The sequence below is a fragment of the Carcharodon carcharias genome, chromosome 20, assembly GCF_017639515.1.
Source record: "Carcharodon carcharias isolate sCarCar2 chromosome 20, sCarCar2.pri, whole genome shotgun sequence".
In the NCBI taxonomy this organism is placed as follows: domain Eukaryota; kingdom Metazoa; phylum Chordata; class Chondrichthyes; order Lamniformes; family Lamnidae; genus Carcharodon; species Carcharodon carcharias.
In genome coordinates this window covers 20,637,524-20,781,702 of record NC_054486.1, presented here as the reverse complement: position 1 = coordinate 20,781,702, position 144,179 = coordinate 20,637,524, and positions in this window count along the sequence as shown.

Genomic DNA, 144,179 nt, shown 5'->3' with positions numbered 1-144,179 from the left:
GAAACGAGCCTATGACATTCAATCCTTATAAAGTCACACACAGCTGATTCCTGAAGGAAGTTGAGGTATTCAGCAGCCTGTGTTTGATGGCACTCTACAGACATAGAATAGGATCATACAATGGTTACAGCAGTGAAAGAGGCCATTCAGTCCTTCATATCAGTACTGGCTTTCTGCAAGAGTAATCCACCTAGCACTACTCCTCTGCCAATTCCCCATAGTCCTGCAAATTTTTCCTCTTCAGACAATGATCCAATTCCCTTTTGAAAGCTACAATTGACCCAGCCTTCACCACAGTCTCAGGCAGATCCTAACCACTCACCGCATAAAAAAAGTTTTTCCTCATGTGGCCATTGCTTCTTTTGCCAATCACCTTAAATTAGTGTCCTCTGTTTCTCGATCCTTTAATGGGAACAGTTTCTCCTTTTCTAATCTGTCCAGGCCCTTCATGATTTTGAACACCTCCATCAAATCTCTGCTCAACCTTCCCATCTCCAGGAGATCAGCCCCAGCTTCTCCAATCTATGTAACTGAAGTTACTCATCCCTGGAACCGTTCTCATGAATCTTTTCTGCACCCTCTCTAATGCCTCCTGACTAAATTTTTGTACAACGGTTTCCGCTAATCTTGCCTTGTAATGGCGTACCTAGGGTCTTTAAAATATAATTTTTTATTTTCATTCTGTTTCCTGAAAACAGCAAGATAGGTAAAATAATTATTAAGGTGAGAATAAGGTGGAACTAAAGTATAGCTTCAATTAATCAGTTTGTCAGTCAGTAGCACTCTTGCCTTGGAGTCAGGGAGTTGAGGGTTCAAGTCACACTCCAGAAACTTGAGCAGAAAAAAAGTCCTATTATATAATTTGAAGAAGGGGAGTTATCCTCAAAGTCATGGCCAATATTTTTCCTTCAATCAACATCACGAAAATAGATTATCTGGTCATCATCGCATTGCTGTTTCTCGGAGTTTACTGTGCAGAAATTGTCTCCCTTGTTTCCTACTTTACAACAGTGACTACATTTCAAATGCACGTTATCAACTGTAAAGTATTTCGGGACATCTTGAGGTTGTGAAAGACTCAATATAAACGCAAGTCTTTCTCTTTTCTCTTTCATTTACCAGTGTACTACTCGTTCTCTACATTACAACACTGATTAGCAAGCAGTAAGGTGAACAAGGAGGTCAAATAGAGTTGTAAAATATGAAAGGTGAGTTTATTCCCCTCATCAAGTTTATTTACTGAGTCACTCAAACAGAAAGTCCCACATTAGGAGTTGGGTCTGTGCTGAGATGTCTGACCTCAGTAGGGTTGGCAGTGAGAGGCATAAAACGCAGCCCCAAAATTATGAAAGAAGCCAAGGTTCTCATTTCTGATCACTATCCTGAACTCCAACTGCAAGTGGGAAGGTGTGGTCGAGATAGCTTGGCTGTGATGTCATCTCCAGTTGATTAGCCTATGAACACTCAGCAAGGGGCGGGAGGTTCATTTTGATCTCGTGCATTGGTATAAGATTTCAATGGAGATCAAAAAAAATGGGGAGAGATGCTTATTCGCCATTGTACCGGATCGCAAAGAGTCAAAGTAATGTATTTTCTGACACTTGTCATTTGGGCAAGTTTCTGGTCAGAGCCAGCGAAATATACTTAACATAGAGTCAGTGCCTCCAGGGGAAGAGGAAAAGAGAAAATGGATAATTAGAAATGCTCGAGTGAAATCCATCTTTATCCTAACATAAAATTAACATATTGGAAAAACAATTTCACGTTGGTCATTTTAATATACCGCATCAGTGCCAATATTACACGTGCCCATTTCATCGCATCATCCAGCTATGTTCAGCTTCGTTTACCTCTCAATCAATTATCTACTTTCCAGTAATAGCTCTAACAACCTTTCCTCTGAATCCTGAGAAATGTGCACATATCAAAGTCATTTTTCTCATTGTGATAAGCCTCATCACTTCTCCCTTGTACGAGCTCAAGGACCTGCTTATTGGTCCCTCTTCTTGTCCGACTCATTTTTGACAGGCATCTATATCAGGTTCCTCCTTCATTAATCTTCAAAGCCAATTTTTTACATTTGTATAATGCTGTTACTCAGATGGAGTACCGAGACATTCTACTTCTCATCATCAGCTTGAGTTCATGGGAACACAGGAATGCCTTCCTGTTGATATCGCTCTCGCAATTGCTATCCTAAATTTAACTTACTTTTCCCTGCAGCATCTTATCTTATCATAGTACATAAGTAAATAATCTTATCTTGCTTGCTGTCTTGCCGCACTGCTCCAAGGCATGAGACAGCTGTGAGCACCTGAGGACAGAACTTGGCACTGGCATTTGGTTGCATCATCACAATATAGTCAAGATGTTAGAAGTGTAAGGAATGCTGGTACATGACGGACACAAACACAGCCCATATGGTAGTTCTTGGCCAGGATGCTGTTGGTGTATTGGTGGCCCTGGCAATGGGCAGGAAAGTAGGGGCAACCCTGCCTTGACCGTTTTGGGGAACTCCAGATGGATTTTCTGCCAATCTTGCAGCTAATGAACTGCTGTTGGGGCTTCCTTCCCTTTAAGAAATGAGAACCCTCCTCCAAGAACTGCTGGCCAATCAGAAAGTCGGCAGCAGCTCTTCAGTCCCAGCAATGCCACCGGGAGCGGTGGCTACTGTTGGAACTGCATCCCGCCAAGAGGACGCAGCAATGGATACTGTCCTTGCAACAAGATAAGAGCGATCTGGGCTCACTGAGGCCAATCCCTCAGGCCCCAGCGAGTGGGGTTGGGAGGCTTGAGGACAAGGTGGAGGTTGTTGCCACAGTGGTGGCCTTTGCTGTTGGGGTATCCTTCCACAGGCCAAAGGGTCTCTGCTTCGGAGGGCCATGCTGAACCTGCAAGGAGGCCACCAAGGTTCACTAGGCAGTCTCCCCACATGGTGGAGGGCCTCACTGTTAAAATGCCAGCAGTAGTGGGCCTCTTAATTGTCCACTTGAGTGGCTCAGTTGGCCTCTAGATGGGGCCTTCCCTACTAATGACAAAATGCCATGCCGGTGGGAAGGTGACAAGCACATCAATCCCCGCCCTCTCTCCCGATTCTTCAGCCCCACATGCACCACATCCAACCCGCCTCCTCGCCTGCTCCTGCAGGCCCCATAAAATCCTGGCCTCTATGTTAAATATAAGCATATAAGCACTGCCTATATGGCAGTGTGTGCATCAGACACATGTACAGCCTGTGTGGTAAGCCATGTGTTAATAAATAACTACTACGCAGCTTGGTAATTCTAAATTGGCATAAAGCCATGAAAGGTGTGGCAAAGTTTTAAATTCTGCATTACACCGTGAAAGTTTGTTCTCCTGGGGCAGGAATATGTATAAAATACAGATACTGAGCTACAGGTTTGTGTGAAACTTTGGCATTGGTAAGGAATGCATAATAAACAGGCAGCACCTTGGGCTGTCCAACAAGAAACACGCTACAGCTAAGTACAATTTCATTGCCAGATTGCTTTTAGCCATGTTGTCTTTTATTCCATCTGTTAGGAGCCCTGCAGGTACTATGACTGCATTGAGCTCCTGCCATACATGCTGCACCAGCACTCTTGGGGAGGGTACCCTGAAGTGTCAGATTGGGAAATCTCAGTTTATGAAGGGAGGCAGGCGACTGTGCCTTTTACTGAAGTGACCACTGACATAGTCATCATCTGTTGGTTGGGAGAATATCTTCCTCAGGTCACTCTGTGAGAAAAGAGGTGAGAGAATAGATGAAAGAAGCTTTAACTCTCAGAGTATCATTAGCTTATAGCCACAGACGTTTAACACAATTGAGAAGCTTGTCAAAGTTAGTGTACACTGAATGCGCACTTTTACCTCAGCCAGATACATCTTCACTTTCAGCACTATTGCCATCTCCGAACCTGTTAGCCTTTCTCACCTTAGTTACAGGGCAGCTCATACTCATGCATGGCAAATCTTGCAACTCACAAGCAAACCTTGCAATTATGGGACTTTTTAAAAATTAAATCAGAAATTATAGATCTGAAAGGATATGAGGGTTCTTGAGAGTGTGCAAGGGAGATTTACGACTAGGCAAAAAAAACACTCAAAGAACACCAAGCATTATTTGAGAAATAAATAACTGGAACTAGGTTTCAATTTGTCCTGGGACACATTATTGGCGCAAATGATGATTAAGTAGGCATGCATGGCAGCTCAAAGCTGGGATCACAGTGTATTAGCAACAAATATTCAGCAATGACTGTGCTGGGTTGAGTTTTCATGTTGATTAAACTATTTATCCATCATATTCTGTTGGAATTGCAAATGCTAATTCATCAGCCTCAGAAGCCTCTTCTACATTCCACACAACCCAACCAATCTAGGTTCCTTTTTGAAGGTGTACCATATCATTCCAACAGACTTATCCAAGCAGCAGAATCTTGTTTCAGCATGGTTGCAATATGCCCAGTTCATACTCTTGTGAATGTCTGATCGTTAAATTTTCTTTCAGACACAGTTTGCGGTTTTGAAATGGTGCCATGAGTGACTGCCCGAAAAGCTATCCCTGGTCTTCCAGGATCCAACCATGTAGTCTGAAAATCCATTAAATAAAAGAGGCACCACTGATTGCCATAGGATAAATGCATCTTGACAACTTTCAGGGTATCCTGTATATGATCGACTATGTCATGCAACTTCTACATTAATTGAATAAAAACCCTTCCTATTCATAAATGTATTCTGAAAAATAAATAGCATGGCCAACTGAGAATACGGCCCTGACTTTGAAGTTCCAGAATCATGAAAACATGAAGTGCCCTCTCCTTTATTAGTTAGCTTCCTTTTCCAGTGATTAATTGATTCACCTTGGTGATTTTGTCCTGTCCCTAAGACACGAAAGATATCATAATCTGTTTAATTCAACCCTTCCCTTTTTGCTTATTTAAAAAATGGACTTTGGTGAACCAAAAAAGATGACTGCTACAGGTCACATGATTCACAGAATGGTTACCATTCCTGGACATTTCCACCAGCAGTTACAGGACAAAAGCTCAATCCTCTTTCTTGTGGAATCTGATATCTCTCATTGCGAGGACACATTACAATCAACAAAACCAGGGGCCAGCAGACAATCCATTTCTCCAGCCTGGTCCTATAACAAAGGGGAAGTCATCAAAACTCATTATAGCTGCAGAGGCACAAAAAGACACCACTTATCTCCTAAGGTGAACAATGGATTTTGACCAGAGGCATAGAAACTGTTTGTTAACCTGCAACTGACTCATTAATTGGCAAGATCACATGACCTAGGCTTCTGACCTTTGGAAATTTTAATATTATGTTTTGAAACTCACAAATCAGTCTGCTGTTTAAACTCCAGCCTGCAAACATCAAAGCAGAACTCCAGGCTGACCACCAGACTACATCAAGTCTAAGCCTCCTCAAACCCTGTTTCTCTGGAAGATTTCGGCCATCACCTGCCAAGCAGACCAAGTCTCTGTAAACAAACCTCATCTCACTACATCACCATCAACTTTAAAGGAATTCTGCAAAATCCTACTTCAGCTGGCTGAATTATAGCTCCTCTGTGAAGAAACCCTCACTGGACTCAGACTTTCTGGACTCTGACAATCACGTAAACTGATATCCACATCTTTGGTACTTTTTTCTTTGTTATTCATAATTGTAAAAACTCCTCTTTCCTGTCTTCTCATTGTATGCGTGTGTGTGTGTATGTGTGTGTGTGTGTGTGTGTGTGTGTGCGTGTCTGTACTTGTGTGTGCGCGCGCTTGCGTATGTGCAAATGTGTGTGTGCGTGCTTGTGTGTGTGTGCGTTTGTGTGCGTTTGTGCGTGCTTGCGTGTATATGAAATTACGACCGTTCCCTTGGTTTGAATTTGTGAATAAACTTAACTTGTGATTTAATCCTAAAGAGAGTTTGCTGTGAGTCACTTTAAAAATTGACCTCACTAAGAGAGAGTTTGGAGAAATATGCCACAGCCTAGTTCAAAAATTAAAACACCTCTGCTTAGGGACAGATGGTAAAAAAATAAAGGAGTTCAGTGTTGCCTCCCTCCCCTATCCATAACACTTTTGAAATAGTATTATTGAATGATGGAGCAGACTCAAGGGGCCTAGTCCTATTCCTATGTTCCTCACATTCTTAACTGATGGAAAAGTGATAGATTAAATCGGTAAAAATGTACTGAAATGATGAGCAGGAATAGACCAGCCTGTATCATATAGTCATGGTGCAATGGGGTATTATGATCCCTAATGACTCCCAGCCACCAACAGCCATATAGGATGCACCTTCAGAGTAGACGGTGAGCGGGGAAGTTATGGATGGGATACCTCAACACTGCAGGGCATCTTCTAAATCTCTCTTCTAGGCTTCCTATCCTGGGTCAGCCTGATTGACGGAGGCTGACTGCCTCTTGTGTGGGAAGCCTACAGCAGAAGGGTGCAGGAGAAGTGCAGCTAGGGAGCGATAGCTGCCGGGGAGCTGGGGGTCAGAGAGATTAGCCCCATAATCTCTTGGAAGAAGCGGACAAAGATTTTTTAAAAAATTACAGGCCCAGTTCAAGGGAGACTGGGGATTTTTTTTCTCAAACCCCAAAGGCGATTAACACAAATTTCAGGAGACCAAGGTGACCATGCCCAATACCCATCGATCTTTTTTAAACTTGGATATTCGTCACAGCCAGGAACTCAGCCAGCTCCTTGTGAATGTTTGTAGCAAAACAACACCCATTGCACAAGCCAACAACTTTAACCAAAGGCTCTCCACAGAAAGTAAGCCTGACATCCAACCTAGTTGTATGCTCACGTAACTTATATACATATTCCCTGGCTCTCCCTCATCTAACTCATTCAAATAGTCTATCCACCTGTAAATCTAGTCCCTTCGATATTTTAAAGGCCTCCAAGATAGGTTTACTTTGTTGATGACACTACTGTTCTGGAGTTCACTGATGACTTTACTTGGCCGATTGCACACCTGGTTAACAGCTCAATTTTAACATGTTCACTCTTGTTTTAAAATTTCTCCCTTCCCTCACCTCTCCCTACCTTCCTCGTCTCCTCTAGCACCACAGTGCTTCGAGACACCTGCACTCCTCCAGTTGTTGTTGAATTGTGAGCAAATCTGTGTTTTGCTTCAGATTAATTCCTACCATAGGCAACACTAAAGCTGGCCAAACATTTCACTGAAAAGCTTTACCATGTCTTGAAGCAAGTTTCAACACAATAGGGTGCGGGCAATTTAAGCGTAGCGCCCACTGATGGAAGGATACTAAACCCGACAGGACTCTCAATTATGAATGCAACTTTCCACCCTTGCACCTCAGTACTGGACTTACATGATTTTCTGCCGTCACTTTTTCCAGATTTGTTAGCTTTTACTGATTTTCAGGGTTGGCTGAAAAGGCTTCAAGCTCTGCAACTCTAACAATGATACGAGAAATATAACCAATGATGAAGCAGCATCAATAACAGTTTAGTTGTTTAATCTGTTTAATTTTTTAAAAAATTCATTTATGGGATTTGCTAGGCCAGCAATTATTGCCCATCCCTACTTGCCCTTGAGAAGGTGGTGGTGAGCTGCCTTCTTGAACCGCCACAGTCCATGTGGTCTAGGTACACCCACAGTGATGTCAGAGAGAGAGTTCCAGGATTTTGACCCAGCGACAGTGAAGGAGCGGCGATATATTTTCAAGTCAGGATGGTGAGGGACTTGGAGAGGAACTTCCAAGTGGTGGGGTTCCCATGTATCGGCTGCCCTTGTCCTTTAAGATGGTAGTGGTCGTGGGTTTGGAAGGTGCTGCCTAAGGAGCCTTGGTGAGTTTTTGCAGTGCATGTTGTAGATGGTACACACTGCTGCCACTGTGCGTCAATGGTGGAGGGAGTGAATGTTTGTGGAAAAAAAAATGCCAATCAAGCATTTGTCCTGGATATTGTCAAGATTCTTGAGTGTTGTTGGAGCAGCACTCATTCATGCAAGCAGACAGCATTCCATCACACTCCTGACTTGTACCTTGTAGATGGCGGACAGGCTTTGGGAAGTCAGGAGGTAATTTACACATCACAGGATTCCTAGCCTCTGACCTGCCCTTTATACAACATTTATATGGCTAGTCCAGTTCACTTTCTGGTTGATGGTAACCCCAAGGATGTTGATAGCGGGGGATTCAGTGATGGTAATGCCATTGAATGTCAAGGGTGATGATTAGATTCTCTCTTGTTGGAGACAGTCATTGCCTGGCACTTGTGTTATTTGCCACTTGTCAGCCCAAGCCCGAATATTGTCCAGGTCTTGCTGCATTTGGACATGGACTGCTTCAGTATCTGAGTCATCATAATGGTGCTGAACATTGTACAATCATCAGTGGACATCCCCACTTCTGACCTTATAATGGAAGGAATGTAATTGATGAAGCAGCTAAAGATGGTTGGACCCGTACCTTAACTGAAGGACATAGTTTGCCTTTTTCCACCAGTTTTTTATTTTTGGTACAAGGCCTGGTTTATGTCTGACAGTCTTGTACATGCCATTTCCCACAGCTGTTTAAAAACCCAACCTCCCCATCAAACACGTTAACTATACACAGCAGCATTTAGATCATTTATGTTAAAAGCAACAAGGATTACTAGAGAGAGTGCTCCCAAATACAGTATTCAGGCAACATCAGTTTCATTTAATAAACATTCTAGTGTTGGGCACAATTCTTACTGAGAAACTAAAGATGTATTTTATTCTGGCTGGCTAGAAACATTGGCCGGAATTTTACCATCCATCCCGCTGTGGGTTTTGTGGTGGGCGGGAGGGGAGAATCCAGCGGCGGTCAAAAAGTCGGAAACCCACTGGTGTAAAAGTAGTTTGTGATTTTGCCGATGGTGGGTTAATGCCAGGTCGGTTATACTGCTGTCTAGCAGTGAGAACGCAATTTACATTCATTACGATCTCATTAAAGCTCGTTAAAACAGCTGCTTGCCGGAATCTCGTAATGCCTTCCAATCTTGCATCACGCCAGTGGGAAATTATGTCAGTCTGAGACCTGTTTGAAAAGGAGTGGCGTTCACACACCGGGCCTCAGTTTGCTCGTGACTTTGAGATGAGTGCAACATACGTAGCCTACCTGCGAAAGTGCTACACCGGTCTTGTTTTGGTGAACTCCACACTGCTGGGGTTGTAAGGTTGGTCTGCTGCTGCTTTTTGCCTGTGTTGCCCAGAAGGACACCACTGTGCTGTGGTACTCATACAGGCCTCCAATTTCAGACTCTGACTAGTACTGCAGCCAGGGCTGGGGAGTGCAGGGGTCTTCTGCTCCCGGTGGCTGACACCGTTATCCACAAGGACAGTTGTGCAGTGCTACTTAGGCAGAACTCCACTCTCAGAAACAAGCTTTTCGACCGTGGGTGGGGTGTGAGGGGAGGACGGGGATGACAAACGCAAGGCGCAGCAAGTGGGGAAGGAAGGCTGTGTAAGGGCTCGGAGAGGGGAAGGGGGACACAATGGAAGGCAGAGGGGCAAGGAGGTGGAGGAAGATGGGGAGAAATTGAAGGCAGGGGGTCGACTGAGGGGTAGGAAGCTGGACCCAACAAGGGTACGTGAAACACTGACATTCAAGGAGGTCAAAGGGATAACGCATTTGACAGGAAGGGGATGCACGTAGGCTCTGGAAAAGGAAGGTGGGGGGGCATTGTTAGAGTGACACGAAGAATGGGTTGCATGGAGGCTCACAAGGTGGGGAGTGGTTTGGGAAAGGACACTGAAGTCCTCAGTCAACAGGGCATCGGGTAGCTGTGAAAATCCAAATCCTTGGTCAGGGGCTTGCAGTCAGGAATCACACGGTACAGACACTCCTGTAGTGACATGGAAAGGAATCACAGGGTACAGACACTCTTGTAGTGATGTGGAAAGGAATCACAGGGTACAGACACTCCTGTAGTAATGTGGAAAGGAATCACACGGTACAGACACTCCTGTAGTAATGTGGAAAGGAATCACACGGTACAGACACTCCTGTAGTCATACGGAAAGGAGTCACAGGGTACAGACACTCCTGTAGTCATACGGAAAGGAATCACAGGGTACAGACACTCCTGTAGTAATGTGGAAAGGAGTCACAGGGGACAGACACTCCTGTGGCGATGTGGAAAGGAGTCACACGGTACAGACACTCTTGTAGTGATGTGGAAAGGAGTCACACGGTACAGACACTCTTGTAGTGACATGGAAAGGAATCACAGGGTACAGACACTCCTGTAGTCATACGGAAAGGAATCACAGGGTACAGACACTCTTGTAGTAATGTGGAAAGGAGTCACAGGGGACAGACACTCCTGTGGCGATGTGGAAAGGAGTCACAGGGTACAGACACTCTTGTAGTGATGTGGAAAGGAGTCACACGGTACAGACACTCTTGTAGTGATGTGGAAAGGAGTCACATGGTACAGACACTCTTGTAGTGATACGGAAAGGAGTCACACGGTACAGACACTCTTGTAGTGATGTGGAAAGGAGTCACACGGTACAGACACTCTTGTAGTGATGTGGAAAGGAGTCACAGGGTACAGACACTCCTGTAGTCATACGGAAAGGAGTCACACGGTACAGACACTCTTGTAGTGACATGGAAAGGAATCACAGGGTACAGACACTCCTGTAGTCATACGGAAAGGAGTCACAGGCTACAGACACTCTTGTAGTGATGTGGAAAGGACTCACAGGGTACAGACACTCCTGTGGCGATGTGGAAAGGAGTCACAGGGTACAGGCACTCGTGTAGTGATACGGAAAGGAGTCAAACGGTACAGACACTCTTGTAGTGATGTGGAAAGGAGTCACACGGTACAGACACTCTTGTAGTGATGTGGAAAGGAGTCACAGGGTACAGACACTCCTGTAGTGATACGGAAAGGAGTCACATGGTACAGACACTCTTGTAGTGATGTGGAAAGGAGTCACAGGGTACAGACACTCCTGTAGTCATACAGAAAGGAGTCACACGGTACAGACACTCTTGTAGTGACATGGAAAGGAATCACAGGGTACAGACACTCCTGTAGTCATACCGAAAGGAGTCACAGGGTACAGACACTCTTGTAGTGATGTGGAAAGGATTCACAGGGTACAGACACTCCTGTGGCGATGTGGAAAGGAGTCACAGGGTACAGGCACTCTTGTAGTGATACGGAAAGGAGTCACACGGTACAGACACTCTTGTAGTGATGTGGAAAGGAGTCACACGGTACAGACACTCTTGTAGTGATGTGGAAAGGAGTCACAGGGTACAGACACTCTTGTAGTGATACGGAAAGGAGTCACACGGTACAGACACTCTTGTAGTGATGTGGAAAGGAGTCACACGGTACAGACACTCTTGTAGTGATGTGGAAAGGAGTCACAGGGTACAGACACTCTTGTAGTAATGTGGAAAGGAGTCACACGGTACAGACACTCCTGTGGCGATGTGGAAAGGAGTCACACGGTACAGACACTCTTGTAGTGATACGGAAAGGAGTCACACGGTACAGGCACTCTTGTAGTGATGTGGAAAGGAGTCACATGGTACAGACACTCTTGTAGTGATACGGAAAGGAGTCACACGGTACAGACACTCTTGTAGTGATGTGGAAAGGAGTCACACGGTACAGACACTCATGTAGTGATACGGAAAGGAGTCACACGGTACAGACACCCTTGTAGTGATGTGGAAAGGAGTCACACGGTACAGACACCCTTGTAGTGACGTGGAAAGGAGTCACAGGGTACTGACACTCTTGTAGTGATACGGAAAGGAGTCACACGGTACAGACACTCCTGTGGCCATGTGGAAAGGAGTCACATGGTACAGACACTCTTGTAGTGATGTGGAAAGGAGTCTCAGGGGACAGACACTCCTGTAGTGATGTGGAAAGCAGTCACAGGGTACAGACACTCTTGTAGTGATGTGGAAAGGAGTCACACGGTACAGACACTCCTGTGGCGATGTGGAAAGGAGTCACAGGGTACAGACACTCTTGTAGTGATATGGAAAGGAGTCACACGGTACAGACACTCCTGTCGCGATGTGGAAAGGAATCACACGGTACAGACACTCTTGTAGTGATGTGGAAAGGAGTCACGGGTACAGACACTCTTATAGTGATGTGGAAAGGAGTCACACGGTACAGACACTCTTGTAGTGATGTGGAAAGGAATCACAGGGTACAGACACTCCTGTAGTCATACGGAAAGGAGTCACAGGGGATAGACACTCTTGTAGTGATGTGGAAAGGAGTCACACGGTACAGACACTCTTGTAGTGATGTGGAAAGGAGTCACACGGTACAGACACTCTTGTAGTGATTTGGAAAGGAGTCACACGGTACAGACACTCTTGTAGTGATGTGGAAAGGAGTCACATGGTACAGACACTCTTGTATTGATGTGGAAAGGAGTCACACGGTACAGACACTCTTGTATTGATGTGGAAAGGAGTCACACGGTACAGACTACTCTTGTGGTGATGTGGAAAGGAGTCACACGGTACAGACACTCTTGTATTGATGTGGAAACGAGTCACACGGTACAGACACTCTTGTATTGATGTGGAAAGGAGTCACACGGTACAGACACTCCTGTGGCGATGTGGAAAAGAGTCACACGGTACAGACACTCTTGTATTGATGTGGAAAGGAGTCACACGGTACAGACACTCTTGTATTGATGTGGAAAGGAGTCACACGGTACAGACACTCTTGTAGTGATGTGGAAAGGAGTCACACGGTACAGACACTCTTGTAGTGATATGGAAAGGAGTCACATGGTACAGACACTCTTGTAGGGATATGGAAAGGAGTCACACGGTACAGACACTCTTGTAGTGATATGGAAAGGAGTCACACGGTACAGACACTCCTGTCGCGATGTGGAAAGGAATCACACGGTACAGACACTCTTGTAGTGATGTGGAAAGGAGTCACGGGTACAGACACTCTTATAGTGATGTGGAAAGGAGTCACACGGTACAGACACTCTTGTAGTGATGTGGAAAGGAATCACAGGGTACAGACACTCCTGTAGTCATACGGAAAGGAGTCACAGGGGATAGACACTCTTGTAGTGATGTGGAAAGGAGTCACACGGTACAGACACTCTTGTAGTGACATGGAAAGGAATCACAGGGTACAGACACTCCTGTAGTCATACGGAAAGGAGTCACAGGGTACAGACACTCTTGTAGTGATGTGGAAAGGATTCACAGGGTACAGACACTCCTGTGGTGATGTGGAAAGGAGTCACAGGGTACAGGCACTCTTGTAGTGATGTGGAAAGGAGTCACAGGGTACAGACACTCCTGTGGCGATGTGGAAAGGAGTCACATGGTACAGACACTCTTGTAGTGATGTGGAAAGGAGTCACAGGGTACAGACACTCTTGTAGTGATGTGGAAAGGAGTCACACGGTACAGACACTCTTGTAGTGACATGGAAAGGAATCACAGGGTACAGACACTCCTGTGGCGATGTGGAAAGGAGTCACAGGGTACAGACACTCTTGTAGTGATGTGGAAAGGAGTCACAGGGTACAGACACTCTTGTAGTGATGTGGAAAGGAGTCACAGGGTACAGGCACTCTTGTAGTGATGTGGAAAGGAGTCACACGGTACAGACACTCTTGTAGTGATACGGAAAGGAGTCACACGGTACAGACACTCTTGTAGTGATATGGAAAGGAGTCACACGGTACAGACACTCCTGTGGCGATGTGGAAAGGAGTCACACGGTACAGACACTCCTGTAGTCATATGGAAAGGAGTCCCACGGTACAGACACTCCTGTGGCGATGTGGAAAGGAGTCACAGGGGACAGACACTCTTGTAGTGATGTGGAAAGGAGTCACACGGTACAGACACTCCTGTGGCGATGTGGAAAGGAGTCACAGGGGACAGACACTCTTGTAGTAATGTGGAAAGGAGTCACACGGTACAGACACTCTTGTAGTGATGTGGAAAGGAGTCACACGGTACAGACACTCTTGTAGTGATTTGGAAAGGAGTCACACGGTACAGACACTCTTGTAGTGATGTGGAAAGGAGTCACATGGTACAGACACTCTTGTATTGATGTGGAAAGGAGTCACACGGTACAGACACTCTTGTATTGATGTGGAAAGGAGTCACACGGTACAGACTACTCTTGTAGTGATGTGGAAAGGAGTCACACGGTACAGACACTCTTGTATTGATGTGGAAACGAGTCACACGGTACAGACACTCTTGTATTGATGTGGAAAGGAGTCACACGGTACAGACACTCCTGTGGCGATGTGGAAAAGAGTCACACGGTACAGACACTCTTGTATTGATGTGGAAAGGAGTCACACGGTACAGACACTCTTGTATTGATGTGGAAAGGAGTCACACGGTACAGAAACTCTTGTAGTGATGTGGAAAGGAGTCACACGGTACAGACACTCTTGTAGTGATATGGAAAGGAGTCACATGGTACAGACACTCTTGTAGGGATATGGAAAGGAGTCACACGGTACAGACACTCTTGTAGTGATATGGAAAGGAGTCACACGGTACAGACACTCCTGTCGCGATGTGGAAAGGAATCACACGGTACAGACACTCTTGTAGTGATGTGGAAAGGAGTCACGGGTACAGACACTCTTATAGTGATGTGGAAAGGAGTCACACGGTACAGACACTCTTGTAGTGATGTGGAAAGGTATCACAGGGTACAGACACTCCTGTAGTCATACGGAAAGGAGTCACAGGGGATAGACACTCTTGTAGTGATGTGGAAAGGAGTCACACGGTACAGACACTCTTGTAGTGATGTGGAAAGGAGTCACACGGTACAGACACTCTTGTAGTGACATGGAAAGGAATCACAGGGTACAGACACTCCTGTAGTCATACGGAAAGGAGTCACAGGGTACAGACACTCTTGTAGTGATGTGGAAAGGATTCACAGGGTACAGACACTCCTGTGGTGATGTGGAAAGGAGTCACAGGGTACAGGCACTCTTGTAGTGATGTGGAAAGGAGTCACAGGGTACAGACACTCCTGTGGCGATGTGGAAAGGAGTCACATGGTACAGACACTCTTGTAGTGATGTGGAAAGGAGTCACAGGGTACAGACACTCTTGTAGTGATGTGGAAAGGAGTCACACGGTACAGACACTCTTGTAGTGACATGGAAAGGAATCACAGGGTACAGACACTCCTGTGGCGATGTGGAAAGGAGTCACAGGGTACAGACACTCTTGTAGTGATGTGGAAAGGAGTCACAGGGTACAGACACTCTTGTAGTGATGTGGAAAGGAGTCACAGGGTACAGGCACTCTTGTAGTGATGTGGAAAGGAGTCACACGGTACAGACACTCTTGTAGTGATACGGAAAGGAGTCACACGGTACAGACACTCTTGTAGTGATATGGAAAGGAGTCACACGGTACAGACACTCCTGTCGCGATGTGGAAAGGAGTCACACGGTACAGACACTCCTGTAGTCATACGGAAAGGAGTCCCACGGTACAGACACTCCTGTGGCGATGTGGAAAGGAGTCACAGGGGACAGACACTCTTGTAGTGATGTGGAAAGGAGTCACACGGTACAGACACTCCTGTGGCGATGTGGAAAGGAGTCACAGGGGACAGACACTCTTGTAGTAATGTGGAAAGGAGTCACACGGTACAGACACTCTTGTAGTGATGTGGAAAGGAGTCACACGGTACAGACACTCTTGTAGTGATTTGGAAAGGAGTCACACGGTACAGACACTCTTGTAGTGATGTGGAAAGGAGTCACATGGTACAGACACTCTTGTATTGATGTGGAAAGGAGTCACACGGTACAGACACTCTTGTATTGATGTGGAAAGGAGTCACACGGTACAGACTACTCTTGTAGTGATGTGGAAAGGAGTCACACGGTACAGACACTCTTGTATTGATGTGGAAACGAGTCACACGGTACAGACACTCTTGTATTGATGTGGAAAGGAGTCACACGGTACAGACACTCCTGTGGCGATGTGGAAAAGAGTCACACGGTACAGACACTCTTGTATTGATGTGGAAAGGAGTCACACGGTACAGACACTCTTGTATTGATGTGGAAAGGAGTCACACGGTACAGACACTCTTGTAGTGATGTGGAAAGGAGTCACACGGTACAGACACTCTTGTAGTGATATGGAAAGGAGTCACATGGTACAGACACTCTTGTAGGGATATGGAAAGGAGTCACACGGTACAGACACTCTTGTAGTGATATGGAAAGGAGTCACACGGTACAGACACTCTTGTAGTGATGTGGAAAGGAGTCACACGGTACAGACACTCCTGTGGCGATGTGGAAAGGGGTCACACGGTACAGACACTCTTGTAGTGATGTGGAAAGGAGTCACAGGGTACAGACACTCTTGTAGTTATATGGAAAGGAGTCACAGGGTACAGACACTCCTGTGGCGATGTGGAAAGGAGTCACACGGTACAGACACTCTTGTAGTGATGTGGAAAGGAGTCACAGGGTACAGACACTCTTGTAGTGCTGTGGAAAGGAATCACAGGGTACAGACACTCCTGTAGTCATACGGAAAGGAGTCACACAGTACAGACACTCTTGTAGTGATGTGGAAAGGAGTCACATTGTACAGACACTCTTATAGTGATGTGGAAAGGAGTCACATGGTACAGACACTCTTGTAGTGATGTGGAAAGGAGTCACACGGTACAGACACTCCTGTAGTGATGTGGAAAAGAGTCACACGGTACAGACACTCTTGTAGTGATTTGGAAAGGAGTCACACGGTACAGACACTCCTGTGGCGATGTGGAAAAGAGTCACACGGTACAGACACTCCTGTAGTGATGTGGAAAGGAGTCACACGGTACAGACACTCTTGTAGTGATGTGGAAAGGAGTCACACGGTACAGACACTCTTGTAGTGATGTGGAAAGGAGTCACACGGTACAGACACTCTTGTAGTGATGTGGAAAGGAGTCACAGGGTACAGACACTCTTGTAGTGATTTGGAAAGGAGTCACACGGTACAGACACTCCTGTGGCGATGTGGAAAGGAGTCACACGGTACAGACACTCTTGTAGTGATGTGGAAAGGAGTCACAGGGTACAGACACTCCTGTGGCGATGTGGAAAGGAGTCACAGCGTACAGGCAGTGCAGGGGTTATGTGGACATCACAATCAGAAGTCAGAGATAGGAGACAGTCCAGAGATGCGGCGGGCATCAGCATGAGGAATCATTGGGAGCACAATGTACTCCAGCTGCAGGGAGGGGTAAGGGCTGTGTGCTCCAGAGGGACAATGCACAGCTTGGTATGGGGGCGCTGTCTCACAGTCACGGTCCTTGGGCTTGGCTCTGCCTGTACTGGGCTGCAGATGGATAGGTGTTGGTAACTGGAGGCATCTGCAATCTATAGATTGGAAATCCATAATAATGGTGGGGGTGGCGTGTAGGTCTCCTGAGCAGGGAGGTTCACCTCGATAGGTGACTGTGCACACATGGTAGAGGTCCACATGGGACATGGGCACATCACATGTGATGGGCTCGGAGGGGAGGGAGGGAATGGTGATCACGGCAACTATGGGATCCAGTATTACTGGGGAAGACTGGAGAATTACAGGAGGGAGCTCTACCTTCACATCATAAGATTTCAGGCATATATCAGGCACACAAACAGTGAGAGATCGAGTGTCGAATTGCATTTCAAAGTAATAGTGGAGAACCAGCATCTTGCTGTACCACAGTAATGGTGCTATCTCAAAGGAAAGTAGCAGTGAATTTGATCAGGAGGGGTCTGAGGCAGTATGGGAGGAGCCCACCAAGAGCTGGGCTAAGCAGCCCCTTCTTGGGGCGCTCTCTAATTTGCTGGTGCCACATGAGTGAGCATGAGTCAGCTTAGTGAGAAAGGAGGAAGATCTCCTTGGGAGGAAAGCCACTGAAAGTCAATGCCTTCATTATCGCTGTTAAAGGGGCACTCAGAACTCAGTGGCTTCACATCACAGTCACTGCATTTAAAGGTTAACACGTAGGAATTTAGAATTTGGGAACGCAGGCAATAGTGAAGGAGGCACAGCTGCATCATATATGGCATTCCATCAATGAAGGCCAGAATTGGCATTCATAACGGGCCAAAGGGCACCCACTCATTGACCAGGACAACTGATTGGTCATTAGTTGCTACATCAGAGACTGGAGCACAGAGCTAGATAGTGTTATTTATCTCATTTACACTTCATCATCCCACGCAGGGCTCAAGATGTTACATATCTGTGATGCCATCTTGGTCACCTTGATGTGTGTGCTAGCATCTCAGTGACAAGGCGGCATCAGCCACCATACAAGTAGGGCAGGAAAAACTATAGACCCTTACAGTTGTCATACTTTTCATATTCTGAACTTCACTTTAATCATTAATGGCTTCAACGTTTCATTTCAGGGAGAAGGCAAAAGCGCAAATGCTTTTTCCAAACAGCGGGGTGGGTGCCACTGAAAATGCCTCCCACTGCATTAAGTCTCATAAATGGAAAATTCCACCCATTAAGTTTAATGCAACTATTTTTTTCCTAGAGCACCATATAAAGGATAGGGGAATGGCACAGTGCAGGGAGACTGGAGACTTTTCTACAAGAGAGTCAGGAATTGGTACAGGTCACAAGATAGTTGCAGATGAGGAAGGCTAATTAGCTCATCTTATTTCCTGGATCCAGGAAGATTGTCGAGTTCTCCCCATTCCAGCATCCAAATTTTCTTGAAAGATTCCGGGCTCTTAATCTTTACGAGCCCACCAGGAAATCTGTTCTATGTGTCCATCATTCTTTTTGACAAGACTTCTCTGAGATCAGTTTTAAATTTATTCTTGCTAACTTGACTCCATTTCCCCTCACAATTTAACAATGTTAGTATTCTGGATTTAGCTTTCATCTTCTCATTTACTTCTGCAAAAATCATCTCTTCACAGCAAGGCCAGCGGACCCATAAGGTGTAACGTCACATCTCACTATAATTGCTGATTGTCATATGATTCCAAACCCCAAAGAGCCACAGATACATGTTTTGAAAAATGCCAGGTATGGGATACCAAGGCTTTTCAGAGTGATTGTCAGTTATTGTATTTTCCATGAAGTCTGAGAGATAACAAACCAGGTTTCCAGCTGAATTCTTCAACTAGCTGTCTGCGTCAGTTATCATGAAATATTGCAAGGAGCCAGCATAATGTTTTGCTTCTGCATGGAACTCATCCTTCTGTCTTTATGAACCATGATAGAAGTTAATGGCACAAGAATCAGACAAACTGGGAGAATGGGGGAAGGTACGTATGTTGGTCTAGTGCAGCCAAAGACTTCGGCCTGTACTCATTGGAATTTAAAAGAAAGAGAGGCGACCTTATTGAAACATATAGGGCTGAATTTTCCCATCGGTGAGTGGGGGTGGGGCCAGCTCGCCAAAGCGTAAAATGACACGTGGTGACGTCGGGCATGCGTTCCATCACTGGGCACCATTTAGATTGTCAGTTTGGTGGGCGCGCGGGTGAGGAGCCCAGGCGGCCTCCGCATTTTTCCTGAAATCTCATCCATGGGCGGGATGAGATTTCATGAAGGGTTTGTTAACTAAATAAACATTTTTGAAAAAATTAATGGAAATGTCCCAGCTCACGTGACAGTTTCACGAGGGGACATGTCCTTAAAATTTTTTCCAACTTTATTAAACTTTCCACAACTCAAACTAATCACTTTTTGTCTCAGGGAGATTTCTGTGATCTTTCGCACACGTGCGCAAAAGAGCGCAGGCCCCGACTCAGGGAACCGCACCCCCCCCGCCCCCCCCACCCCCCCCACCACCCGCCCTCACAGGGAGCGCACAGCACTTTCGGGTGTGCGTCATGTTGGATGGGCCTTAATTGGCCCGCCCACGTAAAATGGCAGCGCTTGCCCAATCGGGGGCACTGATCAGGTTCGCGCTCACTCCCGCTCACATAACCCCACCCCCGACGGGGGGAATATTCTTCCCATAAGATTCTTCGGGGGCTTGACAGGGTAGATGCTGAGAGGTTGTTTCCTCTTGTGGGATGGTCTAGGACAGGGGGCATAATCTCAGAGTAAGGGGGCATCCATTTAAGACAGAGATGAGGAAGAATTTCTTCTCTCAGAGGGTAGTGAATCTGTGGAATTCTTTACCACAGAGGGCTGTAGTGGCTGGGTCATTAAATACATTCAAAGCTGAGATAGACAGATTTTTAATCAGTAAGCGAAGCAAGGGTTATGGGGAAAAGGCAGGAAAGTGGAGTTGAGGATTATCAGAGCAGCCATGGTCTCATTGAGTGGTGGAGCAGACTAGATGGGCCAAATGGCCCACTTCTGCTCCTACATCCTATGGTCTTATGGACTCAAGCAATGTTAGAATATTTCACATCAAAAGCAAGCAAAAGGGCCTTAAATTGAGGTTGCTAAATAGTGATGCTGAAGTGTGACAACTATTAGACCATGGATTGAATTTAGATAGAAAAAGGAATTTGTGATTTGTAAGATGAATGGGTTTTATTGAGGAACTACAGTTTAGGTCAATTGATGAAATCATACAGCGTAGAAGGCAATCATTTGACATGTCATGTCTTTGCCTGCTCTGCCTACATAATTCTACTCTCTGGTTCTATCCCCATAGCTCTGCACTTTCTTTTCTTTTTCAAGTATATAAAACAATAACATTTTAAAAGGCCATTGAATCTGCATCCACCAAGCAGTGATTTCCATAACTGCTCAGGGCATAAAAACATAACTCTTTCTCAATGGATTTCTTGCCAGCTGTCTTAAATCTGTGCCCTTTGGCTACTGGCTCTCCTGCCAGTGAAAACAATTATCTACTTTATCAAACTCCTTCATAAATTTGAATACTTCTGTTAAGCAACCACCCACCCCACCCCATTGAGAAGGGAATCAAGGGTTATGGGGCTGAATGGCTTATGCCTGTTCCTATTTCATATGTCCTTACCTTCTCTGCTCTAAGAACAGCATTCTCAGCTTCTCTAGTCTCTCTTCATACCTTAAGGTACATCCCCTGGTACCATTCTAGTAAATCTCCTCAGAACACTCTGTAAGGGTTTGACATCCTTTCTGAAGTGTGGTGTTCAGAATTGGACAAAACACTCCATGAATACATCAGAAGCTCAATACCATCCAGGATAAAGCAGCCCACTTGACTGGCACCCCATCCACCACCTTCAACATCCACTCCCTCCACCACTAACGCACAGTGACAGCAGTGTATACCATCTACAAGATGAACTTCAGAAACTCACCAAGGCTCCTTCGACAGGACCTTCCAAACCGGCGACCTCTACCACCTATTAGGACAAGGGCAGCAGCTGCATGAAAACACCACCACCTGGAAATTCCCCTCCAAGCCACACACCTTCCTGACTTGGAACGATACCGCTGTTCCTACACTGTCGCTGGACCCTAATACTGGAACTCCCTCCCTAACAGCACTATGGGCATATCTACACCACAGGAACTGCAGCAGTTCAAGAAAGCAGCTCACAACTATCTTCTCAAGGGCAATTAGCGATGGGCAATAAATGTTCTAGCTGAGGCATAACGAATGATTTATGATGGTCTTAACATTTCAAATCCAGCTCTGAAGAAGTCATAAGGACTCGAAACATTAACTCTTTTTTCCTCCACAGATGCTGTTAGACCTGCTGAGTTTTTCCAACATTTTCTGTTTTTGTTTCAGATTTCCAGCATCTGCAGTATTTTGCTTTTATTTATTTATAATAGATTGCCTTGCTTTTGTACTCTATAGACTGGTATAGTAATTATAGGTTTATTTAGTGTAATGTACCTTTAAGGATAATACTTGTTAGGCAAGATCACATGATCTGTAGTAACCAATAATGAGCTACCTCAGCAGCCAGTGTAGAGTTAGAGTTAGAGTTGAAAGAACATGTGTGGTTGCTACTGAGTATATTGTAAATAAACTTAATGTTTCCACCCAAGAAGTGTCAGCAGATCAACTCTATCACTAATCGTACAACTCGGCCAGCCTACAGCAAGCTGGCGATGAGGATAAAACAGGATTGAACAGAAGAAATCAAGTTAGAAAGAAATCGGCACTGTACCCTGCCCAGTGATTGTAAGTGGGGAGCTCCGTTAGAATTGAAGAGGTTATCCCCTCTCAAAATGCCACAGTTTTGAAGAATTGATCTGTTTGAACCAGCCACAGATATAAGTCTCAATACATAGAATGCCTCAAGTTCTTTTTCAAGCAAATGAGATTACGGGGGAAGAGAAGAGGCAAGTGATCCTCTTGAGTACTTGCGGGAGCAAAACCTACAGTCGGTTTCAAAGTTTGATGGCACCCAGTGCCCCTGATTCGAAACATTTTAATGAATTGGTGTACCTTGTGAATGGTTATTTCCAACCCAAGCCCTCAGTCATGATGCAGATGTTTAGGTTTAATTCATGAAATAGAGCCTAGGGTGAGACAATTGCACGCTACATGGCAAATCTGAAGCAGTTACTGGGACCTTGTGAGTTCGGTACGACTCTCATCGTTTAGTGTGTGGTGTGAATGAGGACTCTCTTCAGAAGAGATTATTGTTCGAAGTGAATCTAGATTTCAAGAAGGTGCTAGAGATAGTGTTGGCCATGGAAAGCACAGTAAGAGATTCAAAAGCAACACAGGGTGTGCAAAATGGCACCATCCTCCACATCAGGCGGGAAACCTCAGCTAAAAGTGACATGAAAAAGCGAGACTCTACTGAGAAGCAGGAAACAGCCCCCGCTAGCCAAAGAATAAAGAAAAATAACTTAGCAGCGAAATCAAAGAATATTTTTAATAGAGGTGGAAACAAACAGTCTTTAACGATTGGCAGTTTAAAAAAATCGAATGCTACTATTGTCATAGAAATGGACACTTAATGAGACAGTGCAAGGAAAGATTCAAGCAGGCTTGTAAACAAAAGGAGAAGCCCAATGAAATCTACAATGTAGACGAGCCTGAAACAACAAATTCAGACATTTACTCATTGTTTAATCTGAAAGTTTGAAAGACAGAATCAATATTTGTCACAGCGAAAGTAAATGGCAAACCTGTTAGAATGGAAGTAGACATGGGAACTTCCACTATAATAATTGCAGAACATACTTTCGGATATTTGAATAGTGGTGAACATCATTTAAGTTTGGAAGAAACAGCTGCCAAGCTAAAACCATATGGGTGAAAACATTCAAGTAAAAGGCATAAGCAGAATAACTGTTCATTATGGAAGCCAATCAGCAAAGCTAACCTTGATAGTGGTACAGGTGAAAAGCCAAGCCTCCTGGGGTGAAATTGGTTAAAGGAGATTAAGTTAGAATGGTCTGAAATTTTCCAGCTGAAAGCAAGTGGGCTACCAGAGCTACTTAGAAAGTACACCACCATCTTTAAGGACAAACTGGGGAAAATCCAGGGCCTGCAGGCTAAGGTTCATGTGGATCCAGAAGCAACCCCTTGTTTTATGAAGGTGAGACCGGTGCCATATGCCCTGTGAGAAAAAGTCAACATTGAATTGAACAGACTAGAGAAACTGGGCATTATACAACCAGTTCAGTTCTCAGAATGTGCAGCACCCATAGTCCCCGTACTTAAATCTGACCAAAGCATCTGAATTTGTGGAGACTACAAATTGACAGTTAATAAAGTAGCTAAGCTAAACAGGCACCACATTCCAAAAATTGAAGACCTGTATGCCAAGCTGGCAGGAGGGACAACGTACACAAAGCTTGACATGAGACATGATAATCAACAACTAGCGTTGGATAATGCCTCCTGAGAATTTGTCACAATTAATATCCACAAAGGGTTCTACCAATATACATGATTGCCCTAGGTGTCTTCTCAGCTTGTGCCAACTTTCAGAGAACAATAAAAAGCTTACTGCAGGGACTGCCTCAGGTTGTTGTCTATTTAGGTGATGTATTGATGACAGGATTTACTGAAAAAGAGCATTTGGCAAACTTAGAAGAAGCCTAAAAATATTTCTTGCAAGCTGGAGTGGGTTTAAAAAAAAGAAAAGTGCATGTTCCAAGCAGGGGAGGTAATCTATTTGGGTCACTGAGGGCGTTCATAGGGCCTCCACCTGGCTGAGGAGAAAGTGAGAGCCATAACAGAGGCACATATGCCAAAAAACGCCTCAGAGCTCAAATCATTCCTCGAAATGATCAACTATTATGGGCGGTTCATACCCAATTTGTCTACAGTGCTGGCCCCCCTGCATTCTCTACTCAAAAAGAACCAACGTTGGTCTTGGGAGGCACCCCAGTAAGAAGCTTTTATAAAGATGAAACAATTGTTGCACTCGTCCAATCTATTAGTGCATTATGACCAGATCAAAAAATTGGTGCTGACATGTGACGCATCTCACTACAGAGTGAGACTGGTGCTCTCTCATCAGATGATGAGCATGAAATTCAGGCCTATACCTCTTTTTATAAAGACAAATATCCCGTAAACCTTTTGAGGAGCCGTATCAATTTGTTCTGCCACCTTCGGGGATTTGTTTATGTGAACCTCCATGTCTCTCTCTGTTCCTGCATCCCCTTTAAAATTGCATCATTTAATTTATATTGCCTTTCATTTTTCTTTCTAATGTAAATCATTTCAAATTTCTTGGCATTAAATTCCATTTGCCATGCGTCGACCCATTTCACCAGTTTGACCATGTCTGCCTAAATCTGTTACTATTCCCCCCCACCACTACATATCCGAGCCTTGCTTCATTTGCAAACTTTGAAATTATGACTTTTCTACCCAAGTCCAGGTTATTGGTATATTCATTGCAATCCCCAGGGGGAAACCATAAACCAAAATAACCAACTTTACCAAATGATCCCGAAAGAAGAAATTACCAGCAAGATTTCACTTCTTGTAACTTCTATTTTAACACAAATCAGAATCAGAATCCTAGGTGGGCAATATGTCAGACCATCACCCAGTGCCACCTAGATATCCCAATTCAACTGGGTAAGGCTGTTCCAGCAAAAGGCAGTATGTGCCAATCTGCAGCCATACCCTCAGAGTCACACAGCTAAAGGTAACCCAGCACAAACATTTCCAATACCCTTATCTCAATAGCAGTCTTCCACCAGCCAAGCCCCAAGCACAGGGGCAGCACCACAAAGGAGAACTAGAGTTAGGAAAAACAAGTACAACAGATACACTCTAGGATGGCACCTCAGTGAATATCAACTGAAGTGGAATTTGTTAACTTAATAATGAAAATCAGACTTTCATGACCATTAAATTGTGTAGATTGTGGTTTGTGAAGAGATGTGTTCATTAAGCCTTCAGTGTGTAATATATCACTTGCATGTCTCATGTAGTGATTTAATTTGTGTGGGAAGAGTGGAAGGACTGGTCTAGATGTAAAGGAAGAATAGAATTCTGGGTTTCTGCATGAGAGAAGTTCTAATTAAATATTTTTATTGTGTTGTCGCTTGATCCAGGCAGAGGCCTGGACTACCTGGAAATCAAAGTGGCAATGGGGCCATCTGCGATGCAATCAAGATGATCACTACAGCACTGCAAATTTTCAATGTATGAATGACCGGCTAATGCCAGGCCCAGGCCACGAAAAAATAACCACTGGATTGCTAAAGGGGAACAGCCTGAAGTGATCCACTGATGTATTTTTTTTGACAGCTGCTAAGCGAGTTTGTTCAGAGAGGGATGTAATTGTTCCATCACCACAGTGTACACCCCTGGTAATGGAGCTCTTCATCTGAGAAGACAGACGGGCCTAATACAGGTGGTCAATAACTGCAGGCATTTTAGGACCAGAGCAAAGCATAGCCAATGTCACATTCTACAAGCTGCTTTGAGCTTCAGTAAAAAAAGAGTAACATTTTCTTTTCTTAAAAAAAAAAGCAAATCCTTAAACTTTTATAAAAATAATGGTGCAGGAAGATAAATAACTGAAACAAATTGTAGAGAATGGTCTTTTGCAGTACTGAATTGGAACTGGTAATTACCCTTTGAAGAAAGAATTGCTACTCTACCTGTTCCCTGATTACAATGCCTAATTACAGGGTAGAACACAAAGCAGGAAAAGTTTAAATAACTCCGACTAACCACACACTTTCAAATGTTAGCTTCTGTGACAATTGCATTATTTCTGTGGGTGCTGCAATTTTAAAATGGTTGACACATAAAATGCCGCCATCACAACAAATCAAAGCCACACTGTGATAATATTAACTCCTTTCCCAATGAGCTGCATTCATTGAGGGTCTGTTTCTGTCAAATTAAGTCTGAAGGTTGTTAATTATTCGATTTTAAAACAAGTGTCACCCAATCCTAGTCATAAGAAATTCTAGGAATTTCTGGCATGTAGCGGATAAGAACCTTCAACGTTCAGACAGCTCAAAATAATTACGTTTCAGGGATTGTTAACCACACAAAGCTACAGAACTCCAGCAAAACTGGGGACTGAATTTTCCTGTGGGCTTTGGGTTGTCAAATGAAAGTCCAGAGCCCACACTTGGCAGGAGCAAGACTGGCTCAGCAATCGTCCCAGGCCTGATTGGCTTTTGAGGACAGTGGGTGGGCTCCCAATGTTGCTGGTCCAATCAGGAGGCTGACAAGTCTAGAGCCTCGGCAGCTGCACAACATGGAGAAGCCCTTGGAGGCATAAATTTTAATGAGAAATTCAGAGGGGCCAAGCCTTTAGGCCCCTCAGATCGGGAGGAACACTCCTCTGACAGAAACATTTGGGCCGTATAAACTATCCTGCCAGCGGCTCTCTCATTGAGAGAAAATGCCTCCAATTCCAAAAGCTGCCCCCCCAGCCTGCAGCCAGGAGACCACCTCTATGGAGCTGAAGGTCCTGCATATGATGGGTGGGGCACTCTGCCAACAAGAGAATGCCAGCGATGCTGTAAAATTGTCCCTAATTGGCACCTTAAGTATGTAAGTTGGCAGTCCATTATTGATAATGCACTGGGGGGGGAGGGTCATCCCTATACAGCCCTGCCCTATTTTCCCAGCACACCCACACTGCCTCCAAGCCTGCCATCACAGGGCAACAAAAATTCAGCCCTGAATTTCTATTTCATTTACTTCTCTGTAGACAAAATGACCGGAGTGTCATCAGAAACTCCTCTGGGACAGGGTCTGTATGGTGTTTATAATCACTTGATGCAGCTGACAGTGAATATGAACAATGGTCAGCAGTGGCCCATATCTCATGGCTAATGTGCAGGCTGGGACCAGGAGCCAACTTTGCTGGTTTATTGTACCTTCTCCTGATAGTGGGTATGAATCAGCTAGATTGCTGCTTCTTTAGATTGCTGTTTCTCAAGGGACACAGAGCCAGAGATGCAAGTGCCTGTGCAGGGCAATAGATTAGTTTCAGTTATCTGGCTCCGTCAGTCAAACAGTCCACCAAAACTCCCTCACAAAGCTCAAACATCAATAGGCAAATTTCTACCTGGGGAAGAAACCAGAGGTCGGACTGGTACCTATTAAACCATCAATCAACAAGAGGTCAATGCTTTCAGGAACAAATGGAAAGAAAGGCAGCTGAGAAATTTGGCAAGAGAATAAAAAATCAGAAGCCTGAATGCACCAGGAGATATACCAATTTATGGTTGAGAGGTATAGTTGCTAAAATATTGTCTTATCACCTTTACGACTTGAGTTGAAAACTATCCCAGATCCATAGGATGAAAGGTTGCTTTCAGGTCTAAATCTCAAGTGTTTTGAGGTTGACCTGCCTCATTATAGTTCTAGTGAGTCAGGTCCCGAACAGAAATCGCCCAAGTACTGTTGTGTTATTATAATGATATAGTACCTTGGTCTCGTTTACTGTATAAGACACAAGACACCAATCACTCTTTAGAGGTTTGGTAAACATGTTGTGGATCACTTATTAAGATTAGGCACATGAGAACAGCTATACCTAGATACAGAGATTGAAGACATCAGAGCTGTGTGTGCGTGTTCTGCAATGTCATGCTGATATCCCTTAAAGGCATATTACAACAAGTACAAGGGCATGAAATTGCCTGGTTTGGATCAATGGGGTATGGTGGAAAAGTGGCACATTAGGGAACAGTTTTAGGATTAGAGCACACTATTAGGGCAGTTTAAAGGGGGCTTTAATCTACATGTTTTCCCTCGACTTTGAAGTGGTTAAAGCTTACAATGGGTATGAAAAGTAGCAAAAAATTACTTCTGACCATTGATATCCTTCACTTTTAAATGTTATTTGCTTGTTTCTGTGAATAATATTCAAATGCTGTCTTTGGTTTTACAGATAATGGCTTCGCCGACTTGCATAAAAAAGTTTTCATATGATCAAAATAATTGTTCCAGCATTAAATCTTACATATTTGATGCACATAAGTGAAGTGCTCATATCTCACTGTCAACCTTCTGTTAATTAAGTCTTGAATTTTGTGAGGTTGGTCTTTTTAATTGTATTTATACAGGCGGTTTGAATTGTAGCAAGCTATTAATGAGAAGTTGAGGAGGTATTACATGATTGGATTCACAAAATAAAGCACGGGAGATCTCTGAAAAGAGTTATAAGAATATAGGAAGTAGGAGCAGGAGGAGGCCATTTGGCATCTCAAGCCTGCTCCGCCATTCAATAAAATCAGTGGTTATCTGCCCCAGGCCTCAACTCCTCTTTCGTGCCAGCTCGTCATAGCCCTCAACTCCCCAATATTTCAAAATTCTATCTGCCTCCTCTTTAAAATACTCTGTGATCTAGCCTCCACAACTCTCTGGGGTAGAGAATTCCAAACATTCACTACCCTCTGAGTGAAGAAATTCCTTCGCATCTCAGTTTTAAATGAGTGTCCCCTTATTCTGTAACTATGTCCCCTAGTTCGAGATTCCCCCACTAGTGGAAATATCTTCTCAGCATCTACCCTGTCAAGCGTCCTCACCATCTTGTATGTTTCAATAAGATCACCCCTCATTCTTCTACATTTTAATGACTAAAGGCCTAACCTGTTTAGCCGTTCTTGATAAGTCAACCCCTTCATCCCAGGAATCAGCCTAGGAATCTCTTTTGAGCAGCCTCCAAAGCCAGTATTTCCTTTCTTAAATACGGGGATCAAAACTGAACACAGTACTCCAACTGCAGCTTCACCAACAACCCTAAACAGTTGTAACCAGACTTCCCTATTTTTAAACTCCAATCCCCTAGCAATACAGGCCAAAATTCCATTTACCTTCTTAATTACTTACTGCACCTGCATGCTAATCATTTGTGTTTCATGTACAAGGACACCCAGATCCCCCTTTGCTGAACATTCTTGGAGTCTCTTTCCATTTAAATAATAGTCTGTGTATTGATTCTTCCGACCAAAGTGCATGACCTCACACTTTCCTACATTATACTCCATCTGCCAAGTTTTTGCCCACTCACTCAACCTATCTATATCCCCTTGCAGATTCCTTATGTCCTCATCACAACATGCCCTCCCACCTATTTTTGTATCATCAGCAAATTTGGATACATTACACTCTGCCCCCTCCTCCAAGTCATTAATATAGATAGGGACTGACCCTTGTGGCACTCCACTGGTTATGTCTTTTCAATCTGAAAAAGACCTATTAGTCCCAACTCTCTGTCTTCTGTGTGTTAACCAATCCTCAATCCATGCTAATACTGTGAGCTCCTATCTTGTGCAATAACCTTTTATGTGGCACCTTGTCAAATGCCTTCTAGAAATCCAAATACACTGCCAGTTCCCCTCTTTCAACTCTGTTTGTTATAGCCTCAAAGAACTCTAGCAAATTTGTCAAACATGATTTCCCTTTCACAATACCATGTTCACTCTGTTTGATTGTGTTAAGCTTTTCTAAACGTCCTGCTATTTCCTCCTCAATAATGGACTCCAGCATTTTCCCAACGACAGATGTTAAGCTGACTGGCCTATAGTTTCCTGCTTCTTGTCTCCCTCCCTTCTTGAACAGGAGCATCACATTAGCGGTTATCAAATCTGCTGGGACCCTCCCGGAATCCAATGAGTTATGAAATATTTCACCCACTATCTCAGCAGCCGCTTCCTTTAAAACCCTTGGATGCAGGCCATCTGGTCCTGGCGACATGTCTGCCTTTAGTCCCATTAGTTTGTCAAATACGTTGTCCCTTGTGATAGAGACTGTTACAAGATCTTTCCTCCCATTAGCTCCTTGCTTATCTGATATCTTTGGAATGTTTATAGTGTCCTCCACTGTGAAGATCGATGCAAAATATTGGTGTGAATTATCTGCCATTTCCCTGTTCTCTGATATCAATTCTCCAGTCGCATCCTCCAAGGGTCCTGTGCTCACTTTAGCCACTCTCTTTTTATATACCTATAGAAACTCTTGCTGTTTGTTTTTATATTTCTTGCCAATTTACTTTCATAATCAATTTTCTCCCTCTTTATTAGCTTTTTAGTCATCCACTGCTGGTCCATAAAAAATTCCCAATCCTCTGGCCTACCACTAGTTTTTGCCTCTTTGTATGCCTTAGTTTTTAACTGGATACTCTCCTTGAACACCTTTGTTAACCACGGGTGGTTCATCCTTCTCAGTGAATCCTTCCTTTTGACCGGGATAAATTTTTGCTGAGCGTTATGAAATACCTGCTTAAATGTCTGCCACTGCTCATCCACTTACACTTACCCCTTATCTATTTTCCCAGCTCGCTTTAGACAACTCTTTCCTCACATCTCTGTAATTGCCCTTATTTAAGTTGAGGATACTGGTTTGAGACCCGAGTTGCTCGCCCTCGAACTGAATTTGAAATTCTACCATGTTGTGATCGCTACCCCTTAAGAGGATCTTTAACTACAATATCTCTTATTAATTCCACCTCATTACACATTACTTGATCTAAAATAGCCTGTTCCTGGGTAGGTTCTGCAACATATTGCTCTAAGAAACAATCCCTTATGCACTCTACAAATTCGCCTTCCATGTTACCCCTGCCAATCTGATTTGTCCAGTCAATATGCAGATTAAAATCGCCCATGACAATTATAGCATCTTTCTTACATACCTCCAATATTTCCTGATTTATACTTTATCTTACAGTGAGGCAACTCTTCGGGGACCTATAGACCACTCCCACTTGTGACTTCTTCCCCTTTTTATTCCTTATTTCCACCCAAACTGATTCAACATCATGTTCCATTGCACCTATATCACTGTTCACCACTGCATTGACATCTTCCTTCATTAACAATGCTACCCCACCTCCTTTTCCTTTTTGCCTGTTTTTCCAGAATGTTGAATACCCTTGAATATTGAGTACCCAGTCTTGGTCACCCTGTAACCACATCTCTGTAATAGCTATCAAATCATGTTCATTTATTTCTATTTGTGCCGTCAACTCATCTACCTTGTTACAAATGCTGTGTGCATTCATGTAAAGAGACTTAAGCTTTGACGTTTTACCATTATTACTCATTCTGGTTCTGATTTCTGCTGCAGTCTTCTGCTTAGATTTTCTGCACCCTCCTGTCACACTTTGATTATCGTTCACTTCTTCACTACCCTGCACCTCTGCTCTCTTGTTTCTTTTTGATTTTTTAAACTCCCCTTCAATTGAACCCTCTTCCCTACTAATTTAAGTCCTATCTACAACCCTAGTTGTACAATTCGCCAGGACACTGGTCCTAGAATGGTTCAAATGAAGCCCAGCCCAACGGAAAAGCTCTCTTTTTCCCCAGTACTAGTGCTGAACTGGGACCCATTTCTCCCACACCAATCTTTGAGCCACGCATTTACTTCTCTAATCTTATTTACCCTATGTCAATTTGCATGTGGCTTAGGTAGTTATCCAGAGATTATTACCTTTGTGGTTCTGCTTTTTAATTTAGCAGCAAGCTGCTCATAGTCCCTCAGCAGACCTCTTTCCTAATCCTACCTATGTTGTTGGTACCTATATGGACCACGACAACTGGATTCTTCCCCTCCCATTCCAAGTTCCTCTCCAGCCCAGAAGAAATGTCCTTAACTTTGGCACTAGGTAGGCAACACAGCCTTCGGGACTCTCTGTCTTCCCTACAGAGAACAGTTTCTATTCCCCTAACTATACTATCCCCTGACACTATTACATTTGTCTTTTCTCCCCCCACTTGAATGGCGCTCTATACCATGATGCTGTGGTCAGTTCGCTCATCCTCCCTGTATCTGTGTCCTCATCCACCTATTGGACAAGGGCACTGGCTGAAGCTCCTCCAAAGCTAAATTCTGGATCCCCATACCTGCCTCATTCATAGTCATAACCTCCTGTCCCTGACCACAGTCCAAACTTGATGTAATTAATCTAAAGGGTGTGACTGTCTCCTGAAACACAGTATCCAAATAACTCTCCCCTTCCCCAATGTGTTGCAGTGTCCTCAGCTCAGACTCCAGCACATCAACTCTGAACCGAAGTTCGTCCAGCAGCCAACGCTTGCTGCAGGTGTGGTCACCATAGATCGCACCAGTATCCACCAGCTCTCACATACTACAGCTGCAACACATCGCCTGCACAGCCTTCTCTATTCTATTTAATTAATTAATTTGGATGTTAAATATTTTAAAAGTGAATTTCTTAACCGTACTCTTCAGCTGTAATAACATCTCCTGATTTAAATCACTTGGCCAATCAAAGGAGACACAGAAAAGATACCCACCAATCACCTACCTGTTTTCCTTTGACACTTCAGCTCTGACAGGTAAAAACAGGTTGAAGAGACTCTCTGCCACCGGTTTTTATCTCCTGCCACCGCTGCCCTTCTCACACAGGTCCGCTCTCCTCGTGGTGCTGCTGACTGCCCTGTCCCAGGGTCCTCTTCTCACGCTCTCGTCATGGTACTGCTGACTGCCTGTCCCAGGGTCCTCTTCTCACGCTCTCGTCATGGTACTGCTGACTGCCCTGTCCCAGGGTCCTCTTCTCACGCTCTCCTATAGGTGCTGCTAACTGTCTGATTCAGCGTCCTCCTCTCGCACTCTCCTGATGTTGACATCTTCCAATTAATCTTGCAGCTTTGAGACCAGTAGAGGCACCTTCTGCAAAGTGTTGGGCTAAACAGACAATGAATTATTCTTCTGCAAGAGGCATGTCTTGGAATGGAGGTCACGAGATGATGCAGAGATAAATAACGTTTTAGCAGAGCGTTAGGATTCTGGGCCCTTTTTGCTGAACTAGGCTCCTCTTGTGACTAACTTTACACAAGCCCTTTTCTCTGCTTCCTCTCCACATCCTTTTGTATTCATCTTCTTTCCCACATTGTAATAATAATTAAGTAAATCAAGTGCTCCAGGTCAAAAGAACAAAGCCACAAACAAAATCACAAAGCAACTGTGACATCAGCTCATTGCAAATTCTTCTCTCAGTTGTGTACATTGTGATATCAGCATTTATCATCGGTTCTGGTTCATTTTATTATAGCCATTGCTAATGCAAACTATATTTCACACTCCTTATTGGTGTCAAATTGGGAGATTTTGTTCTCTGGAAATGTTTTTCTTGATGTACTTTACGTTGTTACAGATGCCTATGGTTGTGATGGGTTTCCGAGGATAGTGACCTCTTTGGTCTAATTCTTCTTGTTTTACTAAAGCTGCTGGGGCATTGGGAGGGAGGTGGGATTTGATGCAACCCAAACAAATTTTATTCTCCAGCCAAGTTTAACCCCACTTGCTTAGCAAATACGGGGTGAGCAAGTGAACATTTACAAACCAGCCGGGTTCCTGTCTGTTGTTCTACCTGCCCTTCCAGGCCGGTGGTAAGGGCACATACCCGCCTAATGTCATTAACAGGCCCAATCACTCTCCCTATCTCTTTGGATTCTGGTTTTGTGTGAAGGTGACAACAATGAACTGGGAACCTCATTCAGAGCTGATCTGTACGTGAACCTCTCACGTTGAAATTGGCTGGCACAGTGCCAGTCCAACTGATCAGCTTGCCACTGCACCAGGATCTGTGGGTAATGTTGGTCCACACCTAACCTCAACTCATTGTCCCCAATATCTTGAACCCAAAACCACCAACCATTAGTCTCCATCTCTTCCATAACGTCCCATACCCTTTCTCCCCAAACCCCCATTCCTCAGTCTCCTTGTCTTAACCTCCACTCTTCAGTACTCTTCCCCAACTTCACATGTTCAAAGTCTCCCCTAACCCAGGATTCCCAAGCTTGCTGATTTTTGAAAGCTAGATCCTACGGATGCTGGAATTCTGAAATAAAAACTGAAAGTGCTGGAAAAACTCAGTATGTCTGACAGCATTTGTGGAGAGGGAAAGAGAATTAATGTTTCGAGTCCATATGAGCTCTGAAGAAGATCTTTATGCCATTGGATGGGTGTTCTGCTGAGGCTGGAACCTGGCAGGTAACTGGAGCGGCCTCAGAGTGGCGAGTTGAGTGACCATCGACACCTCCTCGCAATTTGCCCCATTGACGGAGCCACTTGGGTTGAGAAGATCAAGGGAAGGATTTTCCCGTCGGAGAGCGGGGGCGGGGCCCGCTCGCTGACATGTAAAATGATGCATGGCGAGGTCAGGTGGGCGTCCTGATGTCACCGTGGGTTATTTAGATTGTCAGTTTGGCGGGCGCACAGCTGAGGTGGCTACGCACCCCCCCAAACTGTCAAAGGCCTATTAAGGCCATTAACAAAGTAATTAAAGTTGTTAAGAATGCTGCCCATCTAATCTTAAGGTTGGCTTCGGGCAGGTGAAGAGCCCAGGCAGCCTTCACATTTTTCATGAAACCTCATCCACGGGCAGGATGAGGTTTGATGAAGGGTTTATTAATTAAATAAAACTTTTTGAAAAAATTAATGGACATATCCCAGCTCATGTGACAGTTTCACATGAGGGGACATGTCCTTAAAATTATTCTTCACCTTTATTAAATTTTCCAGAAGTTAAACCAATCTCCCTGAGGCAGCTCTGTGCCTCAGGGAGATTTCTGCACTCTTCCACGCGCATGTGTGAAAGAGCACAGGCCCCGACTCAGGGAATCCCCTCTGCGTGCACAGGGAGCACACAGCGCTTCCAGGTATGCCTCACGCTGGGCGAGCTTTAATTGGCCTGCCCATGTAAAATGGCGGTGCACACCTGATCGGGGACACTGATCGGGTTTGCGCTCACTCTCACCTGCCCCCGCACAACCCTTATCTGAATGGCTATAAATTGAGAGAGGGGAATGTGCAATGAAACCTGGGTGTCCTTGTACACCAGTGCAGCAGGCGGTAAAGAAGGCAAATAGTATGTTGGCCTTCATAGCCAGAGGATTTGAGTACAGGAACAGGGATGTCTTGCTGCAATTATACAGGGCCTTGGTGAGACCACACCTGGAATATTGTGTGCAGTTTTGGTCTCCTTATCTGAGGAAGGATGTACTTGCTATAGGGGGAGTGCAGTGAAGGTTTACATGACTGATTCCTGGGATGGCGGGACTGACATATGAGGAGAGATTGAGTCGATTAGGATTATATTCGCTGGAGTTCAGAAGAATGAGGGGGGTCTCATAGAAACCTATAAAATTCTAACAGGACTAGACAGGGTCAATGCAGGAAGGATGTTCCCAATGGTGGGAGAGTCCAGAACCAGGGGTCACAGTCTGAGGATATGGGGTAGACCATTTAGGCCTGAGATGAGGAGAAATTTGTTCACCCAGAGAGTGGTGAGCCTGTGGAATTCATTACCACAAAATAGTTGAGACCAAAACATTGTATGCTTTCAAGAAGGAGTTAGATATAGCTCTTGGGGTGAAAGGGATCAAAGGGTATGGGGAGAAAGTGGGAGCAGGCTATTGAGTTGGATGATCAGCCATGATTATAATGAGTGGTGGAGCAGGCTCGAAGGGCCAAATGGCCAACTCCTGCTCCTAGTTTCTATGTTAACCCCCCTGACGGGAGGGAAAATTCTTCCCCAAATCTGCCACTCAGGCTGACCCAAAAGCTGTAGTTATTCCTTATTTTTAAATTCTCACAAGGCTTGAGTGAGAGCACCTCCATTTTGAGGCACCCTCACAGTCTCTACCTGCTTCAGCTGCACCCACCTATCCCGGTGGAGTTGCTGGCCATCCAGAGCTTCAGGCCTTCCGATTGCACCTCCCACCTCAGGAACATGCCTGGTGTCCTTGACTGGGCAACGAACATGGGGGTGGCCTCTTAATTGGCTGCCAACCATTAGTTCACGACATCGTGCAGCCAGCCAGCGAGGCTGGGGAGGTCGCGACCCACTTTTGGGTCCAAAAGCAGAATAATTTCAAAGTTGGTGAGGTGTATATACCAGGTGTGCTGGTATTCACGTCATGTTGCATTTGCTACAGTTCCTTCATTAAAAGACACCAAAACTAGAGTAAATAAATGGTCCAAAGTAAAAATTAGTGCTAATGCTGGACAGAGGAAATCTGGATCCCAGATCTACTCCATTTGCTGCAATTTGTCCATCTTAATCCTGCCTCTCATTCCTGCCTCCAAGAAACTAGGGAGCCTTTGATGTGGGATATCTGATCTATTTCCAAACAAGGCTGCAGAGGCCTCCTCAAAGGGAAATGCAGCATTTGGCACAAATAGTTGGGAGGATATCTTAACTATTTCCAGACAATATATTGTACTTCAAATCCTAATAACAAGAACAACTTGTATTTATATGGTGCCTTCAACGAAACAAAACATGCCAAGATGCTTCACAAGACCGTTATAAAACAAATTTTGGCATCGAGCCACAGAAAAAGACTTGCATTTATATGGCGCCTTTCTGACCAGCTCAAAGTGCTTTACAATGATGTATTTTTAAAGTGTGGTCACTGTTTTAATGTTAGGAACATGGCAGCTAATTTGCACACAGCAAGCTCCCACAAACAGCAGCATGATAATGAATCAGTTTTGTGATATTAGGGCTCTTGGCCAAAAGGTTGGTCAAAGAGGTAGGTTTTAAATGCACCTTAGAGGAGGAAAGATAGCTGGGGAGGCGGAGAGGTTGAGGAAGGGGTTCTAGAGCTTGGGTCCCTGGCAGCGAAAGACACAGCTACCAAATGTGCAGCCATTAAAATCAGATGCTGAAGAGGCCAGAAATAGAGGAGTGCAGACATCTCGGGGGGGATGGGGGCATTCTAGGGCTGGAGGAGATTATAGAGATAGGGAGGGGCAAAGCCATGGAAACGTTTGCAAGCAAGGATGAGAATTTTAACATTGAGGCATCGCTTAAGCGGGAGCCAATGCAATTCAGTGAGAAGCAAAGTGATGGGTGATTAGGACTCGGTGCGAGTTAAGAAATGGGCAACAGTGATTTGGATGACCTCAGGTTTACAGAAGACAGGACTTGGGAGGCTGGCAGGTGTATGTTCAAATCATCATTCAGAGGTAATAAAGGGATGGTACGGGTTTCAATATCAGATGAACTGAAGCAGGGGCAGAATCAGGCGATGCTGTGGAGGTGAAAATGAACAGTTTTAGTTATGGTGTGGATATGTAGTCAAAAGCTTATCAATAACATATTCAATAGCAGTGCAAGAAGCTTACTAAAATGGAGAATAGCAACCTCACGGCCACCGTGAATCAAGTTTGCTGAAAACAGGAATCTATCTATGTTGTTGGGGATCTCAGGAGGAGGCCAAGATGCATCGTCTACCTGGTACATCTGGTCAAAGAATGTTGCAAACATATTTAGCACTCACTCACTGGCCTCTACCTAACATTGAGAATGGAGATATTCTTGAAGCCTCCATCCATTATTTGTTTAATTGTTCATCAGCATTCATGGCTGGTTGTAAGAACTGCTCAGCTCTGTCTGTCGCATGCTGCTCCCACTCTTTAGCATGCCTCCAGGCAGATGTTGTAGCTTCACCAGGTTGGCACCTTATTTTTAGTTACCCTTGGTGCTGCTCCTGACATGCTCTCTTGCACTCCTCATTGAATTGGGGTCAGTCCTCATGCTTGTTGATAATGCTAGAGTGAGGGATATGCCATGCCCTGAGATTACAGATTGTGATGGAGTACAATTCTGCTGCTGCTGGTGACCCATAGCAACATATGGATGCATAAGAGCTATGAGCTCCAGACTAGAGCTGAAGGTTCTAAAGAGTTTGGAAGGAGTTCAGATGAGGAGCAGAGTTCCTGGTTTTAAAAAAATTATCACTGAGAAAGATGTAATTATCAAATGAAGAATTAAAGCAACAATATGGCATTCAACCAGAGGAAAGAATGGAAACTTGAACCTTCATAATCTGTATGGCTCTGCATCACCATAAAAGGTCCTATTATTGCTGTCAAGGGAGCAGCCATCTGTGTTTTGTCTTGCTTCACATTTTCCTAATCCCTTCCTTTAATTGCTGAATCTTGCTGAGAATGTGATTTAATTATAATAAACAGGCTGCCATCAATTGCAAGTGTTGATTTGTGAGATGAGGGAAAAAATTGTTCTCACCAATCTACCTATCACTGATAAATTTGTCCATGAGACTATTTATAGGAGGGACCCACGCAATGTCTGTGGAGACAAGGTCCCATCTTCATACTGAGGATGACCTCCATCGTGTTGTGTGGCACCACCACCACGTGAAATGAAATAGATACAGAAGAGATCAAGCAGCCCAATGCATGTGCATCCATATGATGCTTTTGGTCATCAGCAGCAGCAGAATTATATTCCAACACAATCTGTAATCAGGGCCCGGCATATCCCTCACTCTACCATTGTCATCAAGTGTGAGGACTGACCCCAATTCATTGAGGCGTGCAGGAGAGCATGTCAGGAGAAACACCATGCATGGCTAAAATTAAAGTGCCAACCTGGTGAAGCTACAACATCTGCCTGGATGCATGCTAAAGAGTGGGAGCAGCATGCAACAGACAGAGCTGAGCAGTCCTGCCAACCAGCCATGAATGGTGATGAACAATTAAGCAAATAATAGATGGAGGATTCAAGAATATCCCCATTCTCAATGATGGCAGAGGCCAGCGTGTGAGTGCTAAATATGTTTGCAACAATCTTTGGCCAGATGTACCAGGTAAATGATTCATCTCGGCCTCCTCCTGAGATCCCCAATAACATAGATGCCGGTCTTCAGCTAACATGATTCATTCCACATGATAATCAGGAGATGGCCGAACACATTGGATACAGCAAAGACTATGGAACCCAAATCACGGCAGCAGTGGTACTGAGGACTTGTGCTTCAGAACTAACCACGTCACTAGCCCAACTGTTCCACTATAGCTACAACACTGATACCTACCCCATGATGTGTAAATTTGCCCAGCTAAGACCTGTCAGTTTAAATTTGATGGTGGGGGAACATCTAGAAACAATAATTCAGGATAAAATTAATAGTCACATGGACAAAGATGGGTTAATCATAAAAAGCTGGCATGGATTTCTTTATGGCAAATCATGTTTAACTAACATGCTGGAGTCTTTTGAAGAAGTAGTATAGAGTGTTGATGAGGGCAATGCTGTTGATGAGGTATACATGGACTTCCAAAAGGCATTTGATACAATGCCAGACAACAGACTACTGAGCAAAGTTATAGTTCATGGAGTAAAAGGGACAGTAGCAACATGGATATGAAATTGGCTGAGTGACAGGAAACAGTTGTGGTTAATGGATGTTTTTCAGGGTGGAGGAAGGTTTGTAGTGGAGTTCCCCAGGGGTCCATGTTGGGACCCTTGCTTTTCCTGATATATATTAATGACCGAAACCTTGGCGTTCAGGGCACAATTCAAAATTTGCAAATGATACAAAGTTTGGAAACATTGTGAACTCTGCGGAGGCTAGTGTAGAACTTCTAAAGGACATAGACAAGCTGGTGGAATGGACAAACAGGTGGCAGATGAAATTCAATGCAGAGAAGTGTGAAGTGTTTCATTTTGGTAGGAGGAACATGGAGAGGCAATATAAAATGAAACGTACAACTCTAAAGAGAAGCAGAGGGGCCTGGGTGTATATGGGCATAAGTCATTGAAGGTGGCAGGACAGGTTGAGAGAGCAGTTAATAAAGTATACAGTATCCTAGGCTTTATTAATAGGGGAATAGAGTACAATAGCAAGGAGATTATGTTGAACTTATATAACACACTAGTTCAGCTTCTGCTGGAGTGCATCCAGCTCTGGGAACTGCACTTTGGGAAGGATATAAAGGCATTGGAATGAATGCAGAAAAGCTTCACAAAAATGGTTCCAGGGATGAGGAACTTCAGTTATGAAGATAGATTGGAGAAATTAGGACTGTTTTCCTTGGAGAAAAGACTGACAGGAGATTTGATAGAGATGCTTGAAATATTGAGGGGTCTGGACAGAGTAGATAGAGAGAAACTGTTCCCACTCATGAAAAGATCGAGAAGAGAGGGCGCAGATTTGAGGTAGTTGGCAAAAGAAGCAAAAGGAATATGAGGAAAACTTCTTCATGCAGCGAGCATTAAGGTTTGGAATGCCCAGCCTGGGGGTGTGATGGAGACAGGTTCAACTGAAGCATTCAAAAGGGAATTAGACTTGTTATCTGAAGAGGAAGAATATTCAGGGTTACAGGGCAGGGCAGGAAGATGGTACTAAGTGAATTGCTCATTCGGCGAGACGGTGCAGACACGAATGGCCTCCTCCTGTGTTGTAACAATTATGTGGCTTTGTAATGTCAGAGGGAATCAGCAAAACATTCTCCACTGCTTGGAGGCGTACCTAGCACAATGGAAATGGTTGTGGTTGTTGGAAGCCAATCATCTCAGCCCCAAGGTATCATTGAATGGTTCTTCAGGGAAGTGTCCTAGGTCCAAACATTTTCTGCTACTTCATTACTAACCTTCCTTCCAACTAAAGGTCAGAAGTGGGGATGTTTGCTGATGACTGCACAGTGTCCAATTCCATTCACCACTCCTCAAATGATGAAGCAGTCCATACCCACATGTGGCAAGATCTGGAAAATCTTCAAGCTTAGGGTGATTAGCAACGCTTGCGCCACATACGTGCCAGGAAACGATCATCCCCAACATGAGAGAATCTAACTATGTCCCTTCGCATTCAACAGCGTTCCCATCATCAAATCCCCTGCCACCACTCATCAGAAATTTAACTGGATCAGCTACATAAATAGCACACCTACAAGAGCAGGTCAGAGGCTGGGTATTCTGCAGCAAATAAATGACTTACCTCCTGCCTCCCCAATGCTTTCCACTGTCTACAAGACACAAGGGTGTGATAAAATAACCTCCACTCACCTTGATGAATGCAGCACCAATGACACCCAAGAAGCTCATTCAGGACAAAGCAGCCTATTTCTTTGGCACTCCCTCCACCACTGACACACAGGAGCAACAGCTTGTACCATCTACAAGGTACACTGACAACAACTTGGCAAGGCTTCTTCGACAGCACCTTCCAAACCCTGTGGCCTCTGCCGCTGAGAAGAGCAAGGGCAGCAAACACAAGGGAATGCCACCATCTTCAAGTTCCTCTCTTGTTGCATCCTGACTTGGAAATATATCACCACTCCTTCATCAACATTAGGTCAAAATCGTGGAACTCCCTACCTAACAACAATTGGGACTACATTCACCCATGGGCTGTAACGTTCAAGAAGATGGCTCACCACCACCATCTCAAGGGAAGTTTAAGGACCAGCAATAAATGATGGCCTTGCCAGTGATGTCCACATCCTGTCAATGAATAAAAAATATGCCATCAAAATGGGCAGCAGGTTCCCACAGAAAGCATTTAGTGGTGGAAGCTAATGTAAAAAATAAGTTGCCACAGGCTGTTATATCAGTAGTTGGACATCAGAGACATTCCTCTGCCAAGCAATACAGTTTCTCCCTCAAACTGTCCTCGTTTGCTCAGGTAAGCCGACAGACCAATACCTGAACAATCACATTTTATTTTTTGTTGATCCACAAGTATGCAGCTCATTTTTTTTTAAAGTGGCAATTTGGTTTTAAGTCTACGTAGGCGTTCTTTAATGTCGCAGAAAATAAAAGAGATTTCAATGTTGTCACAGTTACAGAAAGCCGCTGTGGCATGAAGAGTCAATGGAGATCAGGGTAATGGAGACTGTCGAGGTAGAAACAGAGGCCAGGGACCTTACAGGTGCGGGGGGGGTGGGGGGGGGGTGGGGGGGCATTGATGATTAAGGAGAGGTGGTCTGTGTTCTCCTGATCTTTCCAGCTCCACACTGAGGTTTAGGAGTGGAGGCTTCAAACAGGCATTAGGCCCCATATTTGCAGATGTAATGGGTCTGAGGTTTGTTTCAGAGCATTGCATAGTGATGTTTTCCTTTTCCACAAATGGTGGGTGACACACATTGGCCTGTGTTTCCTGCCTGCCATACTGCCTGAGGGGGTGGGGGTGGAGGGGCAATGGGGGCCATGATAAGCTGCTTAGGGCACAAAAAAAGGATGCTGAGCATCTGCATTTGTAGATCAATAGTCTTTTTTTATTCCGGTATTAAAACTGCCCAAGCATATTTAGTTTAAGATTATGGAATGGACATAAGAGGGCCTGAGGGTTATGTAAAGTGGCTTCTTGGCTGCACTCAAACCCTATGCCAGAAATGAAAAGGCATTATGACAGCAGATCAATGACCCAAACTCATTTCTAATCACAGGCCACATCAATCACCAGAGGATTATGGTCCTTACCTCACCTTGGGAAATTGTTGAAAAATGTCGATGTGAAATCTGTACCTAAAAATTATTTTTTGGGGTTACTCCCATCATAGCTTGAGTTTTTTTTTAAATCAGCAAAATGAAGTAATAATCACTCTACCACTTAAATGAGGCTAACAGTGCTCTGGAGAGATCGATAATAGGAATGAATTCAAACTTTTGATGAGATTCAGTACAGCTATGCCTTAGCTGTCACTAAAAGCCAAGGCTTTAAAATAGCAAGTACAAGACAGTTATGTTAATTAGTTCTTAGGTCATAAGCATTTTTGCTGAAATGAAAATCAGGATCCTTAATTAAATCCAATATTGGATTTAGAAGAAACTTCTTTAACTAAAGAGTGGTGAGAATGTGGAACTCGCTACCACAAGGAGTGGTTGAATTGAATAGTATAGGTGCATTTAAGGGGAAGGCAGACAAGCATTTGGAGGAGAAGAGAATAGATGGTTACGATGGTGGATTTAGTTGAGCAAAGATGGAAGGAGGCTCGAGAGGAGCATAAACACGGGCATGGATTGGTTGGGCTGAATGGCCTGTTTCTGTGATAAATATGCTATGTAAACACTTTCCATAAGATATTTTTTCTGCATTACTGTTGAACTATGCTCCATTCGGAAGAAGAAATAAAAGTCTTATTTTGTCAGTACGTCAATTTAAGCACTCATTTCTCAATGATTGTATATCGATCAAATGGTTTACAGGAACGTAGATAACCTTCTGTCCTCTGGGTGCATGTGCTGATAATTTGACACTTAGTTACATGGCTTTCAATAATAATGTTCACAACCAACTCCAGATTTTATTATCATGTGAGCAACAGCCTAGACTGATGCATTTGTCTGTTCATGCTGGAGGGAGAAAAATATCAAACAAGAGTAATTATTAAGTATTTCCCTCATCACAGACAACAATCACCTGTGGGTAAGCGTGGCAATTAATTTATTCATCCTGTTAATTATATCATAATTCAACGTTTCACCTAATATGATGTCAGGTGTTTCACATTAACGTCCAGTTCTTGTCTATACAGTGACACATTCACCTGGACAAATTACTATCAAAGTACTTGAACTTAGCATTGAAACTTCCCAGGTAATTCCCATGTAGGGAATTTGAGCCCTCACATCCTTCACCAGAGCAGGTACAATAACTTATATTTATGTGGCGCCTTTGAAGTCCCAAGGCGCTTCACACGTGTATTATAAAACAAATGACAACGAGCCACGTGAAGAGATCTTAGCTCAGGTAACCAAAAGCTCAGTCAAAGAGACAGGTTTTAAGGAGTGTTTAAAAGGAGAAAAGTGAGGTTGGAATTGAGAGATGGAGGAATTCCAGAGCACAGGGTCTATGCAAACAAGGCACAGCTACCAAAGGCGGAGCAATTAAAACTGGGGATACTGAAGAAGACTTCTTATGGGGCTTCAGGTTCCTTATATGTCAGAGGAATAAATGTACTGACACCTCTCAAGCATGAAAGTTATGAGAGCAGCAACTTTCCCCCTTTATGACCAACTGTGAGTTTTCTAGGAAGGTTTGATGGTTAAATATGAAAAGATTTTTTTTTAAATGAGATCATTTAAAGATTGTGACTGATACATTGATGTTTCCTGCATGGTGCTTTGAAGGACAGTGTAGTGATTGTAGGTATAACCTTTCCTACGGCTTATCAGGGGTCATGTGATTGTTCTGATGTATAAACCCTAATCCGGGGTAATCCGAGAGGTGGGGCTTTCTAGCTGTGGACTTAGATCAAGCATGTAGCCTCTAAAAGAGCTCTGTAATAAAGTTATGGTACAAGTAAGAAACCTGTCCAGTATGTCAAGTGCAATACAAGAAGTAACTTTTATTTTGACCTTATAGAAATGCATTTAGATCCAAGCATTAGAAATCAGACACTCGTCTTTCTGAACAATCAAACCCAGCTGTGGCTAAACTACATAAGTGGATGATTTAAGACACTTCCCAACTCCCTGGAACAGACAGTTGTTCCACCTAACATATGCAGTAAGAGATCTTGGCCCAAATCTTCCAGTCTCCAGATCATCAGAGATTGGATGTATGACTGCTGTGGACCCTGTGGAAATCCTGATGCACTGACCTACATGGAAATTAGATGGCAAGTTTCAACTTCCGACGGGTAATTGCCCCACTTCCCAGGACCCTCCACAAATGTCTCCAACTCTGAGTTAGAGTTGGAGACTGGGGACAGATCTGCTCCATTTACCTGAATGGTTACCCAGGAAATGTTAGACAGAGAAAACCTAGTCTAAAGTTTGGGTAACTACAAAACTGACCCTCAATCACCTTCCTTGATCCACTGACTATCCCCCCGACCACCCGACTACCCCCCAGCCCTCCTCCCAACCCGACAACCACCAAACCCACCTGCCACCTTTGCCCACTTGCCGACTCAATCATCCTACCCATTTGCTGACTTTGCTCAACCATCTTATCTACCTGCTTTCCTCACCCACCCTACCCAGCTACCCAACCATCCACTAATTTCAAACTGGACCTTTAAAATTACCATACATCAGATAGTGCTGCAAAAAAACATGCATGTCCTGTCTTCCCCCTGACTCTACTCCACTGCAGTGGAGCTCTAGGAGGGACGCTGTGCTCCGCATTTCTGGAAAATCTGGGCTTGAAGGTCCCAGAAGAAATGTGAAGCAGAATCGGGTCACAGGAATGTACGAGTAGAGCAGCAATCCAACAATGATTGCAGCTCTTTGGAAGATTGGGTACTTATTCCCATGATCGACTACCATGTAGCACAAGTAGCTCAATCATGCGAATTTAAAGACTACAATGCATTGTCAAGTTGGGTAAATATTGCACAATCCATCAGGTAAAAATGGATGGACACTTTACTAATCAAAAGACGCTGGCTTGTATTTTTTTGGGCATAAAGTATCCACTTTGGGTGCAATTAGCAATCTGGCCGCAAATTGTACTTCAAATTGCAATGATTTTTCTAAGTGAAGTTTTGGATCAAGTTCCCACATTACATAAACCCATTGCATAATCATAAAAGTAAAATCTTCTATGACCTACTGGAATCATAATAATAAAATGCAATTGTTTACCCTTCTTTCCTTACATTGGTAAATATTCATTGATGTTTCTAAGTGTGGTAACCTGGTGCAGTTTTATTAATTAGCTGAAAATAGACTTTTCAGAAAAAAAAATATTTTTAATAAGAATGTCTAGTCCTGTAACTCAATTTTAAAATCATTGAAAATGACATTTTTAAAAAAGCTATATTGAACAATTTACCAGTTTCATTTGTGTATACTTATCAGTTTCTTAGTAAATTAAATATTTTATAACATTTAAAAACTTTTAAAATATGGCTACCAGCGCCATTGTGTGTAAAGAAACAGCTTAATTTGTAGAGCCTCCTCAAATGGTCAGAAATGGGCATTATTCATGGAAATTTGCCATGCTAGTTATTTGGACCTAGGGGCATGGCTGGTTTCCAGTGCGATTCAAAGATCATAAAAACTTGATTTACAGTCAAAGGGCAGAATTTTGCCTTCGGCGAGCAGGGGGCGGGGCCCGCTTGCCGACGCATAAAATGACGCGGGATGACGTTGGGTGGAACCCCCGACATCACCCCGCCCCATTTAAATTTTCAGGAAGGCGGAGGCGCAGCAAAATCAGCTGCGGGCCCGCCGACCTGTCAAGGGCCAATTGAGGCCATTGACAGGATCAATTAACCAATTAAAGGACCTGTCTGTCCAACCTTAAGGTTGGCGGGTCGGCCAGGAGCCCCGGCGGCAACTAGAAAAAACATGAAACCTCATCCAGCAGCAGGATGAGGTTTCATGTAGGGTTTTAAAAATTGTAATAAAGTTATTCTGTAAATTATGAACATATCCCAACTCATGTGACATTGTCACATGAGGGGACATGTAAGGGAACTTTTTTTTTCTATTTTTAATAGTTTTCAAAGTCCAGGCGATCTCCCTGAGGCTGCACTTAGCCTCAGGGAGATGTGTGCACTCTTTTGTGCACATGCGTGAAAGAGCACACTCTGGATTTCAGTGATTCCCCCCTGCCCACACAGGGAGTGACAAATGGGAAATTCTGCCCAATGTAGTTTGCATTTAAAATTTCACCATTTCTTTTCACACTGGTTTGAGCAGCTCCAGGCGAAATACACTGAATGTAAAGGATGTCTCTTTCCAGTTGGGTTGGTATGTATAACACAGAAATGCAGCATCTCATTATGATGAAAGACAGACTTCATTGTAATAAAAACAAAAAACTGCGGATGCTGGAAATCCAAACCAAAAACAGAATTACCTGGAAAAACTCAGCAGGTCTGGCAGCATCGGCAGAGAAGAAAATCATTGTATCATTGTAACTTTTGTTAATCTATTCAGCTGTATGTGGTGGGTGGGGGTGGAAGAGGACAACCTGTGCCCTACCCTTCTAACTTATCCTTTCATGGGATGTGGGCATTGCTGGCAAGGTCAGCATTTGTTGCCCTTGAATTGAGTGGCTTGCTAAAAGGGCATTTAAGAGTCAACCACACTGCTGTGGGTCTGAAGTCACCTGTAGGCTAGGCCAGGTAAGGATAGCAGATTTCCTTCCCTAGAGGTTATTCATGAACCAGATAGGTTTTTACAACAATTGGCAAAGGTTTCATAGTCACCATTACTGAGACCAGCTTTTGATTCCAGATTTCTGTTAATAGAATTTAAGTTCCACCAGCTGCTATGGAGGGATTTGAACCCATATCCCCAGAACAATAGTCCAATGAAATTTCCACTACACCACCATCTCTCCACAACTCTGCAATGTAATTAACATTGAGAATCCTTAAACAAAACACCAGATAAAATCTATCTTACAAGTTAAACGAAACCCATAGATTATGACAAAGGAAACAATATTGAAAATAGTTTTACAGGGCTCCTAATTAATTTATTGCAGCATTCTCAGCTTGCACAGCTAGGTTTTGACAATAAACTATAAAAGCAATTGCATGGTACTAATTTAATGAATGAGACACTGCCAAAATGGAGAAATTTCACAACATAACTTGCATGCCTTTAAATTGACACCCATTTCTAATTTTACTTTGGAACCCTGCAAAAATTGGGGATAAAAAGAGACCAACTGCTGATATTCAAGAGAGGAATGTGGGGGATATTTTTGCTTGAAGGGATGGAGAATGTCACTGTACCATGCTTGTACACATAGTGATACTATACATCCCACAAGTACATCAGCCGTCACCAGTCACATCTGCTGGTGTGAGTTATTTGTCTCTCATATTTAGGATAAGAATGAAGGTCAAAAGATGAAATAATTACCGGACGCACAGCATCTGCGCCAACAGAAATTTCACTTGACACCAGGCAAAGGACAGAGTTCGAGCTACAACTTGAAACAAGCTTACCAAAAAGCTGCTTACTGTGGTAAAATTGTTCTTCTAAAGTGAAAATGGGAGTAATGAATTCACTGACACAACACTTGTACTAAGTTTGAATTACTTACAATTAATTTTGAAGTGAATTTTTGGAATGTTCCCTGTAGGCAAAAGATGATGGAGACTAAATTACAACAGCCCCCAAAACTACTTGCAATGCGTGATTAACCCACCCCCATTCAGTGAAATGTGGTCTTAAGCCAATTTGGTTCTGCCTCCTCATTTGGCTGATTGCTACATGCAGCCAGGATTAACCACACAATTCATTGGCTGCTGGCATCACCATGGGACCCAAAATCATACTACTGCAAATTCCCAGTGAAGTGGGTTATAATCCTAGCCCCTTTTTGAGACTATTCTTGATCAGGCATACTCCTCAGATGATCACTCTCACTTAAGTTTGAGAAAGACAGGCCTCACAGACACTTAAATGGGTCTGAAGGATTGATCTAACTCTTCCACAAGGAAAGGAATCACCAGAGAATATTACTGTCCTCCAGATAGCCCTTTTAACAAGTTTTAGCTCAATTGTTACAACCTGGATATTTTAAGGGTCCAGGCATCTCTCCCCAACAATGTACCTCTGCACTGAACAGTGTATAGAGGTGGGCTCTCCAGTTTGGATACAGAAGACTATATGAAACAACATATTGTCTGAATGACATAGCAGTTTATTACAGAACCAAACATGTAATTCACATTTGATGGTAAGTCAATCACAACATTGATAGTTCTAGGAAAAGAAAGTATGATCTTGTTTCTATTAGAGAATCTAAGTCTTAATTCTAAATAATGTTACAGGGTGATATTTAAGATATCCATCAATATTTAAAGTAGTAATTACCTTAAATCCCTGAGTAGAAAGCTACAGAGTCTAGTGAGATACCGCTATCAATATTAAGGGGCAAACTATCATTACTACAGTACAGCAGCTATACCTTTACCTGGAGAAATGCTGAAGTGAATCCAATGAATCTAAAAATCCTACAGTCTGGTTCCAATATTTATACCATAAAAGAGCTGAACCAGCAGGAAGCATGTTGAGCACTCATGCTGGACAACATCATTTGTTTTAGTCAATATCCTTCAAGCAAACAGGATACTGAGAGGCGCAGATGGTGGTTACTTTCTTGCTATGCTCAGTTGCCAAGTGATTTAGGAGCATCCTTAAGGTTATCCATTGTTAGATTGTGGTATCTAACAATTTATCAATGCCTGCTGAACTGATGTAGAGGCCAGTTCCTGGTTTTTCAGGAACTGCCTTGTGTTAGAGAATATACCATATTGTATGCCACTGTATGTTAGTGTCCTTGAGCACACAATTATGCCCAGTAATGTTTGTAAACTTCTGATCCCTTTCCCAACAGATGAACTCTGTTTTTAATTTTTAATCTCTTCTTCATAAGAGAATCACTCTTTTTAATCTTAAAACTCTGTTTTTATAGCTGCATTCCTTCACGCTAGCACCATTTAAAGCTAGCCTGCTTGCACCTCATAAAGGTGAGGTGCATTGTGACTGAACTGACACTAGCAGTCATTCAGGAAGTGAATCTGACATGGGTAACACTGAACAATGGCATATGCAGCGAGTGAGTTCCAAGATTTTAAAATACTGTACTGAAGGCCTTGGTGGAGGAGGTGAAAAGGAGGAGAGATGTCTTGTATCTGCAATGGGGAGAGGGACTCTCCAGACACATGTGAAAAGGCAGTGGGATCAAATAACTGTGGAGGTCAATGCCATGAGTCAAACCCGAGCATCTGGATGTATTGCCACAAGAAGCTCAATGACTTCATACAAATGGTCAAGGTCAGTGCAAGTATCTGCAAATGCCATATCCTACTAATTGCATCACTAGCCTCAGACACTGCTTAATTCACCACACCCCCAACACTCATTTACCCCCAATCTCTATCAGTTCGAACGCAAACCTAACATTCATCTGCTTCAATTTTCCATTACACATTTAGTATTGCTGCCAGCCCCACACCCACATCTCACAGCTTGTGCACACTCTCAGCTATTCAACCATGACAGCCACATCAGCCTAACTGACTGCATGAAACTCACTGAGACACTTTAGTTCCTCTTGAAGGACAAGGTGGTGCACAACAAGAAGGAGTAGGAGCTAACTGGGGCGGGTGAAGACAGGTGCACTTTCATATCTTAAGTACATACGAACATACGAATTAGGAGCATAAGTATGCCACTCAGCCCTTCAAGTCTGTTCCGCCATTCAATAAGATCATGGCTGATCTGATTGTAACCTGCCGCCTACCCCGAGAACCTTTCATCCCCCTGTTAATCAAGGATCTATCTCGTTCTGCCTTGAAAACATTCAAAGACTCTGCTTCCACTGCCTTTTGAGGAAATGAGTTCCAAAGACTCACGACTCTCTGAGAGAAACAGTTTCTCCTCATCTCTGTCTTAAATGAGCGATCGCTTATTTTTCAAGTGACCCCTACTTCTAGATTCTCCCTCCAGTGGAAACATCCTCTCCACATCCACTCTCTCAAGATCCCTCAGGATCTTAAAAGTTTTGATCAAGTCATGTTAACTTTTCAAAATCCAGGGGATACAAGCCTAATCTGCCCAGCCTTTCCTCATAAGACAACCCATCCATCCCTGGTGTTAGCCAACTATACCTTCTCTGAACTGCTTCTAATGCAATTACATCTTTCCACAAAGAAGGAGACCAACACTGTACACGGTACTCCAGATGTGGTCTCACCAAATTCCCCGTACAAGTGAAGCATAACCTCCCCTAAATCCCTATCAGGAAGACAGTCTTGGCTATTATTTTGTTGCCCATTGCTGTGGGCAGCAGTGAGGCTAATCAGAAATATCTTTGCACTTAATCCTCCTACTCACATCCCATTTACCCTTCAATGCACATTCTCTTCTAGTTTACAAGTTGCAGATGGTGTAACCATGCACCTCTTATTGTCCGCTTGTCCCCGTAGCAGAACATATCCTCGTCCCTTTTTCCTTTTAGATACACAAGTGGTACAACCCAGCCAGGCAATAGAGTAACACCAACAAGAGAGCAATGATGAAGACAAAGCATCATCGCTGATTTTGCATTCAAAGTCACCAGTTTGGATACTGACACTGCATGTATCTTAGAGGCGGCATCTGCATGCGGTAAGACACTGGGCATGAGTGTGCTGCAGCCAAGGTACAGGGCAAAGATAGCACTGACTGATGCCAGCTCTCTAGAGGGCAAAGTTGCATGTGGTTTCCGCTGCAGAAGATTCAGATGAACACAATGAAGGGACAGCCAACAGTAAAATGCCAATGGATATGCACAACAAATGCTTGGTACATTGGCAGCCTGCCGGAAAGCCTGCAGTCAATGTCAGTGGAGGAGTCTAACACCAGCTTGGCACAGAGCTTTGTGCAGCATAGAATGCAGCATTTTACCGTTGGCTATCCCTTCATTGTGTTCATCTGAATCTTCTGCAGCGGAAACCACATGCATAGAATGGTGGCCAACTCCATTTGCACACTATAAATATTGAAAGTATAAAACTCCTGCAGAATTACAGCAACAGCCAACTAACCTGCAAGTACTTGATAATTCCTTTAAATAGCACAGATTGGGGCGGGGGGGGGAGGGGTCCTACCTGCTGCTGAACACATGTTCATATTTGTGAGATTATGAGAGGGCATTAACTGGAGTGTCGAGTTCCAAAATGGCACCATTAGTGTCAAATGAGTGTTACAAGCTGATTAATATCATGATTTGCCTGCTCTATGTACCTCCCACAGACATTCACAACACATACGCTAATGTTATCACTATTGTGGCACTTGGTGCAATTCACACCCCCCCCCCCCCACCCCCCCACCACCCCCCCAACCCAGGGGTGCTGCTGATGGTATTTTGGAGGTTTCAGGGCACTCGTTGCAGTCAGAAAATGGGCACTAATGAGCCCAATATCTCACCCCACTCTTCTCCATCACAATGAAAGGCATGAACTGCAAGGGAGATTCTGGTGGCTTCATTATAAGACTCAGCACTGGATCCTCCTCTCCCTAGTTGTTAATTAGGGTAATATGTTACTGCCAGTGACAAATCCACCTGCCAAATTAATTCATTGTACATTTTTCTGCCCTACCAGTAACTGGCAGATTAAATTATATAAATGCTCATCAGGGGTATTCCAGCCAGATGTACAAGCACAGTAAACGTGAAAGCCAACCAAGCAGATATATAGAGAGTTGGAACAAGATAATGCTCTTAGATTAACTCTCCTCATCACTGTCATTTGAAAAAGTAGCAGGAGACCAATCCCACTGAGCACACAAATGCAGCAAGGTCTAGCAGGAGGCAATCTAATGTAAAACAAAAAATAAGCTTAATTGTAATGGAGAAATAATTATCTAAATTTATAGTGCTCTATTGATTCCCAGCCAATTCTTTGCTTTTAGAGTGCAATCATTGTAGTAATGCAGCCAAATACATATTGTTGGCATTGTAAGTGCACCAATTTCCTTAAGCATTGCCCCTTCTTTTAAAACTTCCCTCATCATCTTTCCCAAAAATCTACCCACAACCTCTCTGGCTTTGCAAACAACTGTCCAATCTCTGACCTCACTTCCCTCTCCAAAGTAATTGTTTCATCATCCGTGCCCTCCCTCCCATAATTTCATTTGAATGTCTCCAGTCCAGTTTCACTCCAACCATGGCACAAACAGTTCTAACCAAAGTCATTAATGACGTTCCCTGTGAATGTGACCATGGCATCTTATCCCTTCTCAGATCGCTTCCTTGGTCTGATATAACGAGAGGTAAGTAGGCAACGGAGGCTTTATGGGCAGAATTAAGATAAGGTAGGGTAGCAGCTGTGTTTGGTTCCCTGGTGACAGCGATGCAATGACAGATTGTATAACTACAGAGATTAGACAAGCATGTAGCAAAGGCAGAATGGTCTTAATAAGGAATTTTGACTTTCATATAGATTAGGATAAGCAAACTAGCATATGTCCAAAAGGTAGTGAATTTCGGAATGTACCAAGGATAGTTTTCCATAGCAATATGTCTTGGACCAACAAGGGGGCCATGCCATATCAGATTTAGCAATGAGTAATGAGCCAGGTGTAGTTAAAATCTAACAACACATGAACATTTTTAAATAGCGATCATAATATGATTGAGTTCAACATAATGTTTGAAAGGGAGAAACACAAAACAGCTACTAGGATTCTAGTTGCTGCTGATGGCCCACAGTGCCTCATGGATGGTCTTGAGTTGCTAGATCTGTTCAAAGGACAGTTAAGAGTAGCTGTGGGTCTAAAGTCACATGTAAGCCAAACCAGGTAAAGGCAACAGATTTAAAGGGCATTCGTTTTTACAACAATAATCATCATTAGATTTTTTTTTTATTTCATCTGCCAGGTTGGGATTTGAACCCAGGTCCCCAAACACCCACTACACTGGATCTCTGGATTTTTAGTCCAGTGACAATACTATTATGCCATCACTTCCCCTGGCAACAGTTATATGTCTGCTTCCATTTAAGGCACAATCTGCTGATCAGGCAGTCCAATGTAAGCCTATTGCAGTAAATACATGAAGACCCCAAAGTACAGAAGGGTGCCATACATCATTTATAGAGCACAGAGCAGTATCTTGCTCAAGGAAAGAGAACACTTAAGTCACAAAAAAAGCAATTAAATGAACATTGCATATCTGTCTTGAAGAAACAAAAAGCAGCATGCGGGAAATCTGAAACCAGAGAACATGCTGGTCAATCAGAGTAGGTCAGTCAGCATCTGTGGAGAGAGCAAACAAGCTGATGCTTCAGGTCCAGACCACTCTTTAGAACTAGAAAATAAGGGACTACTGAGCATATTAATATAATTGGGAAGGATGTGGTCATTTGAAAAATGCAGGCAGGAATCATGAGTTGAATGATACGACATATCATCTCATGTAAATTAATGGATTGAGGATCTTAAAGACAAAGGGAGGTGTACTGTTCAATGGCTTGAATGATGGTGTTTGATTATGCTCGTCAGTTCTCTGATCTGTCTCAATTGTGCTTGATTGTTTAAGACTGTGGATGGAGCTAGAGAGCTGAAAAATCTGAGAATGTTCCAGAAAGACTGAGGCTCGTTGTGAAGATCATGTGTGTGCAAAATCCTGTAAGTTCTGAGATATTTTAAAGTTCTGTAAATAAACCTATTTTGGAGTTAGAACTAGAGTCATCTCTGCATCGTTCTGAGGTAAATCAGATAGTTAAGATATACTGGAACCTGGCCAATACATAACAGGAGTGGCAGGGAGAATTAATCCTAGAGATTAGGCTGAAGTAGCTGACAATTCAGCTGCCAATGGTGGGGTGAAGGGATGGGGTGGTGCACAAGAAGCCAGAGTCAGATGAACAGAAGACAAAGAATTAGGACTGTGGGGATAGGCTGTAGCATTGGAAGAGGTTTCAAAGATAGGGAAACCATAAAGGGGCTGAAACAGACGGATAAGATTTGTAAATTTGAGGCAATGGGAGAAATGGTAAGGTATTAAATGGGCAGCAGAATTCTGGATAACCCAAAGTTTACAGAGCATGAATGATGGATGGCTGGCCAACAGAACATTGATATTGCCAAATCGAGAGATAAAAAGGGCATGGATGAAAATTTCAGTAGCAGAAGTGTTGAGATAAGTGTGGAGGCAGGTAATTTTGTACTGATAGAAGAAGGCCATCTTTGTGATGGAGATTGAAAGCTTAGCTCATGGTTAAATAAAGTGCCAAGATAGTAAACAGTCTGGTTTAGTCTGAGACAGTGTCCAGAGGAGAGGATGGAGTCAATAACAATGGTTAAGTTTTTTTGGCAGCGACTGAATTCAATGGCGTCTATTGATCCTCCACAACAGCTAAGAGGGATTTGGGGTTGGGGGGGGGAGGGGGGAATGCTAATATTGCAAAAAAGGGATGACATCAGCAACCTGCTTCACATTCCACCTTTTTTCCCCTTGCCGATTGTGTTACTCTGCCCTATTAGACACTTAGTAGGAGTCACCAGAAGAAAGGGAGTGTTTGGTCATTATTATCTTGCTGGGGGCCCTGTTTGGTCTGGAGGAGAATTGGGAAGGGGAACATGAAGGCAGACAAAGCAGCAGCTGTTGCTTAAGGAGACGGGTACAGAAAGATTCCTTCTCCACAGTGGGTACAGGACATCCGTCTTCCTCTCGACCTCCTCCAACAGGACCTCCACTGTGCATCCAAGAATCTGTGCGGCCTCTCACTCAGTCCCTGATCCTGAAACCTGCAGTTGTGTGTCAATCAGTGTACTCCACGCCTTCACTGAAAGTAGGGGTCAGGTTTCAACTGTGCAAGTGACTGGTTATAGACCGAGTTAAAACTGAGCCCAGGATGCGATGAGCCCACATATACTGATCCACAAAAATTATGTTTAATCAGTGCTTGAGTGCTAAACCTGCAGGAGTCTACTTTAGAATTTTCCGGCATGTTTGAATTCTGGTAATCAGTAAGTAGGACCAGAATTGTGTGCTAAAACCAGACTTTCAAACAGTCTTGTTAGCGCAGAGCAATGAGCACCTGAATTCACCCTTTCACCAAAATAACTCCATAGACTTTACTATCATAAGAAGAATTTCCTCTTAGTGAGCAGGAGACATTCTCTATACATTAGAGCTATCTTATGGCTTATGAGTAAATGCGCAAGTGATCAGGCCATTAACATTGATGCTATGGGGAATGGTGGTTATGTTACAGGATGAATAATCCAAAAGATTGGACAGATAATCTCTGGGTATGTGTTCAAATCTCACCATGGCAACTGAGGAATTTGAAATCAGTTAATTACATAAATCTGGATTAAAAAGCTAGTCTTGGTAATGGTAACCATGGGTTGCATTTTACGTGCCCCTGGCAGGTGTGGTTCTGGTGATGTGGGTACGTAAAATAGGGCAGGTGCCCCTCCCCACTACTTCCCCACCCACTCCCGAGCTCACCCCCATTATACAGGGGCTGCGTTGGCACCAAAGTCAGCAGCCCACCTGTCATATTCAAATAAATAATCAAGGGTCAATTGGACTGGTTACCAAGCCAATTGACCCTGATAATACGCTACCCACACCATAAAATGTTTGGCATGGAGAATCGGGCAGGACTAGGCAGCCCTATTTTTCATTTACCTTCTTCAAGGAGCAGGAAGGAAAAGGGGGGGGGTGGTGGTGTCTCACTCTTCAGGGACTGCCTTTTGTGGATCTGCCCCTCTGATTGGCTGGCAGCTCCAGAGGGTGGGACTTCCTCCCCAGTGAGGGCAGTAGTCCCACGCTGGCCTTGTTAAGGGCCTGCTGTGTGTTATAACTGAGGGGGGAGCGTTGGGGGGGGGGGCGGTGTGGAGTGGGTCAGCTTCACACCAACTTTACTTCCTGCGAGTGGATGAGCAAGCCATCCACACCCCTCCCCCACCCGACAACCCTGTAAAATCCACCCCCCAACTGCACGACGTAACTTGTAACTACTAGATTGTCACAAGTCCCATCTAATTCTGATGCCCTATAGGGATGGAAATCTGCCTTCATTATGCCATCACCTTAGAATTGTCCCCTGACACTCAGTTACAAAGAAAGCAGCTCACCACCACCTCCTGAAGAGCTCCTTAGGAAGGGGGAAGGAAGTACTGATTTTGCCAGCAATGTCCACATCCCATAACTGAACTAAAAATAAACTGGACACCATCCACTCTAACAACAGAATGCAAAGCATCAGAGCAGAATGCAAATCCATTAAAATGAACAGATGTAAGTAACATTTTCTTCCCTCTGAGATGCTCAGAAGCAGGTGCCCCTCTTCTCAGTCAGACAGAATTTTGCTACAAGCTGTGGAAGATCTGATTAAGGTACAGACACATCTGTCTGCTTTATGAGGTAATCCCAAAGCCAAGTTGAGATCATTCTATTCCTGATGGCTTTTGCTTCTGGAATGTGGTTTTAACATTGTAATTAAATGCTTTCTCTGCTGTTTGACTCCTTAATTATTGATTTAACTGCATCTTATAATTCTGACACGACATCAAAACTGCACTGAATATATAGAACAGTGGCAACACTCAGCATAAGTGGATTTACTGACCCGAAAACATTCTGATTCTGCCATCAAATCTGTCCAAAATGCCAATGGCAAATTGAGCATACAGGCCTGTACACTTAAAGCTCTCTTAAGCCCTGTGGCTGATGTCAAAAAACTAAAGAAGAAAAGATAACAGGCACTTTGAAGAAATATTTGGCTTTCAGCCAAGCATCTTTCCTCCTTCATGAATATGTGCAGTACTTAAATTTCCCTCCCAACTAAAATGGAACATTTTGCCTATCTCAATGGTACTGCATGCACTGCAGGATAAAACAACAGAAATGGATGAACTCTTATCTCGACAGATAGTTGTCACGGGGAGTGATCTAATACATGTCTCAGGGTACAACAGTTAAATGATCCTTTTGTGGTTTGTAGCAGGGAACTTATCTTATTGCCTCCACATCAACTTCCTCCAAGATCAATGTTCTGTGAACGGAATTTGTTTTCATTAGAGGAAAACACAATCCAAATCTTGAAAGCACTAAGAGGTACGGACACTGTAAATGGAACAAGCTATTTAGCATTGGGCAGAATTTTCCGTGCCCGCTGATGTCAGGCATGTTTAATGGTGTGAGTGGACAATATGGCGAGAAGGCCAAAAATCAGTTTCACGACGTCGTGAAATCAGCTTGTGATCGTCCGCTCGGCCGTTGATGGGAGGCTGCGTTCCCCGCTATTGGATGTCGGGAACCTCATTGCAATGCATCTGCATATTGTTATAATGCCAGTCCGCCAGACTCATCACCCCTCGTTGGATCATCCACCCTTGTCAGTGGGAAAACATGCCAGTGCAGAACACGTCTTGACAAGTGTTACATGCAGAAGTCGGAATTTACCCGGCAGGGCTTTGCTCACATTGTGGACATCTGAGGAGGGGAAGATGCTGGAGCCCAACAGCAACAACACACTGGAGGAACGTCCATGGCATGCTGGGTCGATTCTCATGGATGTGGCTCTGCTGTGAAGCAGAGCATGAAAGTTGGAAAGTCACCGTTGATGCTCACAAGGATGATGGTCAAGGGGTTGGAGAGGGAGGTCTAGGTTTGACTGGGAAAGGAAGTGGTGTCAGGAGTTGAGGCTGGGAGGGGGAGAATGAAGGTGTCGGGGGGGTAAGGTTGGGAGGGGGGAATGAAGGTGTCGGGGGTGGGGGGTGAGGTTGGAATGAGGGAATAAAGCTGTCGGGAGGGTAAGGTTGGGAGGGGAGGAAATGAATGTGCCGGAAGAGTGAGGTTGGTGGGGGAGGTGAGGGAGTATGGGGGAAGGATGGGGTAACGGGGGAGAAGAGGGCAACTGGGAACATTAGTGTAAGGGAAGTGAAGGGGTAAGGGAAGGAGGTCGGACGGGGAAGGAGTGCGGAGAGGGGAGGGAGCCCAGTGGGAGGAAGGAGTGTGGAGAGGGGAGGGAGTAAGGGTGGAGGAAGAAGTAAGGGTGAAGGAAGGAGTCAGGAAGGGGAAAGGAGTAAAGTTGGAGAAAGGAGTAAGGATGTCTGAGGGAGTCAGGAAGGGGGAAGGAGTATGGAGAAAGAAGTGAGGCTGGAGGAAGAGCTAAGGCTGGTTGAAGGAGTCAGGAGGGGGTAAGGACTAAGGGTAGCGGAAGAAGTAAGGGTATCTGAAGGAGTCAGGAAGGGAGAGGGACTAAGAATGGGGGGCAGGGCGGGGGGTGGGAGACTAAGGGGAGAGGAAGGGGTTCCGGATGAGGGAAGGAGTCTGGAGTGGGGAAGTGGTTCTGGGGAGGAAGAGGTCTGGAAGGGGGAAGGGGTTCCAGAGGGGGAAAGGGTCTGATTGGTCTATGACTGCCTCCTGGAGAGCAAACTGAGGGTGGGTGTGGTATGAGGGAATGGTGAGGATGATCGAGGTCAGAGTGAGGCGGTAGGGTGGGAGGGTGAGGGTTCAACGGTAGTGGTAGAAGGGACGGTGAGGGTGGTTGGCATGGACTCGGAGGCAGACACAGACCCTGGGGGTGGGAAGGAGGAACTTGGGGAGATTAATGTGGATGGGGGTGGGATTCTCGGGAAGGAGGCAAATGTACACATTCACCAGGACATCCCCAAAGGAAAGGGCTGTGGCTGGTAGGTCATGGAGGGGAAATGGAAGGTGATGCCAGAGGGGTCATCTGTGATGGGGGAAAGGAAATGGGTGTGGGGGATTGTAAAGGATGGGGGAGTGAAAGTAAAACCAAATTAGCACCATACTGTCCAAATCGAAAGTGAAACAAGAGTCGTGGTGGGCGAGATCAGGTGCTGCATGGGAGTGTGATCAGTGGGTGGGCGGAGATGCAGGTCAGCTCAGATGGACAACTGAAAGCGAACCCCAGCAGGCAGCTGAAAATGCCCAGGACATTGAGATGAGTGTGGTGTGGAAAGGATTCGTGTACATGGGAGAGTGTTTGCACGAGGCTCTGACAGGTCCTGTCACACACACACACACGTGGGCAGACTGCTCCCTCTTCAGTGAGAGGACGAGGTTGAGGGGCTCACAGGCAAAGGGGACTCAGAGGGAGTAGACAGCCTCTGAGATTCCTGAGTGGATGACCCTGGGGTGTCCAGCTGCTGCTCCTCATCCATTTGGGTGTCCGAGGGTCTGGCCTGACTTGTTGAAGGGAAGGACACCTGGAGGGACGTTGAGGTGTCCTGTTTCCCTTTCGCATTTCCACTGCAGGAACTCACCCACGGCGGGCAACACATCTCCGCATTCTGCTGGACCAGGGTCTCCATGGCATCCGCTATCTTTCCCATAAGACCTCCATACATGCACACGTGGGCACCATTTCATCAGAGAGCAGGTGGACGCACTCCTCTGACTCGCAAGTAACTCTGATGAGGGCTTCCAACAGCTCCACGTGATGTCCCCTGCCTTCTGCTGACTCTCCATAATGAGTTGGAAGGCCTAATCCAGAGGTTCATCATCTGACTTGGGCCTTACAGATGCCTCTTCCCCAGCCGGGGAGCTCGGCTGAACCTGCCTCCTCCTGCTGTGAATGCATGTCCCTGTGGTGACCACCAGATTGTGAACTCGAGCCTGCTCCAGATCTAGGTCCCACCGAGATGGGTGTCTCTGCACTGGTGCAGGGTGTGGGTAAGTGCTGTGATGGGTCTTCCAGGCTGCTCATTTCCAGCTCTCCAATGGAGGAGGTGTCCTCTCGGCTGGAAGTGAGGATGTGGATGGAGCTGAGGGACTGGCTGGCTGAGCGCATCATTCAGTTGGCAGAGCTCCCTGTGAACTCAAGTAGAGATAATTAGTGCATGGCAGCAGGGTTAAAAACAGGAGAGAGAGCACTCACAGTCATGTTGAGAGAGGGATGATGTGACTCAGGATCCTCACGTGGGATCCAATGTCACTGTCACCGCAGGCAGGGTCCACGTCCTCACCAGCCAGCACGATGGCACGCTCCTCAAAGTGAGTGAGGTACCCAATGTGGACCACTCCACCCCCAGTCTGGGACCTCTCCCTGCTGATATGAGCAGGCTTCTCCTGCATGAAAACAGATGGAGAGAGTGTGAGCAGGACACATGGCACTGCATGGAATGTTTGCGTGGTGAGCAGAGACATGGATGGGTTGAGAACGGGAACTCGAAAGGATATGAGCCTGATGGAGATGTGTGGGTGTGTGTGAGAGTTAGTGGTGTTGTCCCTTGAGGTGTGAGATCCCTGTGGATGTGTGATGGGTTTGTGAGTGTGTGAGTTGAGAGTGATGAGAAGAGTGAGTTACCCTGGTGGAATGGATGAGACCATTCATCCTGTAGCAGCACTGGGTGGCTGTGCTCTTTTGCAGGGCATTGGCGCTGACCACCACTGCCACCACCTCCCATGCTGGGTTCGTGCTGCCGCTGCCCCTCCTGCGGCCAGAGTGGGGGTAGAGAACATCATTGCAGGCCTCAGCGGCATTCAAAAGGTGCTCGAGGGACATGTCACTAAACCTGGGGGCTGCAGTCTTTTTTGCCTTTCGGGGCCATGTCTTCTGTGCAGCAGACATGGGCTGGAAGCGCTGAGAGGTGTGTGTGCACGCTGGACTTTAAATATGGTGCCTGGCGTGGTGAGGCGGCGAGGTGATGGATTGATGGGTGAATGAGAGCCCGCCTGCCATTGAAACGTTGTGTTTCGCAGGAATGCATAATTAACTTGGTGGATTTGGGACGATACGGCGTGAAAAGCTGCCATTGCGGCCGGTGGGTAAAATGTCCTTTTACCCACCCACTACCACACTTAGTGCCAATCTGGGACAGTTCAACCCATTATATGTAAATACAGGACAAGAGGACAAAGGTTCCAAAATTAATAAGCCTCAAGCGAAACTAGAAATCTTATTTTAACCCTGGGCCGTGGATATGTTGCACAGACTTTCAGCCAAAGCAGTGCTCGATTCTTTGAGAAAGGACCTATGTAAGTATTTATCTGGAAGTGGCAGACTGAGATGATCAAGTACATCACAGAATAAAATGACCTCATTGTGAGGTGGGTGGGGTTATGTTTTTGGAGACCAGCAAACTAGGACAGCAGGAATGTGAGGATAGCTGAATTTCTGGGGCAGAATGTTTCATCCAATGGGACGGCACGCGCCTGGCCTGATCGGGAGTAAAATAGTGCGCGATGATGTCCAGCGAGCGTCCCAATGTCATCGCGCACTCACTTGATATTTCACTCGGTGGGCGGGCGCGAGAGTCAGCAGCGCGCCCGCCGACAATTAAGAGACCTATTACGGCCCTTAAGCAAGTAATTAATTTGTATTTTTTACCGCTTGCTCAACCGTTCAGTCGGCAGGCGGGCGAATCAACCAGGCAGCCTTTGCATTTTTTACAAAACCTCACCCAAGGGCAGGATGAAGTTTCCAACCGCAAATGTGGAAAAAACCAATAAAATATTTTTAACATCATTTTTAACAGGTCCCTCTTCATGTGACTGAGCCACATTTGGGGCCATGCGTATATCATTTGTAAAATGTTTATTTCTGTATTGAAAATCTTCAGCTCCCTGGGGCAGCTCTGTGCCTTCAGGGAGTTTTCAGTGCCCGCTCCCCCCCATGCACGCGCAGACTTCAGCGCTCACGCTCCTCCCATCCTGGCAGCTCTGAGGCTCTTAGCGCGCGTGTCACACTGGCCGGCTGTTAATTGGCCAGCCAGCGTGAAATTGCGGTCGGAGCCCGATCGCAGGCAGCGGTCCGTTTTGCAGCCATTCTTGGGCCCACCCACTGCGCCCGCCCACCACAAAGGGAAAACCCTGCCCCTGAGTTCTAAATAGAGACCCTTTGGGACTCAAGGATGTTGAATTCCCTCAAGAAATTAAATGGGTCGAATGCATGATAGGGCAGATCGAAGGTGTACTGAAAATGGACCAGACTTAATGCATCAACTTAACGCCTTCTGTCACTCCACTTTAGAATAACTCCGGCTTCTCTTCTCTACTAAAAACCCTTTTCTTAAACCCCTCTCCCTTCCTCCTCCATCCTCTTCTCGAACAAGAAGCACATGGAATGCTGATTTCTTTGTCACTATGACTGAAATCCGATTCAGCTGTCTAAGTCCCCTTTCTCCCTTCCACTAGCCCACCAGACCAAACTCTCTCTAAAGCTAAAAGCAAAAAACTGCGGATGCTGGAAATCCAAAACAAAAATAAAATTACCTGGAAAAACTCAGCAGGTCTGGCAGCATCTGCGGAGCGGAATACAATTAACGTTTCGAGTCCGTATGACTCTTCTAAAGCTCCCTTCTGCCCTATCCCTGAATGCACACTTTCTCTACGATCTCCAACTTTATCCATTCTGAGCTCATTTTGTCCATGAGGTCTCCCTCCTGCTCCCTCTAATTCCCCACTAAACTGCTGACCACCTAATTTTCCTTCCTAGCTCATATGCTAGCTGTTATTGTTCATGATTTTATCTCCTCAATGATCTTCTGCCCCACCCTCCCCTTTCAAATATGCCCACATCATCCCTCTCCTCAAAAAATCCAATCTTGGCACCTCTATCCCTGCAAACTATCACCGATCTCCTACCTCCCTTTTCTCTGCAAAGTCCTTCAATGTGTTGTCTCTTCCCTAATCCATTTTGCATCAATTCCATGTTAGAATTCCTCGAGCTTCTACCACTGCCACAGTGTCAAAATGGCTCTTATTGTAGTAACAAATTACATTCTATGTGAGTGTGGGAAAGGTAGTCTATCCTTCCTCATCCTTCTCAACCTGTCTGCAGCCTTTGACATGGTTGACCCCAGTTCACCATCCTCCAACACCTCGCCACTGTTGGGACTCTTATTTGCCTGGTGCCATTCTTTTCTTTGTAGTTGTGGCCAGAGAATCACCTGCAACGGCTTCTCTTCCTACACCCACACCAGTACCTCAGTGACATCATCCGAAAACACAGCGTCAGTTTTGCTATGTACACTAATGACACCCAGCTCTAACTCACCACCACCTCTCTCATTGCCTCCATTGTCTCTGATTTGTCACACTGCTTCTTCAGCACCCAGTACTTGATGAGCAGAAATTTCCTCCAACTAAATATTGGGAACAGGAAAGGCATTTTCTTCATTCTACACCATGGTGTTGGTAGATAGAGAATGGTGTTCCATCCTCTTCATGACAATTATTTGATTGTTCACAACCTTGGTGATATGTTTGACTTTGAGATGAACTCCCGACCACATATCTATTCGATCACCAAGACTGCCTACTTCTGTCTCTACCCTGCCTCAGCTCATCTGCTGCTGAAATCCTCATCCATGCCTTTCTTACCTCTGGACTTGACTATTCCAAGCTCTCCTGGCTGGACTCTCAATTTCCACTCTACATCAACTTAAGTTCATCTAAAATTCTGCTGCCCATTTCCTACCTTGCAGCAAGTCCCAATCATACATCAGTCCTGCGCTCATTGGCCTACACTGGCTCCTGGCCTGGCAACTCTCACTATTAAAATTCTCACCCTTCCTTTCAAATCCCTCCAAGGCTCCCTCCTCCCTACCTCTGCAATCAGCTCCAGATCCACAATTCTCCGAGATATCTAGGCTCCTCTAATTCTGGTCTCTAGCGCACCCCTGATCTCTCCACCATTGGCAGCCATGCCTTCAGCTGCCTAGGCCTTGAGCTCTGGAATTACCTCCCTAAACCTCTCCACCTTTCTCTCCTCCTTTAAGACACTTCCTAGAACCTACCAATTTAATCAAGCATTTGGTCATCTGTCCTAATATCTCCTTACATGGCTCGCTGTCCAATTTTGACAGGTAATGCTACTCTTTTGCGCCTTGGAATATTTTATGACATTAAAGGTGTTAAACAGTAAAATAACTTGCATTTATATATAAGGCTCAAGCCTTTATTATATAATCACATTGTCACAGTTTATTTACAGTGCAGGAGACCATTTGGCTCATCGAGTCTGTACTGGCTCTCTGAAAGAGCACTCCACCGAGTCCCACTCCCCTGCCTTATCCCCGTAACCTTGCACATTTAGAATTAGAAGAGTCTAGATATCTCTAGGCACTAGTGGTAATCAAGATCCTGAGGGGTATGGACAGTGTAAATAGTGAGAAATTGTTCCCACTCAAGAAAGCATCAAGACCTAGAGGGCACGGATTCAAAATAATTGGCAAAGGGGTAAATGTGATGCGAGGAAAACATTTTTCACCCAGAGGGTGTTTGGAGTCTGGAACGAAGTTCCTGAAAGGGCGGTGGAGGCAAGTTTGATTAAGATATTCAAAAGGAAATTGGATTGCTACCTCTAATTTCCACTCTCACTTCCCTCAGTACCCTTGCATCTCATCCGGTCCTGATACCTTATCCATTTTAAGTAAAGATAGCCATTCTAACACCCCTTCCTCTCAATTGTAAGTTCTTCTAGTGTACCAGCTACCTCCTCTCTCACCTCAGCCCGGGTAGCATTTTGTTCCTTTGTAAAAACAGATTCAAAGTACTTGTTCAACACCTCGCCTTTTCTTCAGCCTTCACATGCAAGACCCCTTTTTTGTCCCTAATTGGCCCTACTCTTTCTTTTACCACGTTTTTATTATTTACATGCTTACAGAAGACCTTGGGATTCTCTTTTATGTTCGCTGCCAGCCTCTTTTCATGCCCCCTCCTTGCTTTTCTTATTAGTTTCTTCACTTCCCCTCTGGTCCTTCTATATTCTCCATTGTATTTTCTACGTGACAACTGTCACACACACACTTCTTCATTTCCATCTTTAACTCTAACTCTCCCTCTGGATTTACTTGTCCTACCTTTCTCCTTCAAGGGAATATACCTCGACATTGCCTGCAATAATTTTTCTCTGAAGGCGGCCCAATGTTCAGTCACCGTCTTTTCTGCCAACATTTGATTCCAGCTTACTCGACTCAGATGTATTCTCAACCCACTGAAGTTGGCTTTCCCCCAATTAATTATCCCTGCTCTGTATTGTTCCTCGTTCTTTTCCATGATTAACCTAAAGCTTATGATATAAGCAGCGAGCAGGAAGCAGAAAGGACAGCCATTGTCAGTTCTGGGCTGGCACAAGTTAGTAAAGAGATGGACTGGGACGGGATTGTGATGGAAGTGGTGGTTTAGGTGGGGGATTGGGAGGAATGTAGCCTGTGATGCCAATAGCTTACATTATTCTTGTGGATCACTCCTGGTCCCTCAAACCCTCAAAAAAAAATCATTTTAGCATGTGCATTTTCAGACCTCTTTTGCTACACTGCCAGGTTTTACTGATCCAAAGATCCACAGTGCATGGTCCAGTTTGTCGGCAGTCAAAATGTGCCTCATAGGACCATGATACACGCAGATTATTGAGGCTTCATCCTGAGTCAGGCAGGCACCTGGGCTAATCAGTTGAAGGGCTCAGGAACATTGGCGGAACGTGAATGGGTCAGTATGTCCACATTTTTTACTCTGCTATCATCTTGTTTCTGCTTTTTAAAAGCGCACCTTTTATTTAATGAAATGGTCCAACTGTTGGAAGCTGAATTGTTAGCCAGCTGAATATTCTATCCTTTGGGCATTATGTGAGCTGCTGTAATGTGGAAGAATCTTCAGATGAACCCTCCCCCCGCCCACCCCCCCCCGCCCCAACTTAGATGTTGGTCATGGCCAACTGCAGGATTAATTTTGCATTTTAATGGAACGCGAGGCATCAAGCAGATTACACTGCCACAACTGGTAAAACTTTGCGCTGAACATATTGAAGAAGTGCCAGGAATTGATGGCTGGAGACTGCCAGTTATGTTGTCTGCCCCAATGTCTAATCCTCACTGTGAGCTTCCAATTTAATGTGTCATATTGAGAGAGAAAATCCCTGATTGATGAGCTGGTGAAGGCTTAACTATGACTCAGCCTAAACCTACAGAAAGGCATGTAGCTAGATTTTGATTAGCAGAAATTTTGAAGGCACAGGGAACCTAAGAAAGCACAGCTTTAAGAGCCGAACCCAAGAGAGCAAGTGAGAGTGACTGCCTTTGATATCAAGGCAGCATTTCACTGAGTGTGGCAAAAAGGGGCCCTGGCGAAATTGTGTTCAATGGGAATCAGGAGGAACCTCTCCACTGGTTGGAGTCATACCCAGCACAAAGCAAGATGGTAGTAGTTGTTGGAAGTCAATCGTCTCAGTTCCAGGACATTGCTGCAGTAATCCCTCAGGGTAGTGTCCCCAGCCCAGCCACGTATAACTGCTTCATCAATGACCTACTGTCCCTCGTAAGATGAGAAGTGTGGATGTTCGCGGATAACTGCACAATGTTCAGCGCCATTTGCAGCTCCTCAGATACTGAAGCCATCTGTGCCAATGTACAGCAAGACCTGGACAATATCAGGCTTGCATTGATAAGTGGCAAGTAAGGTTTGCACTACACCAGTGCCAGGCAATAACCAGCACCAATAAGACTGAATCTAACAATCTTCCCTTGACATTCAATGGCATTACTATCACTGAATCCCCTGCTATCAACATCCAGAAACCAAACTAGACCAGCCATATAAATACTGCGGTAAGAAGAGCAGGTCAAAAATTGAGAAATCTGAGGCAAGTGACTCATCTATCTCGCTAAAGCCTGTTCACCATTTACAAGGCACAAGTCAGGAGTTGGATGTAATACTCCCCATTTGCCTAGAAGAGTGCAGCTCCAACAATGCTCAAGAAACCAAACACTCTCCAGGACAAAGCAGCCCGCTTAATAAGCACCTTATCCGCCAACTAAACAATCACGTCCTCCAACACAGTGACAGCAGTATGTACCATCTACAGGATGCACGGCAGCAACTCACCAAGGCTCCTTTGACAGCACCTTCCAAACCCACGACCACTGCCATCCTGAAGGACAAGGGCAACAGATGCATGGGAACACCACCACCTGCAGGTTTCCCTCCAAGCCACACACCATCCTCACTTGGAACTATATCGCCATTCCTTCACTGTCGCTGGGTCAAAGTCCTGAAACTCCCTTCCTAACAGTATTCTGGGTGTACCAGCCATATGGACTGCAGTGGTTCAAGATGGCAACTCACTACTACCTTCTCAAGGGCAATTAGGGATGGGCAACAAATGCTGACCTTGCCAGCAACACACTCAACCCTTGAAAGAATCAACCAGAATCAATATCTGACAAACCTGCAGTATTTGACTGAAACCTTTCTCAAAAGGCTGGAATACTTTTAAAAATAAACTATACAGAGAATAATTATAATCAATACAACTAGAGCAATACATTTTCTGAAAGTATAACACTTCTCTAGAGCCCAGACGGTTGTGTTGCCTGCCTAGTGCCAGGGTTCGGGACATGTACTCAGGACTGGAGAGGAACTTGCAGTGCAAGGGGGCAGATACAATTGCCATGGTCCATGTAGATACCAACGATATAGGTAGAACTAGGAAAGAGGTTCTGCATAGAGAGTATGAGGAGCTAGACACTGAATTAAAAAGCAGAACCTCAAAGGTTATATCTCTGGATTATTACCTGAGCCACGTGCAAATTGGCATAAAATTTGAGAGATGAAACTGTGGCTCAAAGACTGGAATGAGAGAAGTGGGTTCCAGTTTGTGGGCACTGACACCAGTGCTAGAGAAAGTCAGGGCTGTAATATTGGGACAGTCTACACCTAAACCATGCTGGGACCAATGTTCTTGCAAATTGCATAACTAGGAAAGTTTTAAAAGAGGGTTTTAAGCTAATTAATGGGGGCAAGGGATCCAATGTGGGCAAATGTGGTAAATCAAAGAGTAGAGACAAGGGAAGAGAGCAAGGTACTAATATGGAAAATGCTAAACAAACCATGATAGGAAGGAATAGGGGGTACAAGGAGTTCAAGTCTAAGAGTAAATCAACAGATAAGGTTAGTTACAAAAGTAATAAAGGGACAAAACCTAAGGCTCTGTATCTGAAAGCACGTAGCATTTGAAAGCAAGCTGATGAACTGATAGTGTAAATAGAGATTGATAAGTACGATCTAATAGCCATTACAGAGACATGGCTGCAGGATGACATATATTGAGGCCTGGATATTGAAGAGTATGTGATTTTTAGGAAGAGTAGGAAGTTAGGAAAAGGTGGAGGAGTGGTTCTGTTAATTAAAAACAACATTAGCACAATAGAGAGGGATGACCTAAGTTCAGAAAATCAGGATATAGAAGTGGTTTGGGTAGAGATGGGGAATGATAAAGGCAAGAAGTCACTTGTGGGAGTTGTGTACAGGTTCCCTAACAGTGATCACGCCATAGGACAGGGTATCAAAGAAGAAATATTGGGAGCTTGTCAGAAAGGTATGGCAATTATTATGGGGTATTTTAATCTATATATAGACTGGAATAATCAGACGGGCAAAGATAGTTTTGATGATGAAATCATAGAATGTTTTCAGCATAAGTGCTTAGATCAGCACCATCTGGAGCCAACCAGAGAGCAGACTATATGAGACCTGGTATTGTGAAATGAGATAGAATTAATGACCTCATGGTGAAGGCACCCCCTAGGTAGCAGTGATCATAATATGTTTGAATTTTACATTCAGTTTGAGGGAGAGAAAAGTGGGTCCAAGACTAGTATTTTAAACTTAAATAAGGGCAAATACAAGGGCATGAAAGTAGAGCTAGCGATAGTGAACTGGCAATTTAGGTTAAGAGCTAGTTCAATAGAGATACAATGATAGAACTTAAGGGGATATTTCAGAATACACAGAAGAGATACATTCCAATGAGAAAGAAAAATTCCATCGGAGGACCCACAATCCGTGGTTAACTAAAATAGTTAAGGATAGTATCAAACTTAAGGAAAAAGCATACAAGTGCACAAAAATGGGTGGCAGGTCCGAAAATTGAACAGAATATATTAAAAACAACAGCCAAGAAAGACTAAAAGATTAAAAAGGAGGGAAAAATTAGCATATGAGAGAAAGCTAGCTAGGAATATAAAGACATATGGTAAGAGTTTCTATAGATATTTTAAAAAGGAAAGCGATAATAAAGTGAGCATTGATCCTATAGAAAGTGAGTCTGGGGAATTAATAATGGAAAATAAGGAGATGACAGATGAATTGAAGAGGTATTTTGCATTGGTCTGCACAAAGAAGGATACAAGTAACATCCCAGAAATGGCTGCAAGTCAGGAATTGGAAGGAAGGGGGGAACTCAACAAAATTATAATCACCAGGGAAATTGTCAGAACTGCAGGTTGATGAGTGCCTGGCTCCTGATGGATTTCATCCTGGGGTCTTAAAGGAAGTGGCCAGTGAGATAATTGATGTGTTGGCTTTAATTTTCCAAAATTCCCTAGATTCGGGGAAGGTTCCATTAGATTGGAAAATAGCTAATGTAGCTTCTTTATTCAAAAAGGGAGGGAGACAGAAAGCAGGACACTACAGGCCAGTTAGCTTAACTTCTGTCATAGGGAAAATGTTAGAAGCTACTATTAAAGACGTTATAACAAGGCACTTAGATAAATTCAAGGTAATCAGGCAGAGTTAACATGGTTTCATGAAAGGGGAATCATGGGCAGAATTTTCAGTTTGGCGGGCTGGTGCGGTTGGCGGGTCAAGGGTCGGCCAGGGAACAGACTGCTGAGCGGGATTGGCCCCTAACCGCGATTTCCGCACTGAAATGCTCAGCGCTGCCGGGGTGGGGTGCGGGGGAGGGGGGGGTGGTGGTCACTGACATAAGCGCGGGCGTGGGCAAGTGCTGAATAAAAGCTCCCTGAAGGCAGAGAGCCACCTCAGGGCGCTGAAGACTTTAAAAGCAATAAAGAAAGATTTTAAAATCTGGAAAAAAATGTCCACGCAACAGAATCAGTCACTTGAACATATAAATGATGAAAATTCTGCCCATATTTTTTTTTTAATTTAATAACAGAAACCTCATCCCAACCTTGGTTGAGGTTTCGTCAAAGACGCAAAGTCTGCCTGTCAGATTCGCTCATCCGCCAGCCATAAGGTTGGACGGACCACAAAAAATCGGGGACAATTGGAACTTTAATAGGCTTAATTGCCCTCTTAATTGTCAGTGGGTGCGCTTCTGATTTCCGTGCACGTCAGCCAACCGAAATATCGCGTGAACGTACGGTGACATTGGGACGCTCACCTGACGTCATCATGCGCTATTTTACGTTAAATTTATTGCAAGGGGAATTAAACACAAGGGTAGGGAGGTTATGCTTCAGGTTTACGGGGCATTGGTGAGACCACATCTGGAGTACTGTGTACAGTACTTATTTAAAGAAAGATGTAAATGCATTGGAAGCAGTTCAGAGAAGGCTTACTAGACTAATACCTGGAATGGGCGGGTTAGGCTTGTATCCACTGGAGTTTGGAAGAGCAGGAGGTGACTTGATTGAAACATATAAGATCCTGAGGGAACTTGACAGGGTGGATGTGGATAGGACATGTCCTCTTGTGGGAGAACGTAGAACTAGGGGGCCACTATTTAAAAGTAAGGGGTCGCCCATTTAAGATAAGGACTTTTTTTCTCTCTGAGGGATTTGGAATTCTCTTCCTCAAAATGTGGCTGAGGCAGAGTCTGAATATCTTTAAGGCAGTAGGTGGAGCCTTGATAAGCAAGGGGGTGACAGGTTATTGGGGATAGGCAGGAATATAAAGTTGAGGTTACAATCACATCAGCCATGACCTTATCGTATGGCGGAGCCAGGCTCGAGGGGCCGAGTGGCCTACTCCTACTCCTAATTCGTATTTATGCAAAAATGATAATTACGAAGTATGTTAGTGGAAAGCAGCATTTCAAAATAGTGCAATCCACACTGTTCAAATTTGCTTCCAAAGGAGAAAGGATTCTGGTGGTTTTCAAAATGAGCTCAGTGACTTATTTAAAGGTTGCAAAACGTTCCTTTGTTTTTATGCCAGTCGTCAATCAAAACATAAAGAACCTTCCCCCCACCGCAGCACACCCCCCCCCCGCCCCCACCCCAAGTCCATGGATCTGGAACGCAGTGAAAGAGTGCTACCTAAGAGCCATGTTTTGTGAACCTCACGGATACATTCCATGTGTCTTCCCTACACTGGGGATCTTGTGGTGCAGTGTAGCAGCCCGACCTCTGGACCTGAAGCTCTGGGTTCAAGTCCCACTGCAGGACTTGATGGCCATGGAAGATGTGATGATAATATGGCGAAACAGGTTGACTATCAGCCTGTAAATCCAACATGTCTGATGGCAGGTGGTAAAGGGCGCGAGAGGTTCCTGCTCAGCCAGACTGCACAAGGCAATGGCAAACCACTGCAGGACTTTGCCAAGAATAACCACGGACCGATCCAATGGAAGACCATAGCTGCCGATGCCCTCTTAGGGCATGGCACCTGGAGGAGGAGGAGGATCCTTCCCTACACCAGTGAATTGAATTTCAGTGTGCTCCCTGATCCTGACATTAGACCTGATCATTCTCCCCAGTTTAATCAGCCCGCTTTCCATTCCCAAAAGAAAAAAGTTGTAAAATTGGAAATGAAGGGTACCAGTAAAACTTGGCTGAACAGGTTTTGTATACCTTCAAACAAAACTCCAGTATTATCACAGAATCTTAAAGGCACAGAAGGAGGCCATTCAGCCCATCATGTCTGTACTGGCTCTTGGTGCCAGTATTACTTATTTTTACCGGGATTTGATCATTCTGAGCCAGGAAATCCAGATGACTTCAGTGGTTTCAAAATCAATGGAAAGTTGACAAATCTGAGATATACAGACACAAAAGAAAGATTAACGACACTGGAGATGGTAAATCGGATATTTTTAGAATATTATTTAAAGATATTGAAAAAAACAAAAGTTGATAGAATACGAGAAAAAGAGGACCTCTAAAAATTGCCTTAAAGACAAAATGGGAACAAGAGTGTTCTACATCATCATCACATCATTTAACTGGGTTCTTCTTTTCCTGCCTCTTGATCTATTCTAACCTTGTCCAGGTACTAACAAACTAAAAAAAACCCTGGACCTGAATTTTTCCCGTGTTGGGCGGGCTTGACGGGACCAGGCAGGGGGCAGTCGTGGAGCTGACTGCCACCTATGATCGGCTCCAATAAGGCCCGCCCAGAGTAATATGGCGAGTGGTAGCGCTGAGTGCTACCTGTGCAAGTGGAGGAGGAAGGAGAGTCGGGTGCGCGCGAAAGAGCACTACAATCCCCCGAGGCATGGAGCTTTTTAAAAAAATAAATAAATGGAATAAAAATTTCATGAATCATGTCCCCTCGTGTGACATGTTTTTATTTTTCAGAATTTTTTTTAAATTTAATTAGTAAATGCTTTAGGAAACCTCGTCCTGCTTGTGGATGAGATTTCCTAAAATGTAAAGGCTGCTTGGCCTATTCGCCTGCCCGCTAACCATAAGTACACGTGCCAACTGTAAGACCCATGCCCAACATCATCGTGCGTCATTTTATGTGCTGGTGTGTTGGGCCTGCCCCCGCACGCCGACTGAAAAATCCTGGTCCTGGCGTCTCCAACATTATGTCGCAGTATGCAATTTTATTTCATTCCCAATCACTTCTCTTTTCTTGCAATACTTCAGGATTTCTCTCAATAGGCATTCTTCTGGCCTGATTAAGTTTTAGTCAATGTCTGCCGTCCCTCCCCAGCCACTCTGGTTGCAGGCTGGCTGGCAGGGTGGTGGGGTTGGGCGGAGCAGGGCAGAAAATCGGGTGCAATGCCCATCGCCTACCCACCTCCGCTGGATTTTACCAGCGATAGGGAGGCACCAGGTGGACTGCCCATCCTTGGGTCAATTAAGGCCCTCATTGGCTGCTATTTTTGCAGGCTGGAGGTGGTGTCCCTCCTGTTCGGGCACCCTGTGCCAACAGAGACCCCCTGGTATCCCTCCCCCACCCCCATCATCCCACACCTCCTAACAGTATCCCTCACCCACTCCCCAGCTGCAAGTTTCCCAACGCCCTTCTGTACCTGGTCCTCCAATCCCCTAGCTGAGGCTTGCCAGACTAGCCCCAGGGAAACCCCTCCTTCATTTTGACTCTGTGGTTCTTCAGCTGTTGTATAATGTTGTATATGCCTGCATGCCATTGTAATGTAAAGGTGCTCGGCAGAGCAAGGGTTAATGTGAGACTGGCGAATTGCACCACCCACGGTATGATGCACAGAGTCACATGGTAATAGACAGGGAGAACAGTCTAGAGACAATACTCTGGAAGCAGCCGGCATGGACGTAACGGCACCATGCATGACAGATTTGTAAAGAGTTTAAGGTTAACAATAAAGGGTTCATATTTAAATATATAAGACTCAAGTTCTCATCATTGAGATATCCAAAGAATGCATGTTACAACATGGTTGGCAGCAGTGGGACATCAGCACTATCAGCATGGTACAACATCTGTATGGTGGACTGCCCACAGTCTGAAAAGTGGTTTGCACTCCAGGTGGTACAGCTGGGATTCGAAAAATGCTGGAGATCTGATTGGCCAGCAGCTCATGGAGGCAGGATTTCCTCCCCGATTGCAAATGCCTTCACATTGCTGAATAAGGGCTGTTCAACAACATGAAGGAACATGGATGGAGGATCAATACCTTCACAGTGAAGTTCTTGCAATGTCATTCATTTTTCAATTGGCGAAGCACACAACCTGCTCTATCCACCCCCTGTTTCCCGGTCTCAGGTTGAACCTGACTGCTCGCAACCTCAATGTTCTTTCCCGGAACTGAAATTCTGACCCATATTATCCATCACAAAGGCCACCTACCTTCACTTCCGTTCACCCCTCACCCCTGTACTAACTGGCCAATATTAGCTCCCAGTCTATCAACACATTCTATTTCAAATTCTCATTCTTCTGTTCAAGCCTCTTGAAGGCGTCACCCACCCCTATCACTGTAACCTCCTTCGGCACCATAGCACTCAGAGATCTCTGCGTTCCTCCATCGCTGGACTCCCTTTGACCCACCATCAGCAGTTCTGCCTTCAGGCCCTCTTCTGGAATTCGCTCCCTGAGAAGCTCTCCACCTCTGTCGAAGGGTCATGAGGACTCGAAACGTCAACTCTTTTCTTCTCCGCCGATGCTGCCAGACCTGCTGAGTTTTTCCAGGTAATTCTGTTTTTGTTTTTGTCTCCACCTCTCTGTGCTGTTTTAAGATCCTCCTCTGAACCCTTCATACAACTGACACGTTTGACCAAGCCTTTAGTTACTCTCCCTAATATCTGCTTTGCTTCAGTGTCATTTTTTGTCTGATTATTCTCCTGTGGAACAGCTTGGGACATTTTACTGGATTATTTGCTTTGCGCAACGACCTGTAATCAACTGTAATAAAACTAATTGCTACTTTATTACATTGCTTCTATATAGTAAAGATAAGACAATCATCAGTTTAAGCATCACAGACAGAACAGTAACATGGTTTTGGAATTACAACAGCACAACATTAACTACGTCCAACTTAATATTGTAAAATTCCACTCAGAATACAGACCTGAGCTGAGTTTGACAATATAGTATCTGAGTAATATTCAGTTTGAAGGGACGGGGGTTAGGTGCTGAGCCAAGCTTTTCAGTTTGCATAGCAAAGTATCAAGTGACAATCAAACGCCCGAGTGGCTTAGTGTCCAGGCATTGAAGTCATAAATCTATCACTGATCTCCCTGTGGCTCTCAAGCCTTTGGGCAGAACAATACGGGGTGGGGGGTGGGGGGAGATGGGGAGGGCCTGCCTCCACCAGAATGCTCCACGCCAACTTGCCCCGCAGCCATAAAGCGCTGAATGGCGGACCAACGAGGGCTGAGTGGGTCTTCCACCCCTCACTGGGATTGGCTCATTCGGGATTGGCTGGCAGCTCCATCAGTCCCGGCAGCGTTAGCCGGGTGTAGTGGCCGGTGTCGGGGCTGCTGAAGAAGATGACGACCAAGGGCCAAGGATCCCCAGAACAGGTAAGTCCGGGGTCTTGGCCTGGGAGGATTTGGGTAGGTTAGGAAGAGGGGCAGAGTGGGGGTGGGGGGTGGAGAGGCTGGGTGTAAGGGAGGGAGCAGAGAGGAAGGAAGTGGGGCTCAAACTCAGGTGGGCTGCCCCTTGATTGGTAAAGTGCAGCCCCCAAAAATGAACCCCCATTCATTCCTCCCCTTTAAACATACAGGTGAAAAAAAAAATCAGGCTGCCCACTCCCTCCCAGTTACCCAAGCAAAATGTTTGACAGCACGGGCAGCATATTTGCAGGGTCAACTGGCTTGATAACGTCCTAAATGACCCTCGATTACTTATTTAAATATGGTGGGTGGATTGCCGATTTCAACACCTGCCTGCCCCCATCATGTTATGGGGCTGAGTTCAGGGGTGGGTGGGAAGGTGGTGGGCTGGGCCCCTGCCCTATTTTATGTGTGTCCCCCCCACCCCCGCACCCACAGAAAGCAAACCATCGGGGGCTTGTAAAATTCAGCCCTGTATCTTAGATGACGTTGATGCAAAAATATGCACTCTCTTTTAAAATGGATGGCAGTTTTAACATGTTATCAAAATAGCTGTGCCTTTCTCTGCAGTCTGAGGCTTTTCAAGCTTCAGTATCTTCTGCATAACACCTTGCAAGTGCTTGTGTGGTCAGACCGCACGTCTTCAAATGCCACAGCTGTTGGGCTGCTTCAGGGCCTGAATTCAACTGCAATCTAATCAGCCTAGTTACAAATATCCCCCTTCTCCTAGCTTCCCCTTCTGTTGTTTTTAACTTCCATGCCAAAGCTCCAGAAAACCAAGGAAAAATCTCCCCCTTTTTTTATAACATCAAGGAACAGGAGTCCTCGGGTTGTTATCTACTTTGCCGCTCTTAATCATGGTAGGAGTTTCTACTAAAAGTACACAAAGATTCTTCTCCAAGTAACTGGTGCACAGTATGATAGGAAACCGAGTCATGAAAGCTCCAGTCCCATTGGTTTCTTCCTAGCATCAACTGCAGTCCACCTGAAACATTGCACCAAAATACCTGTATTTAAATGAACAATCAGGCTGGCTACAGGTTTCCCCGATTATTCTTCAAACACTTCAGGCCATTCTGCCAGTTTGCTAATTATTTTATGGATATTGCCAGTGTATTGTGAAACAGGAGGTTGCAAGAAAAGATTGAAGGCGTTAACCATTTATTCTTTTACATAGGCCAGAATTTTACAGTCCCCCACTGGACAGGATTCCCTCTGGGTTCCCGCCAGCCCTGACCACACAGTGATTTTACCCTAGAGCAGGCAAGGCCTCAGACAGGAAGCCTGCCCTTACCCCAGTTGAGGCCCTTAAGTGGCCAATGATTGGCCACTTTAGAGCCGTTTCCTGCCCAGTCTCAATTTTTATGTTGGTGGGAGGATTGAATCTCAGTGGGAGGAGACCTAAAATCAAAAAGTTACAACTCAGGCAGGAAGTGGGGTGGGGGTGGCACCTCCATCAGAAACCCCCTTTCGAGGTCGGGTTACACCCCCCTCCCCCAACCCACCTATTGGTCTGGTGGCCTCCGGACCTCCCTCCCCACTGACCTGTCCCCCGAGACCCCAATCGCCCCCCCCTTGCCCCCCAGCCCCCCCCGACCTCCTCATGCCCCCACAGGCCTTCCCTGCCCTCCCTGCCCTGGGACCTCCTGAACTTACCTGGGCCTCCAGTTCCCAGACATAGTCTCCAGCATCTTCTTGAACTTCCTCTTCTGTCCACTGCAGCTCCTGTCACTGCAGGGATTGCAGAGCTGTTGACCAATCAGGTTGGCCGGCAGCTCTCGAAGGTGGGACTTCCTCCCAAGTGAGGGGTGGAAGTCCTGCCTGCAGCCCATTGACACTCATTGGAGTGTAAATTGGCTACAGGACAGTCAGAGTCGGCGAGGATGTGTTCCCTGCCATCCTAAAAATTCAAGCCATGGTCTATTTAGAAAGATCCTTATTAATGAATTCCTATCCTTGTTAAATAAAAGCCACTTTTGTGGCACTAGACGTTAGGGGTTAGAAATTAGGGCCAGAATTTTAGGTCCCGCGGGCGGGCGTGTGCCTGACCCGGTCGGGTGTAAAATCGAGCGAGGTGACGTTGAGGGGAGTGTCCCAACATCATCACGCGCTCACGTGATATTTCATTCGGCAGGTGCGCGTGGCAGTCGGAAGAGCGCCTGCCGACAATTAGCGGGCAATTAAGCTCATTAACGACTCAATTCTAAGCGATTTTTCGTGACCCGTCCTACCTTACGGTCGGCGGACGGGCCAATCGGCCAGGCAGACTTTACTTTTCGATGAAACCTCATCCAAGGGCTGGATGAAATCTCCGTTAGGGGCCAGCATTTTTATGAGGTATGCTTTCAGGTGCTTGATGGTGTATGGGGATATTTTGCAGCAGTTTTGTTGTTTTGTTTATTCTTTGTAGGTCTGCAGCTCCCTGAGGCAGCTGTCTGCCTTCAGGGAGCTCAGTGGAAGTGCTCACCAGCACCCGTGGTGGCGTCGGCACCCACCCTCTTCCCGCCCCCACCGGCAGTGCCTTTCTCAGGCACTGGCCATTAATTGGCCAGCCAGCGTGAAATCGTGGTCAGGGGCCAATCACGGTCGAGGGATCGTTACCTGTCCAATTCTGGACTTGCCGATCGCGCGCGCCCAACAAGCGCAAAATTCAGGCCCGGATTATAATTCAACCTAAACCCTTGAGAATCATGGAGAGATGAACAGATTTTCAAAGTCTGATATTTCATTCCAGCTCAAAATTGGATGAACAACATCAACAATAAACAAACAAATTCAAATTCTGACCTTCAAAATCTTTATTATATGCACATAATAGATGATGTTCTTGACTTGATGTAAATCCAAGTTTGTGCTATTTCCATTTATATTCAGTGTTAGTTCTTTAAATATACTTCCTAACATGATTGTTTTTAGATTTGAGCTGCAAATAAAAAAAGACAAAAATCGCTGCATACGAAAACACATCAACACCACTTTGAATTGCAACAGTTCTATATGTCACAGTCACCTTTCAGAAGGCGGATATGCAGAGCAATTGCGTGACAAAACACCTCTTCATGGAACAGAACACAGAAACCTAGGGGGGGGTTTTAATGAGTGCGACAGGGGTCTTTCCCACTGGTTGCAGGGCTGATAGGAGCCCGGCATTGCTTCTCTCCAGCACAATTACGAGGTCATCCGGCACTTACCTAGACAGCATAGGACCTCCTACTTGTTTAAGCCCCTATTGGAAATCCAGCCCTCCACCAAAGACGCACAGTGGCAGCAGTGTGTTTCATCTACAAAATGCACTGCAACAACTCATCAAGGCTCCTTCAACAGCACCTTCCAAACCCGTGGCCTCTGCAACTAAGAAGGACAAGGGCAGCAGATGCATGGGAACACCGCCATCTGCAAGTTTCCCCTCCAGGTCATACACCAACCTGACTTGGAATTATGTCACTGTTCCTTCCTTGTCGCTGGGTCAAAATCCTGGAACTCCCTTTCTAACGGCGCTGTGGGTGTACCTACACCACATCCCATGAATGAATAAATTTGAAAAAAGAACTGCCATCCAATCAGAGGCAGGCAGCTCTTCAGTGAATGATGGCCACTTGCCAGAACCACAGTAGGACCTGCGGTAGGGATTGGCGATGGGTCCCTAGATTGAGTTGGTGTGGGTGGGATGGGATCATGAGGAGGGGTTCGCCAGTGAGAGGGGGAAGGGGAGTGTCAGAAGCAAGGGCAGGCGGGGATGACTTTCAGCAGGTCCACATTTCCTGATACCGGGTCCCTCAATCAAGCACAGAGTACCTGTCAATGAGGGAACCACAACCCCCCCATCCCCACCATGACCAGGCCTCTGGCAAACCCAATCGGTTGAAGGCCAGCAGTATAAGGCACTTAAGTGGCTAATTAAAGGTTTCAGTTAACTGGTTGGTGGGCAGGAAAGTTGCCCTCCACCCTCCCCGCCCTGACTTTGTTCAGGGAGAGTCTGGAAACTGGTGGGGTCCCAGCCCTGCACCTCCCAGCTCGATCAAACAGCTTCCCACCTCTGAACTCGCCCTGCGGGAGGTGGGGGCGGGGGAGGGGCATTAGACATGTGTTATGCTCTCTGCCTTAAAAAATAATGCTATATTATCCCAGGCTGGGAGCGTGGACATCTTGTCAATTTTAATGGCAGGAGCTCTATCACTTTTCTGGTCTCCCTCCAGGAGCCATCCAAACTGAGCCTGACCAGCAGTAAAGAAGGAAAATCATTGAGAGTGGTCTCTGGCAATCAGGAGGTGAGGCACAGGTGCTTCAGTGCAGCAGAGGGGAGAGTTCGATCACTGATCATAGCGAGGGGTGGTTGGGGGGGGGGGGGGTGTTGTTGGTGGATGTGGGGTCGGTGAGGCATGGGGAATCAGATTGGAGGGAGAGAATGGGGATTGAGACGTTGGGGGATCTCTCCTGCCCCTCCTGGCCCGGAGGGAATGCTCTGAAAGACACTTTGCTTTTGAAGCCATAACCTCCTGCCTCCATTTCACTGCCAACTTCCCTGACCCCTGGGAAACCTGCGCAGCAGCAGTGAATTGTAAAATGAGACTCCCTATTGCATTATTGCAGTCTGATTTAAATATGGTGATCAAGTATCCCATAGATAGAACACTCAAGACACTTGGTTATCTGCTGCCAAAACAAGGAGGTGGTGGGAGTACACACAGTATGTTGGGCACAGGTTCCCAGTACACACAGCATGTTGGGCACAGGATCCCAGTACACACAGCATGTTGGGCACAGGTTCCCAATACACACAGCATGTTGGGCACAGGATCCCAATACACACAGCATGCTGGGCACAGGTTCCCAGTACACACAGCATGTTGGGCACAGGGTCCCAGTACACACAACATGCTGGGCACAGGTTCCCAGTACACACAGCATGTTGGGCACTGGATCCCAGTACACACAGCATGCTGGGCACAGGATCCCAGCACGTAAGTCATTAAATCCGACTTTCTTCAGAGGGGTTGGTATCAAGGCCAATTTTTCGAAGTTTACTAACAAGTATTGATAGTGTAAGAATAGCATTACTAAAACAGACAATTGCTCCCTTTGTTCTTTCTCCGCTTTGTACACAGACTTACCAATATGAAGGAATAGGCCCTCAACACACTGTGAAATGGAACTGGTAATTATAAAATGCTCTTCAGGCTCAGCTTCAAAAGAATCCAATTTCCACTTCATTTCTATTATCTGATAACCACAATCCTCTATAACCTATAATCGCATTTTTTTTTACTTAAAAGGCCTCTCAGAAATCGGGAGTGACTTCAATTATATTCTAACTCTGAGCAAGGTTGAGAACATCTCAGTGAAACTTGGCTTTTTCATACATCCTTGTGACTTAAGGCTGCAACAAGTGTACTGAACACTGCGGAAAGCAGACCCAGAATTGTTGGGGCTGTTTTATTTCTCTTTAGGCTAAGTCACAGATGTGGTACAACAGAGATGAGCTGCAGCCAAGAACCCTGCAGCTACCCGCCTGGTAATCAGCATCAAGGCATTCCAATTCTCAAACATCTTCTCCCTGTTGCATGGTCGCAAGATGGGGGCTGCTGTAAAAACTCAGTGCCTATGTCCCCTTTTGATTTACCAGTGGGATGTCCCAGGAAAAAGCCCCAATGTCAAGGTTTTTTCAGATGCCCATCTGGGCACCGCATGGTTACACAAGGAGAAAAGTGAAGTAGGAGAGAGGCAACACAATTGACCTGATAAACCAGTCAAAATGTTATGGTGCAAGGCAGCTGTAATAATGATTCATTTGGCTGACTTCTTTAATTGGTGCTCCAGCCCAAACCCTTTTGGGCGCCTAGAATCTTGGGGCAGGTTTTTCTGGTCGGCGAGCAGGGGTGGGGCCCGCTCGCCGACGCGTAAAATGACGCAGGGATATGTCGGGCGTGCGTCCCAATGTCACTGCGCGTCATTTAGATGGGCGCGATCAGCAGGCCCGGCATCAGCTGGGGAACGAACCACCGACCGCAATTGGCCCCCGATCGCGATTTCATGCTGGCTAGCCAATTAACAGCCAGCTAACGTGAAGGGCGCGCTGATGAGAAGCTCAGTGCTGCCAGGGTGGGGGTGGGAATAGGGCGGGTGCTGACGTTAATGGGGGTGCGGGCTAGCGCTGAGAGAAAGTTCCCTGAAGACAGCTGCCTCAGGGAGCTGAAGACCTGAAAAATCTAAAATAAAGGTTTCAGAAGCTGAAAGTGTCCATGCGTCATAATAAATCACCTGAAAATTTAGCGACTGAAAAAGCTGTCCACAGAAATTTATTTATATTTTATTTCATCGCGGAAACCTCACCCCGCCCGCGGATGAGGTGTCATGAAAAATGTAAAGGCCACCTTGGCGGTTCCAACGTAAGGTTGGATGGACCACGAAAAATCGGAGTCAATTGCTCTGTCCTTGGGCTTAATTGCCCTCTTAATTGTCGGCGGGCACGCTTCCAACTTTTTGTGAGCCCACCAACCAAAATATCGCACGAGCTCAGAATGACATCGGGACCCTCGCCCGATGCCATCTCGCGCTATTTCACGTCCGCTTGGTGTGGGCGCGCCCCCGTCCGATCAGCGTAAAATTCTTCCTTATGTCTTTTCTTTCTTCCAAGACTTGCTCAGTCGTTTCTTTGCCAGCAGTAGAGTATGAGCACATGCTTCATCTTAATTTCATACCCTATTTAACGATACTGACTTACTTTCTAGTTTCAGTCAGCTGAAAGGACTACATGCATGCTAAACAGCAGAAGCAGAATGCTATAAGCGATCCCACAATCAACAGATCAGGTCAAAGCTCTGCAGTCCAGTCATGAATGGTGGTAGACAATCAAATAGCTAACGACACGAGGAGTCTCCACAAATATCACCATCCTCAATGATGGGGGAGCCAAATAGTAAGGCTGAAACTATTGCAACCATCTTCAGCCAGAAGCGCCCAGTGTATGATCCATTTTGGCCTTCTCTTGAAATCCTCACTATCAGAGATGCCAGCCTTCAGCCAATTCATTCACTCCATGTGATATCAGGAAATGGTTTAAGGCACTCGATGCAGCAAAAGCTCTGGGCCCTGACAACATCCTGGCTGTAATACTGAGGACGGGTGCTCCAGAAAAGGATGCATCCTTAGACCAGTCTGTTCCAGTGCAGCTACAGCACTGGCATCTACCCAACAATTTGGAAAATTGCCCAGGCCTGTCCTGTCCTCAAAACCCAGGAGAAATCCAATCCAGCCAATTCACAGCCCCATTAGTCTACTCTCAGTCATCAGCAAAGTGATGGAATATATCATCAACAGTGCTATCAAGCGGCACTTAGTAATAATATGCTGACTGATGCTCAGTTTAGGTTCTGCCAGGGCCACTCAGCTCCAGACCTCATTACAGTCTTGGTCTAAACATGGACAAAATAGCTGAATTCAAGAGGGGAGGAGAGAGTGACTGCCCTTGACATCAAGGCAGCATTTGACCAGGTGTGGCATCAAAGAGCCCGAGTAAAATTGAAGTCAATGGGTATGAGAATTTTCCCCTCGTCGAGGATAGGTGAGAGCAGGCATGAACCTGATCGGCACCCCTGATTGGGTCCTCGCCACCATTTAAAGTGTGCGGGCCAATTAAGGTCCATCCAGCGTGACGCACACCCGGAAGCGCTGAGCACACCCTGTACAGGCGGGGGGAGATTCCCTGAGTCTGGGCCTCTGCAGAAACCTACCTGAGGCACCTCTGTGCTTCAGGGAGATTAGTTTAATTTTTAAACAGCTAAATAAAGAAATTAAAAACTTTTAATACATGTCCCCTCATGTGACAGCGTCACATGAGCTGGGACATGTTAATGAACGTTTTTTTTTAATTTTATTGAATTTTAAAACACTTCATGAAACCACATCCTGCCTGTGGATGAGGTTCCATGAAAAATGCGAAGGCTGCCTGGGCTCTTCACCTGCCCGCCAACCTTAAGGTTGGACGGGCAGATCATTTTATTAGTTCAATTAGTTTTTAACAGGCCTTTGATGGTTCGGCGAGCGCACAGCCGACTTGGCTGCGTGCCCACTGAATTGAAAACTTAAATGACGCACGGTGACATCAGGACGCCTGCCCGACATCACCACGCGTCATTTTACATGTTGTTGGGCAGGCCCCGCCCCCACTCAATGACCCAAAAATTCTTCCCCAGGGAAAAATCTGCACTGGTTGGAGTCATAGCACAAAGGAAGATGGTAGTGGTTGTTGGAGGCCAATCATTTCAGTCCCAGGACATCACTGCAGGAGTTCCTCAGGGTAGAGTCCAAGGACCAAAATTCAGCTACTTCATCAATGACCTTCCCTCCAACTTAAGATCAACAGTGGGGATGTTCGCTGATGATTACACAGATACTGAAGCAGTCCGTGCCCACTTGCAGCAAGATCTGGACAACATTCAGGTTTGGGCTGATAAGTGGCAAGTAACATTCACACCACACATGTGCCAGGCAATGACCATCTTCAACAAGAGAAAATTTAACTATCTCTCCTTGAAATTCAATGGCATTCCCATTGCTGAATCCCCCACTATCAACATCCTGGGAGTTACCATTGAGTGGAAACTGAACTGGACTAGCCATATAAATACAATGGCTACAAGAGCAGGTCAGAAGCTGGGAATCCTGTGGCAAGTAATTCACCTCTTGACGTCCCAAAACCTGTACACCAAAGGCACAAGTCAGTAGTCTGATGGAATACTCTCCACTTGCTTGGGTGACTGCAACACCACTCAAGAAGTGTGACACCATCAAAGACAAAACAGCCTGCTTGATTAGTACCATATCCACCAGCTTAAACGTTCAGTCCTCTAACACCAATGCACAGTGTGCCATATACAAGATGCCCTGCAGCAACTCACCAAGGCTCTTTCGACAGCATCTTCCAAACCCAAGACCTTTACCAGCTGGAAGGACAAGGGCAGCAGATGCATGGGAACGCCACCATCTGAAAGTTCCCGTCCAAGTTACACACCATCCTGACTGGGAACTACATCGCCGTTCCTTCACTGTGGTTGGTTCAAAAATCCTGGAACTCCCTTCCCAATAACACTGTGGGTGTAGCTACACCAAATAGACTGCAACGGTTCAAGAAGGCAGCTCAACACTACCTTCTCAAGGGCAATTAGGGATGGGCAATAAATACTGGCCTTGTCAGCGAAGCTCAGGTCCCAAGACCGAAGAAATTAAAAAAGGCACAACAAGCTAGCTGGATATATTTGCCAAATCCATCATTCCTTGCAGATCTTATGGTTTGGAGCTTAACGGGGGGGGGGGAATCAGAGAGGCAGGGGTCAGAATCTGTATGGGAAACCTGGAAGGGGAGGACTCTGGAGTAGGTATGTTTGCTTTACGAATCCGGTGGGGGAGGAATGGCTTCCCGTTTGATGGAAGCTTGGGTGTGCCAGGGGAAGCACTCCAGCTGCCCCTGACCCACGAGCTGTGCTGTAAGGCAATTAACTTCTCCCTAAAGCTGCCACTGCTTCTCATCAGCTGTCGGTTTTCCCGAGGTCTGGGAAAACTGGCTGCCTGTGTTAAATATGCAAAGAAGGTTAAATAAAAGGCTGAAAACCTCATTAAAATATTTAAGTTGTCAACTTCCCTCGTGGGAGCATGTTATCCACTCACCTCCTGGCCTGTCTCCTTGAAATCTGGAAGTGGGCAGGTCGGATGTGAGTTTTACTTAAAATTATGATGTCTAACTCAACACCAACATTTCCACATGTTAAAATTCAGCCCTTTGTTTCTGATCCTTTGCAATCCTCATCGTTAACCCAAATAATACTGTTAACAAATTTCCTTCTGTTTGAGCACACACATCCCAAAATGTTCATTCAGGGAATCAGGTATTTAATTAGAGAGTGCAGAAAGGTTCCAAAGTAGAAAAAGTTCCTCAGTCTTCCAACGTAAGAATAAGGCTATCTATGGTAATGTTACAATCAGATCAGATTAGGGTTGTCATTAGAATTTCAGAAAGGGCAGTATTAAGTGTACTAAATTTCCAAACTGTGACCAGTTTAACTTGAAAACCCCAACAGCAGAGGTTCTCCCCTTTCAAACATGGGCTCAAAATGCTCTGGGGATATAAAATATAAATGTTCAGACTGTGTGTGACAAGATGCAAAGGTTCCTGTACGCCAAACAAGGTTTTCTTGGAATTCAACCTTTTCTGGCCTCTTCAGGGATGAAGACCTTACCAGTGAATGCCTTGTGGGTGATAAGACATGCACTCCCGTGTACAATGATCCAACTACAAATTTCACAAAGCTAATGCTGGATGAAAGGATTAGTTAAAAACAGAGTAGGAATAAACAGGTCATTTTGGGTTGGGTTGGCAGGCTGTTACTAGCAGAGTACAGCAAGGACCAGTGCTTGGATCACAGCTATTCACACCGCACCCCCCCCCCCTCCACCCATAGGCCAATTGAGGACCCTATGGCCAATTAATAGCTTCTTAAGGGCCTCCTCCCACCGCTGCTGGTATTTTACCAGTGGTGGAATGGGGGCAGGGTGGGTGTGAGACTCGGGGACCCTGTGCTAGATGGAGGGCCCCCACAGCAGAAAGAACCACCGCTGCTCAAAATCCCCTTTACCCCTAACCTCACGAACACCACAATTCCTCTCTTTTGCCAGCATCTGCTTGGCTGGCCTCAGTGAGGCTGCCTCACTTACCTTCCACTCCTGGCTCCTCCATGGCTCTGGACAAGGACTAACTGCAGTCACTGCAGTGGCCACTTTTCCTGGTGGCGCTGCTGGGGCTGGATGGCCAGCAGCTCTTGGGGGCAGTACATCCTCCCTCACGGAGGCGAAAGCCACAACCTCAGGCAATTAACTGCCTGGCAGCCATAAAACCTGGAAGCAGCCTCCAGAGACAGAGGAGGCGGGTTCATCCCCCAATCTTCCAGCCAGGCAACCGTATTCGTGTAAAATCCAGCCCCCAATTTAAAAAAAATTCTTTTACAGGACGTGGGCATTGCTGGCAAGGCCAGCATTTTTATTGCCCATCCCTGGTTGCCCTTGAGAAGGTGGTGGTGAGCCACCTTCTTAAACAGCTGCAGTCCAAGTGGTGCGGGTACACCCACAGTACTGTTTGGCAGGGAGTTCCTGGATTTTGACCCAACAAGTGAAGGAACAGTGATATATTTCCAAGTCAGGATGGTGAGTGATTAGGAGGGGAACTTCCAGGTGGTGGTGTTCCCATGCATCTGCTTCCCTTGTCCTTCTGGATGGTAGAGGCCGAGGGTTTGGAAGGTGATGTCGAAGGAGTCTTGGTGAGTTGCTGCAATGCATCTTGTAGATGGTGCAGACTGCAGTCACTGTCTGTGTTGGAGGGTGTGGATGTTGGAGGCGGAGGATGGGGTGCCAATCAAGTGGGCTGCTTTGTCCTAGATGGTGTTGAACTCTTGAGTGTTGTGGGAGCTACACTCATCCAGGCAAATGGAAAGTATTCTAACACGCTCTTGACTTATGTCTTGGACAGGCTTTGGAGAGTGCGGAAGTGAGTTACTCACCACAGAATTCCCAGCCTCTGACCTGCTCTTGTAGCCTTGTTATTTATATGGCTGATGCAGTTCGGTTTCTGGTCAATAGTAGTCTGTAGGATTTTGATCGTGGGAGATTTGACAATGGTAATGCCATTGAATATCAATGGGAGACAGTTGGATTCTTCTTGCTGGAGATGGGCATTGCCTGGCACTTGTGTGGTGCAAATGTTACTTGCCACTTATCAGCCCAAGCCTGAATGTTGAACAGGTCTTGCTGCATTTGGACATGGGCTGCTTCAGTATCTGAGGAGTCGCGAATAGTACTGAACATTGTACAATCATCCACGAACATTCCAACTTCTGACTTTATGATGGAGGGAAGGTCATTGATGAAGCAACTGAAGATGGTTGGGCCTAGGACACTCCCCTGAGGAACTCCTGCCATGATGTCCTGGGACTGAGTTGATTGACCTCCAATGACCACAACCATCTTTCTTTGTGCTAGGTATGACTCCAACCAGTGTAGAGTTTTCCCCCTGTTTACCATTGACTCCAATTTTGCCAGTGGCCCTTGATGCCACAGTCAGTCAAGTGAAGACTTGGTGTCAAGGGCAGTCACTCTCACCACACCTCTTGAGTTCAGCTCTTCCGTTCATGTTTGAACTAAGACTGTAATGAGGTCAGGAGCTGAGTGGCCCTGGCGGAACACAAACTGAGCCTCAGTGAGCAGGCTGTTTCTGAATAAGTGCCGCTTGATAGCACTGTCGACAACCCCATCCATCATTCTGCTGTTGATGGAGAGTAGACTGATGGGGCAGTAACTGGCCAGGTTGGATTTATCCTGCTCTCTGTGGACAGGACATACCCAGGCAATTTTCCACACTGGAAATGTGGGGAAATGTGAAATTATTCATCTCGGAAGGGAGACTAGAGAAACTAATATTTTTTAAATGGTTATTTTCTTCTGAGAGATTTTGTTTACAATAATATTTTTAAGAAATAGCAACAATATGAAAACTCTGCTAATGAACTCTTTCTTATTGATGGCTACCTTCTTTATTCAAGCTAGCTTTTTTATCTTCTGCCATACATTTTCTCCTGTCCTCTGATTCCTTATCTTATGCACTGAACATTAAGACAGAAATTTGCCAAAAAGCTTTCTGAAACTCAAGTATTGAGGATGAAGAGCATTTTCTTTCACTGCCAGAGCAACACCTTAGAACAATTTGAGCAGTTTAATTAAATATCACCTCACTTTCTGAAATTCTGTCTGATTTTCTGCTAACAAGTTCTACTTTTCCAAAAACTCATGCAAAATATCATTCAAAATTTTTTCAAAGACTTTTCATACCTTTCTCGTCCAGGAAATATTGTCACCAGGGAATAAGGCTCAAGTAATGATCCGCCCTTAGCAAAGGACTCAGCTTTGTCAAAACTGCTGACAAAGGGGTGCTGCTGTCTGGCGTGCCAACTTCTACCAAGCAGAGGCTGAGCACCAACTCTCTGACATTTCCTCCTACCTCCCACCGGAGCATGACCCCCTTGACTCTAGTTTTTCTCCCCCTTATCCATTCTCTCTCTCACCTACACCCATGACTCAACTCCATCATTTTGACAGTTTCCAACTTTCTGGCTCTAACCGTATCCTCTTCACCAGAGACATCCAATCTCCATACACCTCCATCCCCCAACCAGGACAGCCTGAGGGCTTCTCTCACCCTTCTTTCACCTTCACAGGCCGTCTTTGACTTTTCCCCTTCCCTTCCTTCACATCTCTGTCTCCCATTTCTGAGGTTGGGCTATCCACAAACATTCATTATAAGCCCAGTGACTCCCAGAGGTATCTCAACAACACTTAAACTCCACAGCCTCCGTTGCATCTATTCTGATGATGCAACCTTCCATACCATTGCCTCTGGTATGTCCTCCTTTCTCCTCAACCATGGTTTACCAGGCCCTCCACCATGTCCAACCCATTTCCTTCACCTCTGCTCTCAATCATTCCCCTCCCTCCCAAAACTATGATAGGATTCCCCTTGTCCTCACCTCCCACTCCACCAGACTCTGTTTCAACAGGTCATCCTCCACCATCTCCAATGTGATGCCACCCAACACATCTTCCCCTCCTCTCTCTGCATTCCAAAGGGGCTGTTCCCTCGGCGATACTCTGGTCCACTCCTCTATCACCCCCAACACTTTGTTCCCTTCCTACAGCACCTTCCCATGTAAGCATAGGAGATGTAACACCTGCCCTTTTACATCTTCTCACTGTCCAAGGCCCCGAACACTCCTGCAGATGAAGCAGTGATTTTACATGTACTTCTTTCAATTTAATATACTATATTCGCTGTTCACAATATGGTCGCCTCCACACTGGGGAGACCAAACGCAGATTGGGTGATCACTTTGGGGAACACCTCCATTCATTCCCCGAGCATGGTGGTCTATTATTTTAATTCTCCACTTTGCTCTCAACCTGACATCTCTGTCCTCAGCCTACTGCGTTGTTCTAGTGAAGCCCAGGATAAGCTCGAAGAGCAGCACCCCAACTTTTGATTAGGCACTTTAGCACCTTTTAGCTTTAGCATTGAGTTCAACAATTCTAGTAATCACTGTTTTCTGTGCCCACGCACCCCCCCAGCCCCCATGCTACCACCCACAACATTCTGCCTCGCCCCACTCCCACCACATTTTGTTTCTCTTTTCTTTGCATATTTCAGTTTTTCTCTTATTTTCTCTTTCTTACAGAAGGGACATCCTTTGTTTCCTTTCTTGCCCCGAGTTCTTGGGAAAAAGTAGTTAGAAAAGGAAGCATGTTGGTCTACATACAGTTGGGGTTGTCAGTTATGGACCCTTTGAACTCCGCCACTTTTGGGCTTATAACACCATCCCCTTTGGACCTGTAAGACTAAGGGTGGCATTGTCCCAGATTTGCGCCAAGTGCAGTAGCAGACGTGAGAAACGGCGTTTTACGCACAAGCCGCAATGGCAGATTTTCTGCACTGTATCATCCACTTCCCACCTCATTAATTATGCAGCCACAGGAAATGCGCCGTCACGCTGGCAGTCGGCCTCTGAATAGCCCACCGTGCCATTACATCACTCCGGGTGCCATATCTAATCTGCAGCCTCACACTCAACGTTTGCAGCCCAGACCAGTGAAAGCCAGGAAGAGTTCAGCGACCCGTCACTGGAATGCCTTTTGGAAGCCACTGTGATGTCCTCTACTTTGCTCTTGCTGCAGGAAGTCCAGCAATTTTGGCTTGGCTTTGGTGGTCAGTGTCAACGCTGCACAATGTTGCCATCCAATGCAGAAAGAGGATGAATGATCTCGCCCATGCCACCAGGATAAGGCAACCATCTCATCACTCTAAACTCACACTCACAAGCCCATCACACGTTCACTGGCATCTCACTCATTGCCAGCTCAAGGGACATCACCACTCACACTCTCACACACACCCTCATATCCCCATCTGGCCTCATCTCCTCTGGAGGCTGCCTCCTCAGCCCTCACCATCATGGGGCCACTTGCAGAGATCAACATGTGTCCCCACCCTGGGTTACCCCCGATCCCAGTACAGCCCTCGCCCTGCATCATCTTCCCTTGCCTGGGATGAGGGATTGTCCTATGAGGAAAGATTAAATAGACCGGGCCTTTGTTCTCTGGAGTTTAGAAGAATGGGAGGTGATCTCATTCAAACGTACAAACTTCTTACAGGTTCAACAGGGCAGATGCGGGAAGTATGGGCGGGATTTTCTAGCTCCGCCCACCGCCAGGATCGTCCGATCCTGCCAACAGTCAATGGCTGCCGAATCTCCCATGGTGGGTCCCATCGCAACATACCCGGAAAATCCCAGCCTATGTTTCCCTTGGCTGGAGGGGGGGGGTGGGGTCTAGAACCAGGGGGCACAATCCCAGAATAAGGGGCAAGTCAGTTAGGACTGAGATAAGGAGGAATTTCTTCACCCAGAGGGTGGTGAATCTTTGGAATTCTGTGCCCCAATGGGCCGTGGAGTCTCAGTCATTAAATATGTTCAAGACAGCGATCAATAGATTTTTACGTATTAAAACATGAAGGATACGCGTACTGCAGGAAAATGGTGTTGAAGTAGATGATCAGCCATAATCTCATTGAATGGCGGAGTGGGCCTGAAGGGCTGAATGGCCAACTCCTGCTCCTCTGTCTTATGTTCTTATATGTTAAATGTATACTTTGCCTTCATTGCTTCCTAACCACTTGTAGCTCTGGAAGCTAGGCTGCTCTGAGTATGATAATAACACAAACAGGAAAATAGGGCTCAGCCACATGGTCTGTGTGCAGGTTTGTGAAATCGTTTAAGCAATTAAAGGAAAAATGTTAATTCAGAAGGTGCAACAGAAATCAGCCAGGTGTTAGCCCAGATGCAGTAGCACCAGGAGTGCAAAACCTATCATGAACTGATCCCTGCTTATGAAGGCAATAACAATGTACTGGCTTTATGGGACAAAGGTGGATAGGTAGGCTATTATATTGGGAAAGTAGTCAGGTATGGCATTTGCATTAAAAAGGGCTGAACTATGATACATCACCTTTTGCTAAAACCAAATCCTGTGTGTTGAAGCTGCAGCTGTACTGCCCGTTTGTGTTGATGTATAAGTGGTTGCACACCGTTTGGTCTTGCAGCAAGTGTTAAAGCTTTCAACTCATCAAATGATCAAAAAAATATCCTTGCAGAGCTTATTGCCTCATATTACACAGAGGCTGGTGCATTTTTCTCATTATGCAACATGATTTAATTCCAATCAGGCAGGAGTCCAGCTTTACACCATGCCTGGGCAAACTGCTGAACCTCTTAGGCACTTTACAGACCTTATACACAGTTTTATGAGATTGCAGATGTTCCCAAGTGCACAATTTGAAAATTTGAAAAAATAGCCAGCTCTGTGGTTGTTTGCTAGGCTTGCAGCTTTGTGTAACTACAGCAATGTGGATGATTCTCAACTGCCCTCTGAAATGGCCTAGCAAGTTGCTCAGTTGTGTCAACAGATCAACAAAACTAATAAGAATAAAACCAGATAGAGCACCGTACACCAACCTAGGCACCAGACACAACTAAGGCACACCCTGCCCAGTCAACCCTGCAAGTCCTCTTCATGAACATCTGTATCAAAGGGCAGGATTTTCTAGCCTCGCCCGCCACCAGGATCGTTTGGTCCCACTGAAAGTCAATGGACTTTTGGCTTGGCCGCCGAATCTCCCACAGCGGGTCCCACCGCGATGGGATTGAAAGATCAGGGCCAAGATTGCAAGAGTTGTCCCACAGGCTAATCAAGTAACAGTCAACCATAGTCAGACCTTTCAGCTAATGTCCCTGACTTCTCCATCACCATTCCTGGGTGTGTCCAGTCCCACCAGCAGGACACACCCACCGGAGGTGGTGGAAGAGTGGCAGTGGGAGATCTCAACGTTGATTCCAGATTCCATGAAGTTTCATGGCATCAGGTCAAACACAGGTTAGAAAACCTCTTGCCGATTGCGACCTACCCTGCCCCCCCACCCCGCACCACCCCCCCCCCCAACCACTCAGTTTATGAATCAGTGCTCTTCCATGTTGAATGCCACTTGGAAGATGCACTGAGGCTAGCAAAGGCATAGACGTTACCTGGGCGAGAGACTTCAATGGTCAATGTTCATCACCAAGAGTGGCTTGGAAGCACCGCTTCAACCAAGCAGGCCGAGTCCTGAAGAGCAAAGTTCTGAGACTGCTGAGGGAACCAACACAAGGGAAAAATCCACTTGACCTTGTCCTCACCAATATATCTGTCACAGATGCACTTGGCAGGAGTAACTACTGCACAGTCTCTTATTGAAACAATGTTGCATCTTCACATGAGGAAACCCTCTATTGTGTTTGTAGCACTCATTACCACTGTGCTAAATGGGATAGATACATAACAGATGGAGCAGCTCAAAACAGGATGTCAATGAGGCACTGTGGGTGATCATCAGCAGCAGAATTGTATTCCACCACAACCTATAACCTCATGGCTTGGCATATCCTCACTTTACCAATACTCAAAAGCTGGGGGACTAACCCTGGTTCAGTGAGGAGTGTAGAAGAGCATATCAGGAGCAGCACCAGGCATACACAGCAATCAGGTGCCAACCTGGTGAAGCTCCAGCAATGATAAACATTGGAAGTTGCATGCTATAGACAGAGCTTAGTGATCCCACAACCAATGGATCAGTCAAAGCGCAGCAGTCCTCCCACGTCCAGTCATGAATGATAGGGGACAATTAAACAACTGACAGGAGAAAGAGACTCCATGAACATCCCCATTCTCAAAGAAGAGAGTGCCCAGTGTGTCAGTGCAAAAGTCACAATCATCTTCACCAAAAATGTCAAGTGGAGGATCCATCTCGGCCACCTTAAGAGGTCCCCATCACAAATGGTTAGGTGCACTGGATACACCAAAGGCTATGGGGCCCTGACAACATCCCAGCTGGAAGTGTGCTCCAGGATTAGCTGTGCCTCCAGCCAAGTTATTTCAGTATAGCTACAACACTGCCAACCACTCGATAAAATGAAAAATTGGCTAGATTTCTCCTTTGCACAAAAAGCAGGAAAAATCCAATCCAGTCAATTGCCACCACTCTACTCTTGATTATCAGCAAAAGGATGAAAGATGTCATCGACAGTGCCACTCGGCTCCAGGCCTCATTGCAGCCTCGGCCCATACATGAATAAAAGAGAGACTACCCTTGACATCAAGACTATAGTTGACTAAGTGTGGCAACAAAGTCCCTTAGTACCTAGCACACTGAGAGTCAGTGGAGTAACTTTCCACTGGCTAAAGTCATTTGTAATACAAAAAAAGGTTGTGGTTGTTGGAAGTCAATCATCCCAGCCCTAGGACATTGCTATAGGAGTTCCTTAGGGCACTATACCAGGCCCAACCATCTTCAGCTGCTTCATCATTGACTTTCTCTCCATCGTAAAGTCAGGGTGACGAGGCTCATTGATGATTGCAGTGTTCTGTACCATTCGCAATTCCTCAGATACAGAAATAGTCCATATCTGCAAGCAGGAAACCCGGACAACATTCAGCCTTGAGCTGATTTGTGGCATGTAACATTCATGCCACACAAATGCTAGGCAATGACCACCTCCAACAAGAGGGAGACTAACCAGCTCCCTTTGGCATACAATGGCATTACCATTGCTGAATCCCCCATAATCAACACTTGAAGGTTATCATTGATCAGAAACTTAACTGGACCAGTTACATAGATACCGTGACTATAAGAACAGGTCAGAGGCCGGGAATTCTGTGGTGAGTGACTCATGGCCTGACTTCCCAAAGCCTGTCCACCATCTACAAGGCACAAATCAGTATTCCAATGAAATGCTCTCCACTTACCTGGATGAGTGCAGTTCCAACAACGCTCACAAAGCTTGGTACCATCTAGGACAAAGCAGCTGTTGTAAGGTGGCCGAATTGTACTATTAATGATAGTGTTGACCTGCACACTTCTTGGGTGGAAATGTTAAGTTTATTTATAATATACTCTGCAGCAACTACACGTGTGCTTTCAACTCTAACTCTACACTGAATCTGAGGTAGCCCCTGCTACACTCCTATTGATTACTACAGATCACATGATCTTCCCTAACAAGTATTATTCCTAAAGGGTACATTATACACTAAATAAAACCATAATTACTACAACAGCGAACTTCTTCATTAGCTCCCCATTAATCATTTCCATAATCCTTCCATTTCACCACCATTGCACTGTGACTGCACTGTATGCCATCTACAAGTTGCATTGCAGAATCTTGTCAAGGCTTCTTTCAAACCTGTGACCTCTACCATCTAGGCTGACAAGTAAGGCAGCAGGTGTAAAAGAAAACCACCACAAACACGTTCTTCTCCAAGACACACACAATCCTAATTTGGAAATAGTTTGCCATTCCTTCACTGTCGCTGGGTCAAAATCTTGGAACTTCCTCCCTGACAGCACTGTGGGTGTATCTTCACCACACAAACTGCAACAGTTCAAGTAAGCTGGTTCACCACCACCTTTCTCAAGGGTAATTAGGTACGGGTAATAAAAGTTGGCCTTACCAGAGATACCTATATTCCATAACCAAATAAAAAAGCTTCAGCCAAAAACAATAGCCATTGGTGGTACTTGAGTGGATTCTGATGTTGCCAATTCTTTCAAGTCTGAAGACAACAATGGAATGGAGCAGATATATTTGTTTACAATGGCATTTGTCAGAGATGCAATGCGAAACGTATTAAAAATTCTTTTCTAGAATTACTTGGAACTGAACCTACAGTAAAAGAAAAGCATTCTTTGGTGGCTCATTTTTGTTTGCTTAATCTATTGAATGTGTTTATTCAGCATTGTTCCTTCAAATGATTTAATTGCAACAAAGATTGCTTATGAATATGACATTATAACTTTTAATTTTTGTAAACCCAACCTAAAGCATGGCATTCCTGCCAATGATAAAAGCCCTTACCAGGAATAAGTAATAAAATTGATTCTAAAACAGATTAAACTGCAATAATGCATTCATAACAAGGCTAGCAACATTCTGGCCGTGTAAGAAATTAATGCATGGATTTGCAAAGCAAGCATTTTATATCCTTTTACACTATATATGTCAAATGCAGGTTCAGTTAAAAAGGCTGCAGTAATTCTTAATGCTTATTGATGGCTGTCAGTTGATACAAAAACCATAGTGGTCTAGCAGTGCCTAAAGATAAATTAATTAACAAATGACTTTATTTCCAACAGGGTCCTGTTTTTACCTTTTACATGCAACTTCTGCTTCTCCCCAAGAGTGGAAGGCTGTGTGTACTCAGCTTCACCTCTCATTTCCACAAAGGGAATCAATTTACATTTTAAAGAAACTTTTTTACCTGCAGTACTGCTAACTGTCTCTGCTCCCTAATGCCCCTACAGTAGCTGGTGATACTTCCAGACATTTGTCCAGCCTGTACTCAAGTAACTGGGGCTCATATTTTTGAGGCTTTAACTATGGCCAACATAAGAAGACGATTTTCTGGTGTGCACCACTCCCAGCCCCCAACATAGTCGGATAATTATCTACATAGACTGGAAACCTCAATTTGCTGTTATCAGCTCCAATCCAGTTGTCAAAATAATCATCATTGGCCTTATTTTCTCTTCCAACGCCCCCATTCGCCGAGGTGGTAATGCTCCACTACACTGTAAGTGCTCTATCTAATGGCCTGGTTAAGAACTAGTAAATTCCACCTACCAAGTTCAGTCTTTGTGATGGGTTCCTGTGGGCGGAATCGTCCCAGAGTTGCACTAATTGCGGTAGTGGGTGTGAGAAAAGTCGTTTACCCATCGGCCACAACGGCAGGTTTTCACGCCATATCATCCCCTTCCCGGCACATCCCGCCTCATTAACAACACATTCACGGGAAACACACCGGATTTCTGGCGGGTGGGCTCGGATTTGCCCACCACGCTGTGACCTCAGCACTTCCTCGCTCCGGGCGCCATATTTAAAGCGCACCAGAGCGCAGCCCACTTCATGTCTTCAGACCAGGACTGCTCCAGGCAACAGGTGGCCCCGAAAGCAAAGAAGGCAGTAACCCCCAAATTTAATGATGCCCCACTGGGTGCCAGCTGGACGCAGTGGAAGGTCCTCTGCCCTGCTTTGGCTGCAGGAGGTCCACCAAGAGTCACCAATCTGGCCTGGGAGGTGGTGGCAGCAGTGGTCAGTACAGGAAGAGGATGAATGCTCTCAGCCGTTCCACCAGGGTAAGTCAACCACCTCATCACTCTCAGCTCACACACTCACAAACCCATCACACATCCACAGGGATCTCACACCTCAAGGGACAACACCACTAACTCACACACACATCCTCACATCTTCATCTGGCTAATATCCTCTTGAGCTTGCGTCTTCATCCCGTCCATGGCTCCACTCACCACACAAACATTCCATGCAGAGCCATGAGTCCTGCTCAGACTCTCTTCATCTATTTTCACGTAGGAGAAGCTGGCTCACAACAGCAGGGAGAGGTCCCAGACTGGGGGTGGAGTGGCCCACATTAGGCCCCTCATTCACTTTGAGGAGCGTGCCATCACGCTGACTGGTTAGGACATGGACCCTGCCTGCGGCAATGGTGAGGTGGGCAGTGAACACCCACATGAGGATCCTGCACCATATCACCCCTCTCTCAACGCAACTGTAAGTGTTCTCTCCCTCCTGCTTTTGACTCGGTGGCCCATGCACTAATTATCTCTACTTTGGTTCACAGGGAGCTCTGCCAAGTGGCCGATGCCCTTAGCCAGCCATGTCCCCATCTCCAGTGAAGAGGACACCTCCTCCATTGAAGAGCTGGAAATAAGCAGCCTGGGAGACCCGTCACAGCGCTTACCCACACCCTCCACCAGCGCAGAGACACACACCTCAGTAGGACCTAGATCTAGAGAGGCTTGGGTTCACAATCTGGTGGTCATCGCACGGAAGAGCAGCAGGAGGCAGGCTCAGCCGAGCTCCCCCAGCACTCACACGACTGCTGGGGAAGTGGCATCTGTGAGGTCTGAGTCAGATGCAAGCCTCTGGATTCGACCTTCCAACTCATTGTGGAGAGTCGGCAGAAAGTGGAGGAACATCATGCAGGGGTTTTGGAAGCCCTCAACAGAGTGGCACATGAGTTAGAGGAGTGCTTCTGCCTGCTCTCTGATAAAGTGGTGCCCACATGTGCACGCCATGGGAAAGATGGTGGATGTCATGGAGACCCTGTTCTAGCAGGATGTGGAGATGCATGCGGTCCTGCACTCCATCGCGGTAGCCATGGGTGAGTTCCTTCGGTGGCAACGCGAGGGGGAAATGGGGCACCTCAACGTCCCTTCAAGTGTTCCTTCCCCTCAAGGAGTCTGGCTGGGGCCCTTGAAGGGAGAAGGAGCAGCAGCTGGACACCCCTGGGTCATCCACTCCGGAATCTCAGAGACTGTCGCTCCCTCAGAGTCCCCTTTGCCTGTGACCCCTTCAACCTCACCCTCTGTCATTGCAGAGGGAGCAGCCGGCCCACGGGAAGACAGCCAAAACAAGCTGGGGCCCTCAAGCCCTCAGCTTTGCAGAGGACACACGCCAAAGTCATCAAAGGCAACAGGGCAACCATTGCACAGGATGTCTCCACCCCTGCTAAGGATGTCAGGGCAGCATCTAGAAGAAGCAGCAGGCCTAGAAAAATTAAGAAATCCTGATCACAAGTGGTGCACAGGTGAACACATTTTATCACTTTATAATCTGAAAATACATTCACTTTCACTGAATAATATTTAATGGAGTCTTTCAGCTTCATTGACAGGTTTTGTGAGTCCTCCCACTGCATCTCCCACCTCACGCCCCAATATTAGTTCAGCTGCACACAGCCAGGCCACGAGTGATTCAGGAGGGAGAAGTATGTGTGTGTGTGGCAGGGTCTTTCAGTGCCTCATGCAAGCATTCTCCCATGCACGCAGAGTCTTCATCCAGCACACTCATCTCACTGTCCCGAGCATTTTCAAGCTGCCTGCTGGGGTTCTCTTTCCATTTTCTATCTGAGCTGACCTGCATCTCCGCCCACCCACCGATCACACTCCCATGCTGCACCTGTGCCCAACCAAAATAAGGCTCCAGTCAATTTTGACGACCATGGTAGCAGTGAAGTATATTGTTAGCTCTCCCATCGTTTCCCCTCCCCCAGTCACCCATGTCTTGTTAACCCCCACCTCCAGCATCACTTTCCACCTCCCCACCATCACCTACCAAACCAAACCCTTGTCTTTCCAGGATGTCCAGGTGAATGTGCATGTTCCCTTGCTTCCTGAGAATCCCACCCCCATCCAGATTGACCTCCCCGACCTCCTCCTTCCCACCCGCAGGGTCCGTGTCTGCCTCCAAGTCTCCACCAACCCCCCTTGCTGTCCTTTTTACCGCTATGGACGCACACTCACTTCCTACCGTACCGGCTCCCTCTGTCTCCTCTCACTATTTCCTCCTACCAAGCCCAATCCCAGTTCACTCCCTAGGAGGCAGTCATTGCCTCCACAGACCCCCTCCTTTACATGTTCACCTGGACATCTCCCCCACTGCCTTAATCCCTCCTCCACCCTTACTCCCTCCTTCCCCCTGTACACCTCCTCACGTTAAAACTCCCTCCTCCCCTTGGATACCTTCCCTCCTCTGAACTCCATCCCTTACATCTTCCTCCCCCCTTTCCTCTACCTCCCTACTTTCTGCATTCTCCCTAGTTACATTCTCCTCCCCCCACCTTCCCTCCTCCCCCTACACCTTCATTCCTCCAACTCCAACTTCAGCCCCCACCGGCAACTTCGTTCCACCCCCTCCAACTTCACCCCCCTGACACCTTTGTCCTCCCCCTTCAACTTCACCACACCTGACATCTTTGTTCCCCCCTCCCAACCTCACTCCCTACAACACCTTCGCTCCAACTGCGATTTTACACTGGCTAGCCAATTAACAACGTGAAACAGCGTGAAAGGCGCACTAAGGGCCTCAGTGCTGCCGGGGTGGGGTTGGGAGGAGCGCGAGCGCTGAGTCCGTGTGTGTACGGGGGGAGCGCGCACTGACAGCTCCCTGAAGGCCCAGAGCCGCCTCAGGGAGCTGAAGGATATTAAAATGAAAAATAAACTTTTTACATATGATATAAACATGTCCCCACATGTGACTCAGTCACATGAAGAGGGACGTGTAAAAAAGGATGTTAAAAGATTTTTATTGGTTTTTTTTGTTACCGTTGGAAACCTTACCCTGCCCGTGGATGAGGCTTTGTTAAAAAAGCAAAGGCCTCCTGGCCGATTCACCCGCCCACCCACCCGCCAACCAAATGGTTGACCAGGCAGTGAAAAATGCGACTTTATTAACATCCTGAGGACCTTGACAGGCCTGTTAATTGTTGGCGGGCACGACGCCATCGCGCACTATTTCACTGCCGCTTGGGTCGAGCATGCGCCCACCCGCCCAGCCGCCCGCCCTCAGACTTGATGGCCACAGATGGTGCATTCATAACGTGGCCAAACAGGTTGATTGTCAGGCTGCAAATATTCCCAGTGTACCTGATGGCAGATGGTAAGAGTGGGAGACTTTCCTGGTCAGCCATACTGCAGAAGGCAACGGCAAACCACTGCAGCACTTTGCCAAGCGTAACCATGGATCAATCCAATGGAAGTCCATGGTTGCCAACATAGTTGGAGCACGGAGTTTATTTTTTCACTTGTTGAAATCGCTGCAAGTTTGGAGCCGCCAATAACTTAAGACTGCTGGGTTGATATTTCACCTTCTAAAATATCTTTGAACAATGTAAAAGGCAAAGGCTATGGCAGTTGAGTCCAGCATGAGGCCTCAAGTCATGATTGGGGCAAAAAAATCCAAAAGAAATAACTGAATTTATATAGTGCCTTTCAAACCCTCACTACGTTCCGACGAGCTTCACAGCTAGTTTCTTCTAAAGTGTAGTGACTGTCCTTCCCTAGGCTGGAGCTTGCAGCTTCTGCAATGCAGCGATATCTGGTATCTCGATCTTGTGGGGCTTTCAGCGAGGTTACTGAAAGGATGAGACATGCCACTCTCACTGGCCGTGCTAATTTAAGATCGGGCTTCTATTGATAAGGTTACCCCTCCTTCTGTGTTAACAACTTTCCACATTCTGTCTCTGATGCAAAGGGGAGGACAAAGGCATAAAGACCCCCGAGACCAGGTGGAGAGTTTTCACCTGGGCATGGAAATTTGTGCCTCCGACTGGTGTGCCAGCTTACCAGCTCCAGCCCACCCCCTCCCTGGGCCATTTTCCCACAGGTGGGGTTGAGGACGCAAGAGCTACCCACCTGCAAGTGGCAGGTAGCCAATTAAGGGAAGTTAATTAGCCTTAATTGGCTACTTCTAGCGGTTAATTTGAATTTTCCAGTCTTCCTCTGGCTCCTCCCCATGGCCTTAGGACCAGGCCTGCTACCTGAATGAGGCCTTCCAGCGGCAGACTGACTGGGGCTGGAGGGAGGGGCAGCAGGCAGGCTTTGAAGCTCCCCTCGCCTTCCTGCCCACATCTCAAACTGGAGGTGCCCTCTCTCTCTCTCTCTTATCTAAAATGGCTGCTCCAGCATCTTTAGTGCACAAGGCCCTTCTGTTGGCCTTACAGCCTAAAAAGCCCACTTGCCATATTTAATTAGATGGCGAGCTCACCCTCTGGCCACTAATTGGCCAATTCACTGACAGGTGACTGTTCCCCACACAGTGCAGGGTCCAGGCCCCCATTTGGCCACGATAATGGGGTCCTGACCCACAACCCAAAATGCCACCCCAGCTCTCTGCCCCTTTCCCAGAGAATCCCTTACATATTTCCCGGGGATTACCGTTGGGATTCAAGCATTCTTCTGTTTATTGCAAACATGCCAATCATATGACAAGGATTGGCAAAACAATAATGTGGGCTCTTTAATTGAAGATAAAACTATATACAGATAAAATGTAACTGGGCAGCTATGTAAAAACATATGACGTAAACAACTACTGTTCTGCCCTGTCTACAGAGTACATGGGATTATACATCACATGCTATATTGTGATGAATAGTGATGGACAGCAGTTTAAGATATGCATCCTTAAAGGTGTATTCACATCACAACCCAACAGCAACCATCAGGCCCTCAACTTGCAGCCAATACTGCTTCTGGAGGCCCCAATATCTGGGTGCAGGCCTCTCCCCATGCGAAATTTTAGACTAAACCCAATTTCTGGTTTGCAGGAGTCTGACAGTTTCAGGTCTCATCAGCCACAGTACATCTTGGGTATATTCCACCTGACCTGTCCCACAGGAAGGAATGCTGGGATCAAGGTAACTACCAGGCCACAGCAGTGATCCGTTCATCAGAACCTGAAAACATATTAGCTGTAACTTCTGAGCCCCAGGGCATTGTATTAGGGGTATCCCAAGGATGCACTGGGGAATCCTCTTCAGACGTTCACGGGTAAAGTTTGCACAGCAATTGCCCAGAAGTGCCAACTTCTCCTGGGCTATTGCTTTGCACTGGTAACCATCCAAAATTGCGATTTCAATCGCAAACTTCAGGTGATTCCAACTAGGTTACATTAATAGTTACCTAGGAATGTTAGAAGAATTAAAACCTCTTCTACCTTCTGAGTAACTATTGCACAGACCCAGACTAAGCCCCGCCCCTCACCACCCCAGGACTTAACCATCCGCACACTCCCCTCCCCCCGGACAGGAACTCCCCAACCCACGGGACACCCTCCACCCCCATGGGGACTCTTTACTTTGCCAGGCCCGACTCTCAACCCCCAACCGCCCCACCCACTCTCACCCCTTCCTCCCTCCACGGAGGTCAGGCCCCTCTCGCTCCAAGGCCGACACCTCCCCGACCCCCAAGGCTCAACCAGCACCATTTCCCAAGCGGAGTTCAAGCCCATTAAATATACATGAGTCTTAATCAGTCAGGCTGCATTGCCAACAGGTATAAATTTGTACATTTCCTACAATACTACACTGACGACACTTCAAGTGGCTGAAAAGCACTTTGAGACATCAGGTGGTCTCTAAAGTTGCTATATAAATACAAGTCTTTTCTTTTTATGGTCTTCCCACTGGAAACATTAAAATAACCTGATATTTTTCGAAAATGAATAACGTACTGCAGATTAATAGGGCAACTAGTCCCACAGTGAATATTCCTCAACTCATCCAGATTAGTGAGTGATTAGATGCTCCATGAAGAACTGAATAGACAGGGCAGGGATAAAGGTTTGGGATTGCGTTTTTGATTTCCCATGTTTGCTCTGAGGGAGATCCAAATAAACAAGCAATCATGAAAATCTTAGTGACCTGAGCACCTAAATTGAAGAAATAAGAATTTTTTTTTTCATTTTAAATATCATACTTTCGGTTTTGAAGTGGCTCTATGTGAATATTTCAAACATGCTATCCATTAATGCATAGCACAGAAAGGTATCAAAACACAGGGCCTCAAGCTGCTTAAAATATTTAGCTACAGAGGCTATATATATTACAGCTATGCTGTTTACCAGCTCCATCTACAAAACCCAGGCAACTCGGTTTTATTTGACACTCATCTGCTTTATTTGTTGGTTTCAGTTGTTAGAATTTGAAAATGGCTATTCTTAGCAATACAGTATCCTTGTTGATGATTAAATTCTAAATCAGAATATCAATTTCTATTGGTATCAGAACTGCAAGATAGATGCAGAATATTGGATCATAGCGCCAATTTTATAAAAGTGGTGCTATCCATGTAGAGTGCCTATTGGGAAATCAGAGGCATTACGTCAGTGACTTTCAGCCCATGAAAATCTGCACTGTGATTTTATTAGCTCTATCTTTTGCATCTAAATTTTCACCCTTTTTCTCCTGACAAATTTCTCCAGACAGCCAGAAGAGAGTGCACAAAACACCACGGGGTGAATCTTGCTCTGACATTTCTCTTCTTTTTTGTACAGAGTCGTATGACCCAATCTTTATCTCCTAGTATAAACAAGATTAAGAACTTGTCAGTTACCAAACTCATGCTCTATCACTTGCAGTAGTGGGTGGTGGGTCCCATATGGGCCAGGCCATTAGTTTCATCCCTATATTCAGAAACATGATTTTATTCAGTTTACCAATGTTGGATACTGCCCCTGACATCTCTTTCTTCTCTTCTGAAATGCATACTTTTGATATTTTCTCCTCTCCTTGGGATCAATGCAATAATATTGACTAAACTCTATTTGCAAAGTTTATTTTCTTGCATCTGCCCAGATTAAGCTGTTAGCTAGTCTGATGTCCAACTCTAAATCAATCAAAGATGTTTTTCTGCACCTTTGAGGATATAGCACCAATCTGCAAGAATTTACCCACTCTTAAAATGCATTATTATTGCATTTATTTACAATTGAAGGAAGTGTATGGATTCCTGATGCTGGTTTTCAAAGACTAGCAGTGCAAGCAATTAGCCTTATTTGGAACACTAAATCTAAATCCAGGTACTTCCCTGAGGATAAGGTCACTACCAATGCTGGTGAAGATCAACTGAGTATTGGGTTGTGCTAGGCATAGAAGAAACAAATCAATATCATACATATGTGCACCTCAAAATAATCCCAGAACGTTTAATCACTCATATTTTGCAGTAAGTAGCAAGGGAATGTCTCTCATTGTTCACCTCAAAAAATGCTACCAACAAAGTTTTAGGGAGCTCTGGAGTGCAGACATCTTCTTTTCCAATGTAAGTTTGAATTTGGCACCCTCTATAGGGGATCTGTGCCTTCCATGTACAGGTCAAGCAGTCGGGAAGAGAACTGAAGAATCCTCACAGATGGCAAAGCAAGAAGTAAATTATATTTAAATTATTGCACTGAAAGCAAAATTAAGATTTGGACTTACATACAGGATTAAAAGAGAAACTTAAATCAAAAAAGCACAAAAACTTAACATAGAAATGTTTTTTCTCAAAGATCTGCAACATTTAAATTTTTTCCCCAAGGGATTGAAACTCCACATTTGTAAACATTAATTTTTCAGGGCCAGAGAGGTTGTTCAGAAATAATAATGATTTACTACACTGTTAAAAATCAGTTACACCTGATTGAACAAGGTTTAAGTTTTTTAATTGGTCTTTCGTGCAATAATAGTAATTAATTTAAGTTCCCAATGCAACAGTAATTGCTGTGGTGACTCTATTGGTAAAGATTACAACAATGCCACCTTGGAGGAACATTGATACCAACTTCCACGTTCCACATTTAACTGCACATGTGCAGGCAGCAGAAGTTGCTGTCAGCGAGCACTGACAGCCATTGTTAAGGGGCATTTATAAATTAATAGTGCTGGTCAGAACAATCAATATTGGTGCAGTTTCTGAGGCTGACGATTTTGACGAGGGAACCAATGAGCAGGGAGATGAAACTAATGGCTGCAGGGCAAAGGTTAAGCCCAAATCAGAAGGCAAGCTATTGCATCTTAAGATTTTGTAATAATTTTCTGTCAACTAATTTATTTAGGGCAAAATGGTATAGGATGCAGATGCATATTTTCAATAGGAAGCATGCTTCCAATTTTAGTTACATAAGGAATATTGTGAAAAATTTGGGAGCATGCACATTTAATTCACTGTTGATTTTTTAACTTCATTGAAGTGCTTCTGTTCAAATGCCAGGTGCTAATCCTCTGGTATGAGCTACAAGCATATCAAGATGTAGCTCCAGGGGGAATCCTATAGCATATAAAGTTAGCCTTGATTGCATTAAATGACAAAAATACACAGTTGGTTCAGCCCAACCAGTCCAGGTTAACATTTATCCTCCATACAGTCAGTAGTTCTAATCCAGGCTTGTATAATCTTTACCTATTGACATAAAACACTCAATTTTTCAGGTGCTTTTTCTATGGCCTTATTCATTTGAAGTCCTGCTTTAAGTTCATGTGAACTTGAACCCCAAATCCCTTTGTTTATTCACATTACCCTTGCTTTCCCCCCAACCCCTTTTTTGAAGTATAATTATTACTTTACACGGTGAGGTACCGTGTCAAAAGCTTTCTGAAATGAAGGTTTGTGTATATCACATCTACTGCAATTCCCCAATTTGCGATATCTGTCACCTCTTCAAAAATTGCATCAGGCTTGAGAACCGCAATCTTGTTTTCTGACATCTGTATTGATTGCTTCTAATTATTTTCTCATCTAGGTACTTAGCAATTCATCTTCAATTAGAATTCTAAATTTTCACTGCCACAGAGGTTAAATGTAACAGCCTATAATTATCCAGGTTAACTCTGTCTCCTTTTTTGCAAACAAATGGTAAATTGTCAGTCGTCTGACACACATCCACTCTCAATAGAACCCAGAAATTGTATGGCCATTGCTATTTTTCCCCTTATTTCCCTCAGGATCCTTAATGTATCTGTTCAGATTCAAATAACAACTGGCTGAGTTAGGAAGACTGAGAACCAGATGAATAATGCTGTACAGCTATGAGCTATTTGCAAATCATCACCACAAATAATGTTCTTAATATGTCAATTCTATTCTTATACGCTCAAAAATAGATAAGGGACATAAGTGAAGCTGAGGAAGCTTGAGTGCAAACCTGAGAGTTTGGTGAGCGGGGGAGTTCAATGAAGGGGAGAATGAGGTGTTTGTTTTCTTTGGCTTTTTCTACTTTTCTCACCCTGTAGGAATTGGTTCTTACTCTACTACAGGGAAAGGAGCTGGTTATCTAATGAGTATCTGGTAAGTGGTTAAAGTCTATTCTATTCTTAAGGTTTAAAATAGTAAAAAAAAATTGGTAGTAAGGTTAATAAAATACATAAAAAAGAAAAATAAATATAATAAAAGAATAATATATAATTAATTAATTAGTTAAAACACATTAAGGATAGCAGGACAGGTGATGTATCAAGGCAGCAGCATATGGGAGCTCCTGGATACCATTGTGATCCAGGGCATACATGTCTGCAGTGAGTTTGCAGACAATGGGAAATGTTTGCAGCTTGAGGAACTTCGGCTCAGAGTAATTGAGCTGGAGGCTGAGCTGCGGACACTCCGACACATCAAGGAAGGGGAAAGTTACCTGGATGCTTTATATCAGGAGGCAGTCACACCACTTAGGATAGGGTCTTGTAATTTGCTCAGTGGTCAGGGACAGGGGGGTGTAACTACAGGTGAGGGAGGTAAGGGGACCCAGAGGGCAGGAGTGTCAACCTCTGAATTGTCTGATAGGTTTGAAGTTCTCTCAGCTTGTTTGGATGAGAGTGGGGGCTAATGGGCTAACTGACCATGGCACCATGGTACATGAAGCCATTCAAGCAGAGGGAGCAAAAATGCATTGGTAGTAGAGGAAATATAGTGAGGGGGATTGACTCTGTTCTCTGCAGCAAAAAGTAAGAGTCCAGATGGCTCTGTTGCCTGCCTGGTGCCAGGGTTCGGGACATCTGTTCAGGGCTGGAGAGAAACTTGCAGTGGGAGGGGGAGGATCTAATTGACATGGTCCATGTAGATACCAACGACATAGGTAGAACTAGGAAGGAGGTTCTGCATCGAGAGTATGAGGGGCTAAGCACTAAATTAAAAAGCCAAAACCTCAAAGTCTATAATCTCTGGAATATTACTTGAGCCGCATGCAAATTGGCATAGGGTGTATAATATTAGAGAGATGAATATGTGGCTCAGAGACTGGTGTGGGAGAAGTGGGTTCCGTTTTGTGGGATACTGACACCAATACTGGGGAAAGCAGGGGCTGTCCCATTTGGACGGTCTACACCTGAAATGTGCTGGGACCAGTGTTCTTGTGAACTGTATAACTAGGGAAGTAAAGAGCATGTTAAACAAAATAGTCGGGGAAAGGGATCAGATGTGGAAAGATGTGGCATATCAAAGAATAGAGACAAGATAAGAGAGGAGAATAGTAATATGGGAAATGAGGGTCAGAGAATGACAGGAAGGGGCAGAGAGAAAAAAACCCAAAGAATGCACCAACAATCAAAAATAAACGTTACAAAGATAACAAAAAGACAAAACTAAAGGCTCTATATCTGAATGTGCGTAGCATTCATAACAAAGTAAATAAATATGATCTTATAGCCATTACGGAGACATGGCTGCAAGATGACAAGGATTGGGTCCTGAATGTTGAGGGTTATATGACATTCAAGAAGAATAGGAATCTAGGTAAAGGAGGAGTATTAGCACTGATAATCAAGGATAGCATTTGTGCAATAGTTAGAGATGACCTTGGTTCAGGAGGTCAGGATGTAGGATCGGTTTGGGTGGAGATGAGGAATAGCAGGGGAAAGGAGTCACTAGTGGGAGTGGTCTACAGGCCCCCTAACAGTAACCACAATGTAGGACAAAGTAACCAAGAAGAAATGTTGGGAGCTTATAAGGGATGGTAATGCTCATGGGTGACTTTAATCTACATATAAACCAGAAAAATCAGATTGGCAGTAGCAGCCTGGATGAGGAGCTCATAGAATGCTTTTGAGATAATTTCTTAAAGCAGCACATTCTCAAACTGGCCAGAGAGCAGGTTATATTAGATTTGATATTGTGTAAAGTGATAGGATTAATAATGACCTCAGGGTAAAGGTAATATAGATAGCAGTGACGACAATATTACTGAATTTTACATCCAGTTTGAAAGGGAGAAGAGTGGATCTAAGAGCAGAAGTGTCCCAGATTTGCACGAAGTACAGTAGCAGGTGAGAAAAATGATGTTTTACCCGTCGACTGCAATGGCTTCTCACGCCATATCGTCCCAGTCCCGCCGCATTAATTAGGCATTCCTGGGAAACACACCATTTTGATTGCAGGCAGGCTGTTATTCACCCACCATGCCAGCACCTCGCCTCTTCATCACACCGGGTGCCTTATTTCAAGTGCAGACGCGCACACACTGCTCAGTGCTTCCAGCCCAGGACAGCTGCAAGGGAGACATGGCCCCAAAAGGCAGCCCCCAGGTTCAATGATGTGTCCCTCGAGTGCCTACTGGATGCAGTATCCTCTATCCCCGCTCTGGCTGCAGGGCAGCAACATCACCAATCTGGCTTGGGAGACGGTGGCAGTAGTGGTCAGCACCAATACACTGCAAAAGAGGATAGCCATCCAGTACTGGAGGAGAATGAATGACCTGCTTCGTTTCACCAGGTTAAGTCACTCTTCTCAACACTCTCAACTCATACACTCACAAATACATCACACATCCAGCGGGCCCTCACTCACTGCCAGTTCAAGGTATATCACCATTCACTCTCTTACACACACCTTCACTGTCCTCATCCCACCCTTGGGATCACTCAGCACCCACTCAGGTATACTTATCATTTGAAACAAAAACAGAATTACCTGGAAAAACTCAGCAGGTCTGGCAGCATCGGCGGAGAAGAAAAGAGTTGACGTTTCGAGTCCTCATGACCCTTCGACAGAACTTGAGTTCGAGTCCAGGAAAGAGCTGAAATATAAGCTGGTTTAAGGTGTGTGTGTGGGGGGCGGAGAGATAGAGAGACAGAGAGGTGGAGGGGGTTGGTGTGGTTGTAGCGACAAACAAGCAGTGATAGAAGCAGATCATCAAAAGATGTCAACAACAATAGTACAATAGAACACATAGGTGTTAAAGTTAAAGTTGGTGATATTATCTAAACGAATGTGCTAATTAAGAATGGATGGTAGGGCACTCAAGGTATAGCTCTAGTGGGTTTTTTTTTTTATATTTTATATAATGGAAATAGGTGGGAAAAGGAAAATCTTTATAATTTATTGGGAAAAAAAAAGAAGGGGGTAACAGAAAGGGGGTGGGGATGGGGGAGGGGACTCACGACCTAAAGTTGTTGAATTCAATATTCAGTCCGGAAGGCTGTAAAGTCCCTAGTCGGAAGATGAGGTGTTGTTCGGAACAACACCTCATCTTCCGACTAGGGACTTTACAGCCTTCCGGACTGAATATTGAATTCAACAACTTTAGGTCGTGAGTCCCCTCCCCCATCCCCACCCCCTTTCTGTTACCCCCTTCTTTTTTTTTCCCAATAAATTATAAAGATTTTCCTTTTCCCACCTATTTCCATTATATAAAATATAAAAAAAAAACCCACTAGAGCTATACCTTGAGTGCCCTACCATCCATTCTTAATTAGCACATTCGTTTAGATAATATCACCAACTTTAACTTTAACACCTATGTGTTCTATTGTACTATTGTTGTTGACATCTTTTGATGATCTGCTTCTATCACTGCTTGTTTGTCGCTACAACCACACCAACCCCCTCCACCTCTCTGTCTCTCTATCTCTCCGCCCCCCACACACACACCTTAAACCAGCTTATATTTCAGCTCTTTCCTGGACTCGAACTCAAGTTCTGTCGAAGGGTCATGAGGACTCGAAACGTCAACTCTTTTCTTCTCCGCCGATGCTGCCAGACCTGCTGAGTTTTTCCAGGTAATTCTGTTTTTGTTTTGGATTTCCAGCATCCGCAGTTTTTTTGTTTTTATACTTATCATTTGGCCTGGCAGGCACCTGCTCACACTCTCTCTATCGCTATTCATACAGGACAAGCTGGCATACAACAAGAGTGAGAAATCTCAGACTGGTGGAGGAATGCCTGAAATTAAGGTCCTCACGCATTTTGAAAACAGAGCCGTCCAGCTGATCATCCAAGATCTGGACCGGTCCTGTGCTGATGGTGAGGTTGGCGCTGCTATACCAAGTGAGGGTCCAGCAGTGCAACATTCATCAGACAACCATGCTGTGAGTGATGTGCCCTGATTCACAGGCCACTGCCATGCACTAATTATCTCTCCTTGCTTTCGCAGGCACACCTGGGTAACAGCCAATGGATCCCATAACCCAGGACCTCCAATCAAGCCCCAAAGAAACCTCTGAAGAGGAATCTGAAGGCACGCTCCTTGAAGTCCCGTCACAGCTGGAGGGTTGTCTATTTTGGAGAAGCAGACAAGGGAATCATTTATAATTATTTTTTACTGCAAAAACATTTTACATAAGGTCACATGAGACTCAGTGCAACTACAATATTAAGTAGCTTAAATGCATTATATTCCAATTTTAGTGAAGCAATACCTAATGCAATTAACTAGATTGTAGTAACTCCAGGATTGTATCCTTCATCTCCAATATTTGAAGGCATTTTGTCCTCCACCTTCAATTTCTAACTTGCTTAGCTTCCATTTCCAGAATTTTTACATTCTTAGTCATTCTGCCTTTGCGTATTCATCTCTGGCACTCCAATCTGCTAATTAGGATATCCTTCAGCTCTTGACTGTTTCTCTAATACAGATGGCCCGCCAGATCTAATCCCTCTACATGTTTAATCCCACCATCTCCAATTCTTCAAGGGATTAGCTTTTGTTGTTGTCTTATACAATCAGCTTTTTCAAATCCTTTAGTATTTTTTCTCTGCATTTTTTCCCACCTTTGGTTCTTTAGTAAACCTTCGGAATCAAGAACACAATTTTTAAATTTGTGGATGACACCAATTTGGAGGAAATAGGGGTGGCAAAGGGGGTAGACTACCAAGGAGGATTGCAACAAATTATAGGAAGATACTAATAAACTTGCAGAATGGTTGAATAATTGGCAAATAACCTTCAGGACAGGTCAATCTGAGGTAGTGTGTTTTGGTTAGGTGGCACTTCTTAACCTTTGTTAGACCCTCATGGAGGACAGTATACAGTTCTGTTCATCATAGAATAAGAAAGATATAGAGGGACTGGTGTGTGTGCAAAGAAGATTTACAAGGATAATACTAGAAATGAGTGGGTATACATATCAGGAGAGGATTGTCAGGCTGGATCTCTTCTCTTGGAAAAAAAAGACTTGAGGGGTGACCTAAACAAGGTCTTTTAAATTATGATAAGTTTTGATAGGTTGAATACAGAGAGAATGGTTCTTCCTGTGGGGCATAACTAGGAGTCATCAGTATAAAATAGTCACCAAGAAATCCATAAGGGAATGCAGAAGAAACTTATTCACCCAAAGTGTGCTGAGAATGTGGAACTCACTACCACAGCAAGTGAATAGTAAAAATGCACTTAAGGAATAGCTAGACAAGCATTTGAGGGAGAGGAGAATGGATGGTTATGATGGAAGAAAAGATGGAAGGATGCTTGAGTGGAGCATAAACACTGGCATGGGTTAGTTGGGCTAAATAGTCTGTGCCTGTGTCATATATCCTATGTAATACTCTGTAATATTAGGTCAGGAAATTTCTCAGAATTGCTCCCACATTAAATAGGGCAAAGTAACAGTGGTGGAGTGGGTTAATCTCCGAGGAATTATCCAACCATAGCTTTTTTAAATAAAGAAAATTCTACCTTTACTGGTGGCATCTAACAGTTCATCGAATGGGTGATAACATCTGACTTGATCACCATAATGCAATAATTACCACGACTGGTCTAGACAGGAGTTTGTAATGGGTGGGGCTTTCAATTACCTGAAGCCTATCCCTCCTGAGACTTTTACTTAACAACTCATAGGGCAGGATTTTGCTGTTGGCGAGCAGGGGTGGGGCCCACTCGCCGACGCATAAAATGACGTGGGATGATGTCGGACGGAACTCCTGATGTCACCCCGCCCCATTTAAATTTTCAGGTAGGCGGGGGCGCAGCAAAATCAGTTGCGCGCCTGCCAATCTGTAAATGGCCAATTGAGGCCATTGACAGTTCAATTAATGTAATTAGTGGACCTGCTCGTCCAACCTTAAGGTTGTCAGGTCGGCCAGGAGCTCCGGCAGCAACTAGAAAATACATGAAACCTCAGCCACAGGCGGGATGAGGTTTCATGTAGGGTTTTAAAAATTTTAATAACGTTTTTTGGGAAACTATGAACATGTCCCAACTCATGTGATATTGTCACATGAGGGGACATGTAAGGGAATTTTTTTTTCTATTTTCAATATTTTAAAAAGTAGAGGCGATCTCCCTGAGGCAGCACTTAACCTCAGGGAGATGAGTGAGCTCTTTGGTGCATGTGCGCGAAAGAGTTCACTCTCAATTTTAGGGATTCTCCCCCGACTGCACAGGGAGCACTTAGTGCCTCCCTGCGGACGTCACGCTGGGTGGGCCTTAATTGGCCCACCCACGTAAAATGGCACCGCACCTCTGACCGGGGGCGCCGATTGGAAGCGTGCCTGCACTCGCCCGCCCATCAACTTCTCCGCCCCCGACGGGGGGGAAATTCTGCCCATAGTTACATAGCACCTTTAATGTAACAAAATGTCCCAGGAATATTATAAAACAAGATTTGACACTGAGTCACATAAAGAGATATTAGGACAGGTGACCAAAAGCTTGATCTAAGAGTTTTAAGGAGCATCTTAAAGGAAGAAAGAGAGGTAGAGAGGCTGAAAGGTTTAGGGAGGGAATTCCAGAGCTTAGGCCCTTGGCAGCTGAAGGCACAGCCACCACTGATGGAGTGATTAATATTGGGGATGCCCAAAAGGCAGAATTCAAGTAGCGCAAATATCTCACAGGAATTTTTATAGGTTAGTTTAATGCTTTCAGATAAGGGAGATAGAAGACCACCTAATGGAGGGAAAATAGACTGGATCTTTAATAAGCATTTATGTCTCTTCATTCATTGTGCTGTAACTACAGCATTGTGTTCAAAATTCGTAGCTTACAACTCTAATAAAGTAATTTTCTACAAAGGAAGAAGACAAATCTACTAAAAATATAGCCTCCAACGGATTCCTTGACCACAAAGTGATGCATTAGTCCTTTGCAGAGGCACAGGCACTCATTCAAGTTACTTAATCATAAAGTAGAAGGAAAAGGAAACCAAAGCACTCCACAATTCCTCCCACTTAAATTGGATAAGTAGATTAATTGTATAGACTCCAAAGTGCCCATTTGCTTCCCATGGTTCCCTGTATAAACTCAACCAACTTAATTTAATGGATATTTTATTATTTTTTTAAATTAAGGTGGCTGAGCTCACATTATTTTCACAAATTCTAAAAAAAAAGATGGTATAATTAAATTACTCCCTATTGGAATATACTACCCTGAAGGAAATGTTGTCATTGCTGGAGTTATTTTATTGTGCTTTAAAACCTGGTCATTTTTCTTCATTTGTAAAAACCACTTCATTAAAGATTTAACTAACCATGGGAAACAAATGGGTACATTTTCTTCCACATAATATAAGGCTTTTGTTATAAAGCAATGAATAAGGGAACACCACTAAGTCTCAAAGAATTCACATCAGCCGTCACCACCACCCCTGCACCCCCACCTCATTCTCGAGTTTACCTTAATTCCATCTCCTCTCCCTGTTAGCACTGAACATATCTCATCCATTGAGGCAACTGTCCATGCCCCAGAATTCCTCGCCTAAACCAACTTCTAACCACCAAGATTCACCTCCTCACTTCCACACTCAATGTAATCAATTTTCCCTCACTCTCTGGAATGGCCCCTGGCCCTTCAAAACTGCTGTCATAAACCTTTCCCTAAAAAATCTATTTTAATCCCTTCAATCTCTCCAACTATTACCCATGTCTGATACGTCCTCTATTTCTGAAGTCCTGGGGCCCACGATTAGGGTTCTTAAGTTTGCTGAAAGAAAGCGCCCCAATCAAGCTTCTGTCACACCCAGAATCAAGATCGTGCTAGTAAAAACCATCAACAATTATACCACACTATCCCACCTCAATCTCTCTGCTGCTTTTGATAAAGTTGGCCACTGAGTGCTCTTTGAATATCTCTCCACAGCACAGTTCACCACTACCCATGCTACATCAATGCCAACCGTCTCACATCCACTGCTGCATGTTTATCCCTAGCGAATACCAGGGTTCCCAACTTAGCAGGACTCACCCCCCCTTCTCGTCATTATCTCTCCATGCCATCATCCAGAAACACAAGGGTCATCTATCACATGCACACCGACAGCACTCAACTTTAGCTGTACATGTCCTCTACTAATCCCAGAGCTGTTTCTGCTTCTGTTGTAATTGTGTCAGCATCACAGATTAATATCCATATTCCACCACTCTCTCCAGCTGTGTCTCATATTAAACCCTGGAAGAGCCAAATCCGCCCCCCACTAAATGTCAGTTAAACAAGATCAACTTCTGAGTTCCGAAGAAGAGCCATATTGGACTTGAAACGTTAACTCTGTTTCTCTCTCCACAGATGCTGCCAGGCCTGCTCAGTTTTGTCAGCACTTTTTTTTTATTTCTTCACCTCCCACCTAACAGTCTTCAGCCTCAATCTCAAATCAACCCTTCCCAAAAGTGACACTTCAGATTCAGCCTAGAGGCATAGAACTCTGTTACTCAACTCAATCCAAGCTCTAATTCCTGCCCAAAACCCAATGCTTCACTGAGCCTATCATCTTTTGCTTCTGAAGCAGTCCCTGCCTCTTCTCTTTAAGCCCCAATTCATGCTTTAATCACCTCAAAGCAGCTTCTCATAGAAAAGGCTAATGTTCTTGAATTCCTTTTGAATCTTCAGAAGCTACTTTTCTCAATACTCTCCTTGTTGACATTCCACTTCCAACCCTTCAGGATCTAAAAGTCATCCAAAAAATTGACTGCATTCTTGGTCGCACTATGTACCCCCATCTTTACCAAGCTTCACTGGCTCCCAGTTCCCCACAGAATAAAACCGAATGTCCTTGTCCTTCCTTTCAAATTCCTGCAACTCGTCATTTCAATGTTCCTTTACACATTGTGTGCTTCTTCAAACCAAGCCTATTTCTCATTCCCGTTTCTTTCCGCTCATGCAATCACCTTCGGTGTTGAAATCTTCGCCTTCTCTGCCCGCTCAGTGATTCACTCGTTGTTGATCCCCGCTTACCCATTTTGAAGCAGCATTGCCCCCTCTTGCCCCGATAGTAAAACTGTTACCTAGGTAACAAAGCGTTAAAAGAGACAGTAATATAAAACCATTTTGTTCCTTTAGTAACATTCTGCTGAACTGTCTGCCTCAGATAATCAGCTTGTGCAAGTTTAATAGACTCCTAAACCAATAACCAAAACCAAATTGTGAGCTCTCACACTTAAGCCCTAATGCACTGTACCATGCAGAAATGTTTAATCACTTACCTTTCACTAGGCTTTATATATGAATCAACCAGAGACCACTTGAACAATTACATTTGTCACATCAAAAGCATTGGCAGTGTTAGAATTCATCCAACACTCTAAGCTCTTACAGCAAGTTTCTGTGACCTATGTGTTCTCAAAGTCCATCACTGAGCATAAAGGCAAAAAGTTACTATAATATTCATGACATAGGAAGACTCAATATCCCTTTAGTGATTCAGTTCTCATAGGATAAAGATCCACAAGAGTAAATATTTGTTCCACCTTTAAAAAGAACATTTCTAATTTGCTACCCTGCAAGAAGATGCAGTGTTTTTGTTCATTCAGCAGCTCTTGTGAGATGTCACTGGCCTTGATGTGTCACCTGCTCCCTCCAAGTGACTCCATTCATTTTAAAGCAGGAGACAACTTCAGATTGACCTTCTCCCGTCCCACAGTATAATAGCAGAGTGGTGATAAAGAAAGATGATGGACCCAAGCAGTTCTCCCCTTTGTCCAGTGTCATGACTGGAATAACTCTGGGAGGGAAAAAGATCACAAGTCCGTCTTCATCAAAGCAACAGATGTGAAGTGCAATATATAGGTATTTCTTATTCCTTTTTCTCAAAGATACTGTGAGCTACTTTGAAGAAGCAACCTATTGTGATTCCCTTCCTCTTTAATTATTCTCCATTTCAGCCTTAAGAGGACAAATTAGCATTTGGAATAACATAGACCAAACCAACTCATTGGATATGGATACCCATTAGTCATCCAACTCAGCCCTGAGAAGTTACTGTAGGTAAGTTAAGTATTTCCACTTATAACTCCCCCAAAAATCTATACCAACCCCTCACATCTCGATATCAGAGGATAATCATTTCTGCCCTTTTCTTGTGCAGTTGAATGTGGTGTTGGTGACTGCTGGTGCTTTTTAAGCATTCCACATTCACAATGATAATTCAATTAATTAACAAACCATATGGTATCTAGCCAAACCAAGGTTCACCCATATAAAAAAGTTAAATTACATGATGTGATGTGACACATTTAAAATACATCAGCCCAAAACTTCCGATCAAATTGGAATCCCTGCATCCACTGGTGATCAGAAAACTACCCACTTACCCGGATACATTGAAAAGGCTCCAATTTCTGATCCATGATGCAGAAGAGCTCCCTCAGTGCAGCAATCCACGGAGAGAGAAGTGAAGAGAATCTGTGCAGAAGCCGCACCCCCTTTACCAGCTGCTATACTCTGGTAAGCGTTTAAAGATCCCCAACCAGTCCATTTCCAAATGCAGCAAGACCTGGGCAATATCCAAGCTTAGGCTCGCAAGCGGCAAGTAACATTTGTGCTACACAATGCCAGGCAATGACCATCTCCAACAAGAGAGAATCTAACCATCGTCCCTTGACATTCATTGGCATTACCATCGCCAATGGGGGATTCACCCCCACTACAAATATCCTAGGGGGTTACCATTGAGCAAAAACTGAACTGGACTAGCCATATAAATACTGTGGCTACCACAGCAGGTTAGAGGCTCAGAATCCTGTGGTGAGTAACTCACCTCCTGATTTCCCAAAGCCTGTCCACCATCTACAAGACACAAACCAGGAATGTGATGGAATACTCTCCACTTGCCTGGATGAGTGCAGCTCCAACAACACTCAAGAAGCTTGACATCATCCAAAACAAAGCAGCCCCCTTGATTGGCATCTCATCCACAAACATTCGCTTCCTCCACCTCCGACACACGGCGGCAGCGGTGTGTGCCATCCATGAGGTGCACTTCAGGGCCTCACCAAGGCTCCTTAGGCAGCTCCTTCCAAACCCAAGACCGCTACCATCTAGAAGGACAAGAGCAGCTGACACAAGGGAACACCACCACATGGAAATTCCCCTCCAAGCCACTCATCATCCTGACTTGGAAATAAATCACCGGTCCTTCAATGTTGCTAGGTCAAAATTCTAGAACTTCCTCCCAACAGCACTTACACCACATGGACTGCAACGGTTCAAGAAGGCAGCTCACCACCACCTTCTCAAGGATAGATTGGATGGGCAATAAACGCTGGCCCAGCCAACGATGCCCACATCCCATGAATGAATTTTTAAAAAGTTTCTCAGTGTGAGTGAGCGTGAGTGGGTGGGTGGGTGAGGGAATGAGTGAAAGAATGGGTGGGTGACTGAATGGGTGATGTAAGTGGGTTGGGTGGCAGCTGGATAGGTCGGCAGCTGGATGAGGCAGGTAAGCAGGAAGGTGGGTTGTCGGGTGGATTGCCAGGGGAATCTTTCGGGGGGGGATTGCAGTGTGAGTGATTGTGGGGGTTAGTTGTATAGTTATTTAGGAGTTAGACTAGGATTTTTTGTACGAAGCCTCCATCTCTAACTCAAAGCAGGGGAATTACACATTGGAAGTTCAAACTTCACAGGCAATTCCCATGTGGTCAATACACTGGGACTTTGAGGGATCCCAAAGTGCATCATGGGGCATACGTCCAGTCTCAGATGATTCAGAGACTGGAAGATCTGGGCTATTACATTTTTTGTTAGCTCTGTTCGATGAACAAGAATATTCTCTCCTCCTCATCTTTTTATGCAGTCTCTAGGGATCGAGGATAACTTGCTTCCACTCCGGTTCAATGGATTCTGAGATAATGCTAAGTCCAATGTGTGATCTGCTGACTCTGCCACACATGGGGCAGGTGGTGCTTGGAGGGCTAAGTAACTGGAGGGAGATGATTGTTTGCAGGTTTGTGTGTTCCCTCCGGTGCTTTGACTTTGCCTCTGCGTGTTCCCAATGAAGCCTCTCGATGTGCTCGGTGCCTTCACGAATGAGCCTTCTACATTTTGGTTGGTCACAAGCCAGGGTCTCCCATGAGTCAGTGGGAATGTTTAACCTCTCCAGGGATGCTTTGAGGACATCCCTAAAGCGTTTCCACTATCCTCCTGGGAGTCTCCTGCCATGACTTTCCCAACTAGCATCCGGTAAGCCACCTGTCACAATAATGGCAAGCTATTCATTTGAATTTGCTGTGTGTCATAGCTCATTTTAGGTCTATGTATTTCACAAAGTTAGTGCATCTATTATGTGGCACTCATTAATGACTGTCCTTTCCATTTATTTTTGCCTGAAAAGAAATCCTGCAAATCATGTCACAAATTGGTGTTGTCCAAAAGGATTTGCATACCACCTTGTGAAGCTGAAAGAGGTTCAATGAATTAAAGGAAAAAACATTTACCCATACAAGCTTCTGATTGAAAAGGGACAATGCAAGAGTTGGCATTAAAGAACTCCTCCCACCTCTGCCAAGCCATTAAGAAATGAATTTACAGGAGCTATTTACATAGCGGTATTAACGGTGAATAGATTGTGCACTTGTTTGAATTAAATCTGGTCACAAAAAAGTCCAGAACCAAATGTGCATCACAAATTAAATGCATCAGCTAACTGACCCATGTAAACAAAGAGAGAGACAGTTTATCCATTAGTTTATCAACTAGATCAGTTGACTCACAGGTAAGAGCTGGAGCATTGCTCTGGTGTTTAGAAACTTAATTTGTTTCTTATGGGCCTTTATTCCCCTCTGAGGCGTGGTCCAAACAGGCAAATAAAAATAATTTACAATGATTTAAAAAGATCCCAACAATCCAACAACAACTGTAACCATTGTAAATTCCTGATTCCAGGTCAAAAGACCTAACGTGAAGCGGCAGTCTTTCTCTGTGTACTTTTAAGAGAATGTTTTGCTCTTGTACAAAGCATGGGGGATATAAGGTACCCTGATAATAAAGGACAGACAAATGTCTCCACCTTTGTGACCTAACAATAACCCTCTCATCATGTGGCAGCGCATCATTTAATGTAGTAAAATCAACATTAGAACCAAAAGTTGATAGGAATGCCATCAATTTAAATATGGGACAGACAACACTTCTCTGTAACTAAAAGCAGATTTTAGACTTTGGTGAAAATTGGCCAGGCAAGACATCGCAAAACAAGGACACATTAGGAGCAGTAGTCAGCCATTCAACCCCTCGAGCTTGCTCCGCCATTCCACAAGATCGTGCCTGATCTGATGTGGCCTTAACTTCACTTACCTATTTGCCCCCCATAACTCGTGACTCCCTTGTCGATCAAAAATCTAATTCAGCCTTGAATATATTCAATGACCCAACTTTCACAGCTCTCTGGAGAAGAGAGTTCCACACAGGCTGATAACCTTCTGAGAGAAACTGTTCTGTCATTTCCATCTTAAATGGTAGACCTCTTATTCTTAAACTGTGTCCCCTGGTTCTAGTCTCCCCAGCAAGTGGAAACCTCCTCTGGGTATCCACCATGTCAAGTCCCCTCACGATTCTATATGTTTCACTTAAGATTGCCTCTCATTCTTCTAAACTCCAATGGGTATAGGACCAACCTGATCAAACTTTCCTCGCATGATAATCCCTTCACCCCAGGAATCAGTCGAGTGAACTTGCACTGCTTCTAATGCAATTATATCCTTTTTCAAATAAGGAGAGCAAAACTGGACACAGTACTCCAGATGTGGTCTCACTAAGGCTCTATACAGCTGGAGCAACACTTCCCTATCTTTAATCTGTATTCCTGATACATAGAGTATGGTTTGCAATCTGATCCATTTTTGTGGTGGGGCCACATTTTAATGTGCATAGCAAGCTGTCAATACTTACTGTGCTTCCTGCGGCTACCTCACCCTCGGGAGGGCAGAAAATTCAGACACTGCTTCAAGAAACCTGGACCTCTTAAACGGGAGGTGCACTTTCATTAGCAGCTGGATGTTGGAGCTCATTTTCCTCACTGTACTGCAGCCAACCCCACAGGTTTCCAGATAATGCAGTGCAGGTACCTGTAGATCAGGAAGGAGATTCGCTTTCTTGCTAATGGGTACTCGGGGGGCCCAATTTTAGATCTGTGTAAGTGGATGAGTTTGAATGAGTTAAAATCTCACCCTGGAAGCGACGGCAAATTTTGCTGATAAGAACTGCCATTCATATCTCCATGATTCTCTGGACAGTCCTGCGTATCCTATATTAACTCCACCACTACCATTTCCTTCATTCTCACAGCTCTCCTCCAAAAACAACAATAGTCTTTACTGTGCTTCTTGCTGCTTCCAAATGCACACTCAGATCTTCCCTCCTAACAATTTCTTCTTTTTCTCCACATCTGCTGCTCCTTCCTCTCAGCATGTACAAACCACCTCACACATTTTCACAACTCTCCCACTCTTACTGTAGGGCAAGCAGGAGGGACTTGTTCAGTATTGAAGGGGGACTGGCATTAACACAAGTGCTCACACCAATGGGTTGGTAGTGCCATTAATGGCATTATTGGGGAAAGTGAAACAGCGTTCATAATGTTGGTAGTTGTCAACTATAATGTTGGGGAGAATTTTCCCAATGTCAGGCGGACCATGCAGGAGCGGACCTGATCGCTGCCAGCGATCGGGCCCGCACCGCCATTATATGTAGCCGGGCCAATTATAGTTCACGACTCCCGAGGATAGCGGGAGTGGGCAGGTGGCGGTGGGAGTGCACAGACTGCTGGGTCCAATGGCAACCAGGAGGCCTGTTTAAATGAAGGCCTGGCAGCCTTTGCAAGGCTGCTCAAAATGGCAAGGAGAAGAGCACCTCAGAGGGGCAATGTGCATGACGCAAGTCTGGAAGGTAGGCCAGCGGGGCAGTGTGCCCCTCGATTCTCTGACGAGTGCCTAGTTGCCCCCCTGGAGGAGGTGGCAGCGCGGCGGGAGGTCTTCCTTCCAAGGGACGGGAGGCAGAGGCCTCCCCACCTGACCAAATGTGCGTGGGAGGAGGCGGCCGAGAGCGTCAGCTCTCATGATGTGGTGTGGCGCACATGGGTCCAGTGCCGCAAAAGATTCAACAACTTCCTGCTCTTAGAAAGGGTGAGTACCATGTTGCCTCAGGTCACTTAATGCAGCCTTTCCCCCCCAGCCACACCAGCAACTCTGAGTACAGTAGTGGCATTGAATCCTTCATGGCATGTATCCCCCGCTGGGTGTGCCAGCAGAGATTGCCCATGCCCAGTTCACCCTGAGAAGGTTGAGCTAGGATTTGTTCTGCATCCACAGCATGTGTGACACTGACACCCAGAGTATAGAATGGGGGTGAAAGTGAAGGGTCTGCACCTAGGCAGAGTGCAGGAACTGGGAAGCATGACAGAGTCAGGGTGCTAACAGGCTGGGAGGGGAGGTTCCAGTTGGAGGGGCACCAATCCATCTGCTGGTCTTTGCGTTCCATGTGCTTGTGCCTCCTTGTTTAGCAAAGTAACACCTTGTGGTGCCACATGTGAAGGAGGCAGCATTTGGGCAATGCTAGGGTCGGGGTGAGGGTCAGTCCTGGCTTCTTTGTGTGAGTGTGAGGCAGCTTCGGGGTAGCGAAGCACTTGAGTCCAGCAATATCCCACTCTGGCTGGGTTGGCAGGGATGCGATGGGAATTCAGGGCCAGGGTGGACTAATCAATGCTCTTCTCTCCTTTTCAGGAGAAGACTGTGCACAATTCCGCAGAGCAGATGTGGACTGATGGAGGTCAGGCCCAGTTGACGATCCTAATACCTTACAAGCAGCAGGCGATGGATCTGGAGAGGCTCCATGCCCCCAGGTACACCGGTGGTGGTGAGGCTAGGGTGCCATGGTTGGGGGGGGGGGGGGTATGTTTGGTGAGCACTCAGGTCATCATGTGTGTCCCAGAAGCCAGGGCACTGCTGAATGCTCAGTGATTGAAGTTAGCAACATAGGTTGACCATTGATTATAGAAGGATGAGCGCATAATGATCTGGGGGAGCGGCATGCAAGTTGACATTGTCTGCACTGTAACTATCAAATGTCCTTGTTCTTCCTTTCAGCATCACCAGAGCAGGGCTGGGAGGAGGAGGCAGAGGGGCCACCTCTCACACCTGAGGGCCAGAGGAAATCCACTCACCAGCGTCACACCATCTCAGCCAGGCAGGCACCAGCGCAGATACTAGCACCTCGATGGGAATTAGATCATAGGCTAGTGTCCCGGGGCACAGCAGTGATGGCCCTTCGCACTCACTTGAGGTGCTGACAGAGACAGAGAGTGCCCAGGATGCCGGCAGTTGGGGGCCAGGTACATGCTCGGTCGGTGGCTAATGATGTGCCTTTGGAGTCATCCGTGAGGCAGCAAACACTGGAAGTACAGCAGGGTATGCGGGATGATCTGGCAGAGATACATGAGGCTATGTGTGGCATGGTGCCCGTGCTTGAGGAGTCCACACAAAGCATCACCGATGCAGTGAGCCTCAAGGCTGAGTGCCATGCTTCCTCCATGGAGAGAGTGGCGACTCTCGTGGAGAGGCTCCTCCAGGAGACCAATGAGGGCCTCCTGGGGTTGCGCTCAGACCTGCAAGCTCTCACAGTGGCATTGACCTCAGCTGGTCAGTGCCAGTGTGGGAGATGGTTTGGGCACCAAGTAACTCAGCTAGGTGCCCATCCATCTAAGGTGAGCAGGGACCTCACATCAGCGCAGCAGCTGCCTGTCATCTCTGCGGGCTCCTCTCAGGGTGCTCCGGATGAGGGCAACAGCTCCTCCGCCCCTCTGCCAGTGACCGTGGCATCCGATGAGGCTGTGGCAACTGGGGAGGTGCGAACTGTGGAACTGGTCGCTCCCTCCCAGGCGGGGCCAGCACAGGCTCCACAGGCCAGAGGACGACCACCAAGGTCAGCGAGGCCAACAGGACAGCACAGTCACTAGGCTGCCTCAGATGCCAGCGCCAGCAGGGGGGCAGCACCTAGACATAGCACCTATAAGTGTAAATTTAAGGCACCTCAGGCACACCACGGGTTTCTCACTAGTGCTTTTATGTTGGTCCATATTAGTTTCTGGAAGAATTGGTGTGATGTCCAACACCTCTATTTTTTTGCTTAATGAAGTTACATTTGTTCCCTCAATAAATGTTGACATATTGCCATGCCTCAGGGTGATTCCTTACTTCTGCAAGTGAACGGGAACCCATGATGTTATCAGTGAGTTGTTTGACATTGAGCTTTATTGACAAGGACCTTAGTTAATGTTTCTATCCAGGCAGATTTAGCACTCAGGTATCGACTATGGAGCCTGCAGCCCTGGCATGTGTTGAATGTCCATCTGTGATGGACGAGCTGAAGGTTCTTTGGATTAAAGCCTCCCGGGTGTCTCTGCCTCCCTGGAGTATGCCTGGGTCAGCGTCTACCCGCTCAGCGTTCTCCTGCGTGTGCTCATCCTCAGACTCACTGCTGGACTCATTGTGTGCATCCAGAGCAACTGCATCAATGTCTTCCTCGTCCACAGCATCACAGCATCACCCCTTTCAGCGCCAGATTGTGGAGAGCGCAGCATTCAACCACTATCACTGACACGATCTGAGGGGGTATTGGAGTGCGGCCCCTAAGTGGTCCAGGCATCGGAAGCGCATCTTGAGAAGACCGATGGTCCTTGTGGAGGCGTGGCTATTATTGTACTGCTGCTCAGCCTCTGATCTTTGATGGCGGAGAGACGTCATGAGCCATCTTTTGAGGGGATAGCCCTTGTCACCCAGCAGCCATCCATCCAGCCGTGCTGGAGTGCTGAAGACCATCGACACCTGAGAGTGTTTGAGTATCTAAGCGTTATGGGAGCTGTCTGGGTACCTTGTACAGACTTGCAGAATCTGCAGCTTGTGATCACACACTATCTGCACGTTCATGGAGTGGAAGCCCTTCCTGTTGACAAAGGCACTGGGCTCACCTGCTGGTGCCTTGATGGCCACATGCGTACAGTCTATTGTGCCCTGGGCACAGGGGAAGCCAGCAATGGCCACGAAGCCTCTGGCTCGCTCAGTCTGGCTGGCATCATCCCAGCGGTAGTGAATGAAAGTCAATGCACGCCTGAATAGAGCATCTGTCACCTGCTTGACACAAGTGTGGACAGCTGATTGGGAGACTCCTCAGAGATCACCCACTGACCCCTGGAAGGAGCCGGAGGCATAGAAGTTGAGAGCAGCTGTGGCCTTTAGATCCATTAGCACGGGGTGCCCACCCACACAGTTTGTGGAGATCTCAGGGCCTATCATCTGGCAGATGGAGGTGACTGTCTCCCTTCGGCACTGCATCTCAGACATATTGAGTAGCTGCTTCGCCACCTGTATACCCTGGCAGCAGGATAGCGGCATCTTCTGCGGCCCCTTCCGCCTTGTATTTCCTGTTGGCCCTGCACCCCTTGTGCCTGCGCATCTTCTCCCAAAGGTGGCTCCCCTGGAGGCTGGATGTGCACTCCTGGCCTCCTCCCCCTTCTGGCCCTCCCTTCCTCCTCAGAGGAGGTGCCTCCAGTGGAGCGCACAGCTCTCATTCCCAGGCTAGGGGAAGGCTTCCTGAGAGCTACAAGCCCCAAAAATGATCTTTACTATAAGTCCTGACCAAAGCTTTTTCTCCTGTCCAAGCAGCTGGTTTGAGTTTTGAAGTTATCCTGCTCACACAGGTCAGAATTGCTGGGTGTTCGGATTTCTTCTTTAAATGTGAGCAGTCCCTAACAGGATCATGATAGTGCATATTCACAACTCTTTGAAAGTGGCATGGTAAGTGAGTAAGGTGATTAAGAAAATGCATTGGAAACTTAGGCCTGGATTTTCGTAACGACGGAGCAGATCTCCTTGGTTATGAAAGTGATGGAGGAGGCCGAATATCCAAAGTCCCGCCCTCAAATACGGCACCTACCATTTTCACAGAGGTGGGAATGGGTCCGCACTCTGACTGTTGACTGTTGAGTAATCCATTACTGGATTACTGCTACATGATCCATTTCACAACCTCCCATTATCACGGTAGGGTGCCTTCCATGTCACAGTTTGATTGACACTCCAAGTGTTTGCTTTGCTTTGGATCTGTTTTGTTTTGCTAAAGGATTAAGCATTTGAATGAAATATTTGTTTTTATAAGAATGTAGTTGAAAGAATGTAATTGTAGCAAATGGGCTTTTATGAATGAGAATTTGTTTTAAAATAAAGTCTGCTATAGACACTTAGAACTTAATTTTATTTAGTCTCAGCATGAGTCCTGAGGTCTGCCCATGGTGGATACTGGATGAGTTGGCATGGTAAGTGTAAGGGCAAAGGGTGATGGGTGAGGGCCATGGGTTGACATGAGTTGGTACTAAAGTTGGCATGGGGCTAAAAAGGGCCATGGAACAATTGGAGGGGCACAGCTTGGCATGGATGGTATGAGAGGCAATGATATGTGGGTTCAGGGCATGAGGTGGCATAGTTGGAGCATTGTGAGTGTGTGAGGGGGTGAGGGCTGTTCTTTGTTTTATTGCTTTTTAAAAAAATCTTGGACACAGTGCAGACTATACAGGCAGGTCTTCCATCCAGTCTGCCTCTGTGCCCATTCTGGGAGCAGCAGGTCTGACTCCCAAAGAACCCCACCAACCCTGGAATGAAAATCCCACCTTCAACTGCACTTTCTCCTGGGTCTGGTTTGTGGAACCGGGAAATGTCCCAACTCTGTGTTTCTGGCGCGGGAGCGAAAATCCAGGCCTTCTCTTTGTGTGGTTTACCAGGATGTGAACTGAAACACAGCATCCCTGGTATGTGAAGAATTAGAGAAATTGAGATTGTTCACCATAGATTTAAGACAGTTAAGGGAGATCTAACAGATGTATTCAAGTTTTGTTCCAGGAAATAGGGAAAAACTCTTTCTTCTGGCAAGTGAGCCAGTAACCAAAGGTCACAGATGTGAGATACTCGAAAGGTGAGCTAGAGGGGACATGAGAAGAAACTTCTTCACACAGTGGTTTGCCAAGATCTTAATGCACTACCCGAAATGGTGGTGGGAGTATATTCAATGGAAACTTCAAAAACCTAAGAGGACTAATTTGCAGCATTGTGTTGATAGAGCTGTGGTGAAGAATTAGATTGGATAGCGCTTTCAAAGAGTCAGCACTGGCGCAATGGGCTGAATAGCCTCCTTCGGTGCTGTAGGATATGATGAGGAAAAGATTGGATTGAGGTGAAAAACAGGTGTGGGGATTGCAATGTCTGATTGGCCACGCCCACTGGCCACAATGCAGGCAGTGGCAAACGTCATGCTGCCTGGTAGTTTAAATGATAATCCCACACTAAATGCACATTCAACAAACTGTGACCTTTTCAGTTGTGGTATATCTCAAGCATTGAGATCAGCGCCCCACAAAGTCATATGCATGCAGTCGCTGGCACCTTACACTTTGGGAAGCCTTGTATCCAGGAAATGCCATTTGCATGCTCTATCTGCTTCTCTATGCTCAGAGAGAACACAATGAACCCTCCCTCCTACCCACTCCAGGCATAAGGAGTGCCTCTCACCTCCCTAATGCAGCCATGGTGGGCAAACTGGGAGATGTGACAGGCACCTGCTCCAGCCTGGAAGGACTCCTTTGGAAATTCACGGTCACCATCAGCTTCACAGCTACTGGGAGCTCCACTCTGGCCCTGTGGTCGCAAAAATTCTGTGAGCACTTCCTTTGTGAAGCCCAGACTACACACGCACTGCTCTTGGCTTAGGTGGAGGTAAGATAAGTGTCCCTGGAGGATTCTACCTGTACAGGGCCTCCTGCTTAGATCCATTTTCCCTCTCCGCCATCTGTTCGCAGCTTGTGCTCTTTGCTGCCTCTGCTTCATCTCTCTCTCACTCAAGTAACTATAGTTCAATAAAATGAAAAATAATTGTTTAAAATAATATAAATATAGCTACAATTTTCTCAATAGCTCAGTCCACAGATAACCACTATGGTACTGAGCCACAGAAACTGGTGTTATGACAGGGCAGGTGATGTGTGCCAGGAAGATCAAATCCACAAGGGAAACTTGATCATGCAGTCACAATGGTTTTGCGATTTGTACTTCATTTTGAGATGCATGCCTTGAATTCCGAAGTAATAAGTCCACCAAGACGCTAGAGTTTTTTGACAAAACTAAGTTAAACGTTTATTAACAAAAGAACAGATTTCAAGCACACACATAGGTCTACAAATTACAACTATAATAGCTCCTAATGTAAATCCCATTGTTCCCATATATCTTTGGAACTTTACCTTACTCATAATATAAATCATTTCATGGTGCTAATATTGTCAGTAACTTTTGGGAAAAAATAACCACATTGCTAGGCCCAGCTTCTCTGGCTAGATGTAACATCCTAGCATCCCTTTGAAATTCAAGCCACCCTGATTTATCTAAAAATGCCAATTCTCCTCACTTCACATTCTAAGACTTCAGCCATGTTTATATATTTAGCATTTCAAACCTAGCTTCTTTTGATGAGTCAAAGCCTCCAGACCAGCTGTCTCCAATTCAATTAAATCACACACACACAGAAACTATCCAAACCCCACTCTTACTTTTACAATAAATCACAATAATGTTATGGGAATTACTATACTTTCATGACACTGGACTGGACAGGTTTATTGGATCCTAGCATTGGCACACAAGCATTGGCTGCAATATCCCTGGATTAGGGAGGAAGGGAAAAAATAAACATGCCTACATATCTCACTCCTGAGTGCTATTCATTCAGATCCCCCGTATGGCTGGGAGTAGAAAACTGCAAGATCAGAATTGAGGTCAGCTGTGATGCCTTCCATGAATGAACAGCCTGCCAGCTACCACAATTTACACTCATGGGTGATGACCTCTTGGGCAACAGGCCATAGGGATGCCAGCAGTTCTAGAACCACACCAGCTATGAGCCTGTGCCTTGAGAAGAGGAGTAAAGAACGTTTAAATAAAATACCATACAGGTTATTGATGCCTTGAGGATATTTTGTTGAAGAGTACAGAACAGTGGCCTTGTAGTCAACCTGAAGTAATGTATGTGAAGAGACTGAAAGGACATTGTCAATGTATTAGAAAAAGTTTCATTCTGGGTTATTCAAAGCGCTTTAATTCAATCAGACTGATTTTAATACCAACTTCTAAACAATTCTAATTTACAGACTCCATATTGACATTTACTTCATTTGAATACAATTCCTTTGAAGTTAGCACTTTGAAGGCTAAGAAATGTAATTTTTACTTAAAATAGGGATGTTTCTGGGCAGACAGCCAAGCAGCTTCATTTGTCTGATATCTACTCAAATAAGACTCAAATCATTTGGCAACCTTAGTTACACATCTAGTATTTCACCCAGCACGTATATGTTCCCTTGGAATTAAGTTTTAATAACAAGACAACTGGTTTTCCACTCCAGAGGTTAAGTGCACTGGCAAGCGGGATTAGCGGCGAGTTTCCCGCTGATCGGCAGGTTGGGTTCTCACACCTGATCTTTTGCTTGAAACCGCCTTGATTATGCATAGGTGAGCTGCTCGCTGCTTGACATGGTAGGGTGGGCACTGATTCGTCCACCTGCCATTGCTTCATGGGGTCGAGGTTCCTGGTGCCATGTTTAAATGCCACCGGAACACAGACACTACTCATTGCAGCACAGCTGTGTGGTCAGAACCTCCTGCGTTGGGCCCAAGGAACAGGAAGAGTGCCCCAAGGTTTAGCCACGGCTCCCTGGAGGTTTTAATTAGAGGTGTCCGCCAGCACTGGGGGATTCTTTTTCCCAGGGATGGATCCAGGAGGTCCACCAACTCACCTTGCCAGCCTGGGAGGTGGTCGTGAAGGGGGTCAGGTCTGAGGGCAACCACCAGAGAAATACCATCCAGTTCAGCAAGAGGATGAATGATCTCATCCACATTGCCAGTGTTAGTCAACCATCAGTTCACTCCAAACTCAGACTCTCACTATGCACTCAAAAGCATCACATAACTCAGGGATCTCATACAATATTATTAGTGGAGATATCAGCAGCCCATCTATCATCCTGCACAAACAGCATCTTCAGCTCTTAATGGGGCAGGGCTCAGCACACACATCAGGAATACATGCTTCCCAATCTCTGCTCCAACCTGCCCCCTCATCACATCCCATCCACTTATCTTCATGCAGGCCAAGCTTGCCCACAACGAGTGGGAGAGATCCGAGACTGGAGGAGGAACAGACAACATCCAGGAGCTCTCCAAATTCAAGGAGGATGCCACCGAGTTGGCAGGGGAGAGATTGTTCCTGTGGTGAAGGCGAGATTGGCCTCTCCTAGCAAGCCAGCATGGATGAGCCTTCCATGAGTTGATCACATCCTGACATTCACAGTGAATGACATGTAATATTGTATTCAGCCTGTTCATGAACAAACTTTATCTTCTCTCATACAGGCAGCAGCAGGTCCAGACAGACCTGCACAGGCAACATAAGCTCCAGCCCATCTCAGAGGAGGATGTAGAGGAGCCCTTTGAAGATGATCCATCATAGCATTGACCTGCGCCCTCCACCAGGACAGAGGCACACACCCCGGTGGGCCACAGTTCTGGATTAGGCTTGGGGTCACATTCTGGGGAACGCCTCACTGAAACATCTCCGCAGTGTGCAGAGGCAGTGACAGCCCAGGTGCTGGCGCTCGGACAACTGCTGGAGAACAGTCACCCACTGAGTCTGAGTCAGATGGTGAGCCCCTGGAAATATATGTCGCAAATATACTGGAGATGCAGAGACAAGTGGCAGAACATCAGGCAGAGTTGTGAGAGGCAGTCAAGAGACTAGAGCGAAGGACAGAGGAGTTCGTCTGCATTCTGTCTGATGTGGCACTGACAGATGAACACCTCGAGGTATTTGTGCCGGCTGCCTTGAAGACCTTGACCCAGCAGGTTCTCCAAACTTGCGTTCGGACCTGCACTCCATCACTATAGGCATTGGTGGGATCTATCAGTAGCTAGGCGAGGAGGAGACGGGGGATCTAGACCTCCCTCCAGGTGCCCCTTCACCTCAGGGAGTCAGGCAGGGGCCCACAGGCATCCACAGGCAGGAAGACCAGAAGCTGGACACCTCGGGGCCATCGACTCAGGGGACTCCAAGAGTGTTCAGCCAATCCTAATCCCCTCTGCCTGTGATCCCATCAGCTCCAGTTGTACAGGCTGATGAGGGTGCACCTGCTTCACAGCAGGAGACACAAAGCAGGCTGGGTCCCTCCAGTCCTCAGCTCTCCAGAGGACACTCACCAAATTCACCAAAGACAGCATAGCGTAGCAGTGAGCTCTCCATTTCTGCTGCAGATGTCGGAGATCCACCAAGACGTAGCAGTATGATTAGAAAGATTAAGAAGCCTTGATATCACTTTTGGGCCATGGGAGTTCATTCACAGTATATGTCACACATTTTTGTAAATACATTTGCTGCTCATGAGAATGGTCTCGTCATTTGAATGAATCTTGCATATGCATCTATGTGGCCTCTTATTACGAGGGTGACCCAAACTCCCACTCTGCGATTGCCTCCCTTTGTGAGCCTTACATTCATGTGATGTCTGGCTGACTCACGTTACTTACTCACCCCTTGTCTGATGTCAGAGAGATGTGTCAACATCTTTATTAAAAATGACTGCAAATTGCTTTAGGACATGATAATCATTAAAAAACACCAGGGAGTGATGCATGCTCAATTGCATTGGAGGGTTACCACTCATGTTGCCTTATTACCAAATAACTGTCTCCATTGTTTGTGCCAAAACACAAGACCTGCAGCCATGATGGTCTCTCCAGCTATATGCGCATCTCTGTGGCAGCAAGAAGTGTCTCATTCTGGAGGTCACAACTACATCCAGTTCACTTGACACAGGTTTTGCACTGGTGTGCTGCCTTTTACTACCCAGAGCGGCTACATACAGCTTTGGCTGCTGACCTTTCAAAGGATTAGGGCCAGGTTATACATGAGGGTTGGAGGTCCAAGGCACAATGCTGACCTTGCTCTCAATGTTAGTGGTTGTAAAGGCCTTTCAGATCACTGGCATTGCACAAAGGGACAGGGAAAATGCGTATAGATACCCTGCACTTTACTCCTCCTGGAACCTTGTGGCTATGAGTGTATCACGGGCACATCTTCCACGTCTTACAGCTTCGATCGCATCCTCACATAGAAGCTCCCCATCGGCGCCCTCTTCAGGTTCCTGCCCTTCCAGCTCTTCATCGTCTGAGGAGCTCTCAGCCTCCTCCATGTCTCCCCTTTGGCAAGTGATCTTCCCTTTGAAGCGCCAGGTTGTGCAGGGCAAAGCAGACCACGATGATATGTGATGCCCTCTCCGGGAGTACCGCAGAGCCCCACCTGAATGGTCCAAGCGTTGGAAGAGCATCTTCAGGGTGCAAATGGTCTGCTGAATGATGGATTTTATCGAACTATGTGCCGCGCTGTATCTTTCCGCCCGAGGCACTTTGAGGATGACGCATGGGTGTCAAGGGCCATCTTTTCAGCAGGCACCCCTTATCACCAAGCAGCCAGCCCTGTAAGTGCCACAGCCCCTTGATAGTCTGTGGCACCTGGGAGCACCTCAGGATGTAGAAGTCATGGGAATTCCCAGGGTACCTGGCACAAACGTGCATGATGTGCTTCTGATGATCGCATATCAGCTGAATATTCAGGGACTGGAACCCTCTCCTGTTAATGAACATCAGGGGCTGCTGCCATGGAGCTCTCACAGCCACATCTGTGTAATCGATTGTGCCCCGTACTCTGGGGGAGCCAGAGGTTGCAGCAAAACCCAGGAATCTAGCAGCCTGGCTAGCTTCATCCAGTGTGAACTTTACATAAGGACGACCCATGCTGTAGAGGGCATCTGTCACCTCCTTGATACATTTATGTGTTGAGGACTGAGAGATGCCACTACGTCCCCTGTAGATCCCTGGAACGACCTGCTGGCAAAAAAATTGAGTGTGGTGGTGACCTTCAGGGGCACTGGCAAGGAGATATCCTCACAGTCCATGCGGCATTAGCTCCCCCACAGAATGTGGTAGATATGAACCACCACACCTCTTAACAAGCATAGACGCGTGCTCCTTGTCTCTTGCTCATCTCCTGATAGGAGTGGCGTCATCACAGAACCATGGTCATGTGAGTTGCCTCCATAGGATGGATCTGACCTCTTCATCCTTCAAGTCTTGCTGGGGCTCCCCTGGACCATGGTCCTCAGGCTGGGCCTCTTCTTGAAGCTGTGCTCAGAGGCATTGGGCCCTTCCCCTCCTCCTCAGTTGGATCACTGCCATCAAGAAGGCTGCATTGAGAGCAGGCTCCATTATTCAATCCTCCTTCTCCCTGTGGACTGATAGATCCAAAAGATAAAAAAAGTAATGGGCGACTATAGTAGAGCTCCCAGTCGCGAGCAGAAAGCCATTGTTATGCCCTAGGGCTGCATCTGCACTACTCGTCTTTCCCTGATCCAGCATTCCAGCTGAGGCACAACCTCACAGATCCGGGCAACCAAGATGCCACTCCAGCTCCTTGACATCTTATTCCCAGAGAGGCTGGAAGAGGCTTGAGTGCATCCAGGATATGTTCAACCTAACTAATGCACTCCTATTATGTCTGATCTGGTATACTGATTATGCCTAATCTGTACTTTTGGAATGACTGGATGCCCTTTGGCTCATTAGCCATGCCAATTTCAGAAAACACCTTAGGGGCTTTCATTGATCATCTTGCGGATGTCCAGCGCTCCAAGTGTCAGTGGCTCCAATTGCAGCTTCTCAATAAACTCCCTGAGTTCCATCAGCTCAGGCTCCATTTCCATGTGGTTCCTTTAAGCCATGTGAGGGTGCCCCCTATTAATGCCCCTGAGTCCAGCCATGGGCTCCTCCCCACTGCCTCAGGCCCCTCCCTTACAGATTCTTTTCCAGTTTCGATTTTAAACTGCGCCATAACTTCAGGGTCTCAAGATGACAGTGCTGCATTTTTACTTTGAGACCAGCTTCAACCCTCCCCCTGTCAGAGTTCAGGTCCCCCTAGTCTTCCTGGAGTCTCACGATGTGCAGGTAGAACTCCCTCTACTGATTCTCCAGCCTCCCCCAGTAACCCTGGATCCCATTGTCATAGTTGTGGACATCCCTGCCCTGCCCACTGAACACATCACTGCTGATGTCCCCAGGCCCTATGTGGACCTCACCCCTAGTCTAAGGGCTGTGTGCATGATCACATACAGAGGTGAACCCCGCCCAGCTTCCTACCCACACAGGAGAGTTTTGAGTACACCCCTGTATTACGTTTTCCCCACTTACAGGCTGCAGATGCCTCCCTGACCATGACCATCCCATCTACAGTCCAGTACTGAACCAGACACCCCCACCACCACTGGCTGTGAGACTATGACCACTCCCTGCACACAAAGCTATGCCTGATCCCCATTGAGCACACAGGCCTCACCACTCTCTGGAGCAGGAATGCGATGTGCATACCATGCATAGCCCTGTAGCATGGCCCACAGAGTCCCAGGACTGTCTTTAATCTCTTACCCTGACCTCTTCGTTAGCCAAGGAACAATTGTCAAGGGACCATGACTGTCTTTCACTCAGCTCTCCAACTCCTCAATGAATAATCACAAGACCATTTCCCTTTCCCACTCCCATTGCACACATGAGTCTCTGTGCAACTCTTCCCTTTTGTGCCACACTAAACCCTCCTCCCTTTCATACTCTAGAGTCTGCGTGCACCCCGTCCCCTTCACTCAAATCGAACCCCATCCATCCTATTCTGTGACTGTGTTCCACTGTTCCATGTCAGGCTCCAGTTTACCTATCCCCAAATCTTCCTTCCACCTGCCATCGTTTCCAACCCTACCAAGCCTCTTTCACCCTCATGCCCCTGTCATCTCATTCACCTCCCCCCCACCACCCCCCCCTTCCCATGCTGGTCTCCGTTTTAGAGTCTGACCCTGCCTGAGACTCACAGCACATAATGCTGTCCTACTGCAGTAGCACAGCAGCCACGGTGAGCAGCACAGCTCTACACTCAAGGCAGCCACCGTGAGCAGCCCCACCGAGTACCCCCACCAGTGTGGGCTAACACTGGCATCGCTGAGGAACTGGAGCGGTGTTGTTGCAGGGAGGTTTTGAATGTTACACTCACCTCAAAGTCACAAGTTAAGTGAGAGCAGACAGCTGCAAGCCACATATATCCGGTTGTGGTTTAGACTGGCCTCCACCCGCCACAAAGTCCGCTGCTGGTAGGACTGGAAAATTCCGCCCAACAGTACTTTTTGAATTAATAAAACCCTCAAAAACAAGCAGAACAATTTTAGTTATAATCAGTTCATGTTACAGGAGCAGGTTTAACTGACTAACTAGATAGTCACCCATTATTTTCAATCTTATACATTTACAATAATAACTTTCAAGTGGCAATAGCATATTTTACATTCTTAAAAAGAGAAATGTGCAAGGTTACAGGGAAAGAATAGGGGAGCGGAGCTAATAAGATAGCTCTTTCAAAGAGCCAGTACAGACATCATGGATTGAATGGCCTACTTCTGTGCTGTATGATTCTATGTATTTTCCTTGAGTTCTACACCACGAGCCAATATAATAAATAGACCCCATGTTACAATGAGCCAGAGTATGCCTTTATCTAGCCCTCTATCCAGCTAAATGGTTCACTTCTTCTACTCATTACAAAGAACCACGTGTGATCTCCTGGCCGTTGAAACAATATACACGCTCTTGTATCATGATTGAAAGCCAAATTTATTGAATATTAAATAAATACTCAATGGGCATAGTTTATTTATTACAACTGCAATCTTTAAGAATGTCAAAAGCTACAAGAACACTTCTCCTGCATTAACCCTCAACATTAAGAGCTCGTTGAAACATAGGCCCAAATCTTCCGGTATCCGAATCATCAGAGGCCGGACATACAACCAAAGGTGCTTGTCAGAACCCTGTGGATGTCCTGACGCGTGGACCTCTGTGGGAACTGCCTGGGAAGTTTCAACTTCTGATGGGGAATTCCCCTGCTTCCCGGGACCCTTTGCGAAAGTCTCCAACTCTGAGTTAGAGTTGGAGGTTTGGGACATTTCCGCAGGACTTCGCTGAATAGTTACCCAGGAAACACTATAAAAAAATCTAGGCCAGTATTTTACAGCCCCGCGGCATCATGTCTCCCCGCCACCACCCCCCACCCCCACCCCCCCTCCCACCACCACCCCGGTGGATGAGGTGAGCCGTTTAAATCTCCATTCAGTTTGGCAGGACTGTAAAATCCCGCCGGGCAGAAGCGGTCCATAAAATCCTGGCCCTAGTATAACTCCTGGGTAACCACTCAATTACCCCTGACTACCCCCAGACCAGACCTGACTACCACCCACCCTGACCCTCCGACTATCTCCCCAACTGCCCCCCAACAACCATCCAATACACCTCCAGGCCCACCCCTGACTACCCACCTCATCTACTTATCCACACATCACCTCATCCAATCACCCCCCCTGCCCACCTCACCCACTTATCCACTTCACCCGTTCACTAACATTCAGACTGGGTCTTTAAACTTAACATAGGGCAACAATGCTGTAAAAAATGTCTTCTGCGATGATCCTTTTTTGCAGATCTCTGCGTGGATTCCTGGGCCGAGTGAGTTCTTCAGGATTTTGCATCCGAAGTTGGACCCTTAATGCAAGTGCGCAATTTTCTGATTAATCAGCGTTGGAAGCTGTGGTTCCAACACTGATTGAAAGATTTGGGGCATTAGTTGCTTTATATCTTGCATGGCTTTACACTACCCAAACAGCTAACCGTCCTCTGCTAGGCAGCTGTCTGATTGCAATGCAGCCAGGCTATATTTCCTAATTTCTCTAAAGATATTCCAGAAAGAAAAAAGGCATTTAAAACTCTCTCTCTCTCTTAACTACATTAGATAGTTATCTAATCGCCAGTACTGTACATATACTATAAATGGCCCAACATAGCGTTTGTGTTGGACTGAATGACTTGAGCCAGTGATGAAAATTAAACATTTTCAATATGTGTGATGCCACCCAAGATATCAACGTGCACATGGTCTCTGTATTGTCCTGAGATTTGTATATCATCCAATGTGGAAGGTGCATTCCCTGTAGTCTGCAGAAACAGCTAGCAGTAACCAATATGTACCAGTTTTGTATCATGGCCAGCAAGAAAGATTCCTACTTCCTTTTCACCATGATCTTCAGTGACTACAGAATTATTATAGCACAGAAGGAGGCCATTCAACCCATTGTGTCTGTTCCAGCTCTCCGAATAAGCAATGCACCTAGTGCCATTCCTCCACCTTTTCCACGTAACCCTGCACATTCTTCCTTTTCAAATAATAATCCAATTCCCTCTGGAATGCCTCAGTTGAACTTGCCTCCACCACATTCTCGATCTCTTTGCATGAAAAAGTTTCTCCATTGCTTCTTTTACCAATTACTTTAAATCTGTGCCCCCTCGTTCTTGATCCTCCCACCAGTGGGAATAGTTTTTCCTTATCTACTTTGTCCACACCTCCCATGATTTTGACTACCTCTATTAAATCTCCTCTCAACCTTCTCTTCTCCAAGGAAAATACTGTAGCACATATAGTATCAAGAATATCCTTAGCAACACATCATTGCTTTCACAGTATTACAGGGGCGCTGCTGAATGGTGAGTCGTGATTCAAGGCAAAGCACCAGGCTAGTATGAAAGCTAAGTACAATGGTGTGATGCGCCCAAGGATAAAATAGCCATCTTAAATAAAAGATAGCACTCAAGAGTGGGAACATTGCCTTATTTTTGCATTGTCGTTCAGCATGGTTGCTCATTTCTATCATTACTTAAAAGTGAACAACAATTGTAAGCATTTACACTCAGCAGACACATCATCTGAAGTAACATGAACCCTTGAAAACTCAAAAGCTGGCCACTTTACAGCAGAGTTTTTGAAGTTGTTGTTCATAGTGTGGCTTCCGAAAACTCTTTGGTGTGACAAGTATTACTTTAATTTATTTTACCTATAAATTAAGACTGACCAAGGTTTACATACCTTTTCAAGAGTAATGCACAAGGCTAGAACACTTGCCCAGCCAGTGACAGCATGAAGCAGTCTTAAGTCAAATATAGCTCAAGTGCAGCATTGGGTAAACCTCTTGGGTATATTTCACTGACAATGTACATGAGCCACAACCTCAGCAAACCCTTTCCCCATAACTACAACATTGTCAGCATCACGTGATTTCCATCATTATGAATTGTCAAGTGAAGCAAGTAACTTAGTCAATTCTGAGAGTAATAGTTGCAAAATACTGGAAATGATAGATGAACATATGAACTGAATTTAACCTGCACAAATTAATTTCACTTGGGAGCCTCACCTACCAGTAGGGTTGCCAACTCTCTAGGATTGGTCTGCAGTCTCCAGGAATTGAAGATAAATCTCCAGGGCACTCGTGTGCAATCCTGGAGAAAATCATTAGGACATTAAAAAAAATATTGTTTTTTTGTCTTTGTTTGTTTGAACATTTCTCTTTACCATCACAAACAAATTGAAAATGGGGTGGGGGGGGTGATTAATAAAAAGGTTGTTTGGCTGATAGTCAAGGATCATCCAATTGGGCAGTGAGTCTTTTTGCTTTCCAAGTGGCGTAGGAAGGCAGTGTGTCACAAGATGGGTGTGTAACTGACTAAAAGCTGGAGCATGGGGGCAAGTCATGTGATGAAACCTCCAGGAATACATTTAATCACAGCTGGTAACCTCGCCTACCAGATAGTAAAGACTTTCCTCCTATCTGTCTGGGGTTACATGTGTCTCTAAGGCCTAGGTGTGATGGGACAAAGTTTTATCCTACCCTTCAATTTAAAGTAACATTGACAAAAGAAATATATCACTTAATTTAACTACCTGTATATAAAAATGGATGATATCAAGGGCAGGGGCTCCAAGCATCAGTTGGTCTTGCCAGGGACCCAACATAGACCTGACATATTGCCAGTGCTGATACTAACAGGCAGCCAAAAAAGGTGGAAACAAGGCCTACCTGGGCCTTTACACTGCAACTGTGGACTGGAGCCTGATGGATTTTTATTCTGAAGTCCTAACTGCAGCCCCCAAGGGCACGTTAAGCTCCTTCCAGTGTTCCTCCTCCCCCTCAGAGCAGACATTCCACATGGGCATATGGAAATAGAGGGTGTCCATCAGCAGCATTAAAATTAAGGAGGTTGCCCCTGACTCCACCAGCCTTGACAAGAATTAGTGTCGGGAATCCCAGGCAGACACATCCTGGAACTTATGCCAGGGTGCATTCCCCCACCCCACAGACTTCCAGTGTCCAGTGCATTAGGAAATCACACCAAGTTGTTCATTCAGAATGAACCTCTGCAGTTGAGAAGAACAAGAGGGGATCTCATTGAAAGACACAAGATTTTTGACGTAGTAAACACAAAGTTTATTTCCCCAGCTGGGGAATCTGGAACACGAGCCAGGAAAGAGATGTTGAGGCAGAAGATCAGGCATCACCATATGAATTTCACAGCTGATGTGAGGGGCCGTATAATCTACTCCTGTTCCTAATTCTTATGTTCTAAAGAATAGAAATACAAACTAATGCATTTTAAAGTTGCAAACCATTCTCCCAGTTTTTTATTTATTGCAGCTGCTTTCAAAGGTTTTATGATAAGGATATCAGAATTGTGAGAAACACTCTAGCATGACTTAGTTCTAGAAATCAATATACAATTTTGCAATTGTTAACTGTAAATGGTGAAAGTAATTTCCTCTTGTGGAAGAATCTAGAACTAGGTGTTACTGTTTAAAAATAAGGTGTCGCCCGTCTAAAACAGAGATGAGGCGAAATTTTTTCACTCAGAGACTCGTAAGCCTTTGGAACTGTCTTCCTGAAAAGGTGGTGGAAGCAGAGCCTTTGAATATTTTTAAGGTAGAGGTGGATAGATTCTTGGTAAGCAAAGGGGTGATAGGTTATCGGTGGTAGGTGAGATGCAGATTTTAGGATACTATCAGATCAGCCATGATCTTACGAATTGGCAGAGCAGGCTCAGAGGGCTGAATGGCCTACTCCTGCTCCTTGTTTGTATGCTCGTAAAGTAATGAGAGTAGACAGGACAGGACACAGTCATTCTCTCTCCTGTTCCCCAAGGAGCACTGGATCATAGTCGGTACAGCAACAGGGCACCAATCATCAGGCCTCTAGTTCAGTATTATGGTTAGCCAATACAGAAGCTAATTTTTACATGATAGATCTCCTACCCAGCAACATTTTTTTTAAATTGAGTACACACAATGTATTACTGGAGATGTGCATTCAGTCTCTTACATGAATTCAAGGCTCAGTGGTACTACTTATAAGTTGCTACTCAAAAAAATGGGGTTCACAGCATTCAACGTTAGAAATTTACAGATTTATTAAGCATACAGGGATAACTATTAGCAATTATTAGGCTTATACTTAATAGCAACACTTGCGACAAAACTTTGCAAGTTTTAGCTGGGAAACTGAAAGCACATTATCAAATTCCAAACTACTTGTCCCAACAGCCACTTTTTTGTTCCTCACTTTTCATAACAGGTGCCTGACAGTTCATATGCTCCATTGCTCCATGGCATTACCCAGTATGCAGCTATCATTTAACACTGGTTTCATTGTTTTGCTCTTGCTATAAATCATGCTCCCTAAGTTGACTCACATTCCCTAACTTTCCTTATCTATGGTCTTTCCTGGAAAAATGCTTCGTCAAGGCCTTCCTAACAAAGGGGGTTTTTGCCTAGGCTCAAGCTCTCTTCCAAGAAAGACTCCTAATTAAGTTTTATCGTCCAAACTGACAAAATTGCTTTTCACTGCATTTTATATTCATAGAATAAAACAAGCCTGCCTTGTGATTACATTTGTATTCTTCTAAAGAAACTCACAGACAAGATCTAAATATTAACATAACCATAATATAAAAAGAATTCAAGGCAGTTTCATTCATTCTTGACCTTAGCTGAGCTATACTATTGCTGGGAAATGTTCAAAGGAGCCCTGGAATCAACAATGCTTTCAATGGAGGGATCAGCTTTTTTTTATTTATCATTGGGCATCACTGTCAAGGTCAGCATTCATTGCCCATCCCTCGTTGCCCTTGAGAAGCTGGTGCTCAGCTGCCTTCTTGAACCACTGCAGTCTGTGTGGTCTAGGTGGACCCACAGTGCTGTCAGGGAGGGAGTTCAAGGATTGTGACCCATAAACAATGAAGGAGCATTGACATAGTTCCTAGTCAGGATGGTGTGTGACTTGCGGGGGGGGACCTTAAAGGTGATTGTGTTCCCATGCATCTGCTGCCTTTGTCCTTGTAGCTGGCAGAAGTGACGGCTTGAAGGTGCTGTTGAAGGAGCCTTAGTGAGTTGCTGCAGCGCATCTTGTAGATAATACACACTGCAGCCATGTGGGCTGGTGATGGAGGGAGGTGGTGGACAGGGTACCAATTGAATGCTTTGTCCTGGATGGTATCAAGCTTCTTGGCTGTTGTTGGAGCTGCACACATCCAGGGTAGTGGGGAGTATTCCATTACACTCCTGACTGTACCTTGTAGATGGTGGACAAGCTATGAGGAATCAGGAGATGAGTTACTCACCACAGAATACCCAGCCTCTGACTTGCTCTTGTAGCCACAATATTTATGTGGTTGGTTCAGTTAAGTTCCTAGTCAATAGTAACTCCCAGAATATTGGTGATAGCAGGATTGATGATGGTAAAGCCACTTAATCAAATATCAAAGGGAGGCAGTTAGGTGCTCACTTGTTAGAAGTGGTCATTGCCTGGCACTTGTGTGGCTTCAATCCTATTTTCTCTTATCAACCAAGTCTGAATATTGTTCTGCTCTTGTTGCATTTGGGTATGGACTGCTTCACTATCTGAGGAATTGGGAATGATACTAAATATTGTGACATCATCAGTGAACATCTCTAATTCTGACCGCATAATGGGGGGGAAAGCAGATGAACATGGTTGGGCCTAGGACCCTACTCTGAAGACCTCCTTCAGTGCTGTCCTGAGGTTGAGATGATTGGCCTCCAACTACAACCATCTTCCTCTGTGCTAAGTATGAGTCCAACCAGTTAAGAGTTTTCCCCTGGATTCCCATTGACTTCAGTTTTGCTAGGGCTCCTTATTGCCACAAACAGTTAAAGACTGCCTTGATCTCAAAGGCAGCCACTCTCACCTCACCTTGGAAATCCAGCTTGTTTGTCCAAGCTCTTTTGCTTGGACCAAGAAAGAGGTCTGGAGCTGAGTGGCCTTGACAGAGCCCACACTAAGCATCAGTAAGCAGGTTGTTGGTAAGTGTTGCGTGATAGCATTGTGGCAACACCTTCCATCACTTTGCTGATGGGATTGAGAGTAGTCTGATGGGACAGTAATTTGCTAGGTGCTAGATTGAATTTCTCCTGTATTTTATGGACAGGACATACCTAGAAATGTTCTACATTTTTGGGTAGATGCTAATATTGTAGCTGTACTGGAACAGCTTGGCTAGAGGCATCGCTATTTTTGAAACATGTCTTCAGCACTACAGTCATGATGTTGTCAGGGCTCATAGCCTTTGCTATGTCCAGTGCACTCAGCCATATCATGTGGAATGAATCAAATTGTCTGGACTGGAATGAGTGAAGATGGGCACCTCAGGAAGAAACAGATGGATCATCCTCTCGGCATTTCTGGTTGAAGACAATTGCGAATGCTTCACTCTTGTCTTTTGCATTCACGTTTAATTGTTCACCATTATTCAGGAAACCATGTATTGATGAAAAGACAGGCAGATTAATTTATAAAGAAAACCTCATGATGTCCTAAGGCACTGTACAGTGAACAAAGTACTTTTGAAGTGCAGTCACAGTTAAAACATGGAAAATACAGCAGGCAATTTGTGCATAGCAAGCACCCAGGAAGAGCAATGAGATATTCAACAGATCATTTGTTTTAGGCATTGGTCAAGGAATAAATACTGGCCAGGAAACCAGAGAGGTCTCCTCTGCTCCTCTTACAAATGTACTGGGGAATCTTTTACACCCACCTGAGAAGGTAGATGGGGCCTCAGTTTAATATCTCCTCCAAAAGACTGTACTTGAATGATGACGTGCTCAAGTTTCTGGGGTTGCGCTTGAATCCCCCCAGCCTTCTGATTCAGAGACAAGAGCGCTACCCAGCACAATAGTGAACCAGAGTGGGATTCCTGACTAACTTGTTACCTCTGAGCCCCAGGGTTTTGAAGCCAACGCAGAACTCCTCTTAGCAGTCACTAGATAAAGCTTAGCATAGAGATAAGTATTAAAGTCAGAACCTTTCTACATCATGATTTAGAAACCCTAGCAATCTAGCCCTTTAACATAAGATATGCAGGAAAATAATTTTAAAAGCTAGGTCAACATAAAAGATTGAATGCTGCGTACATAAGTGTATGTTAAAATTCATCTGTACTGGTTTAACAAACGCAGAAGCTAGAAGCAGGAAATACTTACACTGCATTGGCGTCATGCAAGATATTGTGTTTTAACAACTAAGTAATTGCATTTTAAGCCAAAATTATCACTAAAAAAAACCCAATTGTAATAATTAACCACAAAATAAACACAAACTATATTTACTTTTCCCAGTGAGTAAGTGCCTACCACCCAACTTTCACACATATAGTCTGGAGTGCATCTGAACCGTGCTACCGCAACAAGAGCGAGACAGAGCTTGGCAAATTCGAGGTTGGTGGAGTTTATTTACATTGCCGTCTGATCCTTATTGAAGAGATGACAGCAGCTTTAGAACATAAGAGGCAAAAGAACATAAGAATTAAGAGCATGAGTAGGCCATTCAGCCCCTCGAGCCCTTCGTTCAATGAGATCGTGGCTGATCTGACTGTGGCCTCAACTCCACTTTCCTGCCTGTCTCCCATCACCCTTGACTCTCTTGTCAATCAAAAGTCTGTCTAACTTAGCCTTGAATGTATTCAATGACCCAGCCTCCACTGGGGCAGGAAACTTCAAACACTATAACACCCCTCTGAGACAAAATCCATCTGGCTTAAATATTGCAATGAAGTGAAGAAAATCCTCCTCACCTCTGTCTTAACTGGGAGTGCCCTTAATTTGAAACAGTGCCATTTTGTTCTAGGTTCTCCACGAGGAAACCTCTAAGGGTGGGATTTTCCATCCCTGCTGCGGCAGGGCTGGGGTCGGAAGATGCGGTGAGCCAACCAAAAGTCCATTGACTTCAGCAGGACTGGAAGATCCCGCCGGCTGGTGGGGCAGTAAAATTCCAGCCATGGAATCCAATTTTAACTACATCCAATCCACCCATCAAGGACGGTGTGTGGGAGGGGTTAAAAATGTAAAACTCCACCCCCTTGGCTCCAACCGGTTTCATTACAGCCGCTTAAACCTTTAAAAACCCAAATCAGGCCATAGACGAGGCTCCTGTTAAAGACAGGGAGCAACTAACTTGAAAAGTCACAGCCTGAAGACATCACTGGTGCCATGACATAAACTTATCAGAGGGAATCCTGCACTGTTGACTGTCTGGCAGCTGATGCAAGGCAGGAGGCACTAACTGATCGATGTAAGTATTAAGGATCTGCTCCTTTTAGAATTGCTTGTGGGCTACTAGGAACATTGGAGTGCTAC